At 41.0% G+C, this 144,179-nt stretch overlaps 2 protein-coding genes across 6 annotated transcripts in view; both read right to left on the reverse strand.

The window, feature by feature from the left end:
* Window positions 1–58,882: 58,882 nt before the first annotated feature.
* On the reverse strand, window positions 58,883–91,346 carry TFAP2B (transcription factor AP-2 beta). 4 transcript variants are annotated; one of them, XM_051615576.1, is made up of 9 exons: window positions 91,241–91,346; window positions 85,853–86,311; window positions 80,563–80,623; window positions 72,412–72,631; window positions 69,536–69,654; window positions 66,805–66,946; window positions 64,271–64,530; window positions 62,808–62,870; window positions 58,883–58,900 (listed from the first exon to the last, which is right to left on the reverse strand). In XM_051615576.1, exons 1-8 carry the CDS (start codon window positions 91,319–91,321, stop codon window positions 62,830–62,832), a joined length of 1,383 nt encoding a protein of 460 aa, XP_051471536.1. In that variant the 5' UTR covers window positions 91,322–91,346; the 3' UTR covers window positions 58,883–58,900; window positions 62,808–62,829. The 4 variants fall into 4 exon arrangements, with proteins under 4 accessions (XP_051471536.1, XP_051471534.1, XP_051471538.1 ...); XM_051615574.1 differs by lacking the exon at window positions 58,883–58,900 and having other exon boundaries at window positions 60,156–62,870; XM_051615578.1 differs by lacking the exons at window positions 58,883–58,900; window positions 62,808–62,870 and adding an exon at window positions 87,569–87,595 and having other exon boundaries at window positions 64,200–64,530.
* Window positions 91,347–112,218: 20,872 nt separating this feature from the next.
* Window positions 112,219–144,179, reverse strand: part of TFAP2D (transcription factor AP-2 delta) — a 49,922-nt gene continuing 17,961 nt past the window's right edge. Inside the window, exons 5-8 of one of the 2 annotated variants that reach the window (XM_051614305.1) lie at window positions 141,733–141,851; window positions 134,377–134,518; window positions 125,942–126,055; window positions 112,219–113,948 (exon numbers count right to left, since the gene is read on the reverse strand). In XM_051614305.1, the coding sequence (XP_051470265.1) occupies window positions 113,729–113,948; window positions 125,942–126,055; window positions 134,377–134,518; window positions 141,733–141,851 (595 nt within the window). In that variant the 3' untranslated portion in view covers window positions 112,219–113,728. The remainder of the gene's footprint in view (window positions 113,949–125,941; window positions 126,056–134,376; window positions 134,519–141,732; window positions 141,852–144,179) is intronic. The other variant, XM_051614304.1, reaches the window with a different exon arrangement.

Below are 144,179 nucleotides of genomic sequence, written 5' to 3' on the forward strand. Positions count from 1 at the left end.
TATAGAGGAGAAAAGAAGCAGGAATGATGTATTAAAAAATACAGGTATTATTAGAAATTGTAAATTTAAAATGGTATAAGCTTCCTTCAGAACACACAACAGTACCATTTCCTAAAAGACTTGTGACTTTGTCCTGGAGGCACTAGTTAAAGTTCATGATGTTGGTGTGTTAACTCTCTCAATTCCCACAATTTCTGTCTTCCACAGATCCATCTGATCTACAGCAGATATGGTTTCATCATGCTGGTAGTCTACAGTACTTGAGGATCAGTGCACAATGAACCCAGCTTGAGCATGTTATGTTTTATGTTTGTGTCCAGCCAATCTGGCACTCCTAACAACATGAAGAGTGTGGGGGGGGGCAGGCTACTTACACATCCCACACTCTGGAAAAGCATTTTTCCTACCCTGTCTCTTGATGTGGAAAGATCTGTTTGTTCTAATATCTTGCTCCTCTGTGTCTTTTCCAGTCTCCTTTTGATGAACAACTTCTAACTCTTTCCTTCCCACTAAAGAAATTTTCCAGGCAGCTCTTTTCCCATCAGCCTAGGTCATTGTTCATATCATCAGCTGATGTATTAATCAGGTCCAAAGCTTAATCCAATATTTACTTTGCCCATCACCTATTTTTCCTGATTGTCACTTGATACTTTCCCAGCCCTCCAACATCCTCAGCCGTTCTCTGCACCTTTGGTTAGCATAAGGATGTCAGCATCTCATTGCTTGTCCATGAACTTACTGCACTGTTTTTTTCCTGGTTCCTCATTCAGATTGTTTCCACAGTGTAATACAGGACAAGTGAAAAATCCTATTTGAGTATTGCCCTGACTGTCTTTCACACCTTGAGTTTCATTTCAATAACCTTATCAGTATTCCAACATTCTCTCAACAAAATTCTCTTCATCTTTTCTTCATCAGCCTTTCACTGTGAAAAATTCCTATATGTTTCTCATGTCCAGTGCTATCAGCATCTTCTGTTATCTCTTTTCAGCCTGATTAGATAGGCTTATACTTTTTCTTTTTTTTTTAATCATTATTACTGGGTTTTGTTAATTCTAACATGAGAATAACAATTACAAAGCTCGTTTTTGTTCATTTTTTCCATTAATAACCCCATACTGGGAAAATACTTGAGGCCTTGTTTTTTCTCTAATGGGGTATTTATTCCTCTGAGACACTGGTCAGCTAGGAGAATATTTATGTGGCAATAAAAAACTTTAACAGAGGGTGGTTTGGATCTAATAGTCTCAGGTATTTCAACACATCTTTGCTTGTCATGTGTCATGCTGAATTACAACGTGGTCTGCATGTGACAGCAGCCCATAATGTGACCTGTGTAATATAGTTGGAAATGTAATGTAGTGGGAGAGGGGCTTGAGGAGAACACACACTCTTTCATGCCGGATAAAAGCTATGAATTCAGAAAAAAAGCAACTTCACACTGTCAGGCAACATGTTAGCTCTGTAAAAAACCCACAGAGAAATCTGCAATAATAGATTGAATGATATCTGTAACACATTACATTAATATTAATAATTTTCATTAATATTTTTTCTGTTTTACAGCACTGACCATTTTCTGTCTGTTTCATCAAATCACTACTAAATGTTAATTTTTCAATTCATGCTTGGCAAATTATAAATTATTTGTAATTAAATTCAAATACAGAAATGTAAATAAACACTCATGGAGGATAAATGGCTGTCTGGGATACAGGGGCAGAGCCATGGAGAGAAACCAGGTGTCCTGATTCTCAGGACTGAGCTTTATTCTTTTGGTGACGTCTCCATCCAACACTCATAGACTTATATATCCTCACTTCACAAAGAAAAGCCTTGCTTCTTTACTGAGTCCTGTGCATCAGGAGGGAAAAAAGAGGGTATGGCAGAGTTCTATTTGAGGTAAAGGAATGAAAAGGTTCTTCTGTTCTTACAGAAGATCTGATTGTGTAGGGAAATTATACTATTTGCCTAGATGATGGGGAAAAAAAAAAAAAGCCAAACTGTTGTTTTTTTCTGGCAGAAATGGTGACATTTCACCCTTCAGCAATTTGGTGAAAGCTGATAACTGTGGACACTTCTCAGCCCGGGTAGCATAGCAAAATGCTGCACCATGTGAACTGGCAGATGCAGGGAGAGAACCAAAAAAAAAAATTGCACTTTAAAACTGTGCCAGGCTGTCCAGCTTGGTTAATCTGTTCTGCAGCCCTCCCTGCTTGCACATGGCTGGTGTAAACTCAGAGAGGAGAGAACTGTGCTCATTTTTGCCAGCTGAGAATCCAGCATATGATAAACCAGATCACTGTGAACCACTGGAGAAAGGGCTGCACTTGGGGAATATGTTCTTTAACTAAGAAGCAGGGCCAAGGCATGGCTTTGAGAGGGGGATACAGGCCAAGCCACAAAGAAGCATGGTGAAAAATCCCAACACAAGACAAAATATGCTTGCTTCCTGGTGCACAAGTCAACACTGGAAAATAAGCTCAATTTTAAAGCTGACAAAATTTACAGAGAACAACTTGTAACCAGAAAAGGCCATTGTGTTTAGACTGAGGGTCTTTAATGAGCAATTCACAGTAACCAGGCTTCTTTTCCCTTTGATTGTCATAATGAATTTAAAAATTAATGTTATTAACATTAATTATTACATCATAATTTCTATATGGTGTCATATACTATTTTCAAAGTAAAGCATGGAATTTGAATTGCTAAAACAAAACAGAAATAAACATTTAAGTATATTATTGTTGTTATTGTTATTATTGCTATTATCATTATTAGTATTATTATATTTCAAATTAAATTTCAGGGTGGCTTGGCTTTGAAGTCAGAAAAAATTCCAAGGATTTTTCCAGAATGGAAATTTGGTTCTCAGTTTTTTGAGAATCTCTACCTTGACCTAGCTTAAGGTCACCGTATCACAAAAGGGGTAACCATTTCTCAAATCACAATGACTTGTCAGGAGAGGACAAGCCTGCAATATTCATCATTTAGCCCATCTCAGTCTATACCCCAAAAGGGAACACTGCTTTCTGCAATGTCCCACACTGAGAATCTCCCCAGAATGCAAGTGACACAAAGAAAAACAGGATTAGTATTCAGGAATACAGTAACTTCAGATATGAATTAATACTCGAATGTCCATTCAAATGATGTTTGGTCAATAATTAGGAAAACCTTGCTGTGGGGAATTCTGTAGGAAGCTATAGAAGTGCCTGGGTACAACACTCATAAGTTTCTAGCACTATTTATGATGTTCCAGGGTACCTGAGACAACCACCTAAGTCTGGCAGATGTGTCCCAAGATCTATAGGAGACCAATGGTCACCTGGATTGGCAGCTGGAAGCCAGGTGGAAAACCCAGGGTATCTCCAATGGCATAGAAGACTTAAGTTTAGGAATATAAGTTCAGCCCCCTGTTTCTCTCCATTGACTATAAAGGGAACTGCAACTAGTTCCAATTTAGACACCAAACTATTCAGTCACTCACATGTAGGCATCTTGTGCCATCTGAGACTTGATAGGTTTCCCCCCTGGCCTCCAGCTGCCACTACAGAAGGCTGCTGGTTTCCATCAGTCCTATGTCATATCTGTCAGTGTTGTGCAGATGTCTTAGATACCCAGAAGTATCTCAAACAGCATGAGAAGCCTGTGTTAATGCAATGGAGTTCTGCTACTATAATAGGATTCAGCTTCAGATTTAGACAAAACTCCAGATTTAGTTATTAAAAACAGGCTTCTAGTGATGTTTGAAAGGCTTCCACATTCCTGAGACATCTGCACAACACTGGCAGATGTGACAGAAGCCTTACAGGAGACCCGCAAGGTCTGGAGCAGAAACTGGAGGCCAAATGAAAACTTTACTGTGCCAGAAGTGGTACAACATGTGTAGGGAACTGAACCTTTTACCAAGTCGACATAGCCAAGTCTAGTTGACTGTCCAGATGATCAGATGGAGGTGTCTACTCCAAGATGAGTTTGCTGCCCTTCCAAGCTCTGTTGGCTATACTGATAAGATCTCCCTTGATTTAATGGGAACTTCAGTACATAGCTTATGTAAAGGCACTACCTTCACAGAGGCAATTCTGAAACTGAATTCTAACTTACTCTTCGTTGGATGAATCTCACCCTCAGAGTTTAGATGAAGGAGTAAACATCTCTTTTGCATTAAGGAACAGATTTTTCTGAGGACAGTTTCATCCTAGAATTCCCACTATTTTTCCACCTGTGCCTCAAGCACTCACACATAAATAATATGGGAAGAAATGACACGTTTGCCTAGTTCAGCTTAGGCATGGACTTCTTCCTAAGACCTTTGTTGCAGATTCAGATAGTAATGCTTTAAATGAGGTCTTAAAGTCTTTGAGAGCAATTTAAATCTGCAAGTTTGGAGCTCAGCAAAAGTATCTTTTTTAGTAGATTCTACATATCACACTGTATGCTCCTGTAGTTAACATTTGTGCTTGAGTCAAAGTGGAATAGTTCTCCGATGTATCTACAGTAGACTGGAGGTGTTGTTTTGAGAAAGGTGGTGTGAAGAGTAGTGTAGACATGGCCTATAGCCTGGCAAAATGTTGTTCTCCCCAGGAGTTATGGAAATGCCATGTTTTGCTGAACATCAGTGCTTTTCAAAGCTTTCTGCCTCTGCTCTTAATATGCAGGATGTCTATGTCTATAGTTCTTCAACAGGCAAAGCAGGGGCAGATTTGAGATTCATTTTACTCCATAATCAAATATTCCACTTTAATGAAGTGATTGTTTTAGATTTAAAAAATTATTGCAATGACCTCCAAGGTGTTCCTGCCTGGTCTCCAATTCTGACTCTGTCCTCTTTGCCTTGTCACCACATTCCATGATAAACATCAGGAGGCAACACAACCCGTAATAAGAAAGGTCCAGACACAACTGGCCATGAAGGCTGATGGGATGTGTAGGCGGGTTGTGTACATAAGAAATTTGGTCTCAAGGAACTGAACTTCTGTAACACACATGGCTAACAACTCCTCCAAGATCTCACTCTCCACACATGTAGCCAAAGAGATTTCCATATTGAATAAAAGAGTCACTTTGAAATTCCACCTACCCTGCCTTTTTCTTCCTTTACAGCATTTCAAGGGTAACACAATAGCCAAGTAATGCAATAATAACAAAAATAACTAACAAGCTACGCTTGATTCCTCTGCAGAGCAGCCTATAAGAGCAATCTTTTCTTTCTTTTAATAATGCTTTTATTGCACAATTTTAACAGAATTATGCCCTAATTATAGTGGATTTTTTTTTTATTTGCCACTGGGAGGAAATACAGCAGATGAAGCTGTTTGAGAGTGCATGGTTCATACAGCTGTATTAAATGCTTCCAACTGCTGTCTTTATGGTTGTTAACAAGTCAGGACCAGACACGCATGCATTTTCTGAGTGCCTTTGAGGATGGCATGGATTATACTTGTATTTTTATTAGAGCTGCTCAACTTATTCACAGAGAAATAACGTCCGATCATGCTTTCAGAACTGTCATCTACAACTCAATGAGAAACAAACGGATCCCTAAAGACAAACAAATAACACTGTGCATAACTTGGGGTCTCAAAGTTAGTTGTCTGTATCTGGTCTAAACCACTTACATTTCCTTTGGAATCAGCACCGGAAAATAAGCAGTTTCTAAAGGGTTTCATTTCTCCCTAAAAGAGATGTGTAGAGTAGGTCACCACATTGACTCCCAGAAGATCTCTATTTCTTTCCATCAATTTTAAAGAGAGCCTGGGGTGAGTACTTCACAGATAGAAATCTAATTTTGAGACATGTACATTTGGGTGAGATGAATCCTACACAAAGAGGGTTTATATTATTTTAGGATATACACTGAAACTGAGCAAATTCAGTGGGAAGACTTACACATTCCTTAGCAGGCAAAATGAAAAAGAAAAAGTCAGTCAAGTCTTCCGACCTTACTAGCTTATTCACCTTCCTCCCTCCTGCATACAGACTGAGTTGTTCATTCCTGTCCTACTGTAATCAGTGCAAGCACAGTTATACACACACAGATCAGATTACAAGTTGGCAGCATGGGAGTCTAGATTTGGAATCACTTTGGCCTTGTGATATTTTGGGTGTCAAGTGTGAAACAGGTGCTCAATTTTCATAAAATTATGATCACACATGCTAACCCACACCAAAGCAAATAAAGTTGCTATCCAAAACTAAAGACTGACAAAGTAACTGGTTTTCAAATATAGACTTTCAAAAGCCATAGCTTATATCATCATCTCATGTCATTGGTGTAAATCTGGAATAACTTGAATAGTTCCATTAACAAAACAGGTGTTGGCTCCTTCACGGCTGGCAAACCCAGTAGGCCAGATTCACATTACTGGTTACTGATAAGTCTCAATAAAGTTTTAAATATTCAAATGTTTTATCCTAATTTCCAAACCATGGACCAGCAAACAATTTACATTTAGAAGAAAATTTTGAATTTTTTGTCATTTTTTTACTAGACTCCCCATCAACAGGAGTTTCCACATGATCCTCAGCAAACATTTGCAATGCCTCAAGATCATCATAACACAATGCAATCTGGAAGAGACTCCAGCAGGATCAAAATTCCACTTAGAAATTGTCAAATGTTTTTAATTTTCTCCTTAGCTGTGGCTAGTATAACAGGAACAAGAGGTGGAAAACATCAGCTAGTTAATATTAGTTTCCAGGTTTGCAGTTTTACCTGGGAAGCTTTTTCTTCTTGTGCATTAAAGAGTGTCCAGCTCTCGAGGGAAGCCAGGTAGGTGGCTGTTCACCCAAAAAAGGAGTTTAAAGTGGCAGAGCTTAAAAATAGGGCAGGTATGAATAATTTATTATGTTTGTAATAAGTGAGTTTTTGTTAGAACTGGCAAATTACCAATAATGATCAATTTTTTTTATTTTTTTTTTTTTTTAAACAAATCTGCTGAGGAAATAAGACATTTTCTGGGGACTGAGGAGAATCAGAAGTCCACCTGTCTAATCAGAAGAACAGAATAAAAACATTGTTGTATGAAAAAAGGTGCTCACCAATTCCTCATACAAACCACTTAGACCAAAGAGGAATGTTCTCTTGGGGTTGCACTTATTCTGCAAGGCTTGGACTTCAGTTTCCATCTCTGCCCTATAATTTCTGTGTGACTTGGTTAAAACATTTGCTTTCCCTGTATTTTTTATTTTTTCATATTTATGGTGGGAAAATAATAGTTCTTTTCCTCATGAGGGGTTTTATAGCTCATTATTGTTTGACGGATGTCTTCTGGGGATGCTTTAAGTAGAATCGTTTGTCTCTTGAGGCCAAAATGACCTCCCCAGGTCCCTCTTGGCCCAATTTTCTAAGCGTCTGTGATTGCTTTTTAGATGCTGCAGTAATAAGGAGCATATGATGACCTAGACAGATACTTTTAAATGACTCAACCAACAGAGCATCTGTGGTTACCTCTGGGAGACTCTTTCACTAACTTAAGAAGTTTGTCTAGATATCCAACCTCATTTTCCCTTTGCTCAATTTCATCTCATTGCCCCTAGTTATGAATCTGTGAACCAACCTCAACAATCCCTCTCCCTCCTCACTGCACACATCCTTCAAATGCTCACAGAACTGTGAACATCTTCTCACAACACAGTTGGGGACAGCAGGGAAGAGGAGCGGACGAGCACCTCTCTTGAGCCCCCAAGCACTCAGGAAGAGAGCACACTGCCTGCAGAGATGCCCATGTGGATTGTCTATATTAGAGCAGTGAGCACCTGAGGAGAAACCCACCTGGTGAGTGAGCTTGCTTTCATTTTTTTCAAAAAAATCATCAAACAATGTTTGCCTTACGATCTTAATTCAAGCACTTAATTAAAGCCAACAGAGGATTCTAAAAGTGAGGAGAAAAATTAGAGCAACAACTTTTTAATTGTGCTGTAGGCATTTTCTCTCTTACTTATTCTTTCTCCAAAAATCAAACAACTCCTCCTCTAAACACACATTTAGACAAAGATAATGGCACAGTGATATTATGAGCTAGAGCTTGCGTAGTGATAGCAAGCAAGTACTGGAAGCTGTCTGCCCAGATCTGTGACCTAAATAACATGATCACCCTTCACCAGAGTGGACCTTACCAGAGTGACCCCTGAGTCACTCCTTAATATCCCTTTCCCCAAATGATGGGAAAGGAGCAGAAGAAGGAAGGGACAGGAGGTAGCTTAAACAGTGGTTCTTTTCAGGAAAAACTGTTTTCCAAGTGGAAAAACTTTCTAGTCATGCAAGAGTGTTATTCTTCCAGTGATACTGCAAGTTTCTACCTGCCTCCAGACAATGGAAGAAATAAAGAATCCTGTCATCTCTTGGAACAACTCATCTCCCTCCCGTCAATAGCAAAGAGCTGGACTCCCCATCACCCACTCTTGCTGCAGAGAATTACTAGTTGCATAACAATAAGTTTTGTCTTTACAGACAGCAGGTGATTTTATATTGCTTGGGATGGACAGAGTAATACTGATGTGAACATGGCCAAGCTTTAAAAGGAGGTCCTAGTCAAGTCAGATAGAAATGGCTTCATGCAGGACTCGTCAAAGAAGGGGCATCTTGTCATATAAATCCATGTAAAAATATCAACAGAGTTACTTCCTTTCTGAGTGTAGTACATCCTGTGATTTTATCAGTCCTGCCTGCTTAAAGGCATCTTGTGTCAGTCTTCAAAAGGAGACAGAAGATACAATCCTCCATCTAGAAATACTCTTACTTAGCAAAACTACGGTTTGTGCTGAGCTTCATTCAGGAGGACACATTTATTCAAGACTGTAGAATTCCCTAGGGTAAGTCAAAGTGGATCATGTTCACAGTTACATCAAAAAAAAGCATGTTAAAGAACTGGGGTATTAGGAAAGTCAACCTTGCATCAAACAGAAAAGCTTAAACATCAGTGCAGAACAGTCCACACAAAATTAATATTCAAATTTCAAACAGCCCTCTTCCCTACACTCACTCTACCATCTGTTGCTGGAATGACCAGTACCTCAGATGGTGCTTTCTTTTTTCTCCTTTTGGTCTAGAATGAAAGGAAGAAAAATGAAAAATGAAAAGAAGATAAGATCTGGAATATTTCTGCAGGTTGCCCAGAGTCGGTTACACAGACCTAAAAATGGATCAGAGGAAGTCTTCCTAAAGGTGAGGGAAGACTTTGTGGCCAGGATCACCGAACTGGATGTAATTACACAGCTGGCATTCATTTACAAGAACATTGTCTTTGTGTGAACAAGGCCAGATGTCTCATGTCTCAGCCTTTCTAGGACAACAGGAGGTATTTCCCAGAGTGCAAACCCCATCATATATTGTTATAACAGGGAGACAAATCAGCCAAAATCTTTTTTGAGGTTAGACGTAATTTTTCATAATCATTTTCTGACAAAGATGAGACAATAAAGCCAAGATGGAAAATCAGTCATATTCCGCTTCATGCTAACCTTTGGAATGTCAAATGATGGAATAAAACCAATTCTATTTGGCTGAAGAGCAGGATTTTGAGTTGTCAGGAAATTATAGTGTTCTTTAAATACAATGTAAATGTCCAAATTGGCCTGAAACAAAACTATTGCAATACTTCATATCAATGAGAAACCCCCGTGGCTCAGAAAAACTGAAATTATTTCAGTGTCACTGCTGAAAGTAAGAACCGTGAATTAACAAGACTATCCTCTTTGTGGGAGATATAAAGGCAGCTTCCAGTACCCCAAAAAGCATTGGGATTTATCCTAGCTCTTCCTAGGATAAAGTCATAGTCCTAGAGCAAAAAAAGCTAGTTTTGATAACTGTGTCTCCAGCCAGACTCCTCTGGGTATTTACACTTCTTGCTGCAGAGATGGGACTTGACCCAGACAGATTAAACACTTGCAAAGCTTTGAAACTCTTAATTTCATAACAGAAATCTGTGAAGCTCGGTGGAGTGGAGTACTGTGTCCTGTTCTGGAGCCCCCAACACAGAAAGGACATGGAGCTTTTGGAGAGAGTCCAGAGGCAGCCATGAAGATGATCAGAGGGCTGGAGCAGGTCTGCTCTGGAGACAGGCTGAGAGAGTTGGGGTTGTTCAGCCTGAGGAAGAGAAAGTGCTGGGGGAATGTTACAGAGGACTTCCAGTACCTGAAGGGGCTATGGGAAAACTGAGGAGAGACTTTTTACAAGAGCAATACAATGGTAGGACAAGGGATAATGGTTTTTAAGTGGAAGAAGGTAGATCTGGGTCAGATATTAGGAAGAAATTATTTCATGTGAGGGTCGTGAGACACTGGCCCAGGTTACCTATGGAAGTTGTGGATGCCTCACCTCTGGAAATATTCAAGACCAGGTTGGATAGGGCTTGAAGTAACCTGATCTAGTAGAAGGTAATCCTGCCCATGCAGGGAGGTTGGAACTAGATGATTTTTAAGGTTCCTTGAAACTCTAACTTTATTTAACTTCTTTACGTTTTTACTGTGTTTATGGAGAAGGCACAGGAGATGGTATGAATCGTTTTCTACCCTGTTGCAATATGCTCTGGAAAGACTGACTACATGGATCTTATCCTGCAACTTCAACATCTTCAACTGGCTATTAGCTGCTTTGTCATTAATTTGTAATTAATTTGTCATTAATTTAAAAAATCCTGAACAGTTGCCTTTCTTTTTTATGATCTTTCTAATTAAAATTATTAATATGGAGCATCTATCAAGATAGCTTGGTGATCTGCATTTTAAATGTGAGAAATGTGTTGAGAAAGTACATAAAATGTCCAACCTAGCTCTTAAAAATTACTGGAAGACTTCTGAGAAATTTAAAAAATATCATTTTTGTAATGTTAATATCAAAAATAATTTCATGGCATGAAGCCATCCCCAGAGTTGACATACAAGACCGGGACAAGTTTTATCTTGATGATGTGATTCATATTCATATCTGAGACTGATATAATTTAGTGCTCAGTCAAACCAATGGTAAGTATCTCAGTCAAAAAAGGATAATACTGAATATTTTTGACACTTCTATTTAATGCTTTGAACTTGCTCTTCACACACCAGCCTACATAGCTGCTGCCTGTGTGGGCCCAATTATTACCTGGCATTAGTCATTAATGGATTTATTCTCTCAATAAACTTGTGACCACAGAAGAAAATATTTTTCCTGTTTTACACAGTCACACCAGAACTAAAGAAAGGTATAAAACTGTCTGCCTTTGAGAGTAATGTCCTTTTTTATCACAGAACATGGGAAGGAACTATAATCATCTTTCCCACATTGTCCCAAACATTATACTTATATCCGGGTGCTTAAGATCAAAGAATATCTCCATTCCTTGCCCTCACATCCTCATTCAGTCTCACTCTTTACATGGGTGTGCCAGAAAGGGCCTCTTATATTCCCAGTCGTAGGGATTATTTTCGTCATTTCAACATTTGTCCAGAAGATACTAAACTAAGAATGCTTATTTAGTCCATGCACGCAAGTTAGACATCACCCTCCCCCAATCTGATTTTTTAAATTATCTTCAGTAAATAAATTATAGAGAGCTTTGCAATGAGATTAACTTGGGAACAGCTCTTAAAAAAAGAACATATCTTTTCCCGCTAACCCTTATCTGGACAACAATCATAATGGTTTGGGAAGTGAAAAGGTAGGATTACTAATACTGAAAAGTAAGAAAGTGCCTGTCGTACTAATCTGAAAGTATTTGGATTCTTACGTGGATTACTTTTGTAAACTTGTGTACACTGAGCTGGCAATGGTGCTGCACATTTATACCCGAGGCAAATGAATAAAATCACAGGCATAAGTAAGCCTGCAAACTGCTGTAGGAAGCTCAAGGTGAATTGGTTCAGTAAGAATCAAAGAAGTACCTTTGCACAGTAAAAAAATTGACTCTTAGTAGCCCAACAGCTTTAAACACACAAAACAGATAAATAGGGAAGTACATCCCCAAATGGAAAACTCAAGACAATGAGACTGATCTTCCTGTGTCTTGTGCTGATGTTATTTATGGGGAGATGCTGTTGGACTGAAAAATCTCTGAATCTCACAGCACAGGTGAAGTCTCAATATTTCCCCTTTTGTGCTGGAGATTATGTGGAAAGTTATGCTTGGTCAGGGCTTGAGCTGTAATATTCAGGGGAAAAAAACGTGGATTCAAATTTCCTTTTATATCCTTTAGGAAAAAAAAGGTATCTACATCACAAGCTATGGACAATGCACATTTGATTCTCCTGAAATTATGAGCTTAAACCAGGCTTTAACCATACATAAGTCTTTTCTTTCCAATTATCTTTGCTATGTTATCAATCAATCTTTATTTCTTGCTTTTTCTCACCTCTGTCTTTGATAATCCCATGTTCTATTTCCCTCTCACTTCACTGTTTTCCTCTTACATGAAGTAATTGTGTATAGTATTTCCAGCCACTCTTTCTTTCTTCTGCTGCAAGATGAACTTCTCACTCCCTCTGGAAAGAATTGGCACATGGGGATACTGGTGTCCCATGGTTGTTCTGCTGTGTCTTTCAGCAACCCTCAGTGACTTGCCTGCTTCACCTGTGTGTTTTCAATCACTTCACAAATACATTCCAAATCACTCTTGTTAATACCCTCCTGTTCCCTGCAGTTTTTCACAGCTGTCCCCAGGAAGCAACAAAACAAACAAAAAAGGAAAGCAAATTTCCAGCCTGATTTAACTTTACCTCTAGGATTTCCCAAAACTGAAAAACTCAGAAAAGACATTCAAAGGCATTTCACCTACTTTTTGTTGTCTACATCGCACTTCCAGATCTGCTGCTGTAGATTCCCTTTCCTTTAGATGGGAGAAAACAGTTTTAGGAGTGTGATTCATCTGACCCACTTCCTAAGCATGAACAAACTCCCACACCAGAGTGGTCTCTTTCTCTGTGCTGCTATCAGGAAGGGTCTAAACAACCAACCCAAGCATAGACTTTTGTATTATAGACGTCTACACTGTAGGTATCTACACCTAGTCAGATGAATGCCAGATTAAACTCGACAAGCATGAGCCATTGATACATTCAAATGTCCTAACCAACTAAGGGGGTAAATTCCCCTTTGGTTTACACTCCAAGCCAAATCCATGACTCCTAGCAAGACAAATTCTTATTTTCAAAGACTGACATCATGCTAAAAAATGAAAGGCCAAGATTTACTGAGACATTTAGAAACTTGACATAGTTTTTTTGGTATTTTAACCTTATTGCTTTGACTCCACCCACACTGAACAGATTACAAACTACTGCATTTAACTGAAGGTTAAGACAATATTATAAAGATATAAAGGAGAATCAGTAAATCCCTCTCCTTTATCTGAGTTTTAACTGGAGAAGATCAAATGCTCACAGTGTTCCCAAGTGTAACCTCAGAGTGCTCATGGGCTTCAGCAATAAATTCTGGGCCAGCTGTGAGAGGACTTCCATTGAACACAGCCAGTCCAAAAGTATTTGTGTTCATCCACCTTTTTCATCTCTTCTTTACACTTCAGCTTTGACTATTTTTTCCTGAGGATAGTCTGGAGTTCTAGTAACATCCTTGGAGAAATACCTTGCCTGAAAGAAACTTTTGGTTAAAATTACAAAGGAAAACAAACAATGGTAGCTGCTGCCATGTTCCCCTGAAATCCCTCTTCTGGTATTAAGTAAGAGTCTCAGTTCAGTAAAGAAAGGGAATTTTGGAATTTTTGTTAGTTATGTGGGGGTTTTATCATTATTGTTATTTATATATTTTTATATCTCCAGAAGTAGCCAGACTAATAGTTTCACTGTCCCAGCACTTTGTGGGGAAGGCATAGAGTGTGACACAGTCAATCTACTTTGGTCAATTTATCTGATGTTGCCTTGACAGTATTTTAAGTGTTGGTGCTTTGCATAACACTTTTCCCCTGAACTACTGAAACTCTGACAAGCAATTGCATCGCTTGGCAGCTCTGTTGTCTCTATTGCTTTCTCACTTGGATCACATTTTCAAGTGTACCACCTTTCTTGAGTTTAAACTTCTTACTTGCATGCCTTTGCTCTGTGGCTAGATACCAAATTTTGGACTAATCTTACCAAAATTAGCAAGAATTTTAGTCATCCAGGTTCTTTTAATGGAATCATAGAATCACAGAAAGGTTTGGGTGGGAAGGGACTTTTAAAGGTCATCTAGTCCAACCACCCTGCAGTGAGCAGGGACATCTTCAACTAGATCAGGTTGCTCAGAACTCTGTCTAACCTGAACTTGAATGTTTCCAAGAATGGAACATCTACCATGTGTCTGGACAACCTCTGCCAGTGTTTCACCATGCTTGTAAAAAATGTCTTCCTTATATCTAGTCTAAATCCCCCTCTTTTAGTTTAAAACCATCTCCTCTTGTCCTACTTCTACTAACCTTATTAAAAAGCCCATCCCCACTTTTCTTATAAGCCTCCTTTAAGTACTGAATTGCTGCAATAAGGTCTCCCTGGAGTCTTCAGCAGGCTAAACAATCTCAACTCTCTCAGCCTTTACTCCTAGGAAAGGGGTTCTCTTCCTCTGATCATTATTGTGGCCTCCTCTGAACCTGCTCCAACGGGTCTTTCCTGTGTTGGGGACCCTAGAACTGGACATACCACTGCAGGTGGGGTCCCAGCAGAGCAGAGTGGGAGAATCCCCTCCCTCGACCTGTTGGTCATGTTTCTTTTGATGCAATCCAAGACATGGTTGTCTGCAAGCACACACAGAGCTGCAAGCACACATTGTTGGCTCACGTCCAGTCTTTCAGTGCTGCACTCAATCCCTTCATCCCCCAGCCTATAATGATACCAGGGCCTGCCCCAACCCAGGTGCAGGACAATAGGGTGTTGCAGTGTAGAAAAAGCTATTCTAGGGCACAGTTCCTTCTGCCTTGGTGATCAGCTGTGAAGAGAATTTAGGACAACTGGTTTAGAGATAAGCAAGTACATTGCAAAGGTAGGTGAGATTAATTCCACTCCTGGTATCCAGGTCTCCAATCTGCCTGTCAGCAAGACTGTATTTACTTTTTCCATCTCCCTGTGCTGTTTCCCAGGAAGTCTCCTTGATACCAGATGACAATGAAGTATTTCTCCGTCAAACTATCTTCACTCACCCACCTGGACAACCTCTTCTTTCATGGCCTTAAAATACAACAATTGATTCATAGAGGACATGAACCAACTTGTTTTCTGTTTTGCATAATTCAGAGACAGTCGTTATTGAAAAGTGGTCTAGTTGGGGTTTTTTGTTTATTTTTTTTAAATAAGCAAATACAATATTCACAAGGGGAAAAAGGTGTGTGTGATAACATCCAGAAATTCAAAAAATAATAATAACTAAAAAAAAAATGAGAAAGCAAATATTCTTATCCTAGCAAGTAAAAATGAAAGTCAGAATTGGTGATCCTATTTTACAGCAAGAAAAGAGTGCTCATTAAAAATTGAACTGCACAGACAGATGGCTTCTAAACTAGTTCTTAATACTGTGGGGGGACAGAGGAGGTAATGAAAGAGTGATGCAGTCAGTGTGGTTTGAACTGAAGTACTGATTGTAAAGTTCATCCTGAACCTCTTGAAATCTATAGTAACATGAACATCATTATCACATACCAAAGTGGATGAGTTTCCTGAAGGAATTAATGTTTTCAAAAAGTGAAGGTCTCTAATGACTGAGCTGCAGGGTCACTTTTCTCTCTTCTTCAGCAGGACTTCACAAGATAAATTGCAGTGCAGTCAGGCCTGAACTGTTATAGCATTGCACGGACTAGAAGCAAAATAGCGATTTAAACTCAATGTCAAACCTGAGTTACAAAGCTCTGTTTGGAGGATCAGGGTTGGTCTAATACCACATTAATATGACTAGACTGCATCCAGGTCTAGGACTACTTGCTGAACTACAGTGTTGAACTCCTAGCCATTCTGGGTGTGAGCTTACCTGGGCAGAACCAAAAGCAGGTTTTTCTGATTATGGCAGAAGAAATATACAAAGTCAGATTGAGCTCACTTAAATTTCCTCATCAAAAAAGTAGATGTTTAATCATTTTTTTTTTTCTACAATCAATGCAGAAAACAATTTTCATCCTGTTTTCTGGAAATATACTCTGTTGACTAAAGCAGGAACCTAGATTTCTGGTTAGACAGGAAACCTGTCCCTTGCTAAGGTTGCAAGGACATGGCAAAGATGTTGAATGTGCCATGTGAAGCTGCAGGACATGACATGAGACACTGCTGCCTGTGACAGGTAGCAGTGTGAGAAGCTGAGAAAAGTTACAGGATTGGGACCTTTGTGAGTGATGGCTGGACTTCACAGGTGGTTAAGGGGATGTTACATGAGAAGCATCACATCTCACAGATAACTGGAGGGGATTCTTGGAGATTTATTGGTTTACTCAGACCAGACCTTTTGTCTAACCATACCAAGAGCCAGACCTACTTCTGCAGTCAAGAGTACCAGAAGGATGGATGGCATGGCATGGAAAGGCATGTGACAGGACAAACAGAGTGCTTTCTTTCCCTGGGATGATACAGACCAAGCATTCTTGTACCGAAAAAACTCATCATGGGTTGTCTCTCTTTGCCCAGCACAGTCAATATAAATTATTATATACATAAAGGAGCACAGCTTAAGCTGAGAGAACAGCTGGATCCATCCTCAAAGATAAACTACCACTCCATGATTAGGCTGAAAAGCTAAAATATTCCTCTTTCATAAAAAGAGAGGAAGACTGAGCCCAAATATCCTAACCCACCCACAAAGTTTACAGTGAACTAAATAATTCCAGTTCTTGCTTTCTGCCCAAATATATGATCTGGCTACTGTCATATTTTCATATTATGATGACTGTATCTAGCTCACTTGTTAGGAAAAGTTTCAGGCCCACCAGAGAACATACACTGTGCCTGGGAATTGTTTAAATAGTGTTAATTGTCCCTGAACAGAACTGTTCTAGGGACCATAATGAGTCCTGGTGCCTGAATCTGAGCCTTAGTACTGCTTAATTTTCTACAAAAGATATAATCAAATAAATGAGCCCCCAGTTTTGTTTAAGGAATTGCAACATGATAAATAAATTTTAATTCAGTCCAAAACTTTTTTTTGGTTTTGGCCTTAGACAAATTCCCCTTTGACCTGCAGTCAATAGAAAAAGAACAGAAAAAATTAAAGAGACAACTTGCTTTAACCACAGTAGTCATCAGGATTTGAAGAAAACAAGCATGACCAGGGAAGGCAGGAGGGCTCCAGCTGCCTTTTGGTTTGTTTTATGCCGAGGTCATCATACTGCAATCAGTTAGTAACATCATTTTTATAATACCTCATATTTAATCCCTAATTACTACTCATTTTCTCTGATCTGACTGAAATAAAACCTGAAACAATTGGCTTCAGCAGGGCAAAGCCTGGTAGGAAGAGTACACTATAAATACAGTCTAGAAAGATATAGTTATTGCCTTTATTTGACAACCTAACTGTTCCCCAAGCACTCATCCACCAGCCTTATAAAAGGAAATGTAGTTACTGAGGTCCAAATTCACCGTTGGCTTAAGTGTGTGCAATTCCACTGAAGTCAACACAATTGTATCCGTTTACTTTCTCAGTGAATTGGGACCCAGACCTTTACTGAAGTAATAAAAGGTCAGTCAAACACACAGACAACAGACCAACTTCTTGTTTAAATGAAAACTGTGGCTTTGCTCAAAGTTCTTGACATAGGTGATAGTATCAGTTAACAAATGAGCTGAACAGGCAGTGAAAAAGTAAGCATTGGCTAATATGAGTAAGTTGCAAAGGTTTATAAGCATGTTATGTTAACTGAGTCATGATAAATCATTAATTTTTTTTTCACTTTCTGTAAATTCAAAGAAATATGTCTTAGCTTATCTCATGCTGGAACAGAAATAAGATAATAAAACAGTGAGGTTGGATACCTTTAAGATAACATGCAATATTTGTCATTAAAGACAAAATGAGTCTGATACAAATGAGTCTCTCTTATACTTACATATAATTCCCTCTGATGACATTAGATTTTGTTAGTAGAACAGAAAGCCTAAACTGTCTCATGAAAACAACATAATCTGTCTTGCAGTCTCTCAGTCGTGTATGGAAAGCTCATGCAGTAACCACAGCTTTGTCTCACCAATCACATCTAAGGTAGCAGGAGTCACAGTGCATAGATAGGTAAAAGGATGAGTCCCACTAGCTGGATATAACTTAGTCTCACGGCTACAGGGTCTCATTTACTCATTTTATTATACTGCTTGGGAACACAACAGGACATCAGCTGGGATTCACATTGTCCAAGTTGAATATACAGTTAGGACACTAGGTTTAAACCTATGCTCTCTCTAGTCAGTGGAGACTGTACAATTAGTCAAAGTGATTACTGTTCTGATAGCAATTCTCCACAAAAAGAGAAGTTTGTTGCCAGCAGCACAAACAGAAGAAGACATGCATGCAGGAGGACTTTGGAGGGAAATACAGAAGGTGACTCACAGAGTCAAGAGGTCACCAATGACCAATAGTAATGATGATAAATACATCACAAAACAATCTTTCAGCAGTGAACCCACAACACAGTTATTCGGGATCTTATCCACATTTCTGGGTCTCAGGCTAAGACACCAGAAGGTGCTACATGAAGCAAATGCCAATTGTGTAATGCAAGAAAACAAGAAGGATACAAACAAAACTGCAACAATAATGAAATTTTCAGAATATACCTAATAATGCCTACTTAGCAATTAAAAAAGAAAAAAAAATTGTACCAAGGCTAAATAAAGCAGATTGTATTATTTAAAAAGTTAGGTGGCTAAAGATGCAAGTTTGTAATGAGTAGTAAGCCTACTAATGCCAGTTACTATGACATATAATAGTAATGATGAGAACAAACTTGTATAACATCTCAGCATCCTTTGTAAAGATGGCTTTCTTCTTTGCAAATAAGACACTTTCAGTTAGTAAAATTCACACAGAGTGATGGTCCTCCCTGCATGGGGAAGAAATCTGTTCTTCAGTGTCTCAGGTTAGTGCCTCAGCCACTAGACCATATAATTTATTTATTCTCAACTATTTCCATTAACTCTGTGTTACTGATACAGAGTTAGCTTGATACACAGAGTTAAATATTAGTGTTTCATGTTTTAGGCTGTTGGCTTTATCTTTTATCTTCTTGAATGAGTACATCATCATCTCCAGCAACAAATAAAAGGGGACAGGAACAGCTATCTACCTGGAAGCCAACTGGCACAATGTAGCTTGTATCCATGGCTAAACTCTCTTACATCCAAACAGGCTGCTGCATGCAGCCTGTCTGTTGGGAACAGCCTCTGGACTATCCTTGACCTAGGCCCAGGCACTCTCTGGAGAAGCACCAGTTGGCCTAAGCTTTGAACCATGTAAGCAATTTAACAGTATGGTTGGCCTAATTGCAAGGTCTGGACCCATATTCTAGCCTTGATTAATTTGTTGTTGATCTTAATTAATTTGCTGTAAAAAGATGCACCTTATATATTTAAGCAGACAGGAAAACATTTTAGTATTGGGCACGAAAATCTTTCATTTTAGTGCTTTAAGATAGAGGCTGCTCCTGAGAGGCAAAGATTTGCTATTTTATTATAGCTTTCATTTGCCAAGATTTAGGTGCAATATGTAAAAATAGGCTGAAAAAATAGAGCTGGAAAGGACCTCAGGAGATCATTTAGCCCATCTTCCTTCCCCAAGGAGGGATCTTCTATATCAAATTGTTTATGACACGTGTTTGTTTAACCTACTCTTAAAACCTCCCAATGACGGAGATTCCACCATCTCCCCAAGCAGATCTAGCCTACACTTAAGAAGTTCACTTAATGACTAATCTAAATCTTCCTTGTTACAGTTTAAGTCCATTACTTCCCATCTATCCCCAGTGAATATGGAGACCGTTATTCCTTTCACCTTTGCAGCAACCTTTTCCTCAGCTGCAGCCTGTTGTCCTCTCTCATTTTTCTTTTCTTTGTTCATAAAATGAATAAAAATCCTTAAATAAGAGTAGCAAATATTTAATATATACACTAATTCCGCACACATTATATTAAAACAGCTATTTGTGAGGGTAAAAATTGCATATGTGGGATTTTGCAGCTGTGTGTTTGTTTTAAATGCATTATTTTATTTTATTTTTTTCATTTGGGAGAGGGATTGTTTGCATTATGAGGGTTGCTTTTAAAGTATTCAGGTCAACCTGTCTTTTCCTCTAACCCTCCAAGGGTTAAGTCCCTGGCTGATAATTCCCTTTGCAAGTCAGATCCTTCGTTACAAGCAGAATCCTTGCAAGAGGACATATTTCATTTTTTAACTGGAGCATATCTAATGATCCAGGGGAAAGCCCTGTCTCCTAACATTTGATCGAGCCTCAGACAAGAAGAGCAAGGTGGCATCAGCCTCTTCCTATTTAGTCATGAGCCAAGGAACTGCACCAGCATACAAGTGACATGCAGAACACATGCATCAAAGTAGCAGCTCAATCTGTACTGCAAATAACACTCTTTCATGTCTCAGCATGGTTGCTGGCCCTGAGCTGTAGTTCCAGTAATTGACATAGTTGCCCAATGCTAGAAAACAAACTCGGAAACTATTCTCATTAGACGTCCCCCTGGTTTGCTGCTCTGTTATTGTAAAACCCAAACACTGAGCTTCCTACCAGCGTGGCTCTGGTTTTAATTAGTTCTGATGGCACTGGGCGACGCGCCAAGGAAAAAAATGAACTTCCTGTGATTGAGGCTTGTTGCTCAGTATGTTGCTTCCTCCACACAGAGATTGTTTTCACAACATTTTCTGAAAAGGAGCTACTGACAGAAATCATATAAGTTTTTACTGCTTTGGATGATTTATTTAGTTAGTTATTTATTTTGCCTTCCATGCTTATAAAAGGCAGCTCAAAGTCAGGGATCCTTGAAGTTACTGTGTCGTTATTTTGCCTTTGTGTGACTTGGCTGATTAAAGACATCCTAGCAGATTATTTTTTTAATAGAATAAGCACAGGCTCCTCTTAAAAAATTTAAGACCAAGAACATTTTAGTGTTTTAAATAAATTAATTTGGATATGTTTAGGCATGGGGTGAGACTTGAGGCTTGTATTCGACACAAGTTGTCACAGTGTGAGTAGGGGGAGTGAAATGGCAGATTAATGTGATTCAAAAGCAGAATTAGTGTCTGCATGTGGGTATGTGATGAGATATTCAGTGTCTTAGCAGTCTCCCTCATTTCTTCTTATGAGGCTACTCAAGTTCATTCCTTATGAAGCAAGGCTCAAACACGATCATTTTGTTCCAGTGAGCATCTGTAGGGGAGATTCAGACCTAGACACCTACATTAGGGCACCTCAGAAGTGCATGTCTGCATTTGTGCTGTTTCTGATTTGAGTCAGAGACAATGAAGATCCAGTTGATACCATCAATGGAGTCCAGAGAGTAGCTGACCTGACCAACTGCACATATATATTTTTAGTGTGAGATGAACTGATTTACAGGCTCTATTGACTTGTATGGACAGGATTTCCATTAATCATAACAGTATCACAGGCTACTATAGCAGACAGATCTAAAATTTAGATTCCTAACTACAGACCTATATAATAGTAGGTACCTGCCCTGAGGTGCATTGAACTGCTCTCTAGACTCTCATTGAAAACACTGATGAAAGGCTTGATTTAGCCACCCACACACAGGAATCCAATGCTATCTGAGATGACCTGAGGTCTCATCTCACATCCAGCTGCCTCTCTAGAAGATCCTGAGTCTCCTGTAAGTTCAGTGTTATATCTGTCAGTCCCACATGGATGTCTCACAGGCCCTTGTATGTCTCAAGTGGAACCAGAAAATTTTGTCGAGTCAAATTGAACTGCGCTCTAGATTTTTGTTGACAACAACAAGAGCTTAGACACCAAGTACCCATAAAAATTCCCACACTGTACTCATCAAAATCAGGCAGCTGAATCAGGGGATGAATCTCCCTTGCCCTGTGACTTTCTCTGGATGGTTGCTACTCTATTTAATACACAGGTGTCTCACGGCAAGTTTTGTACTTCACAGATTTCATTTTAAAAGATAGTTTGGAAGAAAAGGAATAAATTCAGCCTGAAAGCTTCTAAACCAAATTTGTATGGTTAAATGCAAGCTGTAACAAGCTGCTTACCATTGCTCAATTATGTTATGACAGTCTGTTTTCTATAGGTATATGGAGAGATGAAACAAAAGATCCACTGGAATCAATTCTTATGTCAGTCAAGTCAAAGAAAAACAGAAGTCCTATTTTCCTTTGTCATTATATTTCTGGAATTACTTGGTTTGCTTTTTCAAAGTGTCTGAGGTGCATCTGAGCATATGCAAGAGTATGAGATGGCAGATTTCAGAAGTGACCAGCTCCTGCAATATGTATATAATGGCTTCTGCAGACCTAGCACATAATTACAAGTTAACAACAGGGCACTAAACAGGATTGCTGATCATAAGAATCTTCTTTAGCTCTGCTTTTTCTTTAGCATTGAGACACAGTCTCTTTGAAAACATCTGTAAATAAAGAGTGTTATCATCAAGCAGATTGTTTTCTCTGCTAACTGTACTGGTTATTTTTCTTCCTTCTTAAATATATAATCAAGTTTGATTTAAAACATACATTCTTAGCTTAGTAGAGCTGGGGAAGGTGAGTAGGTATCCCAGTTGCCAGTGATTTCACATCAGTGGAAGTCAAAAGCAACCACACTTTTGAAAGCTGACTTCTTGAACTTTGAAGTACACTTATAGCATCAGCACCACTGTTCAGTTCTGTTCAGTACTGTTCCACTTACCGTCCTCATGGAAAAAGATGAACTCAATTTCCAGCCACTCTTCTGAGGGAAAGTTTGAGGATACAAGGTTACAGAATCACAGAATTGTTGAGATTGGAAGGTACTTCAGTAAACCATCCTGTCCTATCCCCCTGTTCAATCAGTTCCTACAGCAGTTTTCATATTTAAAACAAAACAAAACAAAAAACATCCATACAAAAACTAGATGGCTCTCGTTGGCAACAGTAACTGGACACATTGCCATATCCATGTCAACACTTTCAGAGCAGAAGTCATGAGTTTCACAGGGTGATGAAGTTGTTTTTGGACACACCGGTATGTTGGCTTGCAGTGGCACAAAATATAAGGAATCTCAGTGAAGCGGGAAAATATGTCCTACCTGGAAAGGCAATTGCAAACTAGGCAGGATATGTTATTTATCTCAAAAGCTGCTAGGTCCTGCATGGGAGCAACTGAACTGAGCCCAAAGGGTTCACAGAGTCACAGAATAGCTGAGGTTGAAGTGGCATCTCAAGGTCATCTCATCCAATACCCTTGCACAGAGCATGGTCATCTTGAACAGGTCACTCAGGGCCATGTTCAGTTAGCTTCTGACAAGAGTTTGGTTCTCTCTTGTTTACTCTCTCTTATTAGCTATTTATACACATGAATAAGATCAACCATGAGCTTTCCTTTCACTGACTTGAATAATCTCAGATCTCTCAGCCTCTCTTAGCATATCATGTTCTCCAAAATCCCAGTTCCCTTTGTGGCCATTTGCTGGACTCAACCCTGTGTCTCTATGTCTATCTTGCACAGAGGAGACCAGAACTGGCCACACCACTCCAAATAGGTCTCACCAAGTCTGACCTCCTGGCAAGGCCCTTCCTAATGCAGCCCTGGATGCTTCTGGTCACCTTTGTTGGGAGTGCACATTGTTGGATCATGTTCAAACTCTTCTCAGTTGGGATTCCCCTGTAAAGCTGCTTTTCAGACAGTAAGTCCCCAGTCTGCAAGGAGTTATTCATCCCCAGTTACAAAATTAGTCATTCCTTCTGGACTTCATGGGGTTCCTTTCAGCTCATTTGTTCAGCCTGTTGAAGTCTCTCCAAATGGCATCACCTGGAGTACCAGCCACTCCTCCCAGTTTCATATAATCTGCAAATAAACTGAGGGTGCACTCTACTCCATCATCCAGATCATTAATGAAGAGATTAAGCAGTATTGGTCCCAATATTGACTCCTGAGAACACCTCTAGCTACTATCCTCCAGCTGGACTTTGTGTCACTGATCACAAGCCTCAAAGCATGACAGTTTTCAGTCCACCTTACTGTCCATTTATCTATCCCATGCTTGATCAACCTGTCTATGGGAATAGACTACCACCTGACCACCAGCCTAGCTCCTCTGGTTGAGACATTAAACAGAAGTTTATGATTTAATGTCATATTATATGCTTTGCCTTGAGTTTGGTTTAAAGCTGAGATCCAGGCAGCGGTGGGACGGGATGCACCAAGGTCCTGCTGTGCAGGACTTAACTTTGAGACCGATTTTCTCTTCCAGCATATCCCTGACCATTATTTACCATTACTTGATGTTGAGAAATAGTAGTTGGGTGCAACCAGCTAGGTCTATTCAAGAATCAGCCATACTGGTATTTCTTTGCAGTATTTTTTAAGGAAAAACAAACTTTTCTTAACAAAAGAAATCCAACCTAAAAGCATTGATGATTTTTAAATTAAAACCTGGTGCTATTGTTTTGTTCTTTTTCCTTTCCCTGCCCGACCCTTGGCTCCTTTCCCTACAAGAATTTCATAGAAAAACCACTTCAAATCACCCTTTTTCTGTCCAAATTCCTCAAGGATTTAATTTAAAGATCTTGCCTTCCTGATGCTGCTTTAGGTGCCTAACCCCCAAAAGCATGTAATTCTCTCAGTTTGCTTTCCAAATCTCAAATTTTAAATGGCTTTCCACTTCAGGTAAGAGGAGCTATATAAATTGGTTTAATTAACAAGGCTCCTTGAGTGAACAGGGTATCAGAACTTAGTCCTTAAAACCTGTGCATTTCTATGCAGTTTACACATCTGAAGGCAGGGGAGGTCACAATCTTCAGTGCTGAAATTCCAAAGCAGGCACCGGAGTTACACAAGGTACTGATTTGATTCCGTATTTAGATTAACGGTACTTGTATAAATGCTGAATTAGAACTGATGTCAATGTTTTATGCTAATTGCTAGTTAGACCCCGTGCAAAGACATGCTTTGCTTGGACCACTTTTGTAAGATTGCTATCTATCTGCTGTGGAGAGATTTACACATTTGCTTTCCATTAGCATTAATAGGAGCTGTCCACATAAATCACTCATCGCCAGTATGGAAAGATAAAGTCCTACTAAGTTCAGAGCATGCAGGCTTTCCCAATTGAAAAAGATCTATTAATAATAGAAAACGAACAAGGTAAATATCTGACATCTGAACTGTAGAGTTACACTGTGATATGAAATGAAGTGGTCCATGAAGTGATTGCTTCAAGGGGAAGCAATGCTTGGCTATTTCCAAACCTTTTTTAAAAACTCATATAACTCCTCTGGTATTGGTAAAAACATAAATAAAGCAAAAAAGCTGCAGAGGAAGGAGGAGGAGGAGAAGCAGGAGCAAAGTTATTTCCATTGTTATTGTTATTTTTATTGAGGGTTTTTTTGTTGTTTTTGCAAGGTAGTGACAGATCCAATAACACACCTTGTTATTAGTGCAGAGAGGACAAAGATTGCTAGAAATAATAATAAAAAAACCCAGCTCTTAGCTAATCCAGATGTAACTGGCTGTCAGATCATTTAGGCTAAGAAGTTAAAGGTGTCCAGATACAATGCTTGCTGCTTTGCTCCTTGTTTCTGTTCTTTATGAAATTGATGTAATTTATCTCACTAGGCCAGGAAAACACATAGATCATTGCCCAGGACTCCCTGGTACTTGGCATTGGGCCACTCCTTATTATGATCTGTGTAACTGTAAGAGACGATGAGAGACAAAAAAATAAAAACAAAATAGTTTTTCCCCTTCTGGTAGTGTAAATCTGGATCGATTCTAGTGAGGTTGCAATAAAGTAACACTGGAAAATAGAAAATAACTTAGTCATCCATCACATTACCATTGTTTAATCCCTTATGTATCACCAAGTATTATTTTTTAAAGGAATGCTACAAATGAGTTGCCAAAAACCTTATTTGTGTTTCAACATACATTCACACATCTATTGCTCTGTGTTTCTTTCTATACTTAATAGGACAAAACTGAGCATTAATTAGGTGTCATTGGTACAGCACTGTGCCATTAAAAGTCACCTATTAGAAGGCAAACTTCATGCAATGGTACATTTTGCAATTAATGCCTAATCACTTGACACTAATGAAACTGGCAAAGTGAACATTTTGTGCATATGTCGTGTCTGAGAGAGGGAAATACTTTGTTTTCAGAAAAGACCGTTTTGTATTAATTAAAATATCTCATGGGAATATATCTATTTAAACATATATTTTTTTAGTTTCACAGGTGAGCATCTAAAAAAGCTATTTTGGGTTTTTTCCTACATAATTTCTTACAGGGAACACATAGTTTTGGCTTTCTGATGCCAGAGTATTCTGTGCCATTGAGCACATTTTATTTAACTTCAGAATATCCCAGATAAGCTCCTGCCAGGACCCCAAGACTCTTTGGTACTGTCTGAATGTCATCTCAGGAAACAAAAAGAAGCCTTAATGAAATAAAATCTGCAGAATCCACCACTTCCCTTTAAAAGTGGATCTGGTGAGCTCTTGACTAAAAATCTGAGGTTTAAATTTATCCAGCCCCAGGACCACTGGGTCTTGTGTCTCTGTCTCTTTGTTACATTAAAGAGCTTTCTGGCCTGGCACATAACCTCCCTGGATAGGTGACACTGGTTGTGCTGATACAGTTCATTATATTCTTCATTTGGGGTTTGGCCAAGGTTTTATCACTGGCCTTGATTATTAGGTGGAGAAGAACAATTCCTCTCTCTTAAGGAGCACCATGGCAGCCAAAGGTTAGATTGATTTTGGCTGCTACAGAGCAACATCTTTCCAGTTTATCAAATGCCGGATAAGCTTGGATTCAAACTCAATGCTGAGTCCAAACATCCATTGGATTTATGTAGGAAGTTGGTTGAAAAGAAACAAGTGGTAACTTAGAAAAATGTTGGCACCCTCACGAGTGGATGAGCAGGGTGGGAGTGAAGTGTTGCACTTGGCAGGGAAATAAGAAAAGAAAAAGGAATGAAAACTAGAAAAAATGCTTAGATATTGTGACTTGCAACATCATCCTCTGAATAAGCTGCTCAGTTGTATAAATTATCTTTTAAGCTTGTGTGTCTTGGGATGAGATCCTCAGGAAGAAGTATCGTTTGTTTCTTATCCATTCAAGACCTATCAGAAGGAAATAAAGAGCAGGCAGAGGCTGACAGGTAGATGCTAAGAATATCTTTGTGGACTCATTTAGAACACGGTAGTGTAATGGGATTTATAGCATATACACAGCTAAGAAAAAAAAAAAAAGGTAAAGAATATGAAACTAATCCTCATCTACAGAGAAGTGTATGGACATGTTTCTGGTGATAATACTTCAATTAGGGAGCTTTATTTGTTACAGACTCAGGTCATTCTGAGGGTCCAAAAAGAATCCAGCAGAAAAAAAATTAATAAAAATAGCAGTTAGGATGATCCTTCTGAAAAAGAAGGGGCTGACAGTGGAAAAGAAAACATTGTTCCTGTGAACAGTAGGAATAATAGACAGAACCTTTAGAAAAAGTGTAATGATGATATTTTACATTGAAACACTTTAAACCAACAACACTGAAATCTTCCATAAAAAATAAACCAGATCCTCCAGAAAATGCAGTGATTGCATAGATACACATATATGTAGGCAGACAGATGGGGTGAAAGAAGAGATACTGTGATAAAAGAAGAAAATCAAAAAAGAACGGAAATGGCTGATTCTTTCTTTGTGACATATTTTCTCTCTCATCCTTGCATATTTGCATTAAAGTGATTGTGAATAATGTACATTTGACCAGTGCTGTCTGCGGAACTAATGCCTATTAAAGTGATGGGAAGTAGCATATGTTGTGCCTTGGGCAGAGAAAGTCCAATCACCCCCACTGTGTGCAAGTCTCCAACTAAAATGCAGGACAGCCTGGGTTTTATCCTAAATGAACCCAGCAGGGAGAAACAGGACATAGTCCCTCATTCCACATTAAGCTTCTAAACTAAGGTTTAAAGAGTTAGATTCAGAAAAAGGGGACTGTAACATCCATCATTTAATTTACACTTGGCACTAATGTTATTTTATCTTGTACTGGTGCTATTGATACAAAGGAAAGAGGTAAGGCAGGGAAAGTGGACATGTACTTAGTTGTGTCAGGAACTGAGATGTATTTGCTTTATTGGTACCAAAGGAAAGAAAAAGGGAAGGGAGGAGAAGTAAGTAAAAAAGACAGACAGACAGACAGAGAGAAAGAGAGAATTAAAAAAAACCCTCCACTGCTCTGCCCCTCTTATTCTTTCACATTTTCTGCCAGTGCACAATTCTGTCTGTAATTGCAAAACGGTTTGGGTTTGTTTGGTTTCACTGTTATGTTCCTGCACTGTACTAGAAATGTTCTGCTATTTGAACAGTTTGTAAAGCTTTTGAGTAGTGTAACATAATCTTTCGAGCGACCTCCAGCATCAAGTTCAGATCTAAAGCAGTCTTTCTTTTACCTGTGTGAACTTGATAGCTGGGGAAAAAAAAGCAATTACAGAACTGTAGGAGAATGACAAATTCAGCTGAGCTAAGGAAATAAAATTGCCGAATTGCCATGTTTAGATCTGTAACAATGAATTTTGCTTCATTACCTTCAGCGTTATAAAAAGGAGAGGGGGCAGGGGATAGAAGAGAAAGGAGGCAAAACCCTTTTTTTTAGTTTTTTTTATTAATATAGTACTCATAGGAGGAATTCATTTCCATTTCCAGTGAAATAAATGTCTTAAATAGCACTATATCTCTTAGTGATGTGGAAAAACATTTGCTGCCAGTGTAAATCAGGAGCAACTGCAGTGAAATGACTGGATTGGCGTGGGATCCCAATTACTGTGATGAAAGTTTTGAATATCCCACAGACTTGAGATTCATGCACAGAAGGGAGATTTAAATGCCTTTTTTTTAAAATGCAAAGGTAAACTGAAGAGTTAATTTAATTTTTAATCTAGTTAGAAGATTATTAGCATGCCTTAAAGTTTAATTATTGCTGGGTGAGAGTCTTAGAGTTGATACTTTCAATTATCTCTTCACAGAGTTTGAACTAAAAGTTCTAACACTGGCTAGAGCCAAACCCTGCATTAGAGCTACCTCTGAAATTCAGATCCAGATTTTTAGTCTGAAATTCAATTACATCCCAGCTCCAAAATCCAAAGAAGTGAGCTGCTAATTTGCAGTTCTAACTCAGTGACTGTGGATAGGAAATATCCCTATTTTTTTCTGCTTATTGCAGATGCTATTTAACTTTGAAAGGGAATAGGTAAACAGGAAAAAAAAATAAATAAAAAAAGAGAATGTGTTGCTGAGATAATTACAAGAGTAGGTTATTCCCATTAACAGAGCCTAAATTATATGATTAGACTTCCATTATTTTCCTCACTGTTGCTTAGGAAATCTAGACTGGGTTTAGAGGAATTATTTTGGCTTTAATTTCCTCCTTTTTTATTTTCTTTCCCAATAAATTCCTTAATACCAGCAATAATAAAAACACTATTAAATACTCAGCGACCCCAGCTGGATTCCACCACAGTAAGCATCCTACATCCACACACTGTCCCTCGTCATGGCTTTAAGTCACCCTAAACACATACAGCCACAAAACCAGGCAGCCTCACCCAAGGCCATGCTGCTCTGCCCCTTTCCTTGCTGTTATCATTTGGGTCTATGTATGAAACCTTCCCATGAACTGGATCCCCAAACCAGTCTTGCTAAAGAGGAGAGGGAGAAGATTAAAGTTCAGTCATATCATTTAGATAACTGCTCACTGAAAACAAACACACAAACAAACAAAAAAACCCACAGAAGAATCCAGCATGAAAGAGGAGGAAAATGTGTGGATGCAGGGGGCAGGCCATCATAGTACAATCCAGGAGACCAGCTTGATCAATTAAGAGCAACTGTGGGATCACAGCTCTAGCAAATGAATATCTTGTTCAAACATCTGCTGGACTGAACAGATAGAGAGGTAGTCCTGGTTTTCCCTTGAAAGGAGCTGAAGCACATGCAGACATGACCTTGGCCCTGCCTGGCTGTGTCTAATCCTAGTTAACTTCTTTATATCTAGTCCAAATCTCCTCTCTTTCAGCTTAAAACCATCACCCCTTGTCCTGTTGTAAGAAGCCCTGCTAAAAAGTTTTTCCCCATCTTTCTTATAGGTCTTCTTCAAGCACTGAAAGGCTTTAAAAGAGTCTCCCTGGAGCCTTCTCTTCTCCAGGCTGAACTCCAACTCTCTCAGTCTATCTTCATAAAAGTGTCTCCTTTTCCTACACTGTGAGTAGAGCCTGACTCTTCAGCCCGAATCAACCCATCATCATCTTAAATTTAAAACTTGTTGCAGTCAGATTAGAGACCCACATAAGGTCATTTGAATGTATTGATCTCTCTTTCTCTCTCCTTGCTTATTCCTACAGAAAACAATATTGAAACGTGTTCCCATTGATCTTGTACAGACTATGTCTCTAAAACTAGCAGAGATCAAGGAGCAAAGTCCAGACACAAAGGTGCATGCACCAGGCATCAGCTTTGACACTGCTTAGAGGACAGTCATCCTTCCCCTTCAGCAGTGGCTGCTCAAGTCAGAAACAGCCTGTGGCTACTTCAAACCCACAAGATATTGTTGGTCTCAGTATATTTTAAATACAAACTTGATTCAGGTTATACAAGACTTAGTATTGAAGACAATTATTCTCACTGCAAAAGCCAAGAGGGAACAGATTTCAAGGATCCTGAGTGATGTTAACAAAAGTTAATTTGTCCCTCACAAAGTTATGTCAGTTCCTACTGGCCTGTGCCATGCCCATCTTTAAGTTTAGTCTTGATGCTTTAAGTGACCTCACTCCCTAGTTTATTTTGACTGCCACTTTGCTGTCTCTGTTTTCATATACTTATCCATTATTAGTTCATTTCTCATAATTACTGCTCCACTCTGGATTATATGCTTTAACTACTTCCCTGACACCAGTGTTCAAGCATGAAATAGTCTCTGTGCACCCTTTTTGGTGTACATCTTCCTTAAATGTTTTTTCCAAGTTCTGAGATGTGCTCACTGCTATTTTCATTGTATTTCTATTGTGTTTATGTCTTTCCACCATTTTACACTCTATTGTTCTCAGTTAAGAAACTGGGATGGGAAGAAAAAGAGGAAGACAGGTGTGAACTACAATCTTAAATAAAGAGATGTTTAAGACAATAAGGAATCCTCACAGTTACTTTATATATGCATCTGAAAGTTAAGTGACTAACATGACTGTTTCTGACAGCTTTCCCCAAACCTATCAAGCAACATAATGATTATGACAAAATTATGAAACAAAGATGAAGAGCTGAGAGCCAAAGCCAGCTCAAAATTTCAAATCCAAATTCAATTCTAAAGAAAACAAGTTTTTGAAACACCAAATTAACAGACTTAAAGTACTTCAAACCTGTTCACTATTGCAAAAACTTTTTGGTAAAGACATACCAAAATTGGAGAGAACCTCAGAGCTGTGTTAAGTGATGAAACTTGTGCTTTTCAAAGTCAATGAGACTTTCACTATTAATTCAATTATGCCACAATTTCTTTCCTGGTTCTTTTTGTACATTCACTGCTATGGTGAGCTCATGGCTTGACTTCACACTGGAAGGAAAATCTGTGATAGTACAGCAGTGGCAGCTCTTTTATCCCATGGGAATATTGTACCTCACTGCTAAAAAAACTTTAAAACAAAACGTAGGAGATAGTATAAATAGATTCAGTGATGCTACTGGGTCAGTCAAAAAACAACTGACTTTCAAAGATGACTAGACAGTACCACATGTCTCTACATTTTACTCACTCTTTTGGTCTTTTTTCATTGCTAATTTCAAAATGCATCCATTTGTCCTGTGAGGGGATGTTTGGCAAAGAAATTACAAGCAGCTACCACCGAGCACAGCTGTTCATTGTCATCATTGATAGCAACAAATATAAGCAGTCCAAAGCAAGATCACTCCTCTAAGGGGAAAGTATATTTAGCTATCATTCAAAATCCTCAGCCTGATATCCTTGATAGTTCAGTAACTCACTGTTTTGCCAGTGGGGCTGATAGAAGTTTCTTTGTTGTGATGGATGCATTTGCCATTACTCACCATACCGGTTCTCCCCTCCCCTCCAGCTGTTTTACTGTGGTACAATATCCAAAACTCATGAATCTTGCAGTATCCTAGCAGCCTGGTCTGCAACATTCCAGCTTGACAAAATTAGAGCTAATAATTCAAATAAGCTAAAACATCAAATGGGAGAGAGTCAAAGGAGACTTTTCATTAGAGGCATTGACTATTGGGAAACCTGACAGGTAAGTGGTGATCCAGTAATCATCCTTGTCAAATCAGAAAGTGTCAATGTATTGATTACATCATTATAATTTAATTAATTACAGCTGTATTTCTGTAGCTATTACTTATAGCTTGATATAAGGGCTTGGTTTTCTTGAAAAAAAAAAAATAGGCTTTGTGTCAAGGCCCTCAGAAGTTTCTTTTGTGTGATTGTTTGTGGGGTTTTTCTTCAATATGGATTGCATGTTTTGCAAAAGGATGTTGACCTGGAAAATGAATCTCTGCTTATCCATGCAAACAGATATAGCATCTCTGCAAATTTCCAGCCTGCCAGCTCCTTCTGAGATGTTTCTGTGAACCATAGCTAGAAGAAAAAGGACTTCACATCTATTTCATGGGAATCAGAATGACAATATATTCCACGATATGATGGAGTCTAGCGATTGCATTTGTGATGTGCCTTTTGGTAAGTCAGGAACTGGACTGCAATGCCAACTTAGTTCACATGATTCAGCAGGTGGTCACAGCTTTATAGGAAAATTCATGTCCATGATCTAAGAATCAAGCACCAACCTCCTGATAACATATATGTATATATATATATATATATATAAAATCATAAAATTAGACTGTCTTTCTAGTTTTACTTCACTATGTGAAATCATTGTGTCTGAATATCTTTCACCTGAAGTCAAAAGCAACAGGAAAACTAACATTGCACTGCCTTAGAGTAACAGTTCAGAACAGAAGCTCCATGTGAGGGCTGGGGAGTTGTTATTGTTTCAGTGAATGTTGGTTTGATCTACTCAGTGTTGTTTTAAGTGACAGAGATGACGTCTGATTTTTATATCATCTCATCACTCATTTATTTCCAAGTGGCCATTTGTACATAAAGGGAAATATTGGCACAGAAGGATTAGGCATCTGTTCCAAGTTCTTTCAGGAAAATAACTGCAGATACAACCGGTTTGGGTGTCTGAATGGAAGGGCAGAATGCTAGTCAGTAAGCTGTTTTCTTTTTCTGTGACATCACTTATGTATTTTTGTTCTTCATTAAAGCTGATGTATTTTCTACATTTATCTTTGAAGAGGTCCTTGTAATTAATCTGGAGTAACAAGGGTGAAATCTGATATTGGATCATATCTGCTGGTATATCAAAGCAATCCCTAAGAAGTTGTCAGGCTTCTCAAGCTAGTTTGTCTTAGTTTCAATGATGCAAAAAAAAAACATGAGGAAGAAAATAAAAATACATAATTCTCTAACATTGAAACGTGTAGATCTGTTATGGGTGTATATGATTTTTTGCTATTTTTATATGGGGAACACTATTAACACATTATTTTTACATTGTTTTTTGTGATTTTTTTAGGTAAAATTAGTTTTGGTGTTTGATTTCAGGTCTACAGTGAAACACAAAAAGATCAAGAGAACACACATTTTTAATTGCCAGGTTCAGCTGTGAAGATCATGTTGTGGTTCTGCCTCAGCAAAGAGGATCACATTAGCAAACTGTCTCAAATCACTACTTAGCTACACATTCCCTCATCTGGGATTCATTCACAGCTTCTTTCATTTGAAGTGTATTTACATCTCTGGGATGCCAAATCCAGTCAGACCACAACGTTGATAACTTCTCACCATACTTGATCTTAGCTCTGTGCAGTATGAGTGCAGAAACCATGATGTCTAAATTGAAAAATGTCCCCAGTATAAATGCTGGACAATCCTGTTTGCTGGTAGAAGATGAGAATACTTATCTTTTGAAGGATTCAGCCTAAGAAACCACAGCCATGCTAGCAGTTTGATAGCAAAGGGACCAGAAGTTCAGGAAAACATATGCATAATTCATTGTCTTGAGTTGCAAAACCTCACCAAGGCACATATTTCTGCTTCCTGATCTCTATCTCTTGAAAAAGGCACATACAAACTGTTTCATCCCTAAAGGCACGGACACAGAGATCTGTGGTCCTTGAATAAGAACATGGTGTGCATTAGGAGCTGAATAAAGACATTTTTTGGCTGTGTTGAACATACATCTACAACTTGCATTAGAAAAGGACATTGTGTGTTTTCAAGGAATAATAAGACAGATTCTTCTGAATCCAGATCTTTAAAATAACACCTCCCCATCACATTGATCAAACTCTTAATATCTCTGGTTTTTTGCTTTTTTATAATATGGTACAACATGTGTAATAATAATAATTATCTCACACAAAAGATATGAAGCTTAATTAAATAAAGGCTGATTATCAGAAACTCAGAGCATGTGCAGAGCCTGTTTGCTATAGCTTTTCTGCTGTTAAGCTTTTCTGCAGATCAAGCCTGGGCTGTACAAGAAGTGATATGAATCATCTTTATCAAAAGAAATATGACTCATTCAAGGCAAAGCCATCCAAGACCACAAATGAGGCATTATTTTGATAATGAGAGATTTACAGAGGAAACACAGGGAGAAGGATCTCCTGGTTCTTTTAACCTAGCCCCTAGTCTAGGCCCCTATACAATCTCCTTAAAAATGTATATAATCTTCACTTGAACATCTTGACTGAAAAAGACTAGTCAGCAATTCATAGAAGATAGAAAGCAGATGAGCCTCAGTCATTTTTACACCTAAATTCAAACCAGATTTCATTAAGTTCCTCTAAAGGTCTTTCACTGCTTGTTGCAAGCTAGGACTAGAAGTGGAAATGCCAAAGCATCCCAAAGACAGGCAGCATTTGTGATGGGATGAGAAGCAGATGTTGAAGAAATTTCTGAATAAATTATTTTCTCACAGAAACATCAGACCTTTTTTGCACAATTCAGGTCCAAGTCTTCCACAAACAGGTGGCTGCAGTCTCCACTCCAAAAAAGCTTTGTTTATAATATCTCTTCTGTCAAAACCAACAGCTCAATAGTCATTTGAAACATCCTGGAGCATCTCAACAGGATCATGACCAACACATGCATCACTAACTCAAGCCCCCAGTGTACCTTGATTTTACCTGCCCAACCAAAGAGAGGCTAAACAAGACCCATAGTTAAAGTACTGGTTCTCAGCATTTCCTTGAAAGTAATGAAATTTTCATTAGTTGCCTATAAGATCATGGCCTACATCAATATTCAGGTACTGAAAAACAAAAGCAGAAAAACAACAACCAAAAAAAACAACCAAAAAACCCCACCCAACAAAAAAAAAACAACTCAAGGATTCTCAAGAGAGTGGAAGGTGTAGTTTCTCAAGGAAAAGCAATGGGCTTTTGATGCCCTCTGAAAATCCTACCATTCATCCAGAATATGATCCTTGACAGTAGCACTTTGCTACTCCACTGGATTTCAGCATGATTTAATTGGTGCTCAGCAACTTGAAAAGCTTCTCAGACAGTAGAGACAGAGAGAAGCAACAATTATAATGTGAGTGGAGTTCAGAAGGGATCAAAATCCAACCCTCTGCTGTGTTATTGCCTTTCTTTGTGATCTTAAATAGGATGTTGGGCCTGAATTCCTAATACACTTTAATTTCTGTGGAATTTAATTGTCTTACTGCCCTCAGCAACATCTAATTGTGAAGATAACTGCACAAAGATTGTCCAGTTTCTGTAGTCAGAAATCATACATGCCTATTGTAAATCAAACATGGCCAATTAGAGAAATCCATTGTATTGCCTCATTTAAAAAAAAAAATGGAAATCATAAGTGGAATTCATCTTACCTGAGCCTGCTTAAAGTCTTGATGACTTAAGTCGTACTAAAGCTCTTAAATATATAGTGGTCACCTGCAGTAATAACTGCAGGTTCCCTAACTAAGAGAAAAATAGGCAATTCCAGAGAGTCAATCACCTCATCTAGGTTGAATTCTTATTTTAGGTCTGTTTATCTCCTTAGATTTAGACTTCTAACTTGTAGACACCTAAGCAACACCTTAAAAAAGCACGGAGGCATATTTAACATTTTTAACTCCAACCAGAAAGCTCAATGCAAGCACCTTCTGGAAGAATATTTACAGTAAGGGTTGTTGGGGTTTTTTCATTAAAAATACCCCTTTTTGAGGAAAAAAAATCAATTGTAAGAATGAATGCATTACATTTTACATTTTATGTGTCTACAAGGAGCTAACAGAAAGTAACATTTTGACTAAGGAGGATTTTTAAGGGCAATCAAATGAAATGGATATTAAATGAGGATATTGCAAACACATTCATTAAATAGTATTTCTTTTTGAGAGTACAGCATCTTTATTGTTGCTGTATACCTGAGTATTAACATTTTTCCCTCTAACTCTTACAAAATCTCCGAGAGTTTTACAGTGATTAATTAATTAATTCTAGCTCAAACTCGTTCTCTTGGATAGAAAACTACCTGATGGATTCCCTGAGGCACAGAGTCCCTTATGGTTAGAAAACAAGTGGGTGGAAAAATTAAATCTTTTTGCCTCCTGCTTTACCCCCAAGAAGACACTTACATAGTGCACTGCATAGCTCAGGGTACAATTTTTCATTCCAACCAGTTTGACCAGTTACCTGTGGATATTTGAGGCTGCATTCCACCACGGCTGCTGGTGGAAGGGTTCATGAAATGAAGAGCATCTTCACACTCCACCAATCACATGATTTTAAGCTAAATAGATATATCGCTGCAGTTTATTAAAGCCAAAAGGAATTTGGAAACAAACTTAAACTTCATATCTTCAAGCACTGGAGATTTTTCTATACATTTGAGGTCCTTATATTTCTGAAGCACATACAAAGCTTGGATCACTAACAGCTAGTAATTGTGGCATTAATTGCACTTACGTCTGCATTAGGCACCTGGACCAAACCAATCATCCAGCTTCTGTGTATGGGCTCAGCACAAAAGAAGTAAAAACCTCCAGACAGTGGTTCATTTAGTCCTAAAACAGTTTGCTAGTTAATTAACCAGGACTAGCTGTCTAATCTATACACAACCAACATGAGGTGAGCTTAATCCCTTCATAAACAGTCAGCTACTACTATAATGCAAGTCTTACCCAAATTAAATCAGTCTCTTTTAGTACCAAGTCAACCAGACCACTTGTTTTATGCCCAAATAAACATCTCTAGTAACAACAAAAACCAAATGTGAGAATTACTAACACAAGCACTCATTTCAATGAAAAACTGAATCCCTGTTTTCTAAGGCTGTTTGGCTTAAGTCAAACACCCAGCTAACCTTTGAACCAACATTGGGAAGTTTCCATTCCAATGAGAGTTGTAGGAATGCATGCCAACAACCTACACTCTATCCCCAGTTGGCAGGAGGTTGGCAGGGGTACAAAAAAACATGTTAACAATGATGCTTTTTTTTTCTAAATATACAGTAAACCTTATGTGTATCAACACACTTGCTTAAACAGCTTTTTGAATCTGACTCTTGAATACATAAAAAGTTCCAGATGTTAAAATGTCCCAGGACGTGCATTTTAACCAACTTTGTTCTGCATTTGTAGCCTGACATGCAAAGGGTGCATATTGATTAGAATTACTGGCATACTTACTGCTTCAGTTTTCCTGCTTCCTACTGAGTGGTATTTGCCATGGAATGACTTGTCTTTGTGCTATTTATTCCTAGTATAGTGCTCTTGGGATCCTGGATGCTCTGGAAATTCCGTTTGCATCAGTAGCTGGAGAGGTGAAAAGGGAAGAAAGAAAAAGGGTGACAGAAACAGTCTGAGACTTCACAGGTGAAATAAAGAAGAGGCTGAGGGGAAGGAGAGAAGAGAATGAGAGAGAAAAGTTGTTTCTCTACCATTTCTCTATCATTACACACAGATCAGGTAATGACTAGGTAGCACACAGGTCAGTGTCCAGGAAAGAGAACGGGGCAGTTGTAGTTCACCATTGGCATGTCCCTGGCAGAGTCCTTCACACTGGTGCAAAGTCACTGCTTAATTTAACTCTTACCAGTTATTAAATTTAAGACTGGGGATCCCCTGTAGCCATTTCTTTTTATTAACAGCGAGCATGTGTGCACGACCAGTAAGTCCAAGGCTCGGGAGAAGTAGCAGAAAGTTGTATCTTCAGAGGAAGACTGTTAGAAGCAAGGTATCCTGGATAATTTGCATAGGAATTATCACAAAGGTTTCGTGGAGCTTAAAACACAGATTTTATGACAGTTTCTGGCCTCACCTGCATTGATATTGCACCAAAACCACTTTGCAGATTTCACCTTAGCTTCTGAATACAAATAAATGAAGTTTAGGTGCATTTTTCTGAATTGCCCCCATAACTATGTTTTTTAAAAATTATTAAGTGCTGCTCTGCGCTTGGATCCGGATCTTAGAATCCTATCCAGATCATTTACTAGAAACACCCAAAAAAAGACATCACAAAAAGCAGCAGGTACTCACTCAGCAGGATGACCCAAATGATGACATCTACGCTACCTGACAAGTCAGTAGGCACCATCAGGACTGATAAAGAGCTCTCCAGGGATTATTTACATGTTTCATCGTATGACTTCTCAGTGCACAGTGTGTACCTGGTGACAGGAGCACAAGTCTTCTATCGTAGCACATAAAGCAGCTTTTTTCTGTCTTGTTCCACTGGTCCCAAAAATTTTGCTTTCTTCCCTACAGAACAGCCTATGCCTAATGGTAGGAACAGAGGATAAGTCTGTATTCCCTTCCTTTCCCTCCTTCACTTCATATCTCAGGATAGTTCTTTTTGTGGAAGATGCCTTCTGAGCAGGGGGACCAAAGTCTTCTTCAGGGCCAGGATGTTTTGGCTGAACTCACTCTGGCACAGTTAGGAGCAGTCTGTGCAAGTCCAGCTTTTGGGGACTTGACACCATAAGTCAGGCAGGCAGTTCGCTCAGCGGAGACACACACAGATCCTCTTATTTTAAATAAGAGGGTCATAGTGGGCAGGTGGTAGAAGATACACAACCTTGGTTACAACCTTAGATGCGTGAGATTTTTCAGCATCAGGAATGGACAAAAAAAACCCTATATTTGATCTCTCAACTCTAGCTTCTGAGCTATCCAATAAAAACTAAATGCAAGTGTGAGCTGATATCTCTGTGCTCCACTGACAGTGTTGACTTCTTCCTATAGCAGAACGTTTATGCCCTATAGGCACCTGTGTGCTGAACACTACATTTTGTGTCTTAAACTCCAACTAAATCCCACCTCTTTTTACTTCTGAATGATACTTTATGTATCTGCATTCTTGGTTTCATCTGGCATTGGGTTGCAGGCAGTGCTTAAATATAGGCATAGGATTTAGATATTATCTGAGTGGTGGGAATGTGGCCTTGTGCCCCTTGGATTGGGCTAATGGTGACAGAGAAAGGACAGATAAAGGACAAATGAAGGTGCATACTATACCAATGTTACTAATGTTAAAGACTGGAGGTGTCGAAATCTTGAGTAGTTCAAAGCCTTTGGCTTTCTAATATTTAGATTGACAATCTAACCTAATGCATCTTAAACACTAAAGCAATTATTTAGATTGGAGGTGTTAACTTAGAAGCACAGGAAGAGTAAATTCACCTCACCTAACTTGAGCCATTGGAAAGTTAGACATCTGTCTCCACTGTTTAATCTGTTCCTCATATAGTCAGTGAATAAAGATGCAAACCTCCAGAAATGGCCTAATCCATCCTAGTATAAATGAAATGAACTGCTCTCTGGAGGATTCTGTCTGCTTCCATTGACTATTGAGAGATGATCAACAGCTTAGACAACTAGCTTGGATTAGGTACCTACTGTCTAGACATTTAACATTACATGAGACTAATCTACCCCCCAGATATTCAGTATCTCTTTAGAAATCTCATGAGTGTTGTTGCAGTAACAAATACTGCTTTTTCATATTTATGTTTCCCAGAAGCAAATTTTGATTTGCTAATGTATCTCTTTTTCTTCAACAACGATTTATTGTCATTCTCCTCTTTCTCTGTTTAAACACCTGTATATGTGTGTGATCATACATGGAATACATATGAACTGATTATAGCTGCATATGTAATGCAGCATGCATGTATTTTATGGCATTTGGTTTTCTTTGGTTTCTTATGAGCAGAAAACTGGAAAATCTGACACAGTCTCCAAGTTTCTGCATCTGAATTCTAGGTATGGTATACAGTTTGTGTTGACTATTGGCCATGGGAAACTTCTGGAAGTTAAAAGCCTTACCAAATTATTATTAATTTTATATACTTAAGGGTGATTTTAAAACCACAGTCTCCCAGGTGCTGTAGTTAGCTTGTCCTGTGATACTGAACTCATGTTAACCTTTGAATCTGCCTCATCTTTTCCTCCAAACTTAGTCAGCTGAGGCTTTTAAAGTTCACACTTAAAATTAACCTATTGCCTGTTGAGTCTTATAAAGGTTCTAATTTATAGGTTGTGGCTCTGAACCACAGTCAGTGACTGTCAGCTGCAGAGCTGAAACAATCAGCTTTTTTCAATGTTTAAAGCTAGAAAAAAAAATAATAAAAAAACCTCAATTCATATACAGTCTGTTTATATCCTAATAATATCGGATAGACTTTTTTGCAGGAAAATAAATTACCAGATAAATACCTTGCTTGGATACTAAACAGATTTGCCCTTCATGCCACTTAAAGGAAAAAAAAAACAACTTTGTAATAGGAAAATTATTTTTATATCTCCTATCTCACCTGGTGCATTTTCCTTCCATTCTATTGATAATTTCAACATACTTTTTATGAAGAGCAATTCCAGACCCCATTATTGTTCCAAGCTCTGACATTCACACAGGAAATGAAAAACTGCCCTAACCTTCCTTCCTGCTCATAAAGTCCTGGAAGAGGTGGATAAGACCACAGAATCTTTTGACTTAGGGTACATTTTTTTCTGCATTTGCATAAATCCCTCAGGCAGGCAGGAAGAGACAATATTTCAAACTCAATCCCAAATATTTCATTTGGAGCGGTTATCTCATAATTACAGAGCTGCTGCCAATTAGCAAAAAGAGAAACCTGTAGAATAATTTTATGGAGGAAGGGATGGGGCTGATGGGCTTTAACATGTATTGTGTGTAGATAGAAGGTCCTGAGCTAAAACGGGCAGTCCCACTGAGCTAAAACAGGCAGTCCCACAGAGTGACCAATGAATTCTTTGCCTGGAGGGTTCACACACCCTACACACATCGATTGAAACATCTTTTCCTTGTGAAGATATTTTCTGTTGCAGGACAACATTGCTGCTGCAGTGATTTAATAGAACAAAGCAATATTAGAGGAGATCTGAGGCACAGACTTTATTCACCCAGCAAAAATGCACTGAGAAGTTGGAAATAATGTAATTATCTTTGGCAGGAGATGGGTGTCCACATGCAGAACTTCCCTGGAAGCCTGATGGCTACAGAGAAAAAAAAAAGCCTTTTCTGTAGCATCAGATGAAACACAACATCTGCAATAGCAGACACCCCAATGTAGTGTGGGTCCAGAACACAGAGAGATGAAGAGGGTTACCTTTGGGCCACCTGCAGCTCCCACTGAGAAACTGCCTCTCAAAATATCTCAGACTCCCCATTCCATCACCAGCAGATCGAACTTTATGATTTATGGTCATTGCTACCTCATCTCTTATTCCTGAAGGTTTCTAACCCACTTATTTGCTCGTCTGCACACCTGCTATTTTGATTTGAGGAATTGATAAGAATGCTGGATCTTAAGTCTTTTACAGATGAACACAAGGCCATGATGAGGAGAGGATGAGCAGGAAACGAAAGTGAAAAACTCTTCCACCTTCATGACATATTTACCATTCTATGAACCAAATAAGTCCTGCAATATGTCTCTGAATAAATGTCTCTGTGGCACTTTTTGCAAGAGAAAAACTGAATGTGTTTTTCCTCATTTTGACATTGGGCCCTGGGGCTGGATATGAAGTCAGAGTTCCCATTGGAAAAGTGATTACTGGCCTTTTGGCCAAACAAGAGCATAAAGGATTACCTAACCCAGTATAGAAGGTCCACTCTTCTCAAGTTCAGGGATGCGGAAGACACCTCTCAAAGCATGGCAGTGTCTCAGTAGAGTATCAATGGAGCTGCTGTAAGCATGGGATGTTTCCTGTCCTCTGTGCCTTGCTAACGGCTCCAGCGCAGACTCCTTATAGAATGGTTTGGGTTGGAAGTGACCTTAAAGATTGTCTAGTTCCAAACTCCCTTTCCTACTGAAATAAATTAGAAGCTTGTGGTGTCCCTCAGGGGTCAATACTGGGACCAGTGCTGTTTAACACCTTTGTTGGAGATACGGGCAGTGAGATTGAGTGTATCCTCAGCAAGTTTGCTGACAATACCAAGCTGTGTGGTGGGGTTGACACCCAAGAGGGAAGGCAGGCCATCCAGAGGGACCTTGACAGGCTGGAAAGGTGAGCCAGTGCCAACCTCATGAAGTTCAACAAGGCCAAGTGCAGGGTCCTGCACCTGCGTCAGCACAACCTCAGGCACAAATACAGGCTGGGGGGAGAATGGCTGGAGAGCAGTCCTGAGGAGAAGGACTTGGGGGTGGTAGTAGATGAGAAGCTTGACATGACCCGCCAGTGTGTGCTGGAGCCCAGAGAGCCAGTTGTGTCCTGGGCTGCATCAAAAGAAGTATGGCCAGCAGGGCCAGGGAGAGGATTCTGCCCCTCTGCTCTGCTCTGGTGAGACCCCACCTGGAGCACTGTGTACAGTTCTGGGGCCCTCAGCACAGGAAAGATATAGACCCTTGAGAGGGTCCAGAGAAGGGCCACCAAGATGATCGAAGACTTGGAGCAGCTCTGCTATGAAGACCGGCTGAGAGAGTTGGGGCTGTTCAGCCTGGAGAAGAGAAGTCTCCAGGGAGACCTTAGAGAACCTTCCAGTACTTGAAAGGAGCTACAGGAAAGCTGGGGAGGGGCTTTTCATCAGAGAAGATAGTGCTAGGACAAGGAGTAATGGTTTTAAACTGAGAGAGGGGAGATTTAGGTTAGATATTGGGAAGAAATTCTTCACTATAAGGGTGGTGAGGAACTGGAATGGGTTGCCCAAGGATGTTGTTGATGCCCCATCCCTGGAGGTTTTTAAAGCCAGGTTGGATGAGGTTTTGTGTAACCTGGTCTAGCGGTAGGTTCCCTGCTCATGGCAGGGGGAGTTGGAACTTGATGATCTTTAAGGACCCTTCCAACCTTAATGATTCTATGATTCTATGAATTGAAATGAAAGTTAAATCAGACTTCATAATTACTTTTCTGAGTACTTCAATAATAAACTCTGTATTTTTATAATGTCCATATTTAAATGGCTTTTTCATTAAAAAACATTCTTTCTCCTTCATTTATGCTACAAATAAACAGAAATTGTTGAGTTGATGCCTAAAAAGGAAAAGAAAATGTAAATATTTCCCACAGTAACAACTGAAAAATAGAATTCACCTCTGGCTCTGCATTTGTTACAGAAAAATTGAGTCCAGTAATTTTTATTGCACTCACTGTAAAACAGACCACACACTAGTTTCTTTTAGAAAATATTTAATAAGGGCTTTAAAAACATTTGCACAACTCCTAGGACCTGTAGTACCTTAGGATGTGCAGAGGGTATCCATTGAAGAGGCTCACCACTTTCCTCCTGATCTATTTGAAAAAAATACCATTACTGATACGATTACAGAGTTAGGTACTGGAGGCATTGTCTGCTGCTGACCTGCCACCAGAAGGTGTGATATTGTCTGTTTCTGCATCCAAGTCACCCAAATGAAGAATAATCTGCCCCATATGGATACTGATATAAGTAGATTGTGCCATTTGGGCCTGGTGCCAAGTAAGTGGGGCCTGATAGCTCCAAGCTGTCTGCTGTAGAGGATGGACTTGCAACTCCTTATGTTAGAACTACATTTTGAGTTTCCTCCTGTTTTGATTTTAATTATTTTTTTTCATGTCCAGAAAAGATCAAAAGAATGGACACAACTTGACATAATTTTCTTTTCCACATCTCCAAGCAAAATGACTGTTGGCTAAATGCCATCATGTATTTTTTTAAAATAGAAGATGAAAACAAAACAAAAATAAAGTGCAGAGGGAAGAAAAAGAAGGAAGAGCAATGAAATGAAGATATAGAATAATATAATGAACAAACAGGAAGAAGATTAGGAAATTTCTAGGTTGGCCTGTGACTTTTTCACTTTTCATTTCACGTTAGCAGAAGAAATGAAGGAATCAAGATCGAAAGGCCAAGAATTTAGCCTCACAACTAGTCTTTGTACTGCTTTTCATAGAATCATAAAATCATAGAATCATGGGGGTTGGAAGAGACCTCTGAAGACGATCAAGTCCAACCCCCCTGCTGCAGCAGGATCACCCAGAGCACAAGACACGTCCAGACGGGTCTTGAAAGTCTCCAGAGAAGGAGACTCCACAATATCCCTGGGCAGCCTGTCCCAGTGCCCTGTCACCCTCACAGATCTTTCCTTAGGTCTTCCTTAACCTCTTCCTTTGACACTGCATCATATTATTCAGCTACCTGGCAGATCAATTACTTAGTTAATGTTGGAAGCAAGACAAACAGGCATTGTTCTATACAAGTGCTAGATGTTGGTGCTGTTATCATGTGAAAACTGCTGCTCCATCGATCTTACAAAATCAAAAGGGAGTCTGACATGGCTCTGACTGGAGCCATACCCTGAGTGGTCAGGCTGAAGTCACACATATTACGTAGGTGACTAAGGACTCTGCCAGAGCAAGATCTATAAATGCAACATCTGGTTTGAAACCATGGGTCATGGCCAGCCTGTGGAAAATTTGCTTGTGTTTCAGCCTGCAGGTTAACCAGGGAGATTTGAGGGAAGGGGGGAATCTTGTCACTGTTCCTAGTACAGCTGCCAAAAGCTCCTGCTGCAGTTTGCACCTCTAGAGACCATGGGGGGAAAAAACTGCACAAATTTTCAGCTGGTGAGTGCATCAGAAAGGCCTGTCTCCCTATCTCACTGCCACCATTCACACCCAGAGTTATGGTCTCTAATAATCTTTCACATGGACTGAGAAAGGCCTGACCAGTTCCTCTGTTTTCCCCGTAATAAGAAAGAGCAGAAGAAACTTTGCAGTTTATGGACACAATAATCTCATTAAAGCTTCACCGTGGCTTCCAGAAGTTTTAATAAACCAGCTGGTTAATCACAATAATATCCCTCCCCCTTCCACTTTATGGAAAGATCCTGCGGTCAGGAAATATAAAACTCTCAACACATTGACCACAGTGAGGATTACAGCCTCATGCAGTGACACTTTTCCAACTGTAGATCTTGTGTGCTGCACAAACCTCAAACAACCTCATAAACAAGTTTGAAGCAGACCTAACGCCAGGCTTGCCAAGGAGAACATCAAGAGTGATTCTGTTAATGAGGTCTGGCTGGAGCTGAAACACCTCTCCTAAGTGTGTTATTTTTAATCAAGTAATTTCCAGCAGAAACCTTTATAGAAGTGTGCAGTGATTCATTCCTTAAAATTTACACTTGAGGGCCCCAGTCTTGGGCCACTGATGTCACTGAAAGCTTTATCAGTGATGGATGGGTGTTGAATCAGACACCACGGGCTTAACACTCAGTAACTTGACATCCACAGATCAGACCAGAATCCATATCCTCAGACTCTCATACCTCAGAAAGAAGGCTGTGAGCACCATCCAAAAGCTCACCTCTACAACTAATAAGGAATTTAATAACAAATCTATAAGAACTCTATAAGAATTATTCTTGCATTGCATCACCACTCTCCTGAGCTTAGATAACATGTCAGCTGCCTGAGGTTCACACATGGGGTGCTCCTGAGGTCCTTGAGGAGCCCAGTCCAGCAAGTGGGTGGGTGAATAACAAGTGGTGTCACTTCCAGCTCATAACCTCTTTCATTCAATGTGTAAGAAGAGCTGCTTTTGGCCAGGAAGATGAAGATTCAAGGTTAGTGTCCTCCTCATCCTGAAAGATTTCAAGCCAACAAAGTCCCTTAAACCACCAGGCTACTTTAGAAAAAAATTAGTCTTACTCCCTCATGCTGTGATTAAGCCACTGTAGAACCAGGAGTGAAGAAACAGGAGGGAGTAGGATTTCCCTTTAGATGGAAATTTTGCATTCTAGACCTGCCTCTGTATTACAAATGGTGGCAAGTGTTAAATGCAAAAACTACATTCAAAGGCCCTTTGCTATCAGCAGACGTGTCCCTCCTCTCAAAAGCCTAGCAGTGAAAGCAGAGCAACACCAAGCACCTGAGTTGTCAGAGCAAAGTATCTAAAAAGTCTACAGTAGCAATAAAGTTGCTGGGGAAGTGTAGTTCTTTATATCTAAAGACTTCAAAGTGCTTCTCAGCATACAATGAGTAACCTTTTTACAGCTTATCTGAGCCTAATTTAGCAACTATATCAGATGTAGTCTCTTAGAATCATAGAATCACTAAGGTTGGAAAAGCCCTTCAAGATCATCGACTCCTACACTCCCATGACCCCTAAACCATCTCCCGAAGCAACACATCTACCTGTTTTTTGGAACAGCTCTGAGGACAGTGAGTCCACCACCTGTTCCAATGCCTCACCACTCTTTCAGTGAATAAATTTTTCCTACTATCCAATCTGAACCTCCCCTGGTGCAACTTGAGACCATTTCCTCCCGTCCTATCTCTAGTCACTAGGGAGAAGAGGCCAACACCCACTTCACTACAACCTCCTTTCAGGTAGTTATAGGGAGCAATGAGGTCTCCCCTCAGGCTCCTCTTCTCCAGGCTGAACATCTCCAGCTCCCTCAGCCTCTCCTCTAAAGACCTGTTCTCCAGACCCCCAATCAGCCTAGTTGTTCTTCTCTGCATCCTCTCCAGCACCTCCATGTCCTTCCTATACTTCAGAGCCCGAAACTGCACACAGTACTTGAGATGTGGCCTCACCAAGGCCAAGTATAGAGGTAAGATCACCTCCCTGCTCCTGCTGGTCACACTATTTCTGATGCAGGCCAGGATGTCATTGCCCTTCCTGGCCCCCTGGGCACACTGCTGGCTCACGTTCAGCCGGCTGTCAATCAGCACCCCCAGGTCCCTCTCTGCTGGGCAGCTCTCCAGTCACTCCTTTCCTGGCCTGTAGCGCTGCCAGGGGTTGTTGTGGCTGAAGTGCAGAACCCGACCTTTGGCCTTTTTGAAACTCAATTCATTAAGCATATCACTAAGTATAAAAGGCAACTCTTAACATCTCCTTTGAGTCCTCTTCAACCCTGACAATTCCATTGAGAAACAAAGACATATAGATGATTGTCATACAGTCTATCTAGATACTCAGGTTAGGATGGCACAAGCCAGCTGATGAAAGAAGCTCTCTTTATCCATATAGAGGGAACCTCTGCGACTTAAACAGGTGCCTACCTTACAGGCAAATAAAATCTACTGAGATTAACTCCTGTCTCTTAATATGGCCCCATTCACACATATATAAAAAAATGAGGGATATATCCCTCAGACCTGAGAAAAGACTGCATTTTTTTCCTTGCTCCCATGGCATGTCTCTACTCCTTGAGCCACCTTGTTTCTCTAAACATTTTCTACTCCTGGAAATTTACTGTTTCTGGATAATGGCTCCCAAGCAGTTGTTTAATTAAAGCCCCCATGTAGTAAATTTTATTCCAGAATTCTGGAATAGCTTTTCTGGTGAATTCTGAAGTGTCAAGAACCCCTAAGGCATATGAAGAGAAGTGTGTGCCTGTCTCAATGAGAAGCTGTTAAAAGCAAGGTGAAAATAATAGGAAACTTTGGTGTGTTGGTAAATGGGAAGTGTTGCTGGTAGCATCATTTTAAATCATTCTGGCACACAAACAACTAGAGCTGCACAACTAGTTTGGAGGGGGAAAGAAGGATTGAATTAATTCAACTTCTTTTTAGATTCACACATGGTCTTCAAGGTTACAATTAAGTCATTATTTGAATTCACATTCCAAATAATTTTCTTGAGGCATCTTGGTCTCAAGTGTATGAGCTGTTCGTTGTGTATGTTTGATATATGAAATCAAGCTGGGCTAATTAGTTTTGATTAGATGCATAGTTTATGATGTGCTAGCTCTTTGCATTGATTAGACTAATGTAGTTCTTAGAAACACATGTTGCATGTGAAAAAGGCATATGAAAATACCTCCACCACAAATTTCCTCTAACAGTCACTGTTCATACTAAAATTGAAGTTTACAAGTAAACTTGTAAATATACATAGAAAATAAATACTCGGGGAGCATTAATACAGCAAAGAATATGTGTAATATTTTATTTCAGCAAGTAGGGAGTGTTTCGTAGACTAGCTCAGCACTATTCACTCTTAGGTTCATTAACTGCATCCACTAATTTTGTACTCCTTGTTCCCAGTACTCATGCATGTTCAGCTACAGTAAAGTCAATGAGACTGCTGATGACTTCGAGCACACCACTGGAAGGGCTGTACCGGCTAACACTGTGGTTTAGAAAACCCAAGCTGCATTTCATTACACCTCCCATCCTCACCTCTTTTACCCCTTGCACGTCGTCTCCTGTGGTCCTATCATTGCCACCCTGGTTTCTGAGAGTCCTTCCATCACATGCCAGCTCCATCACAAACACACTCAGCCACACTCACCTTCAATTTCAATCATGCCCTTATCCTTCCACTAACATGTACCAACTCAGACACTTTCACATTTGCTTATGTACCCAACTCCCAGCACTCACATTCAGTTATGTTCAGAGTGCTACACCCACACTTAATTACAATCACACCCTCACATTCCCCATTCAGTTACACCACCAGTGCTGCCCACCTCCCCCCCACACACAATCAATTATGATCAGATGTGATTAAACCTGCAATTCTGCACCTAGGGTATAATCCTTTGCTGCCATTCACACCCACTTATGCTCAATAACCTTCACTAGGATGCACATCTGCTCATCACATTCATGCACGCATGGAAACACCAGATTTCTTCTTTCATCCTGACAGCAGAGTGGGTTTTAGTTTTTCTTTCAGTGACACAAAGAGCATCCACTTCTTACCAAGGAAGAGAAAGACCTGTTGTTGCTGTGGAATGTTGCCTTCCCAGAAAATCACCTTGGATCCTTATTTTATACCTCTTGAAGAATGTATGCAGTGTTTGTTTGTTTTTTTACTACCTAGCAGGAATGAAAATCAAGGTGTCATTTCACAAAATGTGGTGCACTGGAAACAATAAAACAGTCCCTACCCTAAAGAGATTGGGGCTATATCTATTCTTCAGCTGGCAAAAGTGATGGGGTTCCTTAGGGAGGAATATGAAGGTCACTGACTTAATCTCCTGTTGCATCTATGGAAATGTTATGAAAGCAAATTACTGATGTTCCCTAACTCATGGCCAACCACTCACCACTGCAGTCACTTACTGTCCAAGCAGTCTGCAGTTGCCTGAAACAATCAGTATATATAGTCTCCTGCATGACTACATGACCATCTTTTGCAGTTTGGCAGAGGTGATGTGCAAGTGAAATTCTTCTCCTGAAGTAAGCAAAAAGGTTGTTTCAGTGACCATGGACATTACCTTTAGACCCATCAGGTCTTTCTAATGATAAGACCCACCTCAGAGGTGTATGAAGCCCACACAATTGCTAACAAGAAATCTGACCTGGTTTAACCTAATACATTTAATTCCAGGAGTGCTACCCGTAGTCATGAATATTAATGAAACACCAGAAAGAAAAGAGGCTAGAAAAAACATTGTGTATAGACACTTTAGAGGCATAAATAGAGTAAGCATCGTCTGTACCAACCCATGTTCACCCCCATGCACAGACATCATACTATTTTTTCCAGTATTTAAAAACCACAGTCAGTCTGAACCAGACTTAAGAGGAAGCTCTGATAATCTGAAGTAATTTCTAAAGCAGGTTTTGATTTAGAAAAATAAAGCAAAGCTCTGAGTAAGAAGCCAAATTTCCAATTCCATATTCCTGACAGAGGTTTGGACTTGTTGGTTTTTTTTAAATCAAGACATAAAAATCCCAATGAAATTCACTCTGCTTATTCTAGAAGTAACAGCAGGTGGTGGGGAGAAAGAAAACAGAGAAAAAAAAATTAAAAATACCCAAACCTAAAAAACACCCTGCAGGATGAGACAGAGCCTATGGTTAAGTGCCTGCCACCACAATAGGATACACATGGCCTGTTCAAAGATGCCTTTGCAGGGAGCCAGGCCACAAATAAAACAAGACATGTGGTGCGGGGTTGAATTGGCCACTTTTTTATTAAATAAACAATTGATCCAAATCAAGTAACTCTAAATCATTTAGGAGGTCTTTGTTGATCTTGACCAGAACTAATGTGTGCAGATAACCTGCACTCAGTCTTATAATTATCATTCCCTGCACGGTTACCACCCGTCAGACATCCCACTTCTATGTATCTCAGGGAGGCAGGAGAGAAGATGAGAGAGAAGATAGGAAGGTTCACAAAGAGGAGAAACAATCTCTTTTCACCATCCAAGCATCTGAAGCAGTGCCTGAATCTGAACAGATACAAGTGACAAGGGGGGGATGACCAGTCTCAGTGTTATGGGGGTGACACCCCTGTTCTGTGCCTACCACCATGTGCCATGCCCAGTTTTTGCACGCAGGGAGGACTAAAATGCCATGACGGCTCCTACCATAATTCTTGGAAAAGTCAACAGAAGTGGGTTAGAAAGTAAGAAGGGCAAAATGCACCGGGTCGTTTGTTCATGGAAAGATTAAAAGCCAGATCTTTGCTGCAGCCTGATGACATTGAAGTTTTTATTTCTAATGGAAATTATAAGGCAACATAAGGAAATCGGAAGGTATTTTTCCACAACACTTGTCAGGATCGACAAGGATGAAAAGGGCAACACAGAAAGAATATTTTACCAAAAGTCTTGCAAAACTCTACTGTCTGAAGAGGGTGAGATGAGGGCTAGGCTGCTGTGAATAGTCCAGGTTCACTTGTGTTATTATTGTGGCTATAGGTAAGTTATTTTGCTCCACTGTTCTAGGATGACTTTTGCAAGTCAGAGACCTCTCAGTCAATGTTTTTCAAAGCTCTTGTTGACTGCTTGCTCCTCATTCTTTTTCAGGATATATTGTTTTCGCCACCTTAGAGAGGAAAAGCGTTCTTTAAAGACATGCTTAATGTCACCACCCTATAGAACAGTCTCACATGACCTAAAAAAAGTTGAAGCATTTTAGAAAACGCAATTTGACCCTAATATAGGTGAGATAACACTGTGAGTTTCTGCTATGTGTAAGGAAAGGATTAGGGGCAAAAAAGCAAAGATCTGGGTTCAGAAGAGTGAAAAGCATGATGATGACAACAGGAATTACTATTACATCATTTGCTGCCAACAGGAAAATATTTTTATGCTGTCACTGTCTCTGAGGTGTATTAGAGGAATAATACACCTGGAGTACTTCAGCTGGTGCCTCAAGATGAAGGTGGTGACAAAAAAATAAAAAATGCCTTTGGAGCAGTAGTTTTCTGGAGACTTGATTCTGATGGACTCGTCTCAGCCCTGAGGGTCCTTCAGGACCTCAGCAGAGTTCCTGTGGCACCACTGGTATCCTAATGCTCAGTCAACCTTCTCTTGTAAGTTGTTTTTTTTTTGTTGATTTGCACCAAAAATAATCCAGATCTGTTTGTAGCAGTCTCCTTTTCTATGTAAAGGAGAAAAGAGTAAAGGAAGGAAGAAAAAGCAAGCAGCACTATCTGTGTCATTATAAAAAACAAAATGATCATCAGAATAGGGCAGAGAGAAACTTTGCAATAAAAAGATCTCAATTAAGATTTTGGGTTTATACCTCTCAAAAGGCCTGTGGGAAAATAGTAATAAGGACAACAATAAACACAAGAGCAACAAAAATGTGGGATCCCAGTGCCTGTGCCCACAGTGAGAATAAAAAATGCAAAGCCTGGGCCACCTCGCCTTTAATTTCCTAACTGCTGTTTTGTAAGGCTGTGTCATGCTTCTCAGTTCAAACACGCTTTGGCTCTTTATTATTCATGGGCCTTTTTCTCAGTCAGTGGTGTTGAATAATAAAACAGCCCAGGATCAAATGGGCCAATTCTCCACGCCTGACACCAACTGCTACTGTTCGCTGGGCTCTGCCAAGCGTTGCCTCTGATAATGAGTGGGATTTGGTTAAACAGTAAATTAATGAATAATGAAATATCCAGGTTGATCAGTTAGAGAGCACGCTTGCTTTGCCCCCGGCCAAACGCTCAGGGCAGAAATTACTCTCAAACGGCACTTGCCTGTGTGCTGGGCTGGATAACTATTTTACAGCCTATTGCTTGACAGGATGTTGGGAAGGGGGCGAGGGGAAGGGGGGAGGTCGGGGCAGCAAAGCGGGCAGGGCCATCTCCTTATCACCCCACATAAGGGGAGAAAGGGCTGGTTTGGGGCCGTGCAGACCCCAGTGGGAGGGGGAGAGAGTTACTGAGCTGAAGGAGCTCGGTATGAGGCTGGAGAAAGGATAACCCTCCTAGGTCTTTCTCAACTTCAGCAGGTCGGCCTTGACTCTGGCTGTCACTGCAGGGTAATTCAACTTATCTTCCCCCCCATTCCCTCGCATCAATCGTTAATTCTCGCCTTCCAAGAGCCTTGTCCGAGAGTGTTTCTGAGCTGGGGCCATACCCCCTGGCAGGGGTTGTAGCCCAGACTGCAGAAAGAGCTCTCCGAGCCTTGTGTCAGGTGTTTTTGGCAAATAAAAGAGGCTGTCAAAGGCGTCTGCAAAGAGATGGGGCAACCGCGTGTAAACAGGGAGGGATGGAAAAAGCAACGCAGCAAGGAAAAAACAACCCTGTCGCCTTCATTTTCTGCACCGGGAGGGATAACTAGCTGTAAAATATTTCCCGCGGGTCGGTAACACAAGTACATAAACTCACACGCACAATTTTTAGGTCGAAAGGAGGGGGGAAAGCCCTTCTTGAGTTTTCACATCCATCCTCCAGAGTTGCACAGCGCCCCAGCCCCGGCTGCGTGTTTTGGGGTGGAGGTATTGCAAGAAAACTGCTATCACTGTCACCTTTTATGCAGAAGAGAAGCTCTCTGTAACTCACTCTCCCTCCTTTTTCTTTTTTCTTACTATTCTTTCCAGAGTTTCTAAACAAGCCTCAGCTTCCCAGTCCAAACTAGAGGGAAGAAGTTGGGGGGGGGAGTAAAATTAAAAGTGGGATGGAAAAACGCGGTTTCCAAAATGCGAGTTTACAGGTCGGAGCTGAGCTCCTTTCTCTCGTCTCACGTCATTCCTAAGTTAAAGTTTAAAGAAATCTTTGAAGCGTAAGGAAGGAGGAGGTCCCCCGTTCTCCCCGGGCAGCTGCTGGGAGCAGGGAAAGCCTCCAGGCTCCGACTGCAATGGCAAGGTCCCAGGAAAGCAGGATCTGGAGGACTTTAAACCACAGACTCCTTCACTTTGCTCAGTTTTCTTCACTCATCTGCCTGCACAGCGTTTTGTATGGAGGAGCAGCTGGTGAGCAGGCGGCTCTCTGGGGCAGGTTAAAAACGGGTGTTTATTTTCCTCGGCAAACAAAACCATCTCCCACATTCGGATGCAAAAGTGAATATAAAACCCCAGAACTTTTCATTTTAAAAATGTTCACCTCGTGCCTTCCTGCTCGCATATTTGTGCGTTCTCCTTTGAATAGGTATTTTCAAAATCAGCCTATTTCCGTGAAAACCGTTTAATCAAAAATTATTTCTATCCCCATTTGCCGTTCTTCTCCCACCACCCTTGCCCTCTGATTTTTCTATACAGAGCTGGAATCAGGATGTTTTTTGTTTTCTTTTGTTTTTCTTACTCAGCAGAAATGTAATTCCCTTTGCACCGAAGTGAAATAGAGTATAGGGAAGACCGGGATTTACTCTCGTCCCGATCGTTGCTCAGAGCTTTTGACAAGGATTGCTCCTGCAGCTTTGGAGTTTGAGGTGTTGTTTATTTATTTTGCAAGCAACAACAACTTTCGGTTAAGTCACTGCAAGTTTTGCAGCACCAAAGACTGTCAGGTGATGGATGCTCTATGCTCCAAGACGGAGATAAAGTATTGTTAGCCCTGGTTTCAAGAGTCAAAAGATCCCCCTGGTACTTTGATATATTTTTACAAGCAAGAGAAATGTCCATATGCATTTCATTCACCTTGGCGCTTTAAGGGAATAAAAATATAGATATAATTGCGATTGCACCCAATGCTCTTTGTAAATCTCAACACGCACTAATGTCTCCTCCGGAAAGCATCAAACATTTCTGCTTGAAATGTTTTTCTCGACCTGGGGAGAGCATCCTCCTCGCAAGCTGTCAGAAGATGACGGCTATTCCGCTCACGCCGCTGTTTGTTTAAAATCATTAATAATCACCGGCACAGCACCTCCCCACGCCGAGGAACCGGGGAGGTCACACTGCACTGGGTAGAACTCAGGATAATGCTTGTCTTTGCTTTAAATACACCTTGCTGGGTGTTAAAACCTTTCTTTTATTTTTTTTCTCTTTTTTTCTAATGGTTGTGGGGATTTTTTCCTTTGCCCCATCCGGGGCAAATCCCGGTCAAAGGAGAGGTCTCTGAATATTTGGGTGAGAAACGCTCTCGCAAACACACACACAGTCCTTTAATTTTAGTGTTGTTTGGAGGAAGCGCCAAAGTAATCGCAGTGATTTCGTAATTGAGTGAGATTATCGTTTTTTCCAGCTTCATAACAAGGAGAGAGTACAGAGAAACTCTTAACTCATAGATCCCCAGAGTTTTCTTTCTCTTCTCCCTCCTACAAAGCGTGCAGAGGCAGAGGGACAACTTGCTGGAAGGGAAATCAGGGCAGTCGCTTCTCTGCTGCCCCGGGGCTCCGGATCAGCCACAGGGGCCGGGGGATGTGCTGGAAGCAAAACCCTGCTCTGGGGATCAGCCGGGGGGGCACCGGCCCTTTGCACGGGTCGGGAACTATTGCAAGGGTTTCATTCTGAAGGAAAACACGATGAGCTTTCCTTTTTTTTTTTATTTTTTTTTTTTTTCCCACTTAATATATAACATTCAGTAGTGCTGTGCGAACGGGACGAAGCGGAGCTACACGCAGTTGTGACACGAAGTGTAGCACAAGGTCCTGGCACAGCTGTGCACAGACACACATCCAGCTGCAGGGGAGGGAAAAAATATGTGTGGGTGCCTGTTTACGAGAGAGACAAGGAAAACAAAGGAATTTAGCGAATATATTGGTACTGGAGATTATTTAAGACATTTGACTGCTTCCGTGATAGGGACACCAGATGTTATTTATGAGGTCTTGTATAAATGTGGGCCCAACCATGCAGGTGGGGAGGGGAAAGGGAAGAGAAAAAAAAATCAGAAAGAAGAAAGAAAAGAAAGGAGTTCACCCCAAAGGGCTGAGAGACAAAAATGATGTTTACGACTGTATAAATCAAGATGAAGGTTTGTAATGGAAACTAGAGCTACCTAGAGTTGAAAAAAAGATACTGGGGCAAGGCAGGAGAGACGGAGAGAAGGTCCCCGCTGGTCATGAGTGGGAAAGCAGATTGTGACATCAGACCGGTGGGGAGGGGAAGTTTTGATGAGCTAGATTAGTGCAGCTAATCATTTGGTTTTGACCTTAAATGGTGGAGAAGCTAGAAGAGGAGAAAGGCGAGGAGATTAGATAGATAGATAGATAGATAGATAGATAGATAGATAGATAGATAGATAGATAGATAGACAGACAGACAGACAGACAGATAGATAGATAGATAGATAGATAGATAGATAGATAGATAGATAGATAGATAGATAGATAGATAGATAGATAGATAGAAAGAAAGAAAGAAAGAAAGAAAGAAAGAAAGAAAGAAAGAAAGAAAGAAAGAAAGAAAGAAAGAGAAGTGATAAAGAGACAAAATGGAAAAGAGAGAGAAATGAAGGAAGAAAAGAGAGAAACGAAGGAAGAAAAGAGAGAAAGGAAGGAATAAAAGAGAGAAAGAAAAGAAAAATAAGAAAGCAGATAAAAAGGATCTGATCTTGGCTTGTTAAAGACCTCTGGGAAAATGCAGTGGAGCAGAGGAGATCAGCAGGAGTATTTCTTCTTTCCTAACATTACATTTCCAGCCCCTCTGGGGTGAGAGCCCACCCGAAGCCCCGCCGGCTGCAAGCTGGGGGAAGCGGGAGGAGACCCCGGCCCCGGGGGTGGCAAGGCACACCAGCAGCCTCCTGGAGCAGCTAACTGTACTTCATTATAAAGACATATGTGCTTTGCTTTCGCAGCCTTGGCTCTGTCGCCGGGAGCCTAGGAAACTCGGAGTGAGCCCTTCCTCGTCTCATCGGGTCCCATTTTACAGGGAGCCCTCGGTTTCCACAGGCGGGGGCTTCTGCTGAGTTGTAAAAGAGTTTTGCTTGGTGCAATTTGTAATTTTTTTTATTCCCTTTTTTACATAACTGTTGCACAGCTCTTGGACAACCGTGAAACTTCCTGATCTCCCCCCCCCTTCCAATAACCCTCCCAGACTCCGCTGGGAACTGCGAGAGCTGTTTTGACAGGTTTCATGCAAAACATGTGCTCTACTAAAAATAATACCGTCGGTGCGATTAAAACAAAAGAAAACAAAACAATTTTTTTTAAAAAAAGCATGGCAGGCAGCTTGGCTTTTGGAAATCAACTCCAGTGTTGCAGGTCCTCCCGGCACTCTCTCGCCAGCGGGCATCCTTCCCCCCACATCTGCCCACGGATGGGGCGAAGGGGCTGGGGAGGGGAGTTTTGGAGGGTCCCCTCTCCTCGCCCTGCAAAGCCACAGGAGAAAGAAAAAAAAAAAAAAAAAAAAGGAGGAAAGGAGGGGAAGGGATTCCCTTTTCTCTGTTGTTCGCAGCTCCGCTGCTCCCCCCCTGCCTCGTTTTCCCCTTACTTGGACCCCGGGCGCTGCTGTCCCCGTCCCCCCTAACCCCCTCCCCCACCCGCTCCATCCATCCCTGACCCCCCAGACTTGCTCTGGGCGTTTTTGCCATCACACCACGGAGAGAAAGTAGGTCACGGCTGAGTCCAAGCCCGGCTGAAGCCGAGGGAGCCGAGCCTGGAAAGCTTCCCCATAGAGCAGACTTGGACTCGTCTCTTGCAACGCTTTTTCTTTTCTTTCTTTCTCTTTTTTGTTTGTTTGGGTTTGTTGTTTTGTTTTCCTTTGGTTTGGTTTCTGGTTGGTTGGATGGAATTTTTTTAGTTATGATGATGATGATTTATTGTGTACACTTTGGACAGTCGGATGAGTCGGCTCCTGTAGTCCAAGATGCAAGGAGAGGGAGAAAAGAGACGGTCTGGGAGATGGGGATGGATTAATTTTTTGCTGTTCTCCCACTCTCCCTTCCGAGAGAAATATTACGTTGCAAAAATCGATCCACAGCCCGTTACAGCTCCTGCATCTCTCCTGCACTCTCAAACTACCACTCATTCTAAAACCCAACAGATAAAATCCAACCCGGCCAAGTCTTCAGAGAGGGTATTTAACCAAAATAGTTCACCGCAATAAAAGCTTTAAACCGGTTTCCACCCCCAGGGCTCCCTGTTTGATTACACGTGTGTGTTTGTTTTCAGGGTGACTGTGAGGAGGGTTAAACTGACAGTCCTTTCCAGACGCTGATTTACAAGAAAAAAATAAAAAATAATTAAAAAAAAAAGAGTGCTTTCCATAATAACTTTTGGGGGCAAAAAAAGCCACACAGCAAACAAACAAACAAACTACAAAAGAACAAACCCCGCAAAGAAAACCTGAGGCCCTACTCGCCCCCCCTTCTTCCTTCACCCAACCGTAGGGCAAACCCCGAGTGACTCCGGAGTGGCTCCAGGTTAGCCTCAGGGATCCGGATCTCCCCACAGCTCTTCTTCAGGCGTGTCGATTACCAACTTAAATGAAGCCGATTTGGGAACGGAGCCGGAGCGCCAGGGACGGAGGGGGGGCGAGTGAGCATGGAGGAAGAAGTTGTTTTAGTTTTAATATATCCTTTGGCTAATTACTGGTGCTGCAACTGTAGACCTGAAGGTAGGAAATAATCCTGCGCTGTGAATAGGAGCATCACTCCCGATGTATATTTAAGAGTATATATATATATATATATATGCACATACATATACACACATCCACGTATACAGAAGTGAAACGTACAGTCACAGTAACACAGCGGGGGGGGGGGGGGGGGAATGGGAGAGGGGGAATCGTTCCCTGACGTTGAAAGCTTCCACAACATTTTCTTTTAATGGCTAATACCTTGAAAAGGAAAAGACTTACTCCTAAATCAACTGGTAAAAGCAAAATGAAACGAAAGCTCACGTTAACATGACATGAGGTTTATTACAGGTCTGCTTAGAATGAAGAGGTAAGAATGGTAAAAATATGGACACTTTTGAGTCAGACAGAAATAAAATACCGACATTTCTGAGAAGCAATATTTATTGTCTTTTTTTTTGCCTTTTTTTTTTTTTTTATGTGAAGACATGTCCTGGATTTCCCCAAAGCCTAGATTGGGAAAATAGAGACTTCTTGGCTTTATAAGTAAATCCGTCTGCAGAATCGAAGCAGCACCAACATTCAAAAAAACTGAAGAGGAAAATACAACAAAAACACAACAATCTCTTTTTTTTTTTTTTTTAATTCTTATTCTTATTATTTATGTAAATCAGGTCATCACTGGACAAGAAACCAATTTCTACCCATTACCATAACAGCTTGTCTATAAAGAACAGAAAAGATTCAGATAGGATACTATCTAGTCAAGCGGGATTTTTTTTTTGTTGGTTTTGTTTTTTTCCTTTTTGTATGTTTTTTTTTACCTTTTTTTTTTTTTTACTCTTTTCTTTTAAATTCCCCCACCCATTCACAGAGGTATAGATTCACAGATAAATAACCCCAAAACTACTTGCTCGCCATATTTACACATTCCCGTTAAATTAAGCATAAATAAATATATACAAACTCAATACTGAATGCCTCTACGCATTTCTTCTCAGGAAGAGTCGATAAACTGCTATTTCTCACTGGGTGGTCAAATTTTTCAAGAAGAGGAGGTGAAAGGGATCTTTTGGGGCATAAAAGGAGACATTTTTTTTTTCTTTCTCTCATCTTTCCAGTTTCTCATTCTCTTTTTCAGAGCTTTGCATGTATTTGTTAGGGGTTTTGGTGGGGTTTTTTTTCTCTTTTATTTCTCTCTGGCACACAATGTTTTCGTCTCTTTCGAAATGTTCAGGGGTTTGCCAGTATGTTTGGGGATATTTTCTTTCACTTTTTTTTCCCTTTGTATAAGAAAATATACTATTTGTAAAAAGCCTACGGTCTCTCTCACACAGGGAAGCCAGAGGGGAGGGGGAGTTTGGCCTGATCGATCTGGCAATGCTTACGGCAGCTGAAACGAGCACCAAATTCTCTGAGAAACATATTAAAACAGAGCAGAGCGGGTCTGCGTGATAAACCGGTCAGAAAGAGATGAGCAGAGGAAGGGAATAAGCCCTTTGGGCACAGCTAAAGGTCTTAATACCATCCTCTCCCCCCTCCCTCCCAGTCCCGAATGCAAATTTGGGGATTTGGGAGGAGGTTGGTTTGGGATGCAAACAGCTTCTCACAGAGAATTTCTATTAGGTGGGACAAGACACGACCCGATTTTAAAGAAATCATCGGGTTGTAAAAGGATTCCCATAAAATTGGCTTCTTGTTTCCTTCACACCTTGTGTGAATAACAGCCAGGAAAAAAAAAAAAAAGTCAGGGAGCATATAAAATCAAAGTGTTTCTAATGGAAAATAGAAAATTGTTGTTTTGTTTTGTTTTGCTTTTTTTTTAAAAAAAAAAAGGAGACTAAGAATGAAATTAAATTTACAGCAACCCACCTGTTTGCTTTAAAAACAAACTTTTCACGGTCTCTCCTCAAACTTTTCCCTTGAGTTAAAAAGCAAAGCTGCCATGTTAATCCTCCTGTTTATTGATTTACGATCCCGAGGAAACCAAATCTTTTAATAACTCAATTATCAGATAAACGTCTGAAGCGTCCCGCCAACATAAGAAGTTAGGCTGGGAAAGCGTAGGGGAGCAGCAAAATGCCTTCCAGTGGGAGACTGAGTTTAGTTTGGGAGGGCACCTCAGTCCTCAGCAATGATAAGAGCCACCAACCAATGGATATTTCTCAAGGACCAGCACTGGGCTGGTGTTATCCCCGTAGCACTGGGAAGAAACAAGGTGGGTGCACTCGCATGCCATGTTTTCTCCCTGGTGCATTTAAATCAGAAACCTTGTTGATTTTGTCTCTGTACCTTGGGGAGTAAATGGGGGGCAGCCCACTGAAATCAGTGGGAATTTGATGTTTGGCTTGATTTCGCCTGAGCAAAGCACAGCCTGGCATTTGCAGTCTGTCTCTTCCAAGTAGAAGGCACGAGGGGCAGATCCAAAGTTGCCAGGAGTCAACTGAAACTCTTCCCTCAACCTTCTCAAGGTTTAGGTCCTGGTCCAGGTGACCAAACCTGTGCCTAGGGGAGATTTCAGCAGCAGGATCAGGCCCTCACACATGGGTGTGTATGTGCACGTGTGTGTGAAGGTCTTTCCCCAAGAAGTTACAAGCAGTTCCCTCACCTCATTAACTCACAGTTGTGGTGGATTTCTGTCTTCTGTAGTTAAAGGGAGCATTCCCAACATCCCCCCAAAGTCTTCAACTGGAAGCCCTGGGGTGGCAGGGAGCAAGTCCCCATGTCCCTGTGTGTGAAGCTGAGGAGGTGGAAGACTGAGCTCTAACTTGGAGTCTTTCCAGCACCCGGGACCCCCACCAGCCTGGGTGATGCTGGAGGGTTGTACCCATGGGCTCCTCACAAAGACTTTTGAGGAGGGAAGGCAAAACAATGTTCAACTCATTGTGCTCAGCTTCAATAAGCAGAGTAGTCTCATCAGGAGTTGTGCTTTCAGGTGGTGTCATTCATTCCTCCCCATATGCACACACACCACTTCCCTTTCCTGTGCATCATTGCTGGGGCCTGCCCTGCACTGGAGTTTGAATTGTTCCTCCCCAGAGCCTTTCAAAATTGGAGGTGGTTGACAAGGGGTGGGTTCCGGAGGACCAGGGGTCCCCAGCCTAATGGTGGGAGATCCATCAGATCTACATCACCCAGGGATCCACACCTCCTCTGGTAACACCCACAGGGGCATGCGACCTACCAAACCCACTGCCAGGGACCTGCCAGGGTTGAAGGCTACCTCCAACTCATCCCAGTGCCTCGTGAAGAAAGCTGCTTGCCTTAGCTTCCCCCTCTTCTCCCATGAGAGAAGCACTCTGCCCCAGCAGAGCCAAAGCTACATGAATGAGGAGCAGCTCCAAAGGGGTCAGTGCTCTACAGGGCTGGAAGGTTCCTGGGTTTCTATTGCCACACACATATCCAGTTCACAGGTAGGGGGCAAAAGCCAAGACCTTTGCTTGCTGATCAAAGATTTGAAGAGCAGAGCAGGCCTTCCTCTGTATCTGTTTCACAAGTGCCTAAGGACACTAGGAGTGACAATCAGGAGGCTCATTTGCTTTTTTTGTTTCAAGAAAATTTTGTTGGGAGTATTGCTGAATTATTTCTCCCCCACCATCCGCTTTGGATGGCATCTATAAACTGAAGCAAGGCTAAGGCTTCTCGTTTGTCTCTCTCTCTCCTTGTTCTGAGTTCAGGTGTGCCTGCTAAGGCTGGTGGGATGGAGTGCTGCAGCTTTAACAGGGATCCCAGGAGGGACCTGACCCAATGGAGGTTTGCCAGCAACTCCAGGAGATTTACCCACACCCAGTAACTGTTCTGACATAAGCAAAAAGATGTGTTAGTGCACGAACCCTACGCCACTGAGAAACACATGCAATTAACCAACAGGGCAGAATCCAAATAGAAATTAATATCCTTACACTTCAGCATAATTTTTACCACAGAAGACAAAGAAATGTATGTTAAAAAAAGGAAAGGAATCAGATTCTCCCTCCAACCCCCCCCAAATCATATGCATGAGACATCCTGTCACACACCAAACCACTGAGAAAAACATTGGAGTTAAGACATTTTTTCCCCCCCTACCACACCAACTTGTTCTAAAGCAAGAGTCACAAGACATTTTTTTAAAAAGCTTCCTAAGAGAAACAGATTTCCTCAGACTTAGCTCAGAAATCAGGATATTCCCTGGCAAGCCCTCCCCACTCCCATCACGAGGAGCTAGCTCACATGGCAACCCTTTCCTCCCTAGGTACAAAACCTTAGTGCCAAGCAAGTGTGGTAACATTCAACACAGCTCTTATTTTCTTTGTAATGTTACACCTCAGTTTCAACTTACATTTTTTATCTCATTCAAATTATTCCCTTTGAGCTTCTTTAAAGAAGTGCACCTACAGAATTTGGAAACAACTGGCTTTGATTTGAAAAAGCAAAAAAGCAAAAAGCAAAAAAAAAAAAAAAAAAAAAAGAGAAAAGTATCAGAATATCAGAATTGTGGATTTTTTTTTCTCTGTACCTGATATATTGTGTAGGGATCTCTAGTCCTCTTTGAAGAAGCTCATAAGCCAAGCGGGCAAAGCTTTAGGAAACAGAAGAAAATAAAATAGTGCATACTCCTGAGAAAGAATTACATACTCATATCACTCATTTTTTGTTGTTGTTAACAGTTCTTTAAAAATGGAGGGAGGTATCTCTCACACTCACTACTCAAGGAACTTAAGGACTGAAACATTGGCATAGTAAGGAATATAAAACTCCCTAGAGAAAAAAGAGGAGATCTCAGAAAATTAAGAAATCAGATAGCACTGACATTTTGCCAGACCTTGCTCTCAGATTTTGCAACCTATCATAGACAAGGCATTTTACCATCAAAGGCAAGTACTAAATTACAAAGGTATGTTTACGTGCATGAATATGTGTGGCTATACACACATATTCAATATATATATGGCTATATTAGTGTATATCCATATATATATATACACAAACATACAGAAGATAAACACACACCCCTGTCAAGTTCTGCGTGCACATACCCGTATGCACACACGTAGGCACACGCGCCCATACACACTGTAAACACTGGTAATCTAAACAGAGAGTCTGTCTAGACCAGGAAAACCAGAAGTTCTTAAAAAATACAGTTAGCTAATTCAACTGAGCTACAACGACTTGCAGCTTCCCATCTAATGGCAGCAAAATAAGATGCTGCCACAAGCACAGCTCGAGCTGGCAGGTGGTGGTGAGTTCAGGAGAGGTCTCTGCACTCTCCTCCCCTCCTTTCCCGGTATAGACAGATCCAGGGTGGTGAGATGAGATAGGAAGAGTTGGGGGGAATGAAGTGATGGGGCTGCTCAGAAAGGAAAGCTCTGGAAGATCATTTTAGCTAGGGTGGAGACAGGACATCATTCACAAAAAAAAACAAAAACAAAACAGAACAAAAAACTTAAAAATAATAGCAAGACAGACCGTGCAGCTCAAGAAATCAAAGCACTGACACCAAAAATGTTTCTCCGATTTCTTCCAATAAGTTATTCATTTCTTTCTTTTATTATTATTATTATTAATTATTATTATATTCCCCTCCCCCCCAAATCATTATTTAAAAAATGTGAAAGAACAGAAGTGGGAAAAAATCCTGGTGGTTGTCTTCACATGTTCCTGGCAAGAGACTCTGAACCACTGGTCTTGCGCCATTGTGCTCCTCTGATCTTAAATTACTGTCTTTCTTTTATTATTTTTTTATTTATTTATTATTATTATTATTTTGTCCTACCTAATAGAATTCTTCCAAAGCCCAATCCAATATTTTTTAAAGCTAAAATTAAGATGGTTTTGTTTTAAAAGATTATCTCTCTCTCTTTTCTCCTTTTATTTATTTTACTTTTTTCTTTGCCTTTCTTTTCCCTCTCTCTCTCTCTCTCTCTCTCTCTCTCTCTCATTTTCTGTGTTTCTCTTCCTTGTCTCCAGTTTTACTACCTGGTCCTTCGCCAGATGTGTGCCTGTTAGCAGTGTTGTTGTTCAAGAACATCTTGTCCATGCCTTTGAGAGCTTCAGTCAGGTAGTTTTGAAGGGCCGTGAGGGCAGCGCAGATAGCAGGGGCCCCAAAGCCATGAGTGATGAGGCTGAAGTGAGTCAAGCAGCTCTGAATGCCCGGTTCCAAAATAGGGGTGGGCCGACTGTTTCCAATGGGCGTCCTGTCCTGGGCCAAGAGATCTGTAAATTCTTTACAAAGTTGCCTGCACAGAAGAAAGAAAGGCAAAGAGGGGACAAGAGACAGAGAAAAGCGGCGGTTAGGCTCATGTCACACATCTCTGAGACAACCAGGACTAAAGGAAGGGACGGGTTCAGGCCAATCCCAAGACCTGGAATAGGACCTTCTTGCCACCTTCCCTTCCCCCAGTAGGGTTTTGGGACTGGCCATGGTCTCTACTCCAGTTGATGCTCTTCAGGAGAGAGTTACCCTGCAATTGCAGGGTAATACTAGGTCTGGAGATAGAAAGCTCTCCTGCAGCCACAAGAAAGCTTCTGGGGAGGTTTAGATTGGATATCAGGAAAAAAAGTTTTCACTTAACGGGCTGTCAAGCATTGGAACAGGCTGCCCAGGGAAGTGATTGAGTCACCATCCCAGGAGGTATTTAAAAGACATGTAGATGGGGCACTTAGGGACATGGTTTAGTGGTGAACCTGGCAGTGTTAGGTTTATTGTTTGACTCAATGGTCTTAAAGGTCATTTCCATCATAAAAGATTCTATGAATCTAAGATTCTGAAGCACTGTAAAAACCTAGCCCTGCTTGGTGGTCCTAGAAATAACCAGCATGAAAGGGAGATGGGCTATAGTAGGTCTGCCAACAACCCATCTGCCTGGAGACCTGACCCTGGCTCAAAGCAGCTCCCATTAATGCTGTTCCTGGAGGAAAGTACAACCATGGACTAAGACCTACTGGGTGGCAAAGGGACACACTTCAGGGAAGGGCCAAAATGGAGTCTTCTCTGAGACTGCTTTGGGTGGGGGACCTTGTTGAGGATGATCAAAATTTTGGGACTCCATATGGTCTTATTCATTGCATGAGGAGCAAAGTTAGTATTTCTTATTTTATTTTTTATTGGAGGACAGGGGTGGCATCCCAATTAACACACCAGAGTTGACATCTGGCTCTTCTTTGGTTGTCCACACCTTTGGAAAAATAAGATTTTATTTTTCTAGTGAATTCCCCCTCACTTTCTTTTGCATTGTTGTGGTCCAAAAGCCCTTCAAGCCAACAGGTTCCTGGGCAACGTAGAAACCCTGGAGACTGATGGGCTTCCCAAAGGATTAGTTTCTTTGAGACAAATGCCTACCCAGGGACTGGAGAAAAAAGTCCAGAATTAAAAGAAAAATAAAAAGAAAGAAAAAAAGAAACCTTTCAAAAAAAGGCATTCAGCTGTCATCCTCTGAATTTCTCTGAAATTCCCAGTGGGTTAAAGGTTTCAGAAGGTGAGGAAAGATAAAGGTCTACTTCTATGTGTATTATCCATTAAGAAAGTGCAAGAGAGGAAACTTTGAATTTGGAGAACAAACAGTAATGAGTCCAACATTTTACATCTTCAAAGAGCAAAGCATGGTCTGCGAGCAATTAAAGTTCTGGGACATTAATATCTTCTGACCCTGAGGAAAAGGGCAATCAAATTCCAATCACGTCTAAAAAACATCTGGACAAATTTGAGCAAATGATTTTTCAACCCTCCATGTATTTCTTTAAATTACACTGTCATCAGAGGCAAAGCACGTCCCAGAACATGAAATAAATGAGAGCTGTTTGGGCTGGTACTTTTCTTTTTCTTTTTTCCTTTTTTTTTCCTTTTTTTTTTTTTTTTTTCCAGATAGATGGAGGTGTGTGGACATTCACAGCAGCCAGTGCTGAGGACCTGAGCAAGCTGTGTAACACCCCATTAACAGCCTGGGAGGCACAGCCAAGTTTTAATCATCCAATACAGCCCATCCACCGAGAAAGTCCCAAGGGAGAAAGGTGGGTTGAGGGAACCAAACCGAGGGCCATGAGCAGTACATGGTGGTGGGTTTTGTTGGTTGTTTTGTTGTTGTTGGTTGGTGGTTTTTTTGTGGGTTGCTTTTTTTTATTAAACCCTATGGAAAAGACATTGCAATTTGGTAGCAGACAGACAGGTGTGTGTGAGCAGCAGGAGGGACAGACAGACATGCTGTGGAAGCAAAATATAGATTCCCCTTTTCATAAAGGTGTGTGTGGGGGGGTGCTGGCTTGGAAATTACGTACAGGACAGTGGCCTACATACTTTATAGGGACAGAGTGCATTGGCAGAAACCCCACTGCAGCAGCCATAGGGTCTACCCTGCCCACAGGACCATACAAGCATCCCTCCTCCCCGCAGGGCAGAGATAAGTTGGGGCCTGGGAACTCCGCCTGCTCTCAAAAGGAACTCAGAGGAAGGACTTAAGGAGGTGGAGGATTTCCCTGGGGAAGGGCAGAAGAGGGGTGGCTAACTTTGCACTCACTTTGTAGCAAGCAGCATGTTTTTCCTGGAGTGGAGGTCACTGGGGTCCGTGTGCTGTCGGTTCAGGTACTCAGAAACAGCTTTGGCTGGGAACTCCGTTTCGCAGATGTACCCAAAATCCCGAGCTAAATGAACGGCCTCACCTGAAGGGAACAAGAGAGGCATTAACACCTCCGGACACCGCCGGCCCCAACCTGAGCTGCTGCCCCCCCCTCCCTCTGGGAGACCCCAGCGCCTTCGGGCCGTGTTTTGAAACCTTATCACAACCCTTGCTTTAAAGATAAGCTCTGGGTCCATGTTTTCCCTCCACATGTTGGGGGCAGAAGTAAGTTGATGGGACAGATTTTCAGCGGATGAAGATTTGTCTTTGCTATGGTGCACTTGTGGTGGTGAGTACCCGTGCAGCTGATTGTGCAGAGCTGTGGGAAAAGCACACACACTGACACATGCACACACATGTAACATACACACACACATACACTTTCAAATGAACTGAGGGAGGGGTGGGAAAAGGAGAAAACTTAAATCCTGAAAGACAGAAGTATGCAAACTTCCCTTTCAGCAGGAAAAAAACAATTCCAGTTTCAATACACTAGTACACTGCCCAAAATGTTACGTATGTGGATATAATGTTAATTTTAATGTCAATTCTGTGTGGGACATGATATACACCCTTGTTTATACGCACGCACAAAGCACTTGCATTATCATCACCATTATTAGCACATCTGTAAAATGAAGAAGATGACTGCATTTCGTCTGCTAGAAATTATTAATCTATTTTTAACTGACCATCATACAATAGAAACTCCTCTCTGGCTGGATAGCAACCAATGGCGACCTTTTCTGCGAACAATAATAATTATTCTAACTCTAATTCTGATTGTCACTTCTCTTGCCTGCCTGGTTTCAGGTTACTTGCCTCCAGAAGTTCGTGTCATCCAACTCCTAGTGATGTACTTTATGCCACAAGAAGACAGTAGTTGCAGAAAGGACGAAAAGAGGAGGGGGGGAGGGAAAAAACCCCTTCGACTCTAGGGGGATTCCACCAGATAATAGCTCAGCCCCTCTAGAATAAAGCATTAAACCCGTCAAAGCACCGCCTGAGGGACCAGGGGGAAGATTTCCAACACGCAAACCAGATATGTCTAATAACTCCAGGCCCACATTATTTTTCAGGATCAGGAGTTGCTTTCCAACGTCATCTACTGCTTTCCAAGGCTTCTCGCTAATCACCAAGGCACTTAATGAAAGCGAGAGCAGCCGGCGGAGCCCCGGGGACTCCCAGCCGCGGTCACTCCGCGCCGGGCAGGGTCCCCCAGGGCATCGCTCGGGTAATCCCGCCCGGGTCTGGCCGAAGCGTTTCTGCTCTGGGAGATACAACAGCAGCAAGGCTAAAGCCAAGCCTGGCTCTTAGCAGAAAAGAAGAGAAATATCCAGCAAGCGCAGCTTCTTCCAAAAGGAGGGAGCTGTCTCAAGACAAACTGTTGATTTGTAGGGAAATCGGGGAAGAGGAGGGGAATGTACACCTTACTCAACACTTGACATCACTGCAAACCTCGCAGGCTTTTTGAACCCCGAGCCAGCTTCGGGAAGGGGCTGATTTTGCTCTGATTAAGGTGCCCCGGTGCTCACACATGCAGAGAGAGCGAAGCTGTGGTAACCCCGCTGTTAAAGGGCGATCGTCACACTCGAAATCCTGCACGTCTCCTGTAGCGGGACCCTATATCTGTAACCTATGCTGTGCTTTGCACACTCAGCATAACCTATATGAGGGTACCAGGAGGAGCTCCTTTTTCTCAGACCCTGTCTTTTTGCCAGCCTGCCTTCAGCTCTGCATGCGGTGAAGTCTTATCTCTCCCATAACTCATTCAAAACAGTTTAAAAGTTAATATCTAGCACAAATGTTTATGCATGTTTATACGCAGAAGAGATAAGTGGCTTATTTATACGCTTCTCGGTGTGTATGTGCTATGTAGATACACACAATTCATCATTTCATCCATACTATTCCAGTTTTGTTTTTTTGGAGAAGGTCCAATTTCTCTCAGCATAAACACGCACATATCCCGAACATATTATGGCACTAAATTTTCCTTTTCAATACAGTAACAACAAATCAAAGAAACACGCAGACCACCAAAATGGTATTATTTGACATGAAACCAGGTTAAACTTTTGTCTCCCCTTTCCTCTTTCCTTCCTTAGAATTATATATATATATTATATATATATATCTTATATAATATATATATTTATATATATATATAATATTTTTTTTCCCCCTCTATTATTTTTCCTCACTGAGCGTCCTGTAGCCATAAATAAACTCGGGGGTGAGGGAGGCGGTGACGGGGGGGAGGGAGTGAGGGAGAGATTTAACGGGAGGATGGAGGAGATGTGGTGTTGCAGAGCACAGGCTGGAAATTAATAGCAAAGAGGGACTGGAATAACCTGCAGAACCACACACACATCCATATACACACATCTACACACACACGTTTGCCACCCAGATGAATCAATGACCCTCCGGCCAGTCACTACTTTTCTGGGGATGGGCTGCTTAACCATGTCAATGTTCACCCTAATCCGCTCTGAATTTCACCTCTGCGAGGTTTTTCCGTCTGATCTCCAAAGTTGAGCTAGGGGTGGGGTTTTATTGGGTTCGTACAGTGTCACACACGAGGTCAGGCTAGGCAGGGGTGTGAAGGGAGTTGCAACCCTTGGCTTACCTTCCACCAGGGAGGTGAGTAAAGTGACATTTGCGGCCTTACGCCTGCCGGCTGGTAAATTCAAACCGATTTTTTCTAGTCTTTCTCTCAAAGATCTCCCCCCGTTTTTCGATTTGGCTCTAGAATTGCAAAGAAAGTAACATCGTGATTGCCCCCGCAGTGTTCCTGGAAAACGTCTGTGCAGTCAGTGGAGTCTGGAGGGGGTTTCGCTCGACTTTGGGTGTGTTGGTTTCTGCTCGGATTTGCTGAGATTTGCTTAATTTCTCACAGGGGTGGTAGTGGGGATGAAGCCACTTTTCCCTGTTTTATCCAGGGAAATCAAATAATGCCAGATAGCAATAATTAATGGACAAGCTTCTGTTCCAGAAAGCAAATGGGTTCCTACTGTGTGACACTAACTCGTATTGAGATGGAGTAAGAAGATGGACAAAAAGGCAGAGGAGAAAAATGAAATCCTCGGTTATTCCAGGAAAGAGCTGACATGGGAAGAAGAATGAGGCGAAGAAAAAAAATAAAATAAAGGAAAAAAAATCTGAAAGGCTCGAAGGGAGAATATGTATGCGTGTGGATAAATAGAAAGGAAGGAAAGTATTTATTAAGCCATTTCGTGCATGTGTGTGTGAGGGTGCTGTGCCGAAAGGCGATGCTCAGAGGAAGAGCTCACCTGAAGGCAGGGTTCGTTATACAGAGGGAATTGATTGCCTGAAGGAAGATTTGAATATCTGTCGGAGGTTACTGATAAGGACAATAAAAGGATGAGTGAACTATAGGTGGGAAATAGAGAGTTATTGTTCGGAAGCCTATATAGGTGTAAACCCCCAGGGATGAAATCTTGCCACCTGCGAAATCAAGGAGAGTTTTGGCACTCCGATCGAAGTCCGTCCCAATTGTGTCTTAGTTCTTTCATCAAATTTGTTTAAGAATTAGCAGGCACATTTAGCTAGAGGAAACCACAGACGACAGAGAAGCCAGACTGGCTTTCCACTATTTTTTATCAAAGTAAATAGGGCTAGATGGCAGAACTGCAGAAGAGCAGCTTTCTGTACTTCATCTGCTCTGAACCAAAAGCTTGTCTAAAATTTAGATTCAAGATAGGAACTGAAGTCAGCAGCAGCCAATGATTATGTCTTGGGTCACCTCCAGAAATCCACTGAAGTTCAATAATTATGTTTCTTTACCTTCGTAATTATATTTTCTACAGTGTATCTCTCAGATATTCTCCCTGCTCCATTTGTAGCTGTACAGAATGAGGAGGCAGGTTAGCATCTGTAAGTAAAAATCTCTGCTGCCCTTGCTGGCAAGGATCGCAGCTAAACATTGATTACAGACATTCACGTGGAACAGCATCTATTTTGGGAGACCCTAATTCTCGCATGTATTTCTGGGTGCCTGACTGCATGAAGCAGGACTTTCCCTCTGGTCTCCAGATAGGAAGCTGGAACCCTTGACACCGTCACATGATTTTTTTTCATTGAATTAAAAAATAAATAAATAAGTAAATAAAACCCCAATACCCTACTTCATTCTAAAACATCTGAGAGTCAACGTTGCCTAATTGCTGCTACTGGAGCTGGCAAAGTATTTCCTCCTCTAAGATTAGAAATTTTTAAACACGATCTGAAATTTATTCAGGGGCAGTTGGTATGCATTTGTTCCTGTCTGGAAGCAAGGGTTTCTTTTCCAGACTGGCACACACCTGACATGTAGAAAAAGAACTCTTATCCACTCTCAGCTTCTCATTAGCTTGAGTGTCTTCCCTGTTCTGACCAGAGATGGAGCCGTAGCTCACTTTTCTTGCAAGCCATGAGGACAATTTACAGTCCTTCAGTTACTGTCAAGAAGATAAAGACCTTTCTCCTGTTAGGTCTTCCGCCTGGTAACCTCAGAGCTTAAATTCTTGCTGCTGGTACCTAAATGCACAATCTCTCTTGTTATGATGCAGAGGCAACCACCTCAGGATCACAAAATCACAGAATCCTAGGGGTTGGAAGGGACCTCGAAAGACCATCCAGTCCAACCCCCCTGCCAGAGCAGGATCACCCAGAACACATCGCACAGGAACGTGTCCAGGCGGGTTTTGAATGTCTCCAGCGAAGGAGACTCCACAGCCTCTCTGGGCAGCCTGTTCCAGTGCTCATTCATTCTCCTCAGTACCAACAATGCCAACTATTTTAAGGTCTTTGGCAAAACCCACGGGGACATTAGTGGGTGATTTGCACACATGTTTAACAGCAAAGACCTTCAGACCAACCGTGAGTAATTCTTCTAGCAACCTTCTCTAGCTGAAGCACTAAGTTTCTGAATTTCAAAGCTATCTGTTGACGGCTTTTCTTTAGTCAGGTACTTATCTACCTTACAGGTTGCCTATTAATCCCCTGCTGATTTTAATAATGTTTTGTGTGACACCACGTCAATTACTGTATCGTTATTGCCATGTAGGGAAAGGCTCTTAGATTTATCTAGGAAATTCCTAGAAATCCATCAGGTCCTGAAATACATCCAGCTAATCCTAAGACATCTCACTGCAAGACCCCCATCGTGGCATTTTACTTTGCCCATTTGCTAACAGGGAAGTTTGAGGAGAAAAAGATAGAAAGTGCGTGCGTGTACAAGAGTGAAGAAGTTTGTCTCAGTTCGTTCATTTTGGACTGCTTTGCTAGAAAATATCCAAGGTCAAACCTTTCTCTGGCCTCCATGCATTCATCTCAATGTCTGAATACAGAATATTTCCACCTTACCCTGAGCATTTCATACCCATGCTACGACAAAAAGATCAATGCATTTTTTCAATCATCTTTACCATTGACCAAATATTTCTGGTGCATGCATGGATGCCCACACACGGGCATGTTCGTGCACTCGCCCCAACCTCTTACCTTCTAAGTACTCCTCCTAGGAGGGATGCATTCAGACACTCGGGAGGAGAAAGGCGTCTTTGAACTTCTCCCACAGTTACTTTATACTTTGAAGTTGAACTAAGCAAAGACAAGCGGCCAGGTACAGAGCAAAACACCTCTCCGGTATTGACTGAAATTCCACCCAGGAAGCCGTCTTTATTCATCATCAAAGAAGTAACAGATTTTGGAGGAACCGGAACTGGAGAAAGAAAAGGGGAGGAGGGGAGAGAGAAACCATCATGCCGCGAAGGAGTATAGGATAATCAGTCTCCCTGACATGCACAGAACAGCAAAATGTAAAGGGAATTTTGAATCCCTAGCTAGCTCCAGCAACCTAAAGGGTGCTGCTCCCCCAACCTCTAGGAAACTGCTCCATGAATGATGGATGGAGAGAAGGGTGGTGCAGTACAGCCTCTATGCAAGGTTTGAGCATTAGGAAATAAAATACATATTGGCAAGCACCTGGCAAATTTCGGGTTTGAGCCTGTGTCTCACCCAGAGCCCCCCGATGCCTTTTGTACAACGGACAGCGCCTTTCTGGAGGGGAAAAAAAGAGGAAAATTTACTTTTTTTGTGCTAATGTTTCCATTACTGCTAAGCTGAGCCAGGAATAAATTCACTACATGAAGGGAGTTGCTGTCTTAAGTCAGTATAAAGGCTGGAGGATACAGCAAGCAGAAGACAGCTCTGTTATTGCTTTTGTGTTTTTATTAAGTCTGGTTTATGAAATAAAATGAGTCTTTTCCTTCAGAAAAAATGAACACCAGCATAAAAAAAATAATAATAATGAAAAAAGAAATCTGGTCTAACCCTGGCTTTTGCCACCTTGATCATATTGTGCTGTTCGTGAAGCAGTGGGAACTCTCCCTTCCCAAAATAAAGCTGATCTGCTTCTGTAACACATATTTAAAGGAAGTTAAGGGGCAAAAAGTCAAAACAGAACGATAAAATGAAACTAAATTAAATAAAACCGTGTTATTCTGTCCACGACAAAACGAAATGGTCCTTTTCTCTGAGAAACTAGGAAGGTTATTTTAAGAGTAACCAAGGGGATTATAACTAACAAATTCCTATAATAGCAACCAGACACACTCAGAAATAAACAAACAAAAGAAAGGCTAAACTAAAAATGAGAGCCATTCCCTCGTGACGTGAATTTTGTTTACAAATGAAGTTAAACAGCTCCCTCATAATTGTGTGTAACTGTTATGATTTACAGCAGGTGCTCTAATCAATCAACAAATCACTTTAATTTATAGGGAGCCTCGCTGCATTTTCCCAGTTGTTTCATTTCTGCAAGTAATTGATAACAAACCGTACTTAAGGTATGTTTTATGCAGGAGTTAATAAGAGCTGACAGCTGCTACTGCTGCTTCCTCTTGGAATCGCGGCAACACGCGTTTCCTTATAGAAAACCTACTCCGAAATGGAGGGGTTTGCTGGTGGTAGAGCCCGGGCATGTTTCAGAGGAGAAGACTAATTGATTACACACCCTAGTCGAGCAGATACTACTTCACAGTCTCCCATTTCCACTCAATCAATTGTAAAACCAATTCGGCAAATAATAGGGTTCTATTATGCACATATGCCAGCTATTTAGGTAGTTATAATACATGTCAGTTAAGCCATAAAAACCCTGTTTATTTGCAACATATCTGGAGAATCAAACCATTAAGGTTGAGGGGATATTTAAGTCGTCTGGAGCTGCTAAACAATAAGATCGGGTATCCTAATATATTACCAAGTGCTAACTACTGGGCAATTGCCAATTTTATAACCTCAGACTATGGAATAGACACAACCGTGTTTCACTGTTTTTATTACAGATCATTTCCTATTGCCAGACCAGACCCCCACAATAAAAGCTCTATAACAGCTAAAAACCAAAAGGCATGTCGATTTTAGATATACAGCTTGCTTCATATGCCTTGTATATAGTCTCCAGTATAAACAAATTATTTTGAGTGGCTTTACTTCAGGGAATCGAAAAGTGAAATGGATTCCTATTTTCTATTATTTTTAGTTAGGCACTTTATGCAGCTCATAAAGGCGGTTTGAAATAGTTTGAGAAAGGCAAAGAAACAGTTATAAAAGAGTTAGAGGCCAGCTCCTACTTTAGTTGCTATTAATAGGATTTTTTCTTATTATTATTTTTTCCTTGGATTCTATAGGTAAAGACTCTGTGGCTATCAGAGTTAGCAATGGAAGAGGAAAAAAAGCCACGTATCTTCCCATCTTTATGCACTACGTTCTGCAACGTCATTCGAGTGAACCATCAAGAGAAAGTAACAGAAAACAAAACAAAATCAAACATTTCGGTGAAAGCAGTGCCACCAGACAGATTGTCATGACTGGCATTTTTTTTTTTTTCCTTCTGACAAACACACGGGCTCAGCGGTTCGTGTTCACCTTTACAGTGGCTATATTTAGTGACCAGTTTATCAGGTCACTGTCCAGTGAACTGAGAAATTAAACAAGAGGCAGCAATTCCACGAACATCTGATCTTAGTCCAACCTCACTAAAGAGAGAGGGACCCGTGCAATGCTTAAATGTACCTCACACCACTCGCTTTGGCCTGTGGGAGCACTCATTACATTAGTTAACCTTTGAAATATGGATTTTCACGTGCTCGGTATTATTTTTTTTTTTTTTTCCTTGCAAATTGCTTTTGGGAAGCGGGTTGGCTCCCTTCCCTGCTATGCTGAGAGCTCCCCAGCTTTTCTGCCTGCCACTGCCTCCCAGAAAAGGACCATATGAACATGCCCATCAGTTGGAGTCTAATAACTCTAAACCCATTTTAGAGGCTTACCAGGCGGTGTAAGCATATCTATTGCAATTTCATAGCTTCAGAGAGATGTATTCTATCTAGACTCTATATCTTCTGTAAATTACCTAATGCTGCCTCAAAAAAGTGTTTGCCGTGGAATGAATTATCTCTATCTATATCATATCTATATGTTTATCACGGCTGTAACTTTCAGATACAGCCCAGACATTACCAGAGATAATCTAACGTGGAGGTTTTAGGGGGTGAAGAGATAGACACGTCCGTGTGTGCGGCTGCATGTGTCAAATCATTTCGTATATGTAAATAAACTATAATGCAGAGTGTATTTTTTAGTCGATGTCAACTTGCCCGGTTGGTTAGGGATTGCCATCAGCGCTGAAATAATACAGAATAACACTGACGGGTACAGGCAGCATCCCCACCATTTCTGCCTTAACTTTCTCTCTTTTAGTTCTTGTCATCCCCCGCACAAACTATTGGATTTTCTTTCACTCTATTCGCTGTGTGTATGTGAGCATTCACAGATACCTAATTCCCTTTTCCAAAATCTCTGCCTTCTCTTATTCTTTATCTTCTTTATTTCTCTCTCCATCTCTCCTTTCTCTCTTTTTCTTTTCTCTCCTTTCTCCTTTCCTCTCCCTATTTCCCCTCTCTCTCTTTTACTCCTCCTGTGGTTACTTCCAGCCTCTTTGTCATTTCTCCCCCTTTCATTTCTCTTCAGCTTATCAATAAACCGGGAGAGCAACAGTAGCCGCTTGATTTGTTAGTAATTATAAACATACTGTTCCTGCAAACGGGATCTCTAGATGAGTGAGATCGCTTTAAAACGACAGCAGGAAATGGTGGGGAAATGGAGCATGGCGAAACTCAGCGTGAAGCTTTCAGTTCTTTACATGTTTACAATTTTCTGTGCATATATTAAGTCTTAGGGTTGGGTTTTGGTGGTTGTTTTTTTTGTTGGGTTTTATTTTTTTGGTGGTGGTGGCGGTTCTCTGTTGGGTTGCCCTCCACAAACCCGTGAAAAGGCACAAAACCGCACAGGAGCAAGAGGGAATGGAAATAAAAAAGCATTTCAGCAACACTTAAATATCTAAACAGAACTTGATCTTTCAAACAGGTGAATAACAAGGCTCTAAGCTATGGATATTGGTGCAATAACCCTGGCAAATAGTATTATAGTCTTATCAGTCAATCAAAGAATCAGTCAGAGGATATATTTTTTTTCCTTACTACCAAACATAAAGGAGCAGCTTATTACTAGTCAGCTATCAAATGCCTTCAAATAGTTTTTTCTCCTTCCTGGGACTGACATAAGTGAGAAGTTATTTGTCCATTCTAACACCAAGGGTTTGCTTTTATTGGTGATTCCGTCTGACTAGGTGGGCAAACCTTGAAAGTCCAGGGACAACCTTCTTCTCATTGTCACTAAAATGCACGGTACTTCTTTCAATTTCAGTGAGCAAACACATGAAGTGTGTGCTCATGTCTCTTTCCCTCCTGTCCTTCTTGTCCTCTCCTCCTCTTCCCCACTCTCGCTCCACCACCTCAGTCCCTTTCCTCTGAAAACTGGGACTAAAATTCCAAGTGCAATGGATTCCCTTTAAATTGTTTCGCATTTAATTAATGGGGATCATAAGGTTCAGTGGGTAATTCAGGAAAAAGCACGAAACTGAGCAGCAATGAAGCAACATCTCCAATTCCCAGATCTATCACATGAAAACTGAGGCCAGAGTGGTTTTCGGTTAATCATTTATCCCAATACTTTGAGAAGAGGTGGAGAGGAATCTTATGCTGTAGTATTTAGAGTTTAAAAAATGTCTAAACACCTCCTTTCTTAAGGTTCTTTTAAATAGCATGAACAATAGAGGGTGATTGCAAGGAGACAATGAGTTAAGGTGTTAGGGTTACGATGGCTTTTCGTGCTAAATCAGATGCGAGTTTGCAGACGACCGTCAGAAACAGCTGAAAGTAAATAAATACTTCAAGATAATTTTAAGGTCACTGACTGTGCCCCAGAGTCACAAAAAATTAAGTTGGGACTCGGACCGCTCAAGATTTTGCAAGGCGACAAGTTCTTTTGCCAAAGACAGTGCCAAGCAAATTTCAGATGAGCACTTGACAAGGGTACCCGAGCTTTTATTCCTGACACACGGAAAACCTTCTCTTCATTTCAGCAGAAATCGAGGGAAAGCCCTCAAAAAGAGGAGCCGGTAAGCTCTTAAAGCCGAGTTAAATCTGGTATTAATGCTCTTGGTGATTATTATCGTTCTTGATGATTTATCTGGCTCCCTCCCTCCCACTTTCACCACCCAAATCTTAACGGAACTGGGAGTTAACGATGATTTTTTAATGTCTCGTTGGATTTTTAGCCTGTTAATGTACCGCATCCTACTCATTATTAGTTTATTGATTGTTCATTGACCAGCCCCCTTCAAATCGTATTAACCACCCTCTGCCACTTTAGATTAAGAGAGTTTAAAAAGCACCTTTCATTATGTCACCGCCACCACCACCACCACAGTAGAGTTCAGGCTTGGTAGCTTAATGCTCGCTCTAATGGGGCAGCTAAGAGACGAGGGGCCACGGTCCCTGCCTATTGCATTAATAGCTCAAAGGGGGCTAATACAGAAAATTAGCCTTAAACGAGCTCTGGAGATCTCCAAATGAAAGAGCCATTTATCACGCTGGCTACCTTCACTCCACTCGTTTGCTCTCTCTACTGGGAACAACTCATTTCCTCTTAACTAAATTACTTCAGAAATGTCAAGTAAGCTCAGATAGCAAACATAACAAGAGGCTGTGTATATGTAATCTCTTGTGGGGGATCGATACGTGAGATAAATCGATAGCTGCGTATGATTCCCTATATAATTTCCTCAAAAATTTCGGCCATCCTTTTGCATAGATAGATAATTCCCTCTGCAGGCCTTAGAGATCATAAAAGATAGGGACGAAGTCTGACTTCTATAACAAGTTTAGATTTCAAATCTCCTTTATACTTTTCCCACTACGTTGCATTTCAAGCATTTTGGGCACCAAACTAGGTTTTGGGCAAGTAGACCCCCTGCAACCTCCTCCTGGCGGATGTGCATCAGGGAGAGGGCTCCGCTGCACAGAAACCAGTCAATATCTGTCTGTCTGTCTATGCCATTCACCTACAATAACGACTTACAGAGTTTCAATAACTTCTTCTTCTTACTTCAAACTGCACCCTCCCAGCTACGAATTGCAAGGAACAAAGCGAAACTGATACCGAACCCGCTTTGTGTTGCTCCTTCTCTAGTCTTGATTAAATATTGTCTGCCACAAAAGTGACCTACTATTTGTTACCCGTTTCTCTTCCCCCGCACACAGGAAACTCGCTGTGCAAAAAAGAAACTGAGCTTACAAGATTCCTTTATGCCGGGAAGTTTCTGAGAGCTCAGCATTACTTCTAAGGAAGAAAATATTCCTACAGTGACTTTAAAAACAGCTGCAGACACATCTCGGGATCTTTTTTAGCAACCTAATTTCCAAAGTGCATATGTAGCCTATTCATCATGGATAAACTCAGGGTATCTCTCCTTATGGCTGCAAATAGGCACAAGTAATCCTACCTATATGTGACTGTGTCTCTTTCTGCAGCAGCTGCTCGACTTGGGGCCCTTGCCGTGCCCATACACAATAAGCGCACCCTAAATCTATACCTAATGCATGTAATTATTAACATTCACATTTTAGCGCCACTCGCTACCTAACTGCCACCCAGCATGCACATGGAATGTGTCTGCTGTCCTCGGCACCTGAAGGAGAGAGAGACACAGAAGGGGGTGGTAAAAAAGGGTATTTTGGGCAGGGTTACCGACAGAAGAGTGTTTTGCGGGAAAAAAGAAAAACAATAAACAACCATACTGCAAAATGAAAATGTGAGCACAGAGCAACATCAGGTAGAAATCTCTCAACCACAAATCAAGCACCAATTAATGAAATACACCCAAGAGGAAACGTCGAGTATGAGGTGTCAAGCGGGGGTGGGGAGGGGAGGGGTGGGGAGGAGAGTGAGGAAAAAAAAGGAGAAAAATACAACCAGAGGCCATCAGGTTAGACACCCTGAGCACAAAACCAGCTAAACGTTCAGACTGAACTGAAACAGGAGAAATAATTGTATTATTATTATTATTTTTTACTACGGTAAGTGATTTCCTGTTTCTCAAAAACACCTTCGACTTTTCAGCCGTTGGTCACGAATTATGCTGCCAAATGGTCTTCAAGTTTTCATCTGTCCTCCCTCAAATACCTAGAACTTGATCTTGCGTATGTGAGAGAGACTGCACATGAGGATTTAACTTTAAAAAAAATAAATACGTAGAAGGACCTCATGCTGCCTCGAACACATTTAAAATAAACACCCTCCCTGTTATTTTCTTTACATTCTAGAAGATCAACTCTATTAAAGTATTTATGCGCATTTGACAAATAATAAGGTGCTGGAGATAAGTGCTTGTTGATAGTAAGCATAAGGGACAGCATTTCTAAGCCTCATCTCTGGTACTTAAAATTGAATCTAGAAATAGAAACTCCTTAGATAATTAAAGATAGCTTTCCCTACATTTGCAGTGTGTGATCTGTTTAATGTCTATCAGCATAACACAACACTAATCGCCAAGCATCTTCGAGTGACTGTCAGAGAAATGTAAAAAAAATTAAGCAGCTGCAATACGCCCAAAATGAGTTATTGTAATTACATTTAATTAGTTTAATTAGTTAATTATTTTGCTTACAGCTGTACAAGAGACTGCAAACATTTGTTAATATCACATTCCCTTTAACAGTATGGGGTGATTCTGCAGTTACACTAAATCATGTGCGCATATGTAGAAAGGTTTAAAAAATGGGAATGGGGAAGGGGGGATTCTTGGGGGAAGGGGGGAAAGGAGGTCGGGACTGCCCTTCCACAGGCGTTTCTTTCTCTCCCCTTCACGTCTGGCTCGCCTGGGAAATGCATTCAAGCCCCTAAGGGAATTAACCCCTTTCTCCCATTAAAAGCCGAGGGTTCCCCATCGAGGACTATCGTGGGGGAAAAGAGGAGGGGGCCGTTGGAAACGGCTTTAGAGCATGGGGTGCTCCATTGGAGAGCGTTTGTGTAATTAAACCCTTTGAAGGACGGGGGAGGTGGGTATCAACTTCTCCCTTCCCATCTCTTTCATTTTCCTTTCACTCTATCTGCTGATCCAATCAACTATCCGTCTCGCTGCCACGGGTGCCTGCTTCCCCGATAAATTAATTGCCCCAAAGTAAAAATATATCATGAAGATATTGCTATACAGTAAAAGTTCGTCTAGCTTGTTGGAATAATCCATACCTTTTTTAATGACAGACTGGTCCAATAAGTTCATACCGCTGTTATTGGCATCTTCAACTGACTGTGGATATAAAAACATCACTATTCAAATTGACTGGATATTAAAGAATCACGTACATAAATCATGTCATTCCAAACTGGAGTTTCTGTTATTTCCATTTATATTAATTCACTAGGGAAGGAGAGATTTTTATTTTTTCCACTATTATTATTGTTATTGTTATTCCTCCAAATCGACAAGGAAATGAAATTCTTACAAATTACATAGTCTTCTAATAAAAAATAAATAAAAAATGAAGTGTGAAGCATATGGGGTGCAATACTGGTTTTGTTATCTTACAAAACATAGATATCACATAGACTTCTTTGCATTCGATAAAGCTTTATATTTCTTCCTTTGAAAATCTGGCAACATCTGCAAGATCTATTGCATGACATAAACGAACACGATTAAGGACAACTTAAATTCTCCCTCCTCTTTCCTCCCCACTCCCTCCCCCTCCCTTTTTCTTTTTTATTTTGTTTGTTTGTCACCCTGCTACATCTTAATAATTCAAGGACCATTTACTTTTTATATATAAGTTTACGTTATGGACTTTTAATTAAAGCCTGAGCAACTCGAAGTGCAGCGCAACGCCCACATCGTACAGGGTAAAAACAGAAAGAGATTTACAGCTCCCGAGGTTGCTTCCATGTCCTGAATTAGTGAGGACGGGGAGGGGGCAGCGGGAATATACGTTATCAAAAGTATGATCGCCTAGAAAAAGTCTCCCGATCTCCTTTTCAAAGCCTTTCCCCCGCTCCTTCCCCTTTTCCCCCCTCTCTTTTCAGCCCGTTAAGGGGCACACCTGTTATTATAGCATTAACTTCTTTAGCAGCGGAGAGAACAAAGGCGGGCACAGAGGACAGAGTAAATGTTTGGTTTCGTTTCTCAACAAAAAAAGTGGAATACAGAAAACAAACAAACAAACAAACATTACCCCTAAACCTGCGGTCGGCACAACAAAACCATCTCCCAAGGAGAAGAGGTGTCAGAAGAGCAATTTATTGCAGAATTACGACACGTTCCGTTTTAGGGTAAATTCTGGGCTTCAGAGAGAGGGAGGGCCTGTGGGTTTCTTGGTTTTATTATTTTATTTTTCTTATTATTATTTAGAGTTTGGGGATTTCCGTGTTATTGCCTATTTGGGATGTTGTCCCATTTTTTATTTTTTTTTTTTTTTTTCCGTGATAAGGAAACCACCTTTACAGCAAAGCAGTTGATTTCTTCCCTATTATTATAACTTTATAGACCGAGAGGCTGAGCATATCCAGATCCAGCCCTTATCTCCGGCTCTCTCTCTGCTCAGCAGAGACGTTCAAGATGGAACATATAATTGAGGAGAAAATTACATCTCCCAAAAATGTGACAGAACGATATTTTCTATTAGATCTTCCCTTTCATTTCCCTTGAATCCCCCCTTAAACGAGAGCACACACACAGTGGTTCCTTCTGTTGTGTGTTTGTGCATGGCTGTGTCTCTCTCTCATAATCAATAGGCTACATACCTAAAGGGCACAAAATAAAATTGCAAAGTCTTCCCTCCTTTCCCAAAGAGGGATGATGAGCAAATCCTGCAGCCTGCTGGAGTGCATCGCCGTGCTCCTGGATGGCACAGAATTGGAGGTAACTACGAAACGCCATCTTTCCCTTTCTTTTCCTTTCCCTCCTTATCTCACCTTATCTCTGGAGTCTGTGGCTGTGCACAGGCTTTATGTGTGTGCGTGCACTCCGCTCGCTCCATCAGCAACGTGGGTTAGTTGTTGTAGTTAATGAGAAGACTCCTGTCTGATTTTCTATCTAATTACGCCCTCCTGCTGGGTTTTTGTACAGGATATTCGCTCAGCATGCTGGCAGTTAATAGTCACAGAGAGGATCGTAAAGATTTAATTAGGACTGCATGCGGAAACGTGGAAAAACAACTCAGACTTTTAATTACTAGACTTCTTTAGTTAAAAGTGATACCAGGGGTTACTTTATAAGAGACTTGGGTGTTTTTGGTGCAACTTAACTTTCCGTGTCTCTAGCTGGCACGCGGGAGCGGGGCCGGTAGTGTGAGGGAGGAGGAGGAGTGGAGGTGTGTGTGCAGGGAGGGGAAAGGTGATGAGTTTCCAGATATACTTAGAAAACCTAGAGAGGAAGATTCTCCACCCTCCCCTCCTTCAATAATCTGATAGCACAGATTTTCCTGTATACCAAATGTACACACACCTTATTCAACAGCTATGGATATATCTGAAGAAACAACCCTGAAGGCTGATCTCTTTGGTTTCCTTTAAAGAATCTGAATTTTGCCCTGTATATCTTCTTCATCCTGCTTAAACTCTACTTTTGCCTAGCGGGTGGGGGGAGAAGGGAGGGAGAACTGAGGCTGCAATGGTGTTTTCCAGAGTGCCTGTTAGATGATGCAAATTTGTTTTCAGTAAGAAGGTCTTGGTTTCTCTGTTCCCTGTCTGAGGGCCGTAAATCCCAGATTGAAAATTCCTCTCGAAAGGGGCAGCAATAGCAATACAATACGTCCTGTTTACAATAACAGAGAGCTATCGTGTTACAATCACTTAATTCTGCCCCTGGACAATGGCTCACACATGGCCTGGATTTGGTGTTTATAAAATAACCACTGTTTCTTTCTGTCACGCACTCTCTTTCCCTGTTTCATTCCCCGTTGTCAGCCCAGCCCATTCTCATGGCACACATGCATAAGCTAAAGCACAGAGACACAACTTTATCCAACTATATACCTAGATGTCGTTTAGACTCTTTTGGATTTTTTCTGACTACTAAAAAAAGAAAAAAGAAACTGTTTGGGACCCTTCCTGGAAATTCTTTCTAGTGTTCTTGGGTAATTAAGTATATATAGCCGAAATAGGAATCCTTGTAGTTAGAATAGATGTCTTGTATCTGTAATACATTTATATTAAATATCAGGGTGGAAAACTGCTCAACTTCGTCTGTCACTAGTGGGAGGAGAAGAATAGAAAGTGCTGAACAGTAGGAGCGAGTACTGGGCTGCTTTCCCTCCTGCCTGTGCTAACTTGCAGTTGGACACTTCTTCCTTCACGTGTTTCTCCTTGGGATACCCTCCTCTCCCTCTTCCCCTCCTCCCCCCGCCTGAGATCAAACTTTTACAAATAAAGAGCCTGTCTCATTTCCCGCTTCCTCGGCACCCCAAAACAAGAACTCCAGCTTTGCTGGCCCTCCACCCCAACTCCGTCTGGCCCGGTCTGTCACCGGCCTGAGCCCCAGCCCCAGGCTAGTGGGTGCGACGGGGCAAAGCTCTGGGCTCGGAGCCGTAGGGGGGAGGGAGGCATTTCCCGCGAGTGCTGTGCCCTGTCCGTAGAAAGGATGTTTTATTGGAAAACAGAGAGACAGCTGCTTTATTTTAACTGAGCAGGCCTTTTCCTTCCTCTCTCTCTTTCTCTCTTTCTCTCTCTCTCTCTTCCTTTTCTTTATTCCTTCTTTCTCTCTCTCTCCTCTTTCTTTTTTCTTCTTTCACCTATCTTCTCTCTTCCTTTGTCTTTTCTTTCTTTCTTTCTTTCTTTCTTTCTTTCTTTCTTTCTTTCTTTCTTTCTTTCTTTCTTTCTTTCTTTCTTTCTTTCTTTCTTTCTTTCTTTCTTTCTTTCTTTCTTTCTTTCTTTCTTTCTTTCTCTCTTTCTCTCTTTCTTTCTCTCTTTCTTAATATTTTTCTTCTGTCTTCTTTATCTCTTTCCCTTTCCTTCCCTCCTCTCTCTCTTTCTCTCTTTCTCACAAGTGCAATTACCGGCTTTTCTTCGGGGAAAGAGTAAATATCAAAGCACAATCTATAGTTAACGTCTATTGGTTGCAGAGAGAAAGAGGGAGAGCGATCTCCTTCTTGCCTTCACAGAGGCAAAACTCGCCTTGACCTGCAAGCCAGTTTGTCTGAGCCAGGAATGCGAGACGAGACCTGCGCATCGCGCCCGTGGGGGTCAGGGCTGCCCCGAGGTCTCAAAAACCAGCTTGGAAACCCGCAGAAACCAGCCACCCGACGGTCACCAAGCTCGGAGGCAGGAACAAACCCAGCAAGAAAAACCTTTCTCTTTCTAAAGCAACTCTTCCCCAGCAAAGCTCGGAGGTTTTCCCGTGAAGCCCTAAGCCAAGCCTCAAGCCAATGCGATACAACCTGCCCTGCCCCGGCCACTTCTCTGCCTCTGATTCCTGTAATTTTCTGCAGGATCCTTTATCACTGCTATTTTTCCCCCCCTTCCAAGCCTCCTCTTTCCTCCTTCCGTTCTCCCTTTGTATCTTTAAACTCGTTATTTCCTCCACTCGTCTATATATTTATCTATTCCAAGTTTAAATATATATATATATTCTTGGTATATATGATACATAAATTTGGTGGGAAAAAAAAAAGAATGGAGGGGAATCCCCACATCCCAACGAATAGAGCTCAATATAGGACCTGGTCCCTGGAGGCTTCAGCCTCTGGCTTGGGGTTGCCAACCTGTTGGCCTTACCCACTCCAGCAAGGTGCAAAACACTCCAGCACCGAAGCTGTTAAGGGCCTGGCTGTTTTTGGGAAATAACACGTGATTATGAGTTTCGCGTGGGATGGAAGAAGGCTGGGAAATACTGATTTGAGCCAGGTGAAACTCCTTTGTTAACCAAAAGAGGGAATAAAACTGCTGAAAATCAGTGCTACCCTATACTTGAAGAAAAAAAAAAAAGAAAAAGAAAAAAAAAAAGGAGAGGAGGTGGCTTTTTTCTGATCACCGGTTATTGCTTTTGGTTTGGGTTTTGTTTATCTCTTCCTCCCCTCTCACATGAAAAATGCAGTAATTCGACAGTTTCATCAAAACCCCTGAACTGCAGGAAATTGGTTGGGGGTGGGGGAAGCTGGAGTTGCATGGGAAATAACTGGAATTTGAAAAGCCATGCTTAAACTCTGCCAGCTTTTGAAACACGTGGAATATTTGGAGCAGCATGTCTGCCTTCCCCCTGCACTCTGCTGGCTTGCCATCTAGGGGAGGGTTTACAAAGCAGAGCCTGTGCGTGACAGTCATGAAATAAATTGGCTTAAAAAAAAGAAAAAGAAAAAAAGAAATAAAAAAAAGAAAAGGCGAGGGAGGGGTGGTATCACGATTGTAATCCCAGGGCGACAAAAGGATGGTTCCCCACACCAATATTGCTGTAATACCCTCACTGTGCGTTTCTAGCCGAGGGGTGGGAGCTCCAGCCTGGAAGGCATCTCTCTGCCTTTGCCCAGGAGAAAGAAACGCGGTGCCTTACCTGGACCTCCTCCATCCCTGGGTGTCCGATGCCATGCAGGGAAAGGCTGTCCCCCATGCCGGAGTCAAGGCCATGGTGAGCTGAGTGCAGAAGGACATCTGGCCTCCTTACTGAGTGGTAGTCCCGCCTGGGGTCCAGTCCCGAGAGCTGGGGCAGGGCGGCCCGAGGCTGTGGCAGCAGCGACCCGGCTTCTGATCCCACCTCTTGCCTCTGCCTCTGTCCCCAGGGGTGCTGCTGGGGTTGATGCAAGGGGTTTAGGGAGTAGGGGTCATTGACATGGGAGTAAGGGTCCTGGCTTTGGTGGTAAGGAAGAGGCTGGTAGGGGGGTGGGAAATAAGGCGGCTGGAAATCCGAGGATGGGGTGTGAGACAGCGGAGGAGCGCTGGAGTAGGGTCCCTGGGAGACGGATCCCAGCTGGGACAGCCTGGAACTGTGGCTGGGCACTCCATCATGCCGGTCCTACAAGCGGAATGAAATGAAAACAACAACAACAAAAAAGAGAGGACCTTTTAGGTCTCAAAGGAGCATAAGCCCACCCCCAAATAAAATGAAATAAAATGAAAATGTAAACAGTCCTAAAGTAGGATTCAGATATGCTCCCCTCCCCCGCAAAGGATTAGGAATGTTTCAGCATTTCGCTTCCAGATCGCCTCTATTCCCAATAACTATCGAAAAGGGGGAAGGGTAGTGTGTGAAGGGGAAATGCTAAATGTCATAATTAAAAATGTAGGACTGGTGCTCCATATCCATGTACGATCTGTGACTTCAGCCCCGTAATGAGAGTCCCCTTCCAGTAGCTCCCCCAAATAAAACCGAAGGTAAAAAAAAAATTAAATATATATATATAAAATTAAGAACTGCCAAGCCACCCATCCTTTCAACATCCACTGCTTGTCCTGCCTAAAGTTTGCAAACATCTATTTATTCCTGCTGCTGAAATCCCGAGAAACTCATCATCACCAACCCTTCCTCATGTGGAAAAGACCAAAAGGAAAGTTGCACTTCTCGGAGGACTCCGAGGTAAGAAGGTGTCCTATAAAGGACTTGATAAAAATACCAAAACAAAAATTGCGGGGGGTCTTTGAGTAGAAAGACCCCACGCCTAAAACAAACGAAAAAATAATTTAAAAAATCAAATAATGTAAAAATAAAACATCGGTATTGAACAAATCCAATCGCTATGATCTCTGTAGCAACTTCCAGTGTCTTTTGTCTCCTTTTCCAATATTATATTCCGGAGAATGGGGTGGGGGATCCATTCTAATGAAAAGTCTTTGGGGTTGTGAAGAGGGGACGGTGTGTGAGGTGGGGGGAGCGTGTGGAGGCTTCAGAGAAAATGTGGGAGAGGAGTTTTGTCCAACTCCATCGCGCTCAGGCTGCGAGGCTAAAGTAAACAAGAAAAAGAGCTATTCCATAAAGTGGAGCTCAAACCCCCACAAGCAATGGCACACATGGTTAAAAAAAAAAAGAAAAAGAAAAAGAAAAAGAAAGTTTATTTTTTTCCCCTGCTCTCCCCCCCCCAAACTCCCTTAGCTCAAATCGAGAACACACAATGCAAAAAGGGAGAAGCAGCTGCAAGCCTCCTCCAATTATTGTGCTAAATTACCAAGCCAAAGGCGTTTAAAAAGAGAGAGAGAGGGAGAGAGAGAGACAACAGATCGAGAGAGAGAGAGAGAGAGAACATGCAATTCTAGTACAACATGGATCCAAACTCACCATGGCGGAATAGGTGTGGACTAACATCTGGAAATAAAAAAAGTCTTGTAATAGCTAAAAATAAAATAATGGCGAGAATACTAATAATTGGAGGGAAAAAATATCAAGGAGATCTGCAAAGGGACGTGTTGGACACAGGAGAACAGCTTGAGATAATTCGAAGTCTATCCATCAAAAAAAAAAAAAAAAAAAAAAGGGAAAAAAAAAAAAAGAACACCAGTGCCCCCAAAACCGAGCCTGGAAACCTCTATCTACATATATGATTTACCCCTCCCTCTCTGGTTGTTTTTTTTTTGTTGTTGTTGTTGTTGTTTTGTGGTTCCCCCCCTCCTTTTTTTTTTCTTTCTTTTTTTTCTTTTTTTTTTCTTTTTTTTTTTTTTTTTCCCCTTTGAGCTCCCCAGTACAATCCTCTTCAACCCAAGGCTAAGCTCAGACTGCTCCGCTACCCCTTCCTCCCTTTCCTTCTCTACACCGCCTCATAATAATTGATATTCATGACTATTAATATTACACGACTACTTTAAAGGGAGAATGCAGGACCAAATGGAGCGTGAAGCTGGCAGCCAGCTCGAGAGCTCCCCTACTATTGTAAATGACGTTCATTCAGTGGAGAATTACTAGATGTAATCAGACGAGGGGGGCTGGCAGAGGCAGAGTTTGGGGAGAGGGAGAGGGGGGAAAAAGTTTAGCAAGGAAGAGGCATAACTTCCAATTAACTCGAGCGGAGGAAGATGAGGAAAGTAGACAGTGCTGAGCTGGAGCAAGGAAGTGAGATGAAGCAGTGCTAGAGGAGAAGAAGAAAAAAAAGCATATTTCTATTTTTTTTTTTCGTCTTCCCCCCCCCATTTAATTATACATTCCGAACACGAGGAATTGATTGTCTTTTGTTCTTGTAGTTTTTGTTGTGTTTTGCTTTGTTTTCATTTTTAAAAATAAACGTATAATGAGGAAAAAAAAGGCTTTTTAAATATTTTTTTTTCCCCTTGGTCCTTTTTTGTTTGTTTGTTTTGTTTTTAAGAATGGAAGAAGAAACGTGCAGTCACTATAATATATCCATTTACAGACGAGATGAAACCCTTCTGGTGCATGTTATGGAGTGTATTTATTGACAACAGCCAAATAAATACTTGAATCTGCATTAAGTTGGGCTCCGCTTTTTTTTTTTTTTTTATTTATTTCCCCCTGAATACTGTTCCTCCCGCCCGATAGGAGATAAATAAATAAATAAACCTACGTATATCTCCCGATTTTCACCCAAATGTAAAAATCTACGCAGTGAATTTTAAAGGAGAGTAAATTCATAGTTTTGAGGCAAAGCCAGGGGCGATATAAAACCTTTTTGATGTTTCAGGAACCCGTTCAACTGGACTGTCTGCCATTTCTGTTAAAGTTCAACTTACGTTCCTTCCTAAATAGACTCACACTTCCCAGAGCAGCCTTCCCCCCCCCCGGCACACACGCACACACACACACACACTTTTGTTTAAGATTCAGTTTAAGAGGCTGGGACGCCCTTACTATCGTGTTGTTAATTATAAATCGGAAAAGCACTTATTTAGTTATTATTATTATTAGCTTTTAAAATAAAAAGATCTATCCAGAAGGCTTCGACTCTTCAAATAATAATTAGAAAGAACAATCGTATTTTTTCCTTTCTTTATTTTATATATATTTTTTAAAGGCTACAAAATGCCATGGAGCGCACCCCCATGTCAGGGCACATTCTGCCCGCAGCCAAATCTCACCCAACCGCTCCCCTGCTTCTGCTTCTCTCCCCCGGCCATCTAGAAACACGAGAGTCCGCAAAACGCACACGGGCTTAAAATGAAGCGTTTCTAAAGGAGGGTGGAAAAAAACCCCCACAACCCCCAAACCCCCGACATTCGCTGGCCTCGATGACCAGGAAGGGGGGATATTTTGTCGCCTGGCTCTGCGGGCACAGACAATGGCCGGGCTGTGCCTGGGGACTGGGAGGGAAAAGCAGCGAAGGCTCAGCGGGTTGGGGATCGCCGGCGGGACACACAAGACAGACAGACGCACACGCACACACATACACACACACACACAGGCTGTGCTCATTCTGCACATGCTGGGCTTTGCCAGTTGATAATTAGCCTGACGGCAGCTTTTGGGAGCGGAGACATTTCTGCCGTGCTGCCGGCGGATGCTCTCCCCGCTTCCCTCCAGCCCCGTCCGTTCTCCGGCCGCGAAAAGCCGGAGCTGTGCCCTCCCTCTGCCTCTTTCTCCGCTTTTCTCGGGACTTTCCTCGCTGTAAGTGCCAACGTGCCCCCGGAGGGGAGGGCTGAGAGCGGGGCGGCGGGGTTGGGACCCGCGCGGCCCCGACGGCGCCTACCCCGGGGTACGCTCCCAACCCTTGCCCGTACCCAGCCCCTGCCGGGCTCCTGCCTGGCCCCTGCCCGAATCCTGCTCGTTAGCCGGTCTCTGCCCGGTATCCAGCCCCTGCCCATACCCCCTGCCCGTACTGGCTCCTGAGGGTCCCCCCTGCTTGTACCCAGCTTCTCCCCGTGCCCCCTTGCCCTTCCCCAGCCCTGCCCGGTACCCGCTCCCTGCCCGGCCGCGGCCCCACGGAACCTTCCCCTGTGCCGGAGCTGGCGGATCTCGCCCTTCTGAAAATCTCCACCCCCGCCCCGCGATCGCGGTGCAAATGCCTCCTTCAAATAATAATAATAATAAAGAATAAAAAAAATAGATACGGTTTTGCAGAGCGCCTTTCCTTTCACACCCGCTTCCCCTTTGCGGAGCAAATTCAGCACGCTGGGTAACTTACAAGCAATGAATTTTCGGAGCTCGTTTGGGAAAAATCCGGGTCAGAAAACCGTGCAAAATGAAGAAAGCTTTCTCGGTGGTTAAGCTGTGATTATTATTGTTATTCCCCACCCCACCCCCCCCCCCCGATCTGATTTTGGACCTGAAAAATAACGAGGAAATCTGAATAGAGCACACAACTTTTCCTGTCCTCGGGCTCCGCGGAGTTGCTTTTTGACTGTATCTATTCGGGTGTGTGTATTCACAGACGTGCAAGAATGTGAGAGCCGCTTAACTGACACGAGTACATGTACACATTCTATTCGGATATAGGTAGAAAAAGTAGTAAAAATTGTATCCGATTTGAAAAGAACGAACAGAAAGAAAAAATAATCCAAATTCTAGTTGAGCTTAGCTTGGACTTGCAAAATGAAAACTAAAAGAAAGGAAAGAAAAAAGATATCCAGTCCCTGAATACCAGACTGTGTTTCCCTTTTATTTTAAGCTATTTTTTTTTTTTCTTTCTACATTTGTCCATATGCAATCGAATTATATTTAATTCGAGGTCTAAATAACTAAACTCTTGCCTTTAAGTTGCCTTATTCCAACCCCCAGATAATTTCTTTGATGTTTTAAATCGCATCAAACAGCAAGAGTGTAAAAAAAAAAAAAAAAAAAGTTTAGGACTTGGCATGCTGAATACAAATACACAAATAAATAAGCATTTAAGCATTTACTCTTGGTTTCCCGTTTCTGTACTTATGTGTGTTGGTGTATGTGTCCCTATATCTGCCTGTATGTACATGTAGAGCTCTATAAGTATTATAAAGCCATGCCTATATCTATATACTCTCTATATATTTAAATATACATATACTCTTACTCATATACGTATGATATACTCACCTCGTAGATATCTTCATACTTGACATTTTCAACCAGTTTCCAGAGCATGATGGCAGGCTGTTCTCTAGGAGGTGAGTGCATTCATGTGAAGAGCAGATGTCTGGATTCTCAGTACTTCTCTGTCTGTAATGATCCATCTATAATTGGAAATGGGGGACAGACACCAAATCCGACGTTCCTCTTCCATCGCAACTTATATCTGTTGTCTGAAACAATAGGCTGCAGAAGTCTACCTCAATCGGACAGTAAAAAACATGATGTTACATAGTTACATGTATCTACAGACATTATGTGACTAGATATATACATATACACATGTATATAGACTTAGACTTATGTGCAGGCATAGAAGGATACATGCATACACGCAGTTGCACATACACAAATGTACATATACATGCACAAACACACACATATATCTCCCAGCATATAACTTTTTCCATGTACAGACATATAGAAAGGGACACATTATGTAAATTATACATATTCTTGTGTATGTAGAGACACGTATACAACATGTTACATGCTCATATATACGTACAAACCTGATCAATTTATAAAGAAGTGCATAAAAATGCACATTTGTGTACGTATTTATACATCTACACATAGATATGTGGGTATACAGTGATGAAATACACATACTGCATAGTGCAGATATCCACTATTTTAGTAGATGATAGATAGATGATAGATAGATAGATAGATAGATAGATAGATAGATAGATAGATAGATAGATAGACAGAAGAAATTAATGAATGTTTTTTGATCCTATTTGTATTAAAATAAAGAACTGCCCCTGCACTAGGCAATCCATCATTTACAATGAGATATTATGCTTTTTCCCACATGCAATATGTTTTTATTTACACGGCCAGAAATGATCCTCTCCTATGCAGTAAAACACCAAACCAGCGTCTCATCAAGCATATTCAAGCAAATCTGAAAGGAGAAAATTTAGATCAATGATTTTCATTTGAAAGCCTTACACTTCAGACTTGGACTGTACATTTTATAACTTGGAAACACTTTCTCTGAGAAAATAAAAAAAAGAAAAAAAAAGAAAAAAAGGGGGAAAAAAGAGGAGTTTATCAAATCCTTTTCTGCACACACTTGAACAGCAATTAGTTACTTTCTGAAAACGACTAAAACCAGATTTGGATTTGTGTCTTTCCAGGGTAGCCCTCGGTTTGGAAGGGGAGAGGAGGAGTTGGACCATTTTTAACCTTTATTTTTTTTTCCCCTCGAGGCAAACCTTCCTTCTCATTGTCCTTTTTTTTTTCTTCTTCTTCTTTTTTTTTTTTTTTTTTTTTTTTTCCTTTCTTTTTTTTTTTTTTTCCCTTTCTTTTCTTTTCTTTTCCCCCCTTCTTAACACGTTGTACAGCAAAGAGGAGACCGATTCTGCGGGTTAGCAGAGCCCATCTCTGCCTCTGAAAGAAAACAATTGAGCTTTGCAATGGGCTGGTGCATCAGGAGGTGGGGGGGGGGAGGGGGAGGGAAAAGGAAGAAAGAAAAAAAAAAAAAAAGAGAAAAGAAAGAAGTGAAAGGACAGAAGCAGAGAGACAGAGAGAATGAAGGTGTTTCTGAATTCAAGGTCCTGTCTCTGGAAATTTCAAGCTCTGCCTATAAGGTTGCTACAAATCTTTGTTTTTCTGCACTGAATCCTGTGGGAAAGTGCATAGTGTCCTTTGTACTTTCAAAGGTCCTACAGGTAAAGACTCTTATATATATACATATATATGTTATCCCGAAAACGAAGCGAACTTCATCAGAAGACACCTCTGGTGGTGTTTGGTTGGCTGATTGGCCTCAAATTAAAGCAGAAAGCATAAATTCATCCCTTTCCCTCCTCAGCCTCCCCAGCCCCTCCCTTCCCGTTACAAAGTGTGCATCTTCTTCCAAAAACTCAGCCCTCAAAAGGCAAGGAACAAACCACAGCCAGATATTAGAACAGGAGCTGGACAACGCTCTGGCTGGAAGTTGCTAAAGCAGATAAGAGGTTGGTTGGTTTGTTGTTTGGCTGTTTGGGTTTTTTATTTCCACAGAGGAGCCACCGCTGCACAGAGGAGGAGGAGAAAAGGGCACATCTCTGAGTGGGTTGGACAGACCATTTCAAGCGAGGCAAGGGTGTTAAAAAAAAAAAAGAAAAGCTGAAAAAAGAGCAGAGGCATATAATGTTTGCATGTGGATGTGCAGAGAGATCCATGCAGCCACTTCTCATGCACCTACAGATTTGAATGACCCTCTTAGAAAAATACCAGGCTCATAAAGGGACGGTTTGCCATGACTTTTGTTAAAGTCTTTGAATCATGTCCTGGAAGGCTGGCACAGGGTAGAGTGAATGTGCTTCGTGACAGTTAATGCTTTACAATTTCGCGGCACTCTGAATTAAATGTTGTACGTGCTGGGAGAGGGGAGGAAAAAAAGAGAAGCTAAAATAGATTTGACCACCACTGTCTCTCAGCTGCGAGAACGGTACAGAGAGCAAATGCTTCTCGCAGGTCCCTCTATTTCTGGATTTCGCCTGCAAAACTTGACAAACGTGTCTCAAGAGGTCTTTTAGAAAACGAAATTGAGGAAGGTTCTTCGCATTTTTGGTGCTTGTTTTGCCCACCCCGAGCCCCCAGCTTCCTTGAGTCTAACGTAGCAATCCCAAAAAGGAAGACTTGCAGCGATTGATACCCGAAACACGCAGGAACCGCTAGGCCCGCGGACTAAGAACTGACCATTACAAGCTATACCTTCCAATCTAAAAAAAAAAAAAAAAAAAAAAAAAAAAGAAAAAAAGAAAAAAAAGGGAAAAGCAGCCTTTTTTTCCCGGCAGTTCTGCGACAAGCTTTTGCAGTCCCTTCGAAGGAGAGCCCCGGCTTTTCCAGCGGGGAGCTGGGCAGGGGCATGGCAGCCTCAGCCTGGCAGCTGCAAGGGAGTATTTTATTTTTATTTTTATTTTGTTGGTCTTCCTTCTTCTTCATGTTAAACCCGTACAAAGCCGTCTTTCCACCCGGCCCCTCCGCTGCCTCAGGAAGCCCTCCCGCCGGCCCAGCTGCAGCCAGGCCGGGCAGCGCGGAGCGGGGCGGCCGGAGCGTTGAGCGGGGCAGCGGCGCCCTCTGATGGGGGTTCCCTTCCTGCCGTGTCCCCCCCTTCCCAGGTTGTACCCAGCGTTTCCAGCGGCCACGCGTTTCCTCTGCCAGAAACGATGCTGATAGCAGTGTTTCACCCCTTAGGACAAAGCTACAGGTTCTTATTTATACCGATGTATTTTCCCAGCTCCACGTTGTAACCTCTGCCTTGTAACTGGAATAAATCTTTTATCCCCTGCATTTAAACCCAGTATCCCAACTGTTTCAAAGGGATGGCTGTTGAGAACCCTGGGAAGGAGAGGACCTGCAACACGGTGATAGTCAACTTAGTGTGAAATCAGAAAAAAAAAAAAAAATCTATCATAACAAGTTACTCGAATTTCATATGATGATTTTGGTTGGTTGGGGTTTTTTCCTTCTTTTTTTAACTGAAAAAGAAAGAAAGAAAGAAAAAAAAATAAAAACTTTGCCTGCACGTAGTCAAGGTCCTGTTTCAGAAATGGATTTTCAGTCCCTCTCTGCCTTTGTAATCCAGCGTGGGTCTCTATTTATAATAAAGTATATGCCCCTCTTATCTCGCTCCCAGCAAACCTCTATTTTACTGGAGTTTAAAACAAATCCATTGATCTCAGCGCCCTCTGCTGCTCGCTGCAGGATCTCGTGTTCTCACAGTTTCGGACAGTTCTAACTAAAAATCCAGTCTTTTTTTTTTTTTTTTTTTAAACGTTTGGCATGTTTTCTTGTAAACCAGCTTTTTAAAATTTTGATTCATTTTTTTCCCTGAAACTTTTCTTCCATATGTTATCAGGTGTGTTTCAGGATTCAATACGTTTTATTAAAAGCTTTCTTGGCAATGTCATTCACAGGGGGAAAAAGATCAGATAACATTGCAGGTATCTCAAAGCATAGCTTAAAATTTGCTGCCTGTTTATTAATAGATTTATAAAAATAGTTGTGTTACTGTGTGTTTTACACTTTTGCTTTGAGAATAATACCAAACTCATGTCTCAAAACAAATCCAACTGCCTATATTTTTTGCTGGTAAATCTATTTTCCCGGTTGTATCTGCAGATGTAACCAGGGTTTTTCATAGAATTATAGAATCATAGAATAGTTTGGGTTGGAAGGGACCTTTAAAGGTCATGTATTCTGACTCCCCAGCAGAGAGAGGGGACATCTTCAACTAGATCAATTCGCTCAGGGCCCCATCCACCCTGATCTTGGATGGTTTGAGGGATGGAACATCTACCACCTCTCTGGGAAACCCGTTTCAGTGTTTCACCACTCTCATTGTAAAAAATTCCTTCCTTATATCTAGCCTGCATCTACTACCTTCTTCAGGTTTCAAACCTTTATCCCTTGTCTTATCACTACAGGCCCTACTAAAAAGTCCATTCCCATCATTTTACATTTTTCCAAAACCACCAATGCTCATTATTCATGGAGGAACATCACTGAACCTTCTCATTGCTGCCTGCTCTTGTACATGCCAGGAGCAGTTTGTAGTGAGCCAGGGAAGCTCAACCAGATGTGCTGAGCCCCCATGGGCAGCCCCAAACGGTTTGCCAGATTTAAGAACCCTTTGGGGGAGAGGCTGTGGGCTTTTGCATCACTGGTGACCTCTCTGGTGACATCATTTGCCACAGCCCTTTTCAGGCTCTTCCTAAAGCCAGGCTCAAGGTAAAGGAGTCACCCTTGGGCCTTGGAACCCACCCCACAGTCCCCTGAGGCTGCCAACCCCCCTATACCACTGCTTGCAACCAGGGGTAATGGCGCAGAGACAATAACTGAATCTGAAATCTCTTCCCTGAAAAGGGCCCAAAACACCCTAATAAGAGTGCATGGGAGCTGTCAAGCTAGAAAGGGCTGGTCTGATGATTTCAACCATCAGTACAACCTACCAGTGAAAAAGAGGGACCAAAGTGTCTTTCTGAAGGCTAGCAGACTCTTTTTGCAGGAGGAAGAGAGTAAAAAAACCTCTGCATTAGAGAGACTCAGTGATGAACAATCAACCCAAGAGTCAAAACAGAAATCCCACCAGGTGGCTTGTTGCCCCTGTTTCTCTCCCATTTTGAGAGCATGTTTATAATGATATTTGGCAGTCTTGAGGAACGGCTTAGATGACTTTTTGCTGGGAAGACATGGGCCCCATCAGTCTGTAATTTGTAGTATATTTGAAGATATTCAGTCAGTTTTCAGGAGGGCATTTCTCCTGCTTTTGCAGAAAACCTTTGGGCTTTTTCTCTGTCTTTTCCCTCTGCATCTGAGTCTTTTGGGGTGGTGAGGAATTGCAAGGGATGAGTGGCAGCAAGTAGTTCAGGACAATCAGAGGCAACCCTATGGAAATCCCAGTCCTTAACACAAGTAGACACCAAGATACCCTGGGTAAATATTTCCAGCCGAGAGAGAGGACACTGTGCTATTTATTTTTGGCAGCAACTATAAAATCATCAAATGGCTGGAAATTTACAGAGAGAAGGAAGCTTAAAAGAAGAGAGTGGGTGGGTAGAGAAGGCATTTTAAAACAACATCTCAGCGATGTGGTATTTTTTTTAGGATGAGAGTATTCTCAAACATGAAGAAGCAGATAAGTAAAACAACATCTCAGTGATGTGGTATTTTTTTTAGGATGAGAGTATTCTCAAACATGAAGAAGCAGATAAGTAAAACAACATCTCAGTGATGTGGTATTTTTTTTAGGATGAGAGTATTCTCAAACATGAAGAAGCAGATAAGTACAAATTAAACAGCATGATACAAAATATCAAGTTTTGTTTGAGTGAGTAATAACAAATATCCACTCATAGTCAGTAAAGCCACACCAATACAATCTGAAAGACAGCCAGTCATGTTGAGCAAAACTATTATCTATTTAGACAAACAACTGAATTTTTGCACTTCATAGAATAATTTAGGTTGGAAAAGACCCTTAAGATCACTGAATCCAACCATAAACCTGACACTGCTAAGTCCCCCTCTAAATCATGTGTCTCAGCATCACATCTACACATCCTTTAATTACCTCCAAACATGGTGATTACATATTTTCCTTGGGCAGCCAGTTCCAGTGCCTGACAACTGTTTCAGTGGAGAATTTTTTCCTAATGTCCAATCTAAACCTTCCTGGACACAACTTGAGGCCATTTCCTCTCATTTTATCACTTACTTCCTCAGAGAAGAGACCCACAGACCCCTTGCTACAACCTGCTTTCAGGTAGTTGTAGCAAGCAACAAAGTCTCTCTTCAGCCTTTTTTCTTCCAGGCTAAACAGCCCCAGCTCCCTCAGCCACTCCTCACAGGACTTGTTCTCCAAACCCTTCCCCAGCTCTGTTGCCCTTCTCTGGACGTGCTCCCACACCTCAATGACCTTCTTGTAGTGAGGGGCCCAAAATACAACACACTGATTTGTCTAATAATGATAAAAATGAGCTCAGATTTCACACATCTACTTGTAGTACTCACCTGGCCACCAGTCTTTGGCAGCAGGGATCCCAGCTTATGCTGCCCAGGGTAGGGTTGGCTTTCTGGGCTGCAAATGCACGTTTCCTGCTCATGTCCAGTTTTTCCCAGTCTAGTTCTCCCAGGCCAAGCCTCTGTGTGCTAATTGGAAAAGTATTGTCTGTATGATTACACTGAGGAGAACTCTGGTACCCAATTATGTGTTATCACTCATATCTTGGTGTTTTATCCCTCTGTACTACTTGCTTTTTTCTCCAGGAAGCCTGGGTACATGATGTCAGCAAGGATCTGGACCTTGAGGCAATGCAATGGGATGCCTCACCAATCACCTACGTACAGTTTTGGTGTCCCCTCTTCAGAACTCATCTAGCTACTGCAAACTCTTTGGAGCAGGAATGACAATCGGATCTCCGAGGTAAAGAGCAAATAGTGTTTTTCTCACGTCACTATTCCTTAATCTTTATTTTGAACTGATACAGGCACTCAACATAAGACAAGGGTTGAGAACTTCAAATAAGTACTTGGGACCCTAAAGCAGGGGGTGCAAAACCTTGCTCATGTCTTACTGCCCCTTGAACTTGGATTGCTCCCTGTTACTGTCTTGTTGCCTCCTCCTCTTAGGACCCAAAACTCCCTTTGCTCTTTGAACAGGGATCCTGAGTGCTAACTTCAAGGCTTTCCATGGTTGAGTGGAAAAGTAAGAGTCAGGAGATGCAACATTAAACTGAAGACTTTATACACAACTGGATCATTTATCCTTTGGAACACAAAGGGGAGTGTGGGGAGGCCCAAGAGCAGCTGTCACAACTGCAGGGCTACCCTTCCTCTCTTCATCCACCTTTTGAAAATGAATTAATCCTTTCTAAAACCACTTCCTCCTAGAAGCTACACAAAACAAACAGAAAAGTTGTTAAACTTGTTTCCTTAAAAATTTTAAGCTAAGCATATAAGGATATCTTTCAGTTTCCTGAGTTGGCATATTGACACTAAAATTTGGAACTGGCTTGTTCATCTGAATAAAGCACTATTTTTATTTCTTTATTGTTTTTGTTCCCAAACAAAACCCACTACATCTAAATAAGGAGTCCCATAATCATGGACAGGAAAACTGCAGCCATAAATGGAGGTCTCCGTTTTGTTGAATGTTAATTATGTCATGTAATTAGGAGATTCCATTTGTATTTGTTTAATTTAGCTATGTTTATGTGGATATAAACTGTTTGCATATGATTTGGCTGAAAATAAATTTTGAATTATATTTGTATAAAGAAATACACTCTTCACATTTTAAGACATAGTGTGTTGAGTGAATTATCTGTGCTCAGGGTAGAATACTTAAGTTTCATGGCAGGAGGGAGTTAATCAGTTTTAAGGAAAGAGAAGAAAAATTAAGACCTTACCTGCTATCTGATTTAAGGATGCTATTTTTTACTCAGTACCACATTCCCTCCCTTTTTTTTTTTCTTCTCCCACTCTCTTAGCTTGCTTTCTGGAAGCAGGCACTCAGATGATATGACCATAGGCAATGCTTTAGGGAGTTAAAAAATTGCGGGTACATGAAAGGAGATGTAGCAAAGTCAGGAAACTCTAACTATAGGGGAAATGTATTTCAAGCTCCCCAAATTGCTTAGAATATATCCAGAGTCAAACCATTCCCTTTGTGTTCCTTTGGTTTGCTCCTGTACTGCACTGTCGTCATCAGTGACTTCAGTCCTTCAAGTAATAGTGGGGTCCTACATTAAAAATTTAAATTGATTGCAGTTTTAAGGGACTTCCTCTTTTCCTTCCCTTTCCCCTTCCCCTTTCCTTTTCTCTAGGTTAATAAATAAAAGTGCCAAGGAACATTTCTGGATTCAGAGGTTGGGTTTAAGTACACAGATACAAGCTATCCTGTGACAGTTGGTCTCACGGCACATAGTTCAGATATAGTCTAAAAATATAGACACAGCTTGTTGTTGAAATTAGGTTGACTGCATCCTCACTGCCTTCCACATAACATTCATGCTAGTGACAGAATATGATATTAGTATTAATATAAACATGCAATTTAGAATTGTAATCCTAAGGTATATAATTGCTTTCATTATTATAAATGCACAAGAACAACAAAAATCAGTGTTTCCTGCCTAAAAGGCCTAGGGATGACCACGTGTAAATGAATAAATTTAACAGCTTTGAAATGGAATATTTTGTTCTCCAGTGTCAAAATGAGAAAGTTGAAAATTCCAACTTTTAGCTTTTCTCCCACTCCCAGTTTTGAAATGAACATCTAATGTTTTGGCTTGGTTACCAGAAGAGAACTTATGTTACAAAAACTTTCAAGTAACTGCAGATTTGTTTATGGACTTTCAGGCCACCTTCCTAAAAATGGAAGTCCTCCTTAAAAAAGGCTCACAGAATCATTTTGTCAGCATTGGTCTTAGTTAATGAAGTTCAACACAGTAATTTTTTTCACCAACTAGATAACTAATAGTTTCAATCTACATAAAAAAAAAATATTATTGTTTTTTTTATTTTTCAGGGGCTTTAGTCAGGGTTTGATCATGTGTTGAAATCACAAGGGCAGTTTCACAGCTCCCTGAATGAACAACCTTGTTTCAAACATTTTATGTATTTTTTTTTTTTAATGCTCTGATAGCTAGGGCTCTGATAACTAAGTTTATGATGAATTTGTTAGACTTCAGTGAAAACACATCCTAGAAATATCCTTTAAAACACGTGGGATACAAAAGAAGGGACCTTAACCAATGTAGTGGAGAGGGGAATGGAATCCAGGAAAACAGTTCCCTCTCTCAGCCTTACTTGTGTTGCTCCCCTGTGTCTGACCTTTGTTCAGATTTGCTTCTTTACTGAAACTCCATTCTGGCTTGTCTTGCTCTCGTTTACTCGTCAGTCCTTATCACACAATTAATTACTAACTACATTGTCTTGGGTTTGCTTTGTATGGCCAAGGATGTAAAATCTTTGCCTACCTGAACATATTGTGCCTTCCTTAATAATTATTTCTGATAAAGATCTATTCTAGGTCTTGTTGAAGTTTAAGCCAATACAAATTTCTGTTTGTGTATACCTTTTATCCCATTTCAGTTCTCTGTATCACTTTGTTATTAAGTTGAACAAATTAAGCTTGTTGTGTCTTTCACTATATGGTTTATTCTCATACTTCACAGAATCACAGAATTACAAAACAGTTGAGGTTGGAGGAGACCTTTACAGTCCATCTGGTCCAACAACCCTGCTCAAGGAGGAACACTGCAGTCTGTGTCAGTGCTCAGTCACACAGTAGAAATGTGCTTTCTGATGTTCAGACGGAAACTCCTGTGTTTCATTTTGTGTTCATTGCCACTTGTTCTGCCACTGGCCACCACTGAAAAGAGCCTAGCTCTGTTTTCTTTGCCCCACCTTCTGCCTTCAACTGTTCATATATATTGATGAAATCCCTCCAGAGCCTTCTCTTCTCCAGGCTGAACAGTCCCAACTCTCTCAGCCTTTACCCATATAAGGGATGCTCCAGACTCTAAGTCATCTCAGTTGCCTTTCACTGGACTTCTCCAATATGTTCATGTCCCTCTTGCACAGAGGAACCCAGAGCTGGATGCTACTCCAGGTGTGGCCTCACCAGTGCTGAGGGAAATAATCTCCCACCTGCTTCCAAGACTCCTACTAATAGGACACTATTTAACCACCTTCCTGAGAAGGACACATTGTTGGCTCATGTTAAATTTGGTGTCCACCAGGACCCCTAGGTCTCAGCAAAGCTTCATGCAGTGTGTTGTCATGACATCAGTGATGCCATATCACTTTATTCAGTTCACCAACAGCTTTCTTGAAAGGAACTTATCAGAAAGGAGCATACTATTCCACCTGTCATGGTTTCAAATCTGTGACAGATGCAACATGACCTTTATGAATAAGTACATTACCTCCTTTTGCAAGGTTACTCATGCCCTTCTACCCTCATGTTCAAGCTCATACCTAGTGGATTGTCACCTACGACCAGCAACTCCCTTTCAGAGTCACTGCTTTCCAGAGCAGACTTCACTATCTCATAGGCAAAATACACGTGTTTTCTTCTGAGATAACACAAATTTGTTTCCCCTTTGTTAATAAGTTGCTTTGCTGGCATCCACTTTATGGAACAATCTGGATCATGGCACATTTCCTCCTTCATCAGTTTTCCCACAATCTTTCAGTCACTTACAAAGATGATCATTGGTGATGTTATTTATTCTCATTGATGAGAATATACATTAACGTCAGGGCAGGAACTGAAACCTGGAACTCTATTAGAAATGTACACGCTGTCATTATCCTCTCTTCTTCATCCATTTCAGGTTCTAACAGATAGCTTTATATGCATTTAATGCATTTAGTATTTTGTCTAATTGTTATAATTGTAATCAACAACCCTGTGGTTGCAAGTTAACTTTGCTCTAGAAGTCAATCAAATTTGTACTCTCATTAAAAGGAAGAAAATCAAGTTCATTTGACAGCATCTATTTTCTGTAAAGTCATATTGATTAGTATTAATTATATTATCCTCCTTTAATTTTTTTATTAATGGAGTCCTCAGTCAGATAATTCATTAGTAGTAACAGAACTGGTGCCAGACTGTTAGGCATCTAATTATGTGGATTTTTCTCTTCATATTTAAAAAAAAATTAGCAACAAATAAGCTTCTGTGCTTCACCAAGTTGCAAAAAAAGGAAATGTTTATTTTCCAGACAGCTGATAATTTCTTTGAAAACTCCTCAAATTGTCATATTCTGAGATATTGAGCAACCACAGATGAAGTTATTCCTTTGTTCTTATTCACAGTGCTTGTTATCCTCTTCTGAGGCATTAGTAATAGTCTCTGTGAGAGACAGGTTACAGAACCTGCTGGTCTGGTTTGATAACGGGAAGGTGTTTCAAGGTCTTCCTGCAGCCCTCTCTTCTCCAGGCTAAATCACCCCAACTCTCTCAGCCTGTCTCCAGAGCAGAGGTGCTCCAGCCCTCTGATCATCTTCATGGCCTCTGCTTGACTTGCTCCAACAGCTCCATGTCCTTCTTATGTTGGAGATCCCAGAACTGGAAACAGCATTGTCTCTAAATATTATTCAGTGAATCAGACTTTTGTTTCTCATCCTAAGAATTATTAAAATGCAATTAAGATAAGAATAAATCTTTATAATTTTGGAATATAAACCTGATTTAAAAATTATTATTATTAGTAGTAGTTTGTTAAACTCGTTACTTGGCAATCATCATAATCACTTGGACAATATACATGTTCAGTCTGTGTATGAGGGGGGACTCTTGCCTTGGTTATGACTTGGTCAGTCAGCAGTTACAACAGATGCAACTTTTCGCATGGATGCCTTGAAGCCTGGGTATGCCCACAGCCTTGAGGTTGCTTCTGATCCTAGCTAGAAGCCCTGAGGTGTGGGACTGACAGATACAACCTAGCACCTACAGGAGATCCACGTCATAATTCTGTAACACTTATTTTAACATTATAAAATAATAAGATGTATGTAGCTTACCTTAAAAGCTAATGAGTCATTGGCTGCTTCTGTCTTTGGCCCCATATTTGCCCCTTTTACCATATAGCCTTGGCTGACAGTTGCAGTGGCACATTTGTCTAATCTAAAATATGTGCAGACTTTTTATGGAAAGTTTTTCATGATCCTTGGGAAATACTGTCATACTCACTTTTGTGCCTGGGAAAATAATGGAACAGATCCTCTTAGAAGCTATGCTAAGGCTCATGGAGGACAGGGAGGTGATTTGAGACAGTCAGCATGGTTTCACTAAGGGCAACCTTACTGGCCAACCTAGTGGCCTTCTAAGATGGAGTGACTACACAAGTGGACAAGTGAAGAACTATGGATGTCATCTATCTGGACTTCTGTAAGGCCTTTGACATGGTCCCCCACAACATCCTTCTCTCTAAATTGGAGAGATATGGATTTGATGGGTGGACTATTTGATGGTTGAGGAACTGGTTGGATGGTCACATCCAGAGGGCAGTGGTCAACAATTGAATGTTGAGATGGTGATAGGTGACAAGTCGTGTCCCTCAGGGATCTGTACTGAGACTAGTACAGCTTAATATCTTAATGAATGACATAGTAGAATTGAGTGCAGGCTCTGTGAGTTTGCAGACAACACAAAGCTGAGTGGCAAGGCTGACACCCTTGAGGGACAGGATGCCCTTCAGGGGGTCCTGGACAAGCTTGAGGAGTGGGCCCATGTGAACTTCATGAGGTTCAACAAGGTCAAGTGCAAGGTCTTGCATAGAATAATAGAATGCCAGGTTGGAAGGGATCTCCAAGACCATCTGGTCCAAGCTTTTTAGGTAATACTATAGTTTATATGAGATGGCCCAGAACCCTGTCCAGCTGAGACTTAAAAATGTCCAATGTGGGAGAATCTACCACTTCCCTTGGGAGACTATTCCAATGTTTGATTGTCCTCATAGTGAAAAGTTTACCTCTTGTGTCCAATCAGAATCTCCCCAGAGCAATTTGTGCCCATTACCCTTTATCTTTTCCATGCGACTCTTTGTAAATTGGGAGTCTCCATCTTCTTGGTACCACCCTTTAAGTACTGGAACATGGTAAAAAGGTCTCCCCAAAGCCTCCTTTTCTCAAGGCTGAACAAACCCAGTTTTCTCAGCCTCTCCTCATATGTCAGGTCCTCCAGTCCTCTGATCATCCTTGTGGCCCTTCTCTGCATCCTCTCCAGCCTGTCTGCATCCTTTTTTTTTCATGGGGACCAGAACTGATCACAATACTCCAGGTGTGGTTTGACAAGTGCCGAGTAGAGCGGGATGATGACTTCTTTATCTCTGCTGGTGATGCCCTTGTTGATGCAGCCCAGCATTCTGCTGGCTTTCTTTGCTGCTGCAGCACACTGTTCACTCATGCTGAGCCTATTATCCACCAAGACCCCCAGGTCCCTTTCCACAGGGCTGCTCTCCAGCCAGGTGGATCCCAGTCTGAACTGCACTCCTGGGTTATGTGTTCCCAGGTGCAAGACCTAACACTTCTCCCTGTTGAACTTCATAAGGTTCCTGCTATCCCACTCCTCCAGTCTGTCCAAGTAATCCTGGAGGCTGGCTCTCACTTCTGGAGTGTCAGCCTCTCCACTCATCTTGGTGTTGTCAGCAAACTTCATCAGGGTGCTCTTGATCCCAACATTCAGGTCATTTATGAAGGTGTTAATCAGCATTGGGCCCGATACTGATCCCTAGGGGACCCCACTTGTGACTGTTTCCCTGTCTGAGGAAGAACTATTTACTGCCACCCTCTGGGTATGGTCTGTCATGGAATATGATTTTTTCCTGCTTATTTCACAAATCCAGTTTTGACAAATGAGGCATACTTTTGATGGCGGACGTACTTTCAGCAGTTTTGTTCACAGAGCATCCAGTTCCACTAATATACTCTCTACCTACCATTCCTAATTTTCTGTGTAGTTTTATTACTGTCTTCACCCTGTATATTGATTAGCAAAAGCTCAGTTATTTGATAACTCCTTAATTTAGCTGGCTTTAATGATGGCCTGAAGTGGTTAATTAATATTTGTATTAAATACATTAATTAATAAAAAAAGTACGTGAAAACTAGATGGCTCTGAGTGGTTGTAGTAACAGGACTCATCCTCTTGCCATTATATGATCAGTTCAGGGCTTTAGATGTACAATTTGAATTTCAGAAGGTGCTGAAGCTGTTTATGCATGTACTACCAAGGAATTGGAGTGAGGATGGAAAATGTGACATATGTCCTCCCTGGTCCTATGTGTGGTCAACTGTATTGAGCCCAAAGGATTCACAGAATAGCTGAAGTCAGAAAGGGCATTTAGAGATTATGTATTCCCCTTATTCTGCTTACAGCAGTGTTATCTTGAACACATTGCTCAGGGCCCTGTTCTGTCAGTCTCTGAGTATATTCAAGGATGGTGACTCCCCAACCCCATCGGGCAACCTCATTAGAGTCAACATAAATTCACAGTAAAAAAGCTTTTCTTACATTTTAATGAAGTTTTTTGTGTTTCTGTTTGTGCCCGTCATGTCTTGTGTTGCCACTGGACCCTATTGAACAGAGTCTGATCCTGTCTTTCTCACTTCCTCCATCTGATATTTATAAACATCGCTAAGATGGATCACATGGATCTGTGAGAAACCCACTCTTTTTTGGATTGGCAAATGGACACCAAGCAGAATACTCCTTGGCAGCAGATGCCTGTGAAGGCAACTCAATCAAAATGGTACCTACTGTGCATTTAGATTGTCTGGGTAGACTTTACTGTATATGCATGTTTACCAAAAGGTTAAGTTTAGTGCTATTTCAGGTTTCCTTGAGTACCCAAGATATACTCAAGCAACTGACAGATAGAGTGAAGTTATGAGAGACCTAGATTCTCTGGAGAAGCACTGGAAAACTAGGCAGAATAGGCAAGGCTGTCTAAAATATCACTTAATGCTTATATGTGGGTGATTGCATCATGGCTCCAGTGTGTCTGTTGGTATAAAATGACAGCAAACCATGTCTTGGTTGTCTTTGTCTGGCTCTTCCTAGTGTGCTAGGTCCTGAAGGAGCAGAACTCTGTCCATGCTGTAGTGTAATCCTAGTAAAATATCCTAGCAAGATATTTTGAGTTGCTTCAGATACTTCAGAAATATATCAAGTCAAACATCTTTCCATTAAAAAAACAACATAAATCTTTGTTCAGAGCAAAACCAATTTGCACGAAAGCTTGAAGTTCCTGTTCCTTGTTCATGTGTTTTCTACAGGAAGCTGAACCTAAACAGCAGTTAAGAGGCTTGATGTTTTGTTAGGTTTGGCTTTTGGTGTCCACCTAGAAACTTGACTGTATTTTCCAGCAAATATGAGTGAACACCCAGCCTCACAGCATGAGCATCAACACATGGACAAATCTCACTGTACATACTTCATCATAGTTCTGTTAATTCTGGGAATCCAGGACACTCAACATTTTACAGATTTGGCCCCTTTTTTGCCTGGTCACTGACTTTGAAGGTTAATTTTCTTAAAGTCTCTCTATTCACATATATAAAGTCTGATAGAGGTGGATTTTAATCTTTTTTTATTTTCTTATTCATTTTCCCTTTTAATCTTGTCGTATGTTGTATTGTTCACAAATTAGTGGCTACTTGTGCACATGGACAGGTATTGTGGCACTGCACATTGCAAATCTCAGTGGATTTGTTTTATTTTTGTTTTAATGGAATGAGTGGAAAATTTACATGCCAAAATAGAGATAGAAGAGGCAACATCTCATGTAACTGTAATTAAAATACTGATTAAAATTTGCCTAATTTGTGTTCTTCTGACTTTAGAGGAGAAAACATATACAACTGATCAGAGGAACTCAGTGTAGCACCTGGGAAATATTAATTCCCAGAAGATTAGAAAGGTAATATTAATTACTGAGAGTTCATTTGTTAGGGAACAGAGGTGGGGGTTGGATAAACCAAGTTTAAATGTGTGGAAACTGCCTGTTAAACCATTTCCTTTTTCACCTGAAAACCTTCCGAAGTTTCTGCCATTGCAGCTTTGCCCTCGATGTGTCACTGTCCAGAATCACTCATAAAGTAATTTCTGCAAGTGCTGAAACAATACAAAAAGAAGGGTTGTAATCAGGTTCCCAAGCAGTTTTGATGCAGTATCTCCCGGAAATTGATTGAAAAATAATCCTCTTTTTTTTCAGTAAAACTTTTCAGATTAATTTGGTTTGGAAAGTTTGGCTAAACATCTAAGCTAGAGTTACTTCAAGTCACACCTGAAAGGGGATGTTATTCACATCTAAAGACTTTTTTTTGGGAATCTCATTGCTTCTGCTTGGGAAGAGTCAAACCTTGTGCCACAACGCTGTGGTCAAAATCCCAGAGTGGGAACATTGGCGATTAACCCAGATCTTTGGCTGAAGTAAGACTTGGAAATGAACGGATTTAAGCTTGTGGGGACAAGATTAAATAAATAGTTTGAGACTCTGGAGATGTGCATTTGATTGCCAGGATTGTCACAGCCTTCCTGTGCAATCTTGGGCAAAGGAAGTTTGAGGGCATACATCTCAATATAGCCTGGTCATCTAAATATTAAGCATCTGAGGTTAACTAGTTTTCTACATTGCATCAATTGTTAATGGATAGGGACCAGGACTCCTGCCAGTTTTCCCCTGTGGTCAACTAAGGGAGGTTGATCTAACGTCCATCATCCCACCTAGCTTTGATTCGTGCTTTAGGACAGTATATGTTGTGTTGCATTTTAGCTTTATCTTGATACACCAAGAATGAAAACTGGTAGACAGATTCTAGATGAGATAATTATTTAGTATAGCTGCAATTAGGTGGGATATATTCCACCTTTAATCTCTGTATGAGCCAATCTTCTTGCTGTAATATGGGAACAGTACTATTGCTTTTCCTCTGCTTTGTATGTCTTGTCTGTTGGATGGGATCTCTAGGTCCTGTAAAGTTGTAGGTCTGGCTCTTAGCCAGGTTTGATTGTCTTTATTTATCCAGAGATGGAAATTATTTTCAAGCACCAGACAAATCGAGGTTAAATCAACATAGATTTTATTGCCGTGAAATGCTTGATCAAATGTGTTCATTATCTTCATAGACTCATGTAAAACAGGTAGCTTGTATAGGAAATAGAAATATAAAAGATTATGTTTTTCACCACTGAATTATAAATGAAGTTAAAATAAGTGGAAGGGAAAAAACCAAACCAAATCAAACCCCCAAACCAATATATAGGACACTGTTTGTTGGTGACCAAGTGCTCACTCACATTTAAATACAATCACAACAGCTGCTGTACAGAACAGAATTAATTGTACAAAATAAAGAAAAGGACAGCAATTAAAAAAAATTAAATCAGACATCTCCAAATGACCTTCACCTGGCAAAGGAAAATGACTTTATCTTCCTCCCCCATTCCCCACACAGCTGTACATGAAGTCTTGTTGAACCTGTAATGAGGGCAGAGGCAGAGGATATTTTTATAAAGACAGTTCCTGGATAATTATGTATATTGGTTCTTCCTTGTGTTGAAGGCTTGTGTCTTCTATTGATGCTGTTAATTCTTGTCCTTAAAAATAAAGAATTAGAGCAGCAGAACTATCTCTCCAAAAGCTAAATAAAAGTCAAATGATCTTGGAATTCATCAGCAGCCCTTTTGAATATCTAGGATGTCTAAGACCAAAACTGCTTGTTGATGTTAGGAAAGAAACAAATAAAAAACAGCAGTTAGAGAAATTGGCTCTTGGGACAATAAAGCAGCCCTTCTTGAGCCTTACTGCAAAATTGCGAGCCACAGCTGTGCCACTGAGTCACGTTCAAAGGAAGAGATGAGCTGGGGAAATATTTACACAGAGGTCCAGGATTTGGAAGGACTATACATTGTGCCTGCTTTGTAGCAGATTTTTTTGTTTGTTTTCGGGAAAACTCACAAGACAACCTTCAAAGAGCAGATTCCTTGTTGATTTGGAGAGCTGAAGTCTTTTCCCAATGAAAGTTTGAGTTTATCTTTAAAAATGAAGTAAACCAAAGGTCCAAATTCACCCCTTGTGGCAGTTCTCCAAGGCAACAGAATGACACCTAGAAGGAATTAGGGTTAAAGATGGCAGCATGAAGGACAAAATTCTTTACAGTCTTCAGTTGTAGGTGACAGGGTCATCACTGCTTGTCTGTGGTTCACTCAACTTTGCAGGCCATACGAATGCTGTTCCATTTCTCATCATTTGCATAAAGCTCCCCCTTTGCTACACATCTCTGCCATGTAAGGACACTAATGAAGGACTGTGTGAACAGAGCTCCAGGTCTTAGGGCAGAGGTTGGAGGCAAGAATGTCCCTCCTGGCTCTGCCAGAAACTTTCCTTCTAAGCTTAGTCGACACACGAGCTGTTTGTACTCACAGTGAGTAAAACTTTGCTCTAGAACAAAAGGCATGTGGTTAGTGTGCTTCCTTCGTGAGTAATTTGTTAATTCATCCAAGTATCAACAGCTGGCTTTTATAAGTCAAACATGTCAGGGCTCAGTAAAAAAGTAAGTTCAGAGACCTACTTAAAGTGTTTAAGAGATCTGAGGTGGGAAATGTGTCATGCACACAAAGCTGAGCCATGGGCTGAAGTACAACAGGATCCAGATAGGTAGGCAGTATTTGAGCTGTGAATCTGTTTTCAGGGTTTCAAAAATCATAATGATTCCTTGCTTTAGCCATGGATGTTTGGACACTTTTCTGTAGACTTTTGACATTTTTGACCTGAACGTAATGAACAATTCCATGATCTCTCAAAGGGAAAACATTTTTGTTTTTGTTTTTGTTTTTGTTTTTTTCAAATCAGACTAACTTGAAAATCAAAAGAATAAAATATACTCGACCTTGCTACCAGTGAGCACCCACTAACTTCAAGCCATGCCCTTCCTTCAGGCTCATGTAATTCATGAATGCGTTTTCATTTATTTTCAGAGAGACAAGAAAAAGAAGGGAATGTTGTGCAGTTGTAAGTGGATGAGAACTTAGGCTGAGATTTTAACAGGATCATCAGTGAATTCCTTTCTTAAAACTACACTGAAAGTTTCAATTGAAAAAAAAACAACAAAGACATTTTGACACCAAACTGCTCTCATAGCTAGTTCAGCAGAAAAGGCAGTAATATATTCTTTATTCTCTCAATAAAATTATTAAGTACTGTTAAAAATGAGTAAGAGAGAACCTGTGAATGTCAACAAACCTCACAGCTGCCTTTTAGATTTAATTTGCTTTTAAAAATGTGTTAGGATACTAAAAGAAAACACAGAAAGATAGGGTTATAAATGCAGGTAGTTTCTTAATTTTACTAATATCTGGAAGCTCAATTAAGTTGAATCAGGCCTGTATTGAACCTTACAAAAAATCTGTAGGGATCATTAAGCCAGAATTGGAAGTTCTGGTGCTCCAAGAGTGCTCAGGTTTATTAATATTAATAAAGCAAGCAGTAAACCAGGACAAAAATAATTTGTGGCCTGTAGAGCAGAGGCTCTTACTGCTTATGTAATAACAAAATATGCAAGGCTTTAAATATTTTTTTGTTGGTACCTTGGACCATAACTTAATAGATAAATATTTCAAATAATGCAGTATACACATAATTTCAAATATCAGAATTTAAATTTGATCCTAACAAAATGTTTTCTCAACTGTTTTACAAAATAATAAGCCAGTTATTCCCTTTTCTTGAGAAGATGGAAATTTTACAAGAAGTTGAAAAGAATTAAAAAGATATTTCTTCTCTTTTTTCCCTCCATCATAAATTGATTTAAATTTATCCACATCTTGATGGAGAAGACCACAATTAAATCACTTTACAGTAGATTTTCATGTGGGAAATCTGCATATCTGACAGTTAAACTTTTAACCTTTTTTTTTCTCCTCTCCTTTTCTCTCCCTCAGTTTGGGCAATAGAAAAAACAGTATAAAAGTTCCCTTTCAGTTTTAATTATGCTTACCCACCTTTACACTCAAGCATTTAATGGTCTAGAACAGTCCCAAAATGTTTCTGTTGAAGACATTTCTGAGGGTCATTTGTTTGATTTTAGCACTTCTCCAGAGTTGCTGGAGTGAAAAATTCGTTCAGTAAATTTTAAGTTCTGTTAGGCACTTAGCTGGTCTTAGTGCATTAAGGAGGTGGAGTCCTGTGGAGATGCATCTATACCCCTCAATGAACAGAGGGAGCCTAGATAGCACTGAAGTAAATATCTAAGTTATACACCTGCCACGAGGAAGGACTAATCTGGGTAAAAGAATAAGTTTTCTTCTTCTTCTTCTTTATAATTCCCTTATGCAAGCAAGTAAGGACTCATTAGTTAACATGTTTTCTCGTCACAATGACAATGTCCTTACTGACCTCAGGAGGAACAGCATCATGCCACAAGTGCTCTATTTCCTTCCATACATTTGGAAGGTGAGGCTTCTGTTGTTAATTCCATTTGACTCCCTATGTCATAGCTGTAAATGCCCGTGGCAAGTTTTCACTGTCCCTAGGATTAGAAGTCTAAAGCCAGTCATCCAAGATGCAATGCATGTTAATGAGTTCTAGAAAGCTGTGGTGCAGACACGTGTGTATGAACACTTTCACCCTCGGCTTCCTTTATACCTAGTTGAGAAAAACATGCACTTTCAGGGCATGATTTGTCATTACTTTGAGGTGAGATAAACTGCATATTGTAAGTGCCTTTTCCTCTCCACTGTTATAGGACGAGGGGGCGATTAATCCTAGTCATGTACAATGCAAAATGCCACTGCTACATTCCAACTATTTTCTGTAGAGAATGAGAAGCACTTCTAGATGATCCCTTCTACCTGTCCTGGACACTTGGTTTATACGTTAAGTGGCCACCCATAGGTATCTAATGCTGTCTGATGGGATCTTCCAGCTCCTCCTTTAGATGAGTCCAATTCTCCTATAGGCATCATGTCATCCCTAAAACATCTCAAGTGGCTCTAAACACTTATACGTGGACAACTGTATTATTTCCTACTATAGAAAGAGATTAACTGTACCTTGTAAGAAAAGTTCAAATTCTGCTGATCTTAAAAGGAATTTAGATGGCCAATATAAACTCAATTGTCTAATACCTGTCCTTCCTAACTTTTTCAATAAAGTGATGGTAGAGAAACAAGAAAAGGAATTGAATAAATGTTGTCTCAAAGAAGTTAGAAAATGGCTGGAAAAAGCCTCTTTGAGTCAAAGAGACTTGAGCTCAAACTATGCCTCCAATGTGTGAGGATGTGTGGTAGGTGGTTAAGTAGAGTCTCAAAAGTACATTAGCAAGGTTATTACTGCTTAGCTACTGTGGACCAAGCCAATATCTGTCTTATTTGTAATTTTGTCTTTATTTTCTTCTTGGTAAGGGACTGGATTCTGTTAGACCTCTGCACCTCAGCTGGATTTCTAGACCATAAAGCTGCAGAAACAAGCTGTTAAAAAAAACACAACAAGCATAATAAAACCAATGCAACACAAAAGGTGACTCCAGTTGCCTGCATTGATCCTGTTGAACAGAGACCCAGGTATGGTAGATTGTAGTGTTGTGGGAGCAGGGGCTGAGAAGAGAGAGGACAGAAGCCCGTACTGTGATTTGATCTGAAGTTCACAGGGGGATCAAGGCTCTTATTGAAACTCTCAGGGTTGTTTTTTTTTTCATTTTAGCCTGAGATGCTCTTTTCACAAGAGACACCACGGCTGTTGCTTCAATGGTCAAGACAGATTCCCAACAGGCTGTGGCCTCATTCCAGTACAGCTTTATTGTACATTCCCACTGGGGGATAAGCAGCCCCCCAATGGTTCATTTGTCCCTTGACCCAAGAATTCCTCTTTTGCAAGGTTTCCATATTGTTTTCCCAATGGACAGCAGATCAGGCATTTCCAATGGATCAGAGGAAGCCCTTCTTTTAATCTATCCAGCATGCAAGCAAAGTCAGGATGCTGGAACTGTGTGTCCCACCACTGATGCACTGGCCCTAACTGTGCTGCCAGAAAAGAAAGTGCTTCTAATTTCATGTGCTGCCTCAGCCAAGTCCAGAAGTGCTTATAAAAAACAGTGTTAGTGTATTATTCAGAACAATCAAATACTACGTGCACAAAAAAGTAGTTTAGAGCAACATAAATTTAAAAAAAAGTGACAATTTCATCACACAATTACTGTACACTGCTCTTCTTAGGGTTGAATACTTTCCTCTCTCACGCTCTCTCTTTCTCTCTGTTTTAATCATTCTCTTTTTTGTTTTCTTTTTTTTAAATTTTTTTTTCCTTTCTTTTTTATTTTTCCTTTTCCTTTTTCCCCCCTTTTTTTGGGTTCGGTCCACTGGAGATAAATCACCCTCAATGATATATATATTTAAAAAAAATATCAGCAGCAAGACTCTTCTTGAAATAGATTCTGTTTGATGTAGCTAGTCTGTCTTTTCTGTTTTGCCCTCTTTCACAGCAGCCTCTGAAGTTTTCCGCAGGGGGGCTTTCTCTGAGTTGCCGTGTCCTTGGCCGGATTCTGCTGCTCCTCCGTTTTTGTGCGATGTGTGTTTTTCCAAGTAGTTCAGCATTTCACTGAGAACAGTTTGGAAAGTGCTTAGAGCAGCACATATTGCAGGAGTTCCAAAACCGTGAGTGATCAAACTACAGATAGGAAGGAGACAGAAAAAGAAATACACACATGCACGTAAATAGAAATGCACTCACGTACTTTGAAGAATTTGCAGTAAACTCATTTTGCTATAGAGAAATTCAAGCTTTGCTCCCTAAACTTTTTATTACTTAGGGGAGAAACAGAAAAGAGTAGAGCAGAAGTGCAGACTACATAAGGCTTCAAAGGTTGGTTTTAGTAGGAGCCTCAGTTCTGAAACACTGTGGAACAGATCCTTGGTCGATCCAGGATGAGAGCTGTTGACTTCAGAGAGGCCAAAAGAGGCTCTGTAGTCTAGGCTTTCAGGCACTATTAGTCTTCCAATTTCAGGAGGATTGGCTCCTACCTTCTCAGGTAAATTATGTTCTATGTGTTTTATTCACTTTCTTAAATCAGAGTCTGGAACAAGACCTGCTTGCAGCCCAGAAAACCAGCTATGTCCTAGGCTGCATCAAAAGCAGCGTGGCCAGCAGGTAGAGTGAGGGGATTCTCCCCCTTTACTCAGCTCTTGTGAGACCCCATCTGGAGCATTGTGTTCAATTCTGGAACCTCCGATATAAGAAGGACAGGGAGCTGCTAGAGAGAGTCCAGAGGATGGTCATGAAGATGATCAGAGGGTCAGAGCCTCATTGTTGTGAGGATGTCTCAGTTACCTTAGGATACCAGAAGTGGCACTAGACATCAGTTTTTAGGCAGTTTACTCCAGCCCTGTTTGCCTAAATATTATATGTACAGAATATGATGGACCATACAACTCAGGTTGTACTAGACACCTCAGTAGGGGCAACAAAATTATTCTCATTGTTATGACTCTTTTTTGATAAGTGGTAAGTGAAAAAGAACCCGCCTAGACCCTCCAGATTTTAAGTTTCCACTTAGAAACATATAAGATTATTTCAGTGGTCAAAATGCCATTGAAGTTTTTAGAAGACTAATTTCATTTATCTCAGTTCTGCTCAGGGCAAAAATAAGGCAAGGAGAGGAACAGAAACTGATTTTTTGTGTTTGTGGACATTTTGAGAAATCAATTCTTTATATGGGTTTTGGTGAGAAGATTTAAAAAGTACATGACATAGATTCTGACAAAACAGTATTTTTCATCCCATACTAGTTAAGATCTTTTCCCTTCAGTAACTCTCTGGGTGTTTTAAGCACCACTTGAGGAAACCCTGAACTCATGCAGAGAACTGTGTGTAGGTCAGAAATGGGAACATTTCTTTTCAGTGGGAACCACTCTTCTCTGCACTTTGACTTCTCAGTCTTTCTAGCTGTTGTACATAAAAGTGAAAAGTAGGGGCCAAGGAAAAAAGAGGTTACACAGGACATGGAAAATTGCTAGGATGCTGGAATTATTAAAAAAGACAGGGGAAAGGATAACTTCTAGGGCACTCTTTCTGTCTGCTGGATGTGGGAACCCTGTTTGTTGGGAAAGCTGGTATCCTAGGGAAGACAACAAACTTAGGAGACTCCTAATCAAGATGAGAGCTCAGTTTCGAAATCTCTCTCCATTTCTGATCGAGAGAGGCACAATCTTTTATAAAAGGTCTCCCAATAGCTATTAACAAATAACTCCCTTTTAGAATGTTTATCAATCAGTCTCCAGGCACTTTTCAAAGCAGGAATTTATGTATATGCCCAGTTAGTAATGAGAGGAAAATGATAATTAAATATTTACAAGGTCTGTTTTGCAGACATCAATTAATAATACCACATGGCTCTTGAAGTTTGGACTCTTGAAGTTTGGACTCTTAAAATTTGGACTTGTAGTAATACAAAGATCTTTTAAATTTAGCATTAAAAAGAGGTAAATATACTTTTTTTTTTTTTCCTTTAGAAATGCCTGACGTTCCAGGAAAATAAAAAAAAAAATCATTATAATAATTGTAAGTCATGTTTTTAATAGTAGTAGAAACTATTACAGGTAATTTCAAGACTTTGTGTTACATTTTATCATTTCTAGCCTTCAGAAGTCCAGATAAAAGAAAATGGGAGCTTATAAAACCAGAAAGGAAGAAAAATGAAATTCAAGTGTGTGATTACTGGTTATAGTATCTCATGTTTTTTACACTGCTTCTGTGATCTTCTGGGTCCTGATTTGTGAAACTGACCATATAAAGGCATATATAAAACTGGTTATGATCTTGCTTCCAAAGAAACCAGTCTATTTTAAATGTTGGCAGTCTCTGCAATTGTTCATTTCCAGTAGATGTAAATAGTTAAGTTTAACAAAGGGTTGAATGAAAAAATAAATCTTCTGTCCTGCTTCTCTTTGAACATTTTGACTCCTGAGCAAAAGGAATATGACAATGTTCATATGATAACTCATACACCCTGAAGAGTAAACTGGGAACACTACAGTTAAAACCTACAGAGACTCTTAGAAATGATCAGTCGGGCTAAGAACAAGGGTAGAAAACTTCAGTGTTCTCAAAAGCTGAACAAATCTGTGGAAAATACCAGAATGCGACAAAAATTGACATTAAGGTACATATGTATAGGTGCTAACTTGCATGTGTATACAGCAACAGTGCCTAAACAATCAAAGGGAACTTAATGTAGTTTCTTACGTATAAGAGGATGCTCTATTAAAAGTGAGGCATCTGCACAGGACTACGAGATACAACATGGGACTGAAGTCCAGGTAATGCAGAGGGCTTATGGGAAACCAGCAGCCTCTTAAAGCAGCAAGTTATCATGCTAACACAACTAATAGCATCTGAAAAGATGCTGCATGCTGCTGTTTGCTTAGCTATATCTTGTCCTAGATCTTTATTGACTGCAGGGGAAGCTTAAACACCCAGATTGTATTGAAACACCTAGGTATGAGGATTTTATCTTGAGCAGAATTTTAGACTTCTGGACTGAAAACTGGTGTTCATAGGAAAAATATTTTGTGTGTTGAATTACAGTTTAGCCTTTTCTTTACCACTGATTGTTAAACATGGCAGTTGTTTTCAAGATAGCATCCTATTTCTTTTAAAAAAGCCAACCTTTTTTTAGGGAAACAGTGCTGCAATGACTCATTCAGTTCCAGATGAACACATTAATCTTCACAGATAGAGATACCCAGAGCTTATTAGTTTTCCCATGAAGCTTATTAATAGAAAGCATTTAATGCAAAATTTCTGACCAGCCTTCCTTGATGTGCTCCTGTGAGGGTGTATTTTTTAGCCACATTTTATGTAATGAGCATAAAAGGCTAACAGATATTATCTTCTACTTTATCTTATATTTTTATCAACAATTCGCCTTGCTCTAATTTTGGTGGACTTTATTTCTGTGCAAGTTAAAGTGTTTGAAAAGTCTTAGAAAGCTGGATAACACCCCATTCCTGATAAAAGTAAAGTTCAAGTTGGGGAGAAAATCTGATTCTACATTTAAATCAGATGTGACAAACAGAAAATTAATGGAAAAGCATTCAGATGTGGTCCCTGAAGGTCAAAATTTAGTTGCCTGATTTTTCAGGCTAACTGAACTGCCTATGAAATTGACTTATTTTTGGTATGCTTCACACCTATGAAATGAGTTGCTTTTGTTATAATACTTTTGTCTCTGTTTAAAAGCCTAAAGTTAAACATGGTGGTTTTGTAGTGGAGTCTTCTGGGTAGTCTCGGCTTCGTAGTGCACTCTATTGCAGCTCCTATAAACTAACTTGTGCTAGAAGAACAAGGCTAAAATCTCTGATTTTGGTAGTGTGCATGGAGAGCTGTGGAAAGAAGGCAATGGATATCAGGCCAACATATTATAAACCCTTATGCTTAAGGACATTTAGACCTGCCTGCAATTCTGCCCAGCACTGGAATGCAATTAAGTCTGCTCAGGTTTTAATGATGGACTTACTTAAAAGTGAAAAGATCCAAGTGTGCCTGAAGGCTTGGACCCTTGTTTGGCAACTACCTCAAGGACTCCTCCATACCCCAGGCTGGTGAAACTTCAACATGTGGCAAAAGAAGCAGATTCCCTCTCGATGGGGGGGAAGGGACCATCTGCACTGAATGTTTACACCCTCATTTAAAATAAATACCAACTTTAAAACAATAATAATGAAGAAAAAGCAAGCTTGAACTCATTGGTCAGACTTTCTCAGAACTCTGAAAACCACTTCATGATTATCTAAATTTAACAACACATGGCAGGTGACATATCTGATAAGACTATGGCTGTAAAGGAAATGGAAGGTTTGTATCTCTTCACTGATACAAGTAACATCCCAAGTTAGAGGTGCCAATATTGACTTTGAGGTGCTTCTGCTGGTTTCAAGGTCTGTCCTGTGAAGGTTGTCTAGAGCATCAAATTGTGAAAACTTCACTTCAGAAGGTCAGTAGACTTTCCGCAGTGAGGCAGCTACTGTACCTGAGAAGCCCCATTGCCCTCCTCAAATGAGAAATACCAAGAAGCAAACATTATAAACGTGCTGATGACAAGGGAAAACGCAACTTGGTAACCTAAGAAATTGGACATAAGGGGATGGCATTCCTTTTCCTTTATTTTGGGAAACAAGAGAATGCCTTAAAGGTTTTAAAAAATCTCAAGTTCTGAATTGAGAAACAAATCAAGCATCCCAAGATTTTTTCCATATTTGATGAATATTTGCCTTTTCCTTGGTAGTCATGGTAGTCATGGAACTTACCTATTAATGAAGAGGAAAAAGTAAAAAACCCAGAATCTTATCTATTCTCTTGACTCTGTATATTACGACTTTAAGGGAATATGGTGTCACGATAAAAATCATTGACACACGGCTCATGATTAAAATTGTTGTCAATATTAGAAATTCAAACCCTTCCAAAAGGATTTGGATCATTAGCAGAGCAGGAGAAGGTGACTGAACTCCTGCTATGGAAAGATGAAAGAGATAATCCATCTGAAAGGGGGTGAAGGAAAAATCTAGAGGTTGATTGAGAAAAAATCATGGAAATCAGGGAACTCTAGATGGCACCAGAGGCGTGTTTCAGCATGAACTTCATTGCTCACTAGGTTTCTTTCAGTCTGTGCATCCAAACAGAAGGCTGCTGCTGCTAATCAAGATGATTGGAATTACGACAGCAGCTATTTTACCTCCTGATAAGTAAAGAAGGATAAAAAGGAGAGAAAAATACATACAGGGGTTAGCACACCTGTAAAAGTAAGCCACCAGTAAGGCTTTGGGTTTGGCTCTTTGTTAATATTAAAAAAACCATGTTGAGCTTCAAAACCCATTTCATTGCTCCCTTTTACCCTTCAGGAGGAATGATGTTACATTCTTTCCCAAAGTCTGAACCTCCTGTTTCTTGCCTGTCGCTTTTCCTGTCACCTTGTCAGTGTGATGATGCCAGGCACTCACAGGAGGCTGACAGCTCCAGGCTCAGAGACTTGCTAAAAGACAAAACTCTTGTCTCAAGCAGTTTCATAGGAAGGGTGTTTCATATCAGCTGGGAAGCTAGGCAGCTAGGCAAAGCACAGGATAATTTTTGAGGATGATGATTGCTTTCATTATCTATCTTTAGTATTCTCAGCCTATTATTTTTTGGCTGTTCTTATAAGGTTTCAGCACTAAAAGAAGTCTCACTTGCAAGGAAGTAGTTTTCACTTTGCTGTTTTGCTGTCTTTATCTTTTATATATAAGATGGATGATCTGGATGTGATTTTGCATCTTAATGAAACTTAACTGTGAAGTTAAAGGACCAAATCCAGCTTCTGTAGTTGGTCGGTATTACTCTTCCCCTATATGATGGATCACATCAGTTGGATAGCTGAACTTTCCAAACACTACAGATTCTTACAGACACAAGTGGTCCAAAGCGAGACATAGATGGCATGTCTATAACTAATTTTACAAGAGAAGAAAGTGACACTAAGAGGCTGTGGTTCTCTCCCTGTACACAGCACTAGTGAGGTCTCACCTTGAGTACTGTGTCCAGTTCTGGGCCCCTCACAGCAAGAAGGATATTGAGCAGATCCAGAGGACAGCAAAAAGGCTGGTGAAGGGTCTAGAGGGAAAGTCTTATGAGTAGAGGCTGAGGGAGCTGGGGTTGTTTAGCCTGGAGAAGAGGAGAGTCAGAGGGGACCTTCTCACTCTCTTCAACTACCTGAAGGGAGGCTCTAGCCAGGTGGGGCTGGGCTCTTTTTCCAGGCAACTAGCAACAAGACAAGAGGGCATGGCCTCAAACTGCTCCAGGGGAGGTTTAGGTTGGATATTAGGAAGCACTTCCTCATGGAAATAGTGATCAGACATTGGAATGGACTTCCCAGGGAAGTGGTGGAGGCACCATCACTAGAGGTGTTTAAGGAAAGGATGGATGTGGCACTTAGTGCCATGGTCTAGCTGATGTGGTTGTGTTAGGTCATAGGTTGGACTTGATGATGTCAGAGGTCTTTTCCAGCCTCAATAATTCTGTGATTCTGTCATTCTGTGACTAATGTGGTCAGGGAATCTGTACGTATAATACAAGAAACATACAGATCTCCTGAGTATAAGCTCAGCACGTCTTTGCCTTGTCATATTTTTTGGCTTATCAGCACAGGAAAAGGTTGGGGCTTGATGGTTTTGCTGGAGAACATCATTCTAGATCCAACAGAAGAACCTGTTGGCCTGTAATGTCATCATTCAGCTCTGCTGAGTTAATGCTAGGATTATGGGTGTTGGGGGCTTTCCAAAGCTTTACCATCTCTCATCACAACTACCTACACTATACAGTCTCTGAATCTGTGTTTCAGAGCTCCTGGATCTCCAGACAGGCTTGTTTTCATCTGCTGTAAGTCTGGATTGCCTCTAAATAGTCCAGCCCCCATTTTCTCTCCTATCACCTTGGGTAACTGAGAGCTGTCTCTCAGTTTCACTGAGCATGAAACTTAGCTCTTTTTCCTGATCTGAATTAAAAAAAAAAAAAACAAAACAACCAGCTTGCAATGCTGAAGAGAGATTTGTGGAACTTTTCTGTCCTGAAAAAAAATATAGAGACAGATGAAATCTCAGCTTTACTGCCATCAGTGGTTTTAGTTTCAGGAAAAATTAAAACCCCATCTTTTCCCTCTTGTATACAGAGACACATGAACATGCATGCAAAGATCTCACCTGATTCTGTGAGGTTTTGGGGAGAAGAACCTCTTAATCATAAGTAATAGAAGGCATTTAAAAATAAACTAAGATTTATCTAAATATTTTTCTTCTTTCTCTCTTTTTTTGTCTCTTCCCCTCTCTCTTTCTCTCTTTCCCTCTTTCCCTCTTTCTCTCTTTACTTTTCTCTCTTTTTCTCTCTCTGTCTCTCTCTTTCTCTCTTTATTCACCCTGCTTCCCTTTCCTGATATCCACTCCATTTTGAAAACAAAAGATGAGAAAAACAGATTCCTTTCATTAAAGCTACAGATACTTTTGGGTTCATTTCCTGTACTGATGTGCTGACTTTGCTCTCCAATATAGTAGAATCACAAATGCATTTACACAGATCAGCCTTTAGAGGACAACAAAGAGACACTCATATCCGGACAAAAAATATCTCAGCATTTAGAAATGAAACTGATTTTTCCAGAGTTTTCTTGTTTTCCCTGTAGCTTAATGCTAGTACTAATGCTAGTACTCTCCAGCAACTGGGAACAGGGTACCTCAATCACTGGCTTTCAGGACAGATACAGCTCTCAGGATTATTCCATTTGCTCTGCTGCATTAATCATGAAGGCACCAAAGAAGAGCTGAAGGACAGATTGCATAATCCTACAGCATATCACCTCTTCTTGAATCCACCCTTGTGCATATGCTTAGAAATGTGAACTGCTCCAACACCTAGCCCATGAGGTCAGTGGCTTCTGATCCAGTCCTGATAAGGTTGGTCTTCCCAAAATCATAGAATCACAGAATGGTTTAGGTTGGAAGGGACCTTAGAGATCATCTAATTCCAAGTCCCCAGCCATGGCCAGGGACATCTCCCACTGGACCAGGTTTCTCAAAGCCCCATCCAACCTGGCCTTGAACACTTCCAAGGAAGGGGCAAAAACACTTCCATGGATTAGTTTTAGTTTCAGGAGAAACTTATTACAGTGTTTACAGCACAGGTAAGGCACCTAACTAGGCTGTAATAAGGGCTAGTGCCGTCCTGAGCTCTTGTGCCCAGGAATAGTCCCTTGTGCCATTGTGCCCAGGAATAGTTTGGGACAATACTAGTTAGAAAAGACAACAAAAGTCCAAGGAGCCTGCTAAAAAGTAGCACAGGCAGCCAATACCTGCCTGTGCCCTGGCACTTCTTTTATTTACTAATATCTGTTCAACTTCTCTGCAGTAACACACTTCAAAATTCATTGAAAAGGGAGAAATATTGAATAAAGCAGACATAATAATAATACCTCGGCTCAGGCAGTGCACAATAGTTGCTGCTATACATGTGAGGGTCTACAAAATAGCCTAATCATGGCCAAAAAATATTGGAAAATCCTTCTTCAAGCAGTATTGAGTGTTTTGTATTCAGGTCAGATGGGCATCTCAGAGAGCAGCTGCACAACATGGTTGCACCAGTGCTGTAGAAAAGCCTCTCCTTTATCTGTATCTGGTAAAGTTGTGCAAAACTCAGCAGTTTTCAGGCTCACTGCAGCTCCTTTGAAGATTTCCCCTGTTTTACTCTCTGTATGAACTCTGAGTTTGGAATTTGAGCAAATCCAGCAATTCTGATCCCTTCATGGGGACTATCCTGCACTTCAGGTTGGGCACATGTTTACAGATCTTGATGAACTGGGATTCAGAGGAAAAACTTCAGAGAGAAGTGTGAACTTGAAGATTTAAAACAGGAGAAACAAGAAACACTGCTTCAATCTAACCCATGCCAGTCTGTGAACCCTGGTCTTAATTACTAAAGTTGAGAAAGTAACATAATGGGCAACTGGAGCATGTAAATCTACACTTACCAGCTGCAGGGGGATTTATTCCTAAAGAAAACTTCCTTTTATCCCAAGGTAGTGAAGTCTGGATTCTGCTGTAGGTATCAGCTATTATAGGTCTTCAAAAAGTCTTCCATTATCTTAGAATTTATTCTGATAATAGAGATTTTTGTAATTTCTCTGAATTTTCTGGCCATAAAAAAATCTTTTTGACTTTCTGACATCATCTAGCATAAGGATATATATATATATGTATATATCTAAAATACCAAACTTTCATTTTCTGGTTTCTTTACTGCCTTGGCTATGGCTTACAAAGCAGAATTTCTAAATCTCTTCTTGTTATATTAAATCTGTATGAAACTATATGAGATTTCTCAAGAACAAAAATCAGTTCATATAACATTATGCTGGAAAAACATTCTATATCTATGCTAAAAAACTTCCATGAAACCTTTCCAGAGGTTCCAGTGGAAGACTATGGCCTATGGTAGCTAAACATACTATTTTGGTTCCCACTCTATAGACTGAGAATTTATTGTGAAAGCCCACAGTTCTGGAATACAGAGAGAAATGAAAATGAAAATACTGTTATTGAAAAGCATGTCATAAAAGTTGTGATGACTATATGAGTCTCTGCTTCAGAGACTCAGTTCTTCCTGTGAAAAACTATTTCTAAAGCACCAACAGTTCTTGAGCATTTTGGTCATAAATAACATTTATTTCGTGTTTACAATCAAGACCAGCTACTTATTAAGATGGTCCAGTTTTAGACTCTGACTATGGTAGGTGTCATAAGAGCATTTGACAATGATTGTTGTATGAAGATCAAACCCATCTCTGAGATACAGTTGCAAAGCTTTTTATCTATAGATATAGATACACGTTAACTGTGTTCATTTCACTTTAATAAATAAGGACAACCTGCTCACTTAGAAATCTGATCTTAGGTGGGACCTATAAGCAGGATTGTGGAGGCCAATGTATTTTGAAAGTTTGAATTCTTAGTGTTAGGTATGTGCTTTATGTTAGGCAGGTGCTTTCAACATCTTCTTATGAAATAATTTCCAACCGATGTACAGTGACAAGCAGCTATTTGTGCTTGTGACCAGCAGGAGGCCGTGCTGTACCTCAGACACCCGTGAGCATGTTGCTTCTGGGTTACATGGACTTCCTTTGTGTGTTGGGGGACCAAGAAATTCTTCCGCTTTTCTCATCCCCAGCAGATCAGGTGCAAATTTCTTGTGGCAGAGGTCACTTCAGTCTGAGGGTCATCCCTCAGAGGAAGCTAGAGGACCAAGTGATTGGTCAGAAGTAGTCTGTGTTGGAAACTTGACCCAGAAAATACTTAATGGTCTGGAAAACATGGTGAGTTGCATTCTTGCATCTTCTCTGGCATCTGAGAAGGACTTAAAGTGCCTTCTGTGATATTTAATCTCAAGAAGGTGAGTAGTGACAGGAGGGGTTCAGATGACCTAGCTGTGAAGGCTGCCAGATATAGGGGATGGAGAAAATGATTTTTTATCTTACACTAGATGTAACTACTTACTATGTAAGTGTCTAGTACACACTGGTTGGATAAGCTCCCATTCCAGTGAAGAACTAGACTAGACTGTTCAGTCGATAGAGTTTAGAGAAAGATTTAAGTCACACTAATGTTGATGTCTATGTTAGGCCTGCTTAATTTTAATGCAGATTTCACAGACTATACAGGCAAGGTCTCTAGAGACTACAGCAGAAGATACACACCTGACCGAAATGGAGGCACCTACATGTAGATGAATAGAATTAGAATATAAGAGATGGAAAAGGAATGTGGTCTCAGCTCAGCTTCTGGGTCTGGCAATACTCATCATTCCCCAAGCACAGACAACAGAGAAAGTTATCTGATTTATGCCCAGGGAGTCATCTGTGTAGGATCAAGACCTGTGCTCTACTAGGTGCCCATCTTCAGTCCAAAACTTATTGCCTGCAGCAGGCATGAAACACTGTCCTGCATGATGCAGGAACTGGCTATAGAAGCTTTGTACTCCAACCTACTGAAGTGAAGCAGGGAAAGAGGGATGGGAGCTGTACCAGTTAACAGCTTTTGTAGCTGAAGCCTTCAGCATTTTATCTTGATTGTTGTTTCTTCTTTAAGAGAGGGAATCCTCGGGGATCAGCTACCTTGTATCACATTTACTTTGTGTACATGTAATGAGGAATTATCTATTATTCCATTAGCCTAGATAACACATTAAAATCCTTTTATGAGTATCCTGTATAAATAAGTATGTCTTCCTTGATGTACAAGTGTAGTTAGTTTGGAATGTGTGTGTATGAGGGAAAGTATACATGGACATAGGTGGTATGTGTATGTGTAGGCATATGAGAACAGAAGGGGGGGTGTCTAGATGTGTTTGTATATGTATAGGATGTACACACTTATGTGTAAGCATGTATACATTTGTGGACCAGGCATTGTCCTTGCATCTCCCCACCCCACAACAAATAGATGGAAGAGATGGAATGGTGGATATTTTGTGTTAAAAGTCTGAAGAGCTAAACTTTAGGTACCACACCACCATCTGGCTGGTAGGTGTTTCATACTCTATCAAAATCTTAACTAGAAGATGTTGGGGCACAAAAGTTGTCTGCCCAGACAGTGAATGCAGTGGCTTAGCTGGTTGTGCCAAAGAATATGCAATGATGCTCTAAGGTTTTACAGGCCTAACAAATCTGCTTCGGTTGCAACCAGCTCTTTGAAAAAGTCCTTTACATGTTGATTTTTTCAGGCACCAGCTAATGGTTAGGAAGAAAATTCTGTAGCCTCAGCTAGTCTTGTATTCCCCTCTTTAGTCTGAGCAAAGACAGAAGAATCTCTATAATGTTTCCTTACACTTGATAAATATCTTAGATGACCACACTATTTCAAAGTGGCCCTTTGGAAGTTCTCTGGACTGTATCTAGGACATAGCTTAAAACAGAAATGGGAAACTGGGCTAATAAATCTTTCTGATCTCAAACTATCTATATACTTTTATTCATAACTTGAATAGATTTGTCCTAAAGGTTGAACTTAGCATGCATGTATCATTACAACATATGTAGTCTTTATCAAAATAATGGATTTTAGTTAATTGTTCCTCTTTTAAAATCCTACCTGAAATGTGTTAAATGTCTCTGGATGTCGAGGTCTAGTATTGGAGTCGGTCTGGAGGATCCGAGGGGTGATCTGTCTTGACTTAGAAGGTCTTGGAATTCTTTACATATTTGTCTAAAAGGAAAGTGGAAATTCTTAAATAAGACACGTAAATCTTTTCATAAATCCTTTCCCATAGCACTGTCACCTTATCCTGAGTGATTTCATTCATAACATAAATGTTTGGCAGAGTCATTGTTAAAGAATCATAGAATCATAGAATCATAGAATCCTAGGGGTTGGAAGGGACCTCGAAAGATCATCTAGTCCAACCCCCCCGCCAGAGCAGGGTCACCTAGAGTACATCACACAGGAAGGCGTCCAGGCGGGTTTTGAATGTCTCCAGCGAAGGAGACTCCACAACCTCTCTGGGCAGCCTGTTCCAGTGCTCTGTCACTCTTACAGTAAAAAAATTTTTCCTGATATTCATCTTAAACCTCCTATGCTCCAACTTGTATCCATTACTCCTTGTCCTATCACTGGTCTTCACTGAAAAAAGCTTAACTCCATCGCCTTGACACTCACCCTTTACATATTTGTAAACATTGATGAGGTCCCCCCTCAGTCTCCTTTTCTCCAAACTAAAGAGACCCAGCTCCCTCAGCCTTTCCTCATAAGGGAGATGTTCCACTCCCTTAATCATCCTTGTGGCTCTGCGCTGGACTCTTTCAAGCACTTCCCTGTCCTTCTTGAACTGAGGGGCCCAGAACTGGACACAATATTCCAGATGTGGCCTCACCAATGCAGAATAGAGGGGGAGGAGAACCTCTCTTGACCTACTAACCACACCCTTTCTAATACACCCCAGGATGCCATTGGCCTTCTTAGCCACAAGGGCACACTGCTGACTCATGGTCATCCTCCTGTCTACCATGACCCCCAGGTCCCTTTCACCTACACTGCTCTCCAGCAGGTCAGCCCCCAACCTGTACTGGTGCATGGCGTTTTTCTTCCCCAAATGCAAAACTCTACACTTGCCCTTGTTAAACTTCATCAGGTTTTTCCCCGCCCAAGTCTCCAGCCTGTCTAAGTCTCTCTGAATGGCAGCACAGCCTTCTGGTGTGTCAGCCACTCCTCCCAGCTTGGTGTCATCAGCAAACTTGCTGAGGGTACATTCTGTGCCCTCATCCAGGTCGTTGATGAAGATATTGAACAACACCGGTCCAAGTACCGACCCCTGAGGGACTCCACTAGTCACAGGCCTCCAACTAGATTCTGCCCCATTGACTACAACTCTCTGACTTCTTCCTTTCAAAATGTAAAGGCAAGAATTCTTTTCAAGAATGTAAAGGCAAATGAATCCTCTTTCCTCCCTGCCCCAAATTCTCAGAGCCAGACACACAGATAATATTTTGAAGAAGAATAGTTCCCCTCTGAAACCGTGTTAGCACTGGCACCTTGATTTCTTTCCTGAATTGGACCCAGTTTGGCAGTATTAAGTCTGGATTAGCTCACCTGCTTTAGAAGGAAAGCTTATGGGGAAAGAAAATTGCAAACTAGCATTAGAACATGCCTGAAGTCTTTGTGTAAATATACCACTTCTGCTTGTGTACTCTGGTTTATCTACAAGGAGAGATCCTGGCTATTTTGTCCTTACCTTCTTGACCCCCAACTCCTAAGACTAATGCAGCAATAGGATTTGTGAATGAAAATGCTACCTTTGCTCTCCTACTTCCCATTTCTGTCCATACTCTGCTTCCTTGTAGGGTCTGGGGCAGAAGCACTGATGAATCCTCAACTGACACCTCTTTTGCAGGTCTGCCCAGAGTGAGAATTCATTGCAGCAGCAGCTATTTAAATGTTTCAAAGAAATATTAATTAAATTGTTTTACCATGTATCAGGCAGCATAAAGTAGATGTCTATAGCAGTCCAGAGGACTTGCATCCTAACAGTGCTCCTTTTTCTCTGGTGACTGTAGGAGGAGCTCAGTGACTCACTCAGCTGTCAGAGCCTACACTACAGACAGGCAAGGCAAATCCCATCATCTCCATCTCAATGACGGTTTCCTGGACAACACACTTTCAGAAGGTAGGACCTGGCACCCCAGTTCAGCACCTCACAATGGGAACTCAGGCTCTGTCTTGCCTTGTCTACCATTAGCATAGTAGCCCAACTCCTTTGGAGGTAATGGATGATTTTGCTGTTTTCTCTCTCCCTCTGCTTTTCAGGATGCCTCAGCACCTGGGGGTTAAAAGCATCCCCTAGGATAACCTATATAGGATCTAAGAGTAAGAGAGACCTGAAAAGAAGGTCTTCTCATTCTCGCCATATTGTTTTGGGCTAGTTTGCAAATTAGTCTAGGGATGTTCTACCAAGGTGTTTTGTTTTGTTTTGTTTTCTAAAGAAACCACATTGCCTCCGTGTAATACATACCATACATGGACTGTGGGTGTAGAGACACCACTTACTTTCAATGAGTTTATGATACAATGAATTTAAAAAAAACAACACAACAAAACAACAGAAAAAAACCCCAATGGAATGTCTAGGTCTCTCTCTTAGGACTTCTACAAACCAACATAACGTTCTCCATTGACTGTACTGGAAATTAGATTATGTGTGGTCAGGAGGACATGATGCCCACCAGACAATCAGGACACTCAGCTGGGTGTGCCTGACACTAGCCTGGCACTCAGTTTTGCTGACCTAATACTGGTGACAGTGATGTCATGTAACCCAGTAAACAGTGCTGCCAAATAAAGCAAGCAGTGCCAGGGGTCATTCTGATACCCTCATGTAAATCTGATAAGGTCTGTGTGGTTATAACCTTCTAGCTTCCTAAATAGGGTGACTTTCTGAGAATGGGCCCTAGCATGGGCTATCTCACAGAACAAGACCAGAAGATATTTGAAAGAGTTCAAGGAGCCATTCTAACATTTTAATAATATGGACAGTTGCAATCTTATGACTCAATGTGTGCATGACTTACTTGGCTAGCACAGATGTAATCATTGTGCCTGGGGCCAATTTCTAACACTAAAGAGCAGCTCTGAGATCTATGATTTCTCTTAGAAGACTCTTTGCATGTCAGGTCCTAGATAAAGTTCAAGCTCTTCGTTATCGCCTTGTAATTGTTGTCCTTTGGGATAGAGGCATAATGGAAAATAAGTGGGTAAAGTCAGCATCTTGGTCTTTAAAGGTCCTCCATTGCCCAGTCACAAGCAAGGAAACTACACTAACTTGTTTTTTATCCTTAGTTATATCACAGTTGTTCTGCAAGTTATGGACATAGACTTTGGATACCACAGCTCTCTTCTGGCTAGCAGGAAGGGGGATGCAGAAAATTATTTCCCACTGTGCTGCTGGACCTCATCCAAGCCTGATATCTGTAAACACTTGTCATCTGTATGGACCTAGACACTGACTGCTTGAAAAGACTGCACTGTCTTAGCCTTTCAGGCAAAGTGAGGCATTCAGCAGAAATGTATGTAAATGCAGCATACAGTTTTAATGAATCAGGTCCTTAGAGGAAAAACAGTTCCTTTCAACAACTGAAAACAGTCAGTCATTTTGGCTTCTAAACAATCTACTATCCCCAGTCGGCCCTGTCAGCATTGCTCTTCTCTCCTTCCTCCAACCTCTACTTTCTACCTGTTGAAAAAGTTCATCTTAAAAGTTCTTGTATTTTGACAAAGGAAAGTGTCAGAACCAAGTGTGCAATTAAGTTCCCTTGTACCTTCACATGTCAAAAGTCTTTACTGAGTGTTGGCAGATTGAAAGAAAAGAAAAAACTTTTTTATTATACATGAAAACCCATAAAAGGCAGTAACCTACTTTTTTCAAGGGAATTTCTAGGCAAAGAGGCTCCACTACTGATAAAACATCACCTGGGGTAGTGACAGGGAGAGGGGCTGACAATTATTTGCTGAGCTGGACTGTGACTTTGAAAAAGCAAAAAAAGATTGTTACACTGCCTTAGGGGCCATAGATTAATAAAAAAAGAGTCCTGGTCACTCCTACAACAGAGGCACCTAATGATTTGTGACAGATGGACAGATGTTTCAGAATATGTTCAGGAGAAGATAAGAAAATTCAGCATTGGATCAGAGCAAGAGCTCATCTAGCCCATGATCCTACCATTAACTCTGGCCAAAGCAAATGCCTTGCAGTGAGTGTAAGAGTGGGGCAAATGCATGCCCTTGAGTCTGATGTATTCCAAGTGTGGCAGAAATGCCAAGCATCCAAAGATCAGGTATCAGAGAAGTGCTCAGCATGTCCTGTGTGTCTGGTCTCAGAGCTACTTTTCAGAAAACTAGGAACTTGAACACATAGTTCATAAGCCAGATGTTGATTGTTCTGTGCTGGCTGTAAACAACCACACAATAAAGTTGTTATTCCCACTGTTCTGTTTTGGTTCATGTAGATGTGGGTATCTGCCCCTCTGTCTCATGTGGAAGGTCTTGTACTGTGACACTCTGTGATCTTTCCCACAGGCCAGCATGCCTCTCCATCAAGTGGAACTACTGATGTGGCCTTCAGCAGTTATGCACCTGTCCTAGCTGCAGCCTGATAAGGTTCTGTCCCCTGTTGTAAAACCACTCAGGATTTCCCACACTTCCTCCAGGTGAACTAAACCACTCTGAAAGACCCTCCAAAATCAGATCTCAGCTTTTGTTGTTGTTGTTTTGGCTTTGTTGGGGTTTTTTTTGTTCATTTTTTCTTATTGTTATTTTTGTCAGGGTTTTTTTTTGTGGTTGTTTAGCTCGTTTTTGCTTTGTTTTCCTCCCCACTTCTATGTGGATTATATAGTCATGTCCTGAAAACTTTCTAAAAATTCTAGAATTAACCGGCCAGTATCAGCACCCTTTGGCCAGAACTATGACAGTTTAGTCTATTTTTTATTTTTTTTTAAGCATCTTGCTCTGGAGTGCCCAGACAATCACCCACTCAGTAAAAAGAGGTGAGTGCAGAGAAAGAGAACAGGAGGAGATTGACTGCTGTCATTTACTCCTTTATTATGCTTTCAGCTCTTAACAAAAACTTATTTCCCTCCCATCTTGCCCTTGCTGTCTCTTGTGTTTAGTGCCATATACTGGCTACACAGCTCAATCATCTCTTCTTCCCATGATATTTATTTGGGAAGAGTGATTCTTCATTGTGTAGACCATCAAACTGTTACAACAAATCTATTACATTAAATACTTCTGTCCTAAGCAGATCTTGAGTTTGAAAATGTGAGGGAGCATTCCCAAGAGGTAATTTTGGAAGGTCAGGTAGTTTAACACAATTAATATGGTTTGTTCCATGTCAGAAAGTTCCTGATTTCATTAATTTTAATACTATCAACAGAGCCTCTGATCAGGTAGGGCTGAGTAGGGCATGAAGATAGCATTGCTTTGAGCCTAGTGACCTCTGTGTGTTAGAAAGGGCTATTGGCACCTAAAGTAGCAGTCTTTGGCCTTCACTAGCCCGTGGGCCACAGTTCTGTGCATGGCATCTGAACTGCTTCCCATTCAGGGTGGGTGGATTGCTTGATTATAAGGTGTAGATGTCCTTGATAACACTGGTAGCTTCCACTGAACACCAGAGACTTCTGCATTGTAGACATTATGGCCTCTATTTAATTACCCACACATAGATTTGTAGTACCCAAGACATCCATAATGACTGGCAGATACAACACAGTAACAAAAAGAGACCTGTGTGCTTCTGGAGCAGCAGCAGGCGACCAAGCTGGATAACCCAGTTCATCTCAAATGGCAGTAGGTGCCTATGTTTGGGCAACTGAAGCAAGCCACTGAAGCTGGTTCTCTGAATCCAGAACAGAATTTCACCTATATACTAAGAATTGAGGAAATAGTTTTGTGCTTTACTCTCACTTTTCCTCAAGACCTTAAGTGTGGAAGATCTCACCAGTTCCACCAAAGGCACAATTCTACAGGCTTCAGGCTCTTTCCCAGAGAAGACAGTGACAACACACAGGCAATGGTACTCCATTTCTTTCCATAGGCAAAGCTTGTATTGAGTGATTTTACCACCCTGGGATTTCAGTGTCATTTTTGGGGGCAGCACAGCAATCCATCACTTTGTCAGGTGTCCTAACTCCCAAGGACCTGCGACAGGGCAGTTGTGAAATTGCCAACCCGGGGACTGTGTATGTCTAGTGAATAACTGAAACTCCTGACAAATGGCTGGAGTACCTACTACCAGATGCATGGAAGTATAGCTGGAAAAACGATGCCACGGACCTCTGACTCCTGTGGTAACAGGTCAGGGCTGATCTGTAACGCACTGTTCTCCTTCCAGGCAGGAGAGGGCAGTAGTAGCACACACATTGACTCATCTATCCCTGTTAAAATCGCTCTGAGTGAAGCAGGAGATGGCTTACCCTTGTGTTATTGACAGTCATCTCTGATCAATTTGCTGGAGGTTTTAACTGATGGAAGGGGGCAAAAAGACATTTTGCTCCTGACAAGTGCAAGATAACAGACTACGAGCCCAAAGTTCATGAGGGTTACTTCAGTAGTAAGGGAGGGTGAGAAGTAGTTGTGAAGCGGTGAGGAAGAGCAGTGAGACTCAGTCAAACAGCCTTTGGCCATAACAGTTACCCACTGATTGCCACAACTCACGGCAATGAAAGCTCTCCTTAGAGCCAGAAAAGAAGGGGGAAGGTTTGTATCATTATGGTTTAATAACATGTTATAGATGGGGTAAATCCTCCATCTGGAGCAATTTACACCCTTAAGTCTTGCTTAGGTTGTACTTCCCAGCTGTACAATCTGCCCCCAGAGGGGCAGATTGTTGATGGGCTATACATGGGGAGACACAACTTGTGGAGAAGAGCTGCTTCTTGCCAGCTGGTTTATTTTCATGTCTCTGAAACCCCTTGGGCCCTTAAAACAAATGTGGATGTAGGTAAGAATAAGACCGTATTCCACTTACATTATTACTTCTAATCTACAAGGGACTTAGAAGCCTGATATATGAGGTGTCTTATCACCTTCATTACCAGCAAATGTCCCCTGAGCCACATTGTGCTCTGCTTAGTACCCCAGGGAAGGATCACAAGCTGTATTCATGTTCACAAGCCTGAGATGTTTCAATGCATGTTGTTGCTGGGTCACCTTCAGGACAAAATGCCTGGCTGTAAGAGAGACACCAAGGCCAGAAATCCTATTTCCCACAAATAGATAAAGCAGAAGGACATTGGGATACAAAGTACCTCTTCTGCAGGGTAATTCCATTGCATTGGATATATCCCAGCCTGGAGGATTCCCAAAAATTTTCAGCACTGGTGGAAAGAGGCAGAGGATGGCTTGAGAGCTCAGGATTCTGTCCTCTGCTCTCCTGCAGCCTCACTGTGCAATACTACAGTGCGCACAGGAAAAGTATGGTTTTTTTCAAGACATACCACACACCTAGTGCAGGTCTATGCTCTTCCATTAAAACTATTTATTCCTGCTTCCCATGGCTCATGAAGGCTAATTCCTCCCTCATCAAGGCTAATTAACCTAGATAAAATGTTATCCTGACATGATGTTACTGCTTCAGGGAGGTCAGCGGCTTGTTCAGAGCAAAGTCAGATGTCTCTGTGTTTTTTTAATGGCTTTAGCAAAGCTCCCCTGCTTGGGTACATAGTTCCAGTGTCTTTAATTTCAGAAGAACTGCAATTTCCATCCAGAGAGGATCTGTCTCTATGCAAACCAGCTCTCTCTCAGTAGACAAATGATAATTATCCTGCAGCAACTAGGGCTTCACAGGATCACAGAATGGTAGGGGTTGGAAGGGACCTCTGGAGATCATCTAGTCCAACCTACATGCTAAAGCAGGTTCACCCAAAGCAGGCTGCACAGGATCATAGGTTTTTAATATCTTCAGAGGGGGAGACTCCACAGCCTCTCCAGGAAGCCTGTTCCAGTGTTCTGTCACCTCAAAGTAAAGAAGCTTTTCCTCATGTTTACATGGAATTTCCTGTGTTCCAGTTTGTGCTTGTTGTCCCTTGCCCTGTCACTGGGCACCACTGCCAAGAGTCTGGCCCCATCCTCTTGATAACCATCCTTTAGATACCTATAGGCATTGATATGATCCCTCTCGGTATAAGCTTAGACCTCCTGTTCACACTCCAACAGGAGACAAAGTCAGTGTCTGTCCTATAGGTCTTACCATGTAATAATGTCCCCTCCTCTCATCTAAACTGAAGCATCTGAGAAGATGCACATGCCTTCTTAAGTGCAGGCAATGGGAGCACAGCCACTAAAACCTTATGGCAGTAAATAATGTTCCTCTTACAGCATCTCCAAAGAAGGTTGCTCTCACTTGCTGTCAGCAAGCGCTGTTGTGATAACAAGCACAGCAATCCCAGCTCCATACTCCCACTCCTCCCTCCCCCAGCTCCCACATCCAAACTGGAGAAGTGACAGACAAATTTCTTCTTTAACTTCCCCTCCCTTCTTACTTTGTCGCTAGGATCATCTTTTTCCTCGCTGTCTGCTCTTTCTGTTCCATGTGCTGTCTTGCAATGTGCTCTCCTACCGCCTTGGCAGGGAATTCTGTTTCACAGGTGTAGCCAAAATCCCTGGCCAAATGTAATGCTTCCCCTGTGGGCAAACAAAATGGGTCAGTTAGTTTTCAGGGTTATTATTATGCTTCCAGGATTTCTTCCACTCTTAAAAAATAATTAATACAATAACAAGTCACCTTTGTAGATATTAATTCCCAATCTCAGTTACAGATTTCAGCCCATTTTGCTCGTGCTTAGTTGTCAGGCAGTGCTTGCTAGAAGATAAGGAGATTATTCCTCTCAGTTGAAAATACTAGTCAAGACACTTGGTTTTAACTTCCCCCTACTCTGTTACCAGCGAGTACTGGGCAGCTGCTCAAGTTTTGTAAGCCCAGTTCAGCATTGATGTTTGAAAATGGGAATAAATCACTCTAAAGAGCTGAGATTCAGCCTTTGGTGATTCACTTCTCTGACTCTAAAGACAAAATATCCTCTATCCCAGGAGAGAGCTGTGGGAATAATGTACATTCCAGCATATTTTCTTAGGGGTTAAATCAGCAGGCATGATACAAGTGCCCCACAATGAAGATGAGCAAACCCCAAAGTAGACCACAAGAAACAATCTTGTTTCCAAAAAGACTGCAGTCAAAATTGACCAGATTAAATAAAAGGAGATGACAATGAAGATCACAGTTGCTCTTTTATAGGTGGGCAACTCAAGGCAAAGGGAATACGTGTCTTGACTAAGCTTTGTGAGATGTCTGTGACAGAGGCAGGCACAGAGCACCTCTCTAACTCACTACAGAGACTGGACGCCATAACCCAAGTCCATGCTGGGTGCCAAATACCCCTGAAAGAACCTCTACCTCTCCACTAGCTTAGAGAAACCAGCTCTGGAGTCTTCAGTACAAGAAAGACATGGACATGTCAGAGAGAGTCCAGAGGAGGGCTACAAAAAAGATCAGAGGGCACCTTTCCCATGAAGAATGTCTGAAAGAGTTAGGGTTGTTCAGCCTAGAGAAGAGAAAGCTCTGGGGAAACCTTATTGAAGCCTTTCAATTCTTAAAGGGATCCTATAAGAAATATCGGAAAAGTCTTTTTAGCAGGGCCTGTAGTGATAGGACATAGGGTGATGGTTTTAAACTAAAAGAGGGGAGATTTAGACTAGATATAAGGAAGAAAGTTTTTCAGTGACGGTGGTGATACACTGGCCCAGGTTGCCCGGAAAGGTGGTAGAAGCTCCACCACTGGAAACATTCAGGATCAGGTTGGAGGGGGCTCTGAGCAATCTGATCCAGCTGAAGATGTCCCTGCCCATTGCAAGGGGGTTGGAGTAGAAGGCCTTTAAAAGTCCCTTTCAACCTGAACCACTCTATGATTCTATGAAATTATTTTAGGGTTTACTGAACACTCTGGCCTGTGTTCTGTGACTCTGACAACCTTGGTGTGGGATTTATCTGATCAAGCACAGCTGCTTGGAGTGTGAACATCTGTGCCTAAGCTAGTCTTTCCCTGGTGGGAAATAGGCATTTCCAGATGATGCTTGTTCTCATCTCATCGCAGAAGGTAGAAATAGGTCAGCTACCAGAAGTGTATGTTGAAGCACATCTGTGTGAGAGACTGAGAGATGTGCTCCAGAATAGTTTTGGAGTTAGTGTTGTGAGGTTTTTATTGTATTTTTCTTCTTTTTTAGAGCTTTGTGTTTGATTACTATCATGGGAGGTGATATTAGACCCTGGCTCTTTGGGCCCGGGTGAACAATTAGGAGGGATGTAGGATTTGTAATACTTTGAAAACATTGCAATGGAATTTGTCTGATTAAATGTCAATATTGACATCTGACCATATACTTTCAGGTCACTGGAGACAAGCTAGCACTTGAAGCATGTATCATCCCATACTAAAGCAGAAGGCAAAAGTGGATCAGAGGGATTATAGGTAGGTCTGGGTCAGAAGGGAACTCAGGAGATCACCTGCTGTTGAAAGCATGGCCTGAGGTAAAGCTATTGATGAACTTTTCAAGCCTAGTCTTGAATATTGCCAAACACAGAGATTCCACGGCCATTCTGAGCAACCTAATAAAATGCTTATTTATTGATTTAATTTTATTGTTAAACATCCAGAACTGCAGATTTCTTCCTATTGGCTACAGTAAGACGTGAGAGGACAAATATAACAGTGATAGAGATGGTGAGATGAATCCCATCCCCAGCACCACTGGGTCTGCTCTGCACAGATCTGGCCATGCCAAGAAAGACAGAAACTTCCACAGGAGCAGTGGTCCTGTGCCAGGGGCAGCAGGAGGCAGAAGGGACCACATGCACTGACCTCTGTTCCAATCCCTACTCTCCACCTTTTCAGAGTTTATGATCTCCTTTTGTATCACTGGAGTTTCGACCAGAAAAATACTTTTCATTTGCACAAGCAAATATGTAATTGTGTCTTTATCTGACCTAATTGGATTCAGCTCATGTAGTACATGCACTAGTGCAAGAGGATTTGTTTGCTGACATCTTTGCAGCTGTAACCAATTTTCCATGCAAAAACTGAAGATTATACTCAAAATCATCAATTTATTTTGATTTTTAAAAACAATGTCCAGTATGCCTAAAAAGAGCAAGAATTTAACAAGCAACCACTGTTTCTGTGTTGAAAGGAGAAATGTTTTCCACTTAGTTTACAGCTTCTGGAAAGGTAAAATAGTTGTTAATGAAATTAAAATGGGTTTCAGTGGTAGGTTAACAATAAGTCAGAATGAACAGGCAAATAGCTGACTGCCAGTATTTAATTAAAATATCAATCCCAGACCTCTTCATGGATGAGAAAGGGTACAAGTTTGAGCCACAGCTACTAAATTTCTCAAGGGTCACTTCAAAATTTCTATTTCAGAATAAAAATATGAACTATCATTACAACTTGTCTTTCCAAAGATAGTGTATATTATTTACTAGGGCTGAAAAAAGTACACTGAGTTGTTTTTATGATCTGAGAAAATTATACAAAAATATAAAACTTGCCTGTTTTAAATAGAGCTGGGATTGTGACCGAATATTAATGGTATACGAGGAGATAAAATACTGAGCAAAATACAACAAAATTACTTGTCTGCTTGTGGATGGGTCTAGGTAAAATGAATATGCAAATGCACCTACTGTGAAAAAAAAATAATCTACAAATTTTTAAAATATATTTTAAAAATTTATTTTAACTGAAAATGGAAAGCTTACTTATATGAGAAATGCACATTACAAGTATGCATATGTATTTATATAAGCACACACTTTCATATGAGATAAGAAATTAACATTCTAAATTACAACATCAAATTCTAAAAAAAAAAACCAAAAAACAAATGAAAACTGGACATGGAACCTGATTTCTTATATCTCGTTGAACAAAGATCTCATTTTGAACTGGGACCGAATGATGAAGCATATAGAAGTGTGCTCTGTTATACTTCTATCCATATTATTTATTGTTAATCCCAGTGACCAGAAGTCCCTTGCATTACTGCACGGTAGCAATGAAGCCTGCTTGGTGAGGGAAAGCAGTTTGTACAAAATGTAGTAAAAGCTGTTCTTTCTTTTCCTACATCATAACTTGAGCGAACATTTATTCAAGGGGGAATGTGGAAATACGGATGAATTGACCTTTTTTCTTTCATTTTAGATTTGTCTACTTCTGCCTAGTTATTAATGAAGTCAGGGAGGCACCATACTAAAGGTAGAAACCTCTAATTTCCCTGGCTTTTATAGCCAGTTGCTTAGTTTCCATCTAAAATCAAATCTCCCTACATGCAATTTCCCTAAATCTTTCCTCCTGCAGGGGCAAGGAATAGGTCCTGAGGATCATTGAGTCTTTCTCCTTCCATCCAGCAAAGGGCTTTGCAGCTAAAGGCAGCGTTGCCTTCCCTATACAATTTGTCAGTTGACCAGAGAGCTTTGCATGATGGCAGAGGACAGTTACTGGAGCTGAATTGGCAGAGGCAGCTCTGGAAAGCCTTAGTGGAGAAACCAGCTCATGTACCTTGACAGGCTTCTGTGGGCAGGTGCAAGGAGCAGCGTGGGTGTCTCCTGGGTCTAGCAAGAGTGAGAGATGTTCCTATGCAGAGTGAAAGCAGAAGCTGTGTCCCAGGAGAGGGACACTCAGCAGCTGAACCTCCTACTCTCTCCTCAGCTTTACCTCCTCTGAAAGTTCTACCCAACCCAGGGGGAGGAGGGACAAGCGGGAGGTGGAAGGAAAGGTTTTTCTATTTGTTGGGTGAGAAGGGAAGAGGAACTAGTGAAAGGATATTTAAACAAAGGCTGGTGGGAGAGAAGTGTGTCGCTTAATAGCAGGGTGAAAAAAAATAACCACTGGCCTATTTTTTTCTCAATAATTTTGGCCCCTAAATGATGAATGCAATAAATGTTATGTCTAGTAAATTCAGTGTCTTAGGTTTGACAGGAAAACAAAATCTCGATTTTTTAGAAGTGCTTTTTCAGATTTTTGTAAATAATCGGATGGCTTGAAATCTATTCTTGCTTTGCTTTTACCTGCATCTGCAAGAACGTTTATGTCTCTGTCTTCTAAGTGACCTGTCCAAACAGATGGTGACATCTCTCCTCTTTTCTTGCTCCTACTGGGGAGGCTTTTGACTCTTTGAGCCAGCAGTAAAACTTAGCCTTGCCAATGCTGGTATTTCATGGAGGAGCCTTTATGGTGTTAGCTAAGATTGTAGGGGTTATCCTTTTAGAGCTGGTGAGAAAAATGACCTTTCCCTTCATCTAATCTAGGCACTAGAGGGCATCCCTCACCTGCAGCTTGCACAAAGAGATGTCCCAGCCTGCGGTGGTGAGTCTTGCAATACTGAGCTCACTCCCCCAGCCTGTCCTTCCACTCATTGTGTCGATTTATGTGGATGACAACATAAAGACCAGAACTGATCTGTCAAACAGTTTCTACTCCAGGCCCCAGAAGTCCCTACAAAAGACACTAAAAAGATGCAACCCAAACAAAACAGCAGTAAACACCCAGCAGCCATGATGAACCTCAAAAGAAGTGAGTTTGCAGAAAACAAAGAGCCACAAAGCAATTTTCCTAAAGTCTAAATCTTCACACGACCACCACAGCCTAGAAATCCACTGTAGTTCCTCTGCTGAACTTACCAGTACTTCTCAGAACACGCTAGAGTCTTTCAGGACAACTCTGGTCAATATACCTAATCACCATATGACTAATTTTGCCTTTTCTTACCTGAAACAGATGTTCAAGAGGTTGAGCACATTTTTACCTTACAGATATATTAAAGGCCCTGATACTTTCAAGACTGTGAGGATCTTTATTAATAATAAACTTAGAACCATCTCAACTAATCAAGAGTCACAGAGTCCTGGGTTGCTATGAGAAGTCCACACAGTGCACCTGATATTTAGGGATTTAATAAGACTAACAGATCATTATGTCAGCTTGTGTATTGACATCACATAGAAAAAGCCAGTGCTGTTTTCTTCATGTTTTCCTCTGCTCTAAAACCCAGGATAAGCCTGTATCTTTCCATGTCTGCCTGCTCCAGCAGTAGGAACTCTAAGTTTCCTTGCAGAAGCCATACAAGTTAGTACCACTTGGGAGTAATCTTTCCACGTATAAAGGGAAGACATCTTATACCACAAAGATTCCAATGAGCACTGCCAAGTTTGACTGAGGATTGGTTACAGAGACAGAAAATGACCTTAGTTTGTTTTCTCTTGTAATGTTAACACAGTTAGTGTGCTTTCCCAAAATTTCAAGTAGATAAAATTCATTATTAGGATGTCTAGGCAAACTGAGCCCTGTCAAAGTGAGCTCAGACTCTTCTGTGTGCATCTTCAAGACTCACATTAAGGCAGACCAAAAGCAAAAACAAAATAGGCTTGATAATAGGTTTGCTATTGGTTTTGAGTAAAGGACAGAGAAGCAAGCCCAGCTCCATCCCTGGGAAAAAGGGATCTGATTCTGACTTGCAATAACGGTACTTTGCCATTAATCCCAGGTCAGCAGTTGAAAGAGGGCTTCCTCACTCTTGATGTCTTCTAATGAATTAGTAGCTGGCCACATAGCTCTGTTTGTTCTTCCCTGTTAAGACCCAAGATGCATAAAGGACAGAGGCAGCCCTTACTCCTCTAAATTGTGGGAGAAAACTCCCTTTTCTAAGACTGTAATTCCATTATGGCTTTCTCTTTATTACAAGCAGGTGTGATACGGACTAACCTGTTTTTCAGAGCAGTCCCATTGCAGTTCTGTGTGCTCAGCAGCCCTCAAGAACCTCAGTCCCTCCTCTTAGATGGTAAAAACATTCATTGTTGTGGATTCAGCTCTGGTTCTCCATCCTTTGAGATATTTAAAACCTGACTAGACAAGATCCTGAATAGCCTCTTCTAATTGATCCTGCTTTCATCAGGAGGGTTGGACTAGAAGACCACCAGAGGTCCCTTTCACCCTCAGCCTTTCTGTAATTGTGTCATTCTGTGGTAATATGTGCTGAGACCTCAGCCTACTTGCCAAGATCTGTGTGAACTTTTTAGGTTATGAAGTGAGAAGGTGTTGACCTTTAGGATGAGCTGAGTGCTCTCAACATCAAGGACGAGGGATCTGAAATTCCCAGAGCTGCTACTTGCAGCCAGATAACAGAGTACTTAGTGGATTCACCCAGAATAGAAGAGATTCAGGTAGAGTTTCTTCCCTTTGCCTGAGGGGTTTGAACCTGCATCTCCCAGCTGAAGGTTTGAAGAGCCTGACAGTATTTGGTGAATGATATTTAAACAATAAATAAAGGCCAAGAAAGTATCTCCTGGGCCTGTCTAGAGTTTATCTGAAAACAGATTTCATTCATTTATGTGTGTGGGGAAAAGTCTTGTCTAAATATTATGCTTTCTTATGGGAAAAAAAACCCTAAATTGCATTTGTGGATCAGCTCCAGGAAATTCACAAGTAAAAAAACAAAAACCAAATAAACCCACAACAAACTATAAACAAACCTATTGATAGAGTTGGTGTGAGATGTTAATCTCTCTCACAAGAACACTTAGGTCATCGATTTGTGAGTCAGATCCTAGCACAGAAAGGACAGATCAATGCTGAGGAAAAGGCAGGATCAGGCCACTTGCTGGAAGCCAAGACATTTCAGAGTGATCTTCAATTTTGCCACTTGTTCTGTCTGTGGCTTTAAGCAACTCAGTTATCTTCTTTGTACAAAATATAGTTTGTGATATTTAACACTGTGACTGAAAGGTGTTGCATACAAGGAAATATTTTGATGATGTTCCTATTATATTGCAATATTATAAATCCTACCTTCTACCAAGGAAGTCAAGAGTGTGACATTTGCTGCTTTTCTTCTTCCTGCAGGCAAATTCAGTCCCAGTCTGTCTAATTTTTCTCGCAAGCAACGTCCTCCATTCTTGGATTTTGCTCTGTCATTGAGAGAATAGTAGGAGAAAATTGTCTTTATTCTGCACTTCTTTTCCCATTTTAATATAAGCCAAGAAATTGTACATGTCTTATTGACAAATGTGTGGGGTAACGTCTGCACTACTGACACCAATGGAAAATCTTTCAGAGCTGTATTCTTAGTGTTCTGCTCACCCTGTACAAGTCTTTAACATTGGTTCTTTGACAGTTCAATATGTAAATAATAGACTCATAGAATCACTGAATGGTTTGGGTTGGAAGGGACCTTAGAGATCATCTAGTTCCAACCCCCCTGCATGGGCAGGGACACCTCCCACTAGCCCAGGTTGCTCCAAGCCCCATCCAACCTGGCCTTCAAAGCTTCCAAGGATGGGGCCTCCACAGCTTCTCTGGGCAACCTGGGCCAGTGTCTCACCACCCTTATAGTGAAGAATTTCCTCCTAATATCTAACCTAAATGCCTGTCACAGGGGTGTGAGATCTTCAGGACAGCCTTCCATCTAGTGGAACTTGTGGTTCTGATTTGGACACCAAGCTTGGGATTACAGTGATTGAATGTAAATATTGACAGTGCAGTCACTTATATCTGACTCATCCACTCCAGGCTCTCAAGTAAATTGAGAGGTAAACATGCACATCTGGAATGACACTAAACTAATGCCTATAATGTAGGGGCTTTTCCCATCTCTCTCACCTGTCTAGAAAAGGAAGCCAGATGGCCACTGAAATGTAGATGTCTATGTGGAACCCAGGTCCAGCTCTCCCTCTGTAATTTATGTAGAGACCTGGGTACTTAGACATGTATTCTACAAAGCCCAGTCCTTACAAAGAGAAAGGGTAAGGCAACAGGAACTGTTGAAGGTAAAATCCCAGCCATCGTTTGTTTTCTATGCCCCTATCTCAAATCCCAAACCACTTTGTTCTCACAGAATGGTTTCTGGTGCACACCACGCCTACTTTGCTCCAGTACCTCAGCCTTTGAGACATATCCACTTATGCAGCACACATAGGTTCAATTTCTTGCTCAGCCTCAGGGAATTTTAACCTATGCTTTTTAGACAAATGCAGCAGATATCTGGCAGTGAATAACTAATGTTAAAATGCTTAAGCCTTGAACAGAGCAGTGACTGGACCCCAGATTTCTCCCATATCAAATTAATGACCTCGTCGTTAGTTAATAGAGTCATCACTACTGTTATACATTTGCTTTTGTCCAGTATTTTATTAGCCCCAAATGAGATTGAGGGGCCTTCAGTTTAGAATAACCAATCATTGAGTATGAAGCATGCCTAACTAAATGTTTTGAGGTGCAGGTTCAAATTAATTCTGGCAGAAGAAAGAACCAAATATGGAATACCACCATTGGACAGTAATTTGTATGCAGCAGGAGATACTTTGACCATATTGTAAGTCAGGAAAAGTCTTCTGATAGCACTTTATTCTGAAGAAAAGCTAGTTGGGAAAATAACTAAACATTGGCTGCTGACATGATGCAAAACCAACCCTGTCAGATCTCAGGCAAGCCATGAATGAGATTTGGTTTTGCTACATCTCTGTTGGTCAGATACACAATGCTTGAGTCTACTTTCTAGTTGTTGCATTCTCTGCTTCGTAAAACAGAATTAGTGCCTCCAAACTGTTGTCTGGGAGAGGTCCTTGGCTTTTGCTAACTCCTGAACCATGCCCAGATTTGATTTGGAAGAGTGATATTTGGTCTGGATCAAAAACTTAAGGGGCTCATTCCAGCATATTAACCAAAGAGAGAAATGAGTCCCCGTGTTTGGGCTGATGCTCTTGCACTCTTAATAGCTTGCACTGGTATTGAGGAAGTCTGTAGAATGAGAATTTAAAGTGGATGTTTCTGTGACTGTTAGCTGAAGACCTCTCCAAGGAGAAGCAGTAACAGAGGAAAACTTTTGTGGATATAGATTCTGGATTTCAGTGCCTATAGAGGTAGGTAAATGGGGCTTGTGTCTCTGAACAAAGTTGTGACCTATAGTCCTTACTCTACAAGCTTGCTCAAGGCAGGTCTTGAACCACCACATATCTTAGAATATCACAGGTTGGCTAAAATTACTTTCAGTATAGGCACCAGGATCAGTGTGGCCTTCAATGACAGCAGTGAAATAACTAGTTACTTTCCAGCTAGTTTTGATCAAAGGGCATTAAGTAGCTTCTGCCATCTAAGTTGATGACTGAAGGAAGTTGCTATTCATGTATGCCTGGCTGACTTACAGTTGCCTACTTGCAATGTTAGACTCAGTCTGCCACTTCCCTCCTCTCTGCTACTGCTCAGGTATCTGCTCTGGTCAGGGTTGAAACAGAAGCAAA

This window comes from Apus apus, chromosome 3 (genome assembly GCF_020740795.1).
Source record: "Apus apus isolate bApuApu2 chromosome 3, bApuApu2.pri.cur, whole genome shotgun sequence".
In the NCBI taxonomy this organism is placed as follows: domain Eukaryota; kingdom Metazoa; phylum Chordata; class Aves; order Apodiformes; family Apodidae; genus Apus; species Apus apus.

Bases quoted from the DNA above. Each gene is read 5' to 3' on its own strand.
- TFAP2B (XM_051615578.1), bottom strand. From the start codon at position 91,321: ATGCACTCACCTCCTAGAGAACAGCCTGCCATCATGCTCTGGAAACTG. The intron at 72,632-80,562 runs GTATGGATTATT...TTCTTTCTCCAG, and splicing joins CCAGTCTGTCATTAAAAAAG to TTCCGGTTCCTCCAAAATCT. The intron at 64,531-66,804 runs GTGAGTGCAAAG...TCTTCTGTGCAG, and splicing joins AACATGCTGCTTGCTACAAA to GCAACTTTGTAAAGAATTTA.